Here is a 144,179-nt window from a genome sequence, read left to right as displayed (position 1 = left end):
TAAGTCGATGTTCTTGCAGTTAATCCTTTTTTCGCAAAACGAAGGATTTTCTTTATATATAATCTCAAATTGTTTCCTAGTTAGAAAACCTTAAACTCCAACGTGACAAAATACACATTTCACACTACTAAACTCCAATAAAATCACTTCAACAAATAACAATTTCCTACAACTTTGATTCTAATTCTGTACTGCATAATAATGAGATAAAAAAATCTCCAAAACGGAAAACAAAGTTTGAAATCAAACTCAAGATGCGCAGAATTCCAACTCAATAATAATAATAATAATAATAATAATAATAATAATAATAATAATAATAATAATAATAATAGAGCTTCTTTCTTGCTAAGCTTTTAGCGTACGCGTCTTCGACAATTAATTCTTTTATTCCTACGAAGCAGTATTCAACTCCGCTTCCCATTGTTCACAATCATCAAAGTTTGTTCGATTCCTTAAAAAAAGAAAAAAAAGCTTGTTGCTGAACAGGACTATAAACTCAAACTCAACTACAATCAACATGTTGAAACAAATCTCTTTCAATAAAACAAAGTTTAAAAACAAAATATCAATTTCATGAATTAATCAATCTTTGCAATATTTAATTCTATATTTTCTATGTATAAAATTAGTTAAAGTTTTCTTACCTTAAATCTGCATAAGCGCTGAAACAATCTTCGATGTCAATACGGCTAGCTGCGGAAATCAAACACCCAAACTAGTTTACCAATAAATTCTAATACAATCACACGATAAAACTTCTCTAAAACCAAGCGCAGTACTAGGCATATAATAAAACGGCTATGGTCGGTCGTGTATTTATAAAGCCCCCCAATTCCGTCAATGTGGCAGTTCATTCACCCCACCCCCTTCTCCTATCTATGACTACTTGCAAATATCTTTCATCTTTCTACCGTTATGCTTATTTTAAAAAGAAAAGATAGATAAAATCTGATTTCCTCATGCATTTTCATCAGCTATAATAAATGAGGGGCCAGTCTCCTGCCTTGTCCTAGTTTTTGGGTTAAGCGAACATTTAGCCAATTTATTTATTTCTTTTCTAGCCAACATGTTATTTCAAAATATTGAAATGAGGTTGCACATAAAAGAGAAAATTGTGGAAACCGTTTACTGATTCAATAACTCAGTAAATAACAACGCCAGTATTCATAGCATTTTCTTTCCTTAACTAGCATTCCATCAAAGTAACCTTTAGTGGCCATTCCTTTCAATTCGTCTATTGGTACAGTTAAAGGCGTCTTGCAGACATAAATCCCTTCACATAAGTAATCATAAAATACCTAAAGATTCACCGTAAAATGGTTCTTTTAGATAATATCACTCATTGTACCTTCACTTCAGATAATATCATAGGAGACAGTCACATAGTGGTGCAGAAAAATAGCTCTAGAAATCAAAGCATGTTTTTATTACAACGGTTGTGGCTATTAATCAAATAGTGTCTACACTTATAACGCACCAACCGTCCTCTTTTCAAAAATATTTTATAGCTCTTGTGTGCAACAGAATAGACGCAAGCACCAAAAATAATATTTCAACATGGTGTATTTCAACTAGAGGTGAATGACATTTTAAAAATAAATAAGTTCCACATGCTTTCAAGGGTGAGTTCCAAATTTTCAATAACAATAAACGTTCCGCTTCAATCACGCCGAAACCCATCGCTAATGCTTCATTTCAAGTAGGTCATATCCTGTCTCTTTCCGACCCATTGTAGTACAAAGATATGCTACCAAATGGCGCCACCTCCTTATACGCAAAGAGAAATCTACCTTCGGAAGTATTAACACACAAAGAAAGATGCATAGCCGGTTTGCCTTTGATTTTCTTTCAGCAAAAGAAAGCTAAAAGTTACAACAGATGTCACCGCTGTAACGTAAAATAATTTTTATCAAATATTTTTATACTGTAATTGTATAATTTCCAATGTTTATAATTCCACGTACTTAAATAATATTTAAATCAAGTATTTGTTCCTAAATAATTATAATATATGAAAATGTTATTGTAACAATAAATAATTCTAAGTTGTTCGGAGAAAATCAAGTTCGTTCTAGAAATAATTAAAAGATCGGAACTAAGGTTGATGTAATCGACCGCGTTAAAAAAACTCCGGAATCGTAATGCTATTCGAGTAAGGTCGGGTATTGTCGGTGCGGTTCGTGTGTCGTCGGCGTGCGTCGTCAAAAAACGTCAGCGGTAAGTAAATATTTTATTTATTTATGCATGCAATCAATAATTTTAATTAATACAACAAATTACTTTCATTGTGCGGTACATTATGTATATGTAAATCGTAATTAGGGATTCATCTCATTACGCGGAACATTATGTCATACGTGAATAGCAATTACATATGTAAATCACATAAAAAAATTCATATTATCATTAACACCCCGTACTCTTTTATAACTTCAATTACATACACCATACTCGTTCATGACTTCAATTACATACACCGTACTCGTTCATGACTTCAATTACATACACCATACTCCTTCATGACTTCAATTACATACACCATACTCCTTCACGACTTCAATTACATACACCGTACTCGTTCATAACTTCAATTACAAAAACTCATTGCGCTATTAGCGTAATTACAAAAACTAATTACTTCAATTACCAAAAAGGAGAGATATTCCCTATTACCCTACTTAAACAGACCACCAAATATGTAATATTGTTTACTGTGGTCATTTATTAGTTGGAGGAGACGACCGGACGGCAGCTATGTCCCACTTCCGCTCTTGTAAATACCACTGTTGAAAAAAAAATAAAAAATAAAAACAGGCAGAAAAAGTTACCAGGAACAATGAAATTTTCGTACATTGTCAAATTTTCATGAGATTCCTTTTTCTCTCCCAAATGTATTTATGAGAAAAGAAGAGGAGGAGAAAAGTAGTAGATTTGTTAGTGAACGTACTAGAACACTAAAATATTATAAAAGGTACTAGATCTAATACGAAAGTACTAGCAGTGGCTACACTGCTACTGAGCACACGTGTGGCTCTCACAGCTCATACCATGTTGCATCTGCGCGCCATCCATACGCGAATTTCAGTACTGTTTGTTTTGCCGCATACTGTAGTTCGAGTGTTAATTAAAGAAAAGAGGAATACGTGTTTCAGTGTTTTTTTTTTTCAAAAAAATCCACTCTTGAGGGGAAAAAAGGGGACATTTCCATAATACTTAAATTATGAGACATTTCCATAATACTGCTCTTTAGTCACGAAGTACCAAATGTGAAGATTCATTTAAGCTGAGGGTGATATTCAATAGATAAACTCTTAATTAAAAGTAAGGAAAAGCTTGGTATTTCAATATCTTCGAAAATTCTGCTCCTAAGGGAGAAGGAAGGACAATTTCTATGATAATCAATTTTCCTTATCTTTATTCAGAATGTGAGGATTCAGTTAATTTGGAAGTATGAAATGTGGTACATAAACTCTAAATTAAGAGTAAGGGAATGCATGTTTCAGGGTTTTCGTAAATACCGCTCCTAAAGATAGAAAAGGGAGATCCATATACAAAAAAAAAAAAATGAAATCTAGAAATATTTGACGGTTGACTCCTCCTACACCACTGTACCGATTTTAATGAATTTTGGTACATAAGTGAACTTTGGCCTAACATAAGTTTCTATCATATTAGATTTCCGAAGAGCGTATCCGAAGGGAACAGAGTGGTTAAAAATTTATGCCAAAAATATATCATGAGCCTGTGAAGTTAGAAAGACAAAACTCAGTATATGAAATACTCATTAAAAGTAAGAAGAAATATATCCCAGCGTTTTTGAAAATTTTCCTTCTAAGGGGGAAAGGGAACATTTCTATCATCTGCAAATATATACAGGGTGAACCTGAAAGATGTGCACAATCTCCCGGAGGTAGTTGGTGGCATCAAAAGAAGACAAAAGGTCCTGCTACAAGTCTGATTCCGCGTCGTGTACGAGTGACAGGGGTGTCAACTTGAGTAGGTGAGCCTGAACTTCTACACCCGAAAGCTGGAATGTTAACGGTACTTTACGTAATAATGATGTTCTAACATGGTTCTTTAATGGATGTTGCCAGAGGTGGCGTGTATGTCATTATGGGTTGATGACCTGCTTACGTGTGTTGGAAAGTTGTTATATTTCTGTTTTAGTTGTGCTGACATGGAAAGGTCATGTGCTCTTTTTTGAGTGTGTATGCGTGTCTCTAGAGACTCTATACTGGTTATTTTTAAAAATAATAATAATAATGGAAATTTGAATTAAATCTGTTGATACGTCATTCTGTATTACCTACTTTCGTAGTAGTGATTAAATTAATATTTGAGTCCCACCTGTTAGGCTAAAGGAGATGGTGATTATTTTATTTGTTAAAAATAAGAAGCTCAGAACACTTATAATGTGTGATACGCACTGGGATCGAACCCGGGACCCTTAGCATCAGAGATGAATGCTGCATTGTACGGGGATTGGATATGGAACTTTTAGCAACAGAGATGAATGTTGTATTTTATGGGAATTGAATATGGGACCCTTAGCATCAGAGATGAATGCTGCATTGTACGGGATTGAATATGGGGCCCCTTAACACCAGAAATGAACGTTGCATTGCACGGGGATTGAATATGGGACCCTTAGTAACAGTGGTGAATGCTGTATTTTATGGGAATTGAATATGGGACCCTTAGCATCAGAGATGAATGCTGTATTTTATGGGAATTGAATATGGGACCCTTAGCATCAGAGATGAATGCTGTATTTTATGGGAATTGAATATGGGACCCTTAGCATCAGAGATGAATGCTGTATTTTATGGGAATTGAATATGGGACCCTTAGCATCAGAAATGAACGTTGCATTGTACGGGGATTGAATATGGGACCCTTAACACCAGAGATGAATGCTGTATTGTACTGAAAATGAGCCTGGTACCCTTAACACCAGAAATGAACGTTGCATTGTACGGGGAATGAATATGGGACCCTTAGCAATAGTGGTGAATGCTGTATTGTACTGAAAATGAGCCTGGTACCCTTAGCACAAGAGATGAACGTTGCATTGTACGGGGATTGAATATGGGGCCTTTAGCACCAGAGATGAATGCTGTATTGTACGGAGACTGAACCCGGGACTCCCCCAAACACCAATGGTGAACGCTGTATTGTACTGAGAATTATTGTAATTCTCACATGTAAATTGGCGAGAAAAAAAAACATATGGGAAAATACGAAATGTGTGTATGATTGAATGCTTTATTTATTTTGTTAATATTCATTATTTTTATTCCTTATAGTTAACTCCGTGTTTACAGCCAAGTTTGAAATACGGAGCGAGTGAATTGTTCTTCCGTCTCTGAGAGAAGGCTGTTTTAGAATGAATAGAGGTTTATTTTTGTAAAATGCCATTATTTCCGGGTTGTTGCTTTACACGCGTTTCCCCTAGCTTCCGTTAGAACATTGAGTGGTGACATAGATATAGAATGTCAATGTACTTTCTACTTTTATTTCCGCTTGTACTGAAATAACCGTAGACACTTTCTTCCTTGTTTGTTGGAACTTTGACCGATGACATACTGAAATATTTTTCCATTAACGATGTTTGTTACTGCGATACTTATCTGCAGTGATGAAGAAGACAGATAGAAATTTTATGTTTCTTCCCCCTTTAGAAGATGTATTTTTGTGGCAATATCTGATTTTTGGCAGAATATCTAATATATGATGAACATGTAAGCATTTTCCTTAATTAGATGAAAACCGTACATAGCCTGTCCTGAATGTTGATCGATCGATACCCTGTTTGAATGAGATTTCTCCAGCGGTTGACGAACTTGAAAATAAGAAATTTTAGATGTCTTACCGTAACACTGAATAAACGATGTTAGTGGATATGACGACCTTATTTATTTATTTATAATTAATGAAATCGGGTTGAAAACCCGATGAAATCATGATGCTTGGGGGAGGGACATAATGAAATCCTTATATATATATATAGTATTGAAATAAAGTTTGTTATTATTGTTTTTACACCGTTTCATAGTGTGTGTGTATTGATCTTTTGTGTGTTGAACTTTTTTGTGACTGATTTAACAGAACGAACTCTGATTTTTAAGGTGAGAACTTTTTAATACCATGTATTATTCACTTAATTATAATAATGAGTTTTTGAATAATTATTGAAAAACTACACGATTTGCTTCTGAGAAACATTATCCGGGAAATAAACCTACGACCATTTTTTGTAATCATGACGAGAGGATAAGCTTTGCGATATACTGAAAACGCTTGAAATGTAATTGCGATTTTCGATTACTAAAGTTATTATTATTATTATTATTATTATTATTATTATTATTATTATTATTATTTACGGATCGTATCTTTTTTTCATTATTTTGCTTCTTTTTTTTTATTGGTTCGTGTTATTTTATTTTATTGGTTCATTTGCTTTTTTTTTGTTCGATTTCTATGAAATCTCAGAACACTTGTAGTGTGATTATTTTATTCGTTCGTGTTATTTTATTTTATTGGTTCATTTGCTTAGCAAATTCAAAAGAGAAACTTTGTTTCGAAAATATTAAGTAAGCTCGTTTTTAAAATAAGAAGCTCAGAACATATTAAAAAATGTGAACCTACAAATAAAAGACGGACCATTTACTTGTAGAATTTTATTTGCTTAATTATAGTATGCTTAATTACAATATGTTTGATTCATTTGTTACGATTTTTTTAAACTGTTATACCGAGCGCTTTAAATCACTTATACCTAATATATATATATATATATATATATATATATATATATATATATATATATATATATATATATATATATATATATGTACGTTGTACAGATGGGACTTGAACTGTTTAAGTAAGCTCATTTGCCAATAGATGGCATACTACTACTCTTTGGTAACACATCTGATAATCTTTTTAGGAACGCAAATGTTTGAACTAAGACTAGTATTTGCAGAAAGAAATGTTTTAGTCTTGGGGGAGCGCTTTTCCCCCAACATTATCGTGTTTTAATAGTAAATATTACTGAATGTTAGTTATTTTGCCTGGGTGGTAGCAGCATAGCGCAAACAATAGTTTTAATGTCAAGAAAGAAAATTTTACGGAAACACCTAAATACATTGGTTATTGAACACTGTCTTTTGACTTGAAAACCTGTTGTATATCCGCAAAGCAAAAGGAAAATTACGTGGCTATAACTGACGGGTCCCATTAGTTATAGGCGATCCTAGATTTTAGCAGTATTATCTTATAGCAAAAAAGAGAATTATGTACGTCTATTTGTAGTATATTTTTACAAGTAACGGGGGCCCTTCCTCCAGATTTTAGCAGTATTGTATTACATTGAAGCGAATTGAAATGATGTCCCTCCAACTAAGTGGGTTTTACCTCCCAGATAGAGCCCATGTCCCTCAACGAGGGGCTTTTGCCTTTCAGATAGCCCAACATAGATTTAAACAGTATTATAGCAAAAAATGAAATTATGTAGTCCTATTTGTACTATATCCCTCCAACTAAGTGGTTTTTGCCTGTCAGATAGATTGCCTAAATTTACCAGTATTATAGCAAAAGAGAATTACGTACGACTATTTGTAGTATATTTTACAAGTAACGGGGGCCCTTCCCCCCCCTTAGTTATGGGTTCCTCCAGATTTAAACAGTATTGTATTACAAGGAAATTATGTAGTCCTATTTGTAGTATAACTGGCGGCTCCCAGTTACAGGATTACTTAGAAAATTTTGAGTTTTACGTCCCACGGTTATACCTGCTAGGCTAAAGGAGACGGTGATTATTTTATTTGTCGAACAATATGTGAGAGAATAAAAGATATTCTCCTAATAAATTGTTTTTTTATATTGCTTCGCTTTACAAAGAAAGCTCTTAAAAGTATATAGGAAGTGGGAGGAAACGGGAGAACCCCCGAGAAATTTTCATATGTACGCTGTTTGTCCACCACAATTTATAAAAAAAAATAAATCCAAACAATGTTTGTCATGAAAATGGTGAAATATTTGGTATTGAACCCGGGACCCCCAAACACCAGGGGTGAACGCTCTACCACCGAGCTACCGCGGCCCCCAGGTTTACTTAGATTTTAACAGTATATTACATTATAGCAAAAGGAAAATCACGTACGACTATTGTAGTATATTTCTACAAGTAACGGGAGCCCTTACCCTTCTTAGTTACAGGTGACCCGAGATTTTAGCAGTATTATATTATAGCAAAAAGAGAATTATGTGTTTTTACCATATACATTGATATGTGTTAAAGTTTCCCATTAGTTAGTTAGTTTTTACAATTGCGGGTTTTTCTGAATAGGTAATAACATAATGATGATGATAATTATGTTCAACTGAAGGGTCCCCCTTAGGGATTTGTAATATAATGAACGTTTGGTGGTTTACTGATAGAAGAAGAATCAACTATGCCCTCACAAATTATGTTTTATTAACAGAACACAACTGCGAGAAGGGTACTTATTTAATGCTATCAGTAGTATTTATTGGCTGAAAAGAAATATATATCATACTGTACCTTTTAAAATATAAATATATATATATTCAGGACTAATAATAAATACGTCAACACGGCACACGGCTTAAACTAAAGTTAATTTAAAAGTTCTCCGACAGATGGCATAGAACCACAATTTTTTATTATAGGTGATTTTGTATTAAAGTAATGAAAACAAATGATTGAAGAGAATTATATAATAATTAGTACGGGATTATTCGATGAAAGAAAAGAAAGAAAAAAAAATAAGTATAGAAGAAAAAGAAATGTAATTTTACTGTTTTAATATGGTTATTGAAAACACATACACAATCTTATTTTTGTTTCTTGTTGAAAGAATATTTATAAGTTTAAAATTGATATAGAGATGCATAAGAAAACTGATACACATTTCGTTTGTTTATTTATGACCGACTCAAGGTTTGAACTAGAGACAATGCTTATATGAACCGAACGTATTTTATTTTTAATAATCACTTTGTTTGAGTTTGTCCGGGTGGAAATTTGATTTATATATACAGTGAAAAAAAAAATAACTTAATTTGTTTAGTCCGTCAAATTTTGAGGGAAATGGCGTGAAAGATATATTCAAATATCGCAGAATACATTTGAATGTGGGAGAATATTTTATAGCTAACTGGATTGGAGTAACATTGAATAAAACCCGAGATTAAATATAATATTTATTATTGAAAATTAATTTTCGAACCTTTGCAGCGTTGTTGTTGCTGTAAGGCATTTAAGAGTGGTTTGTTTATACGCGTAAGCGCACCTGGGATTTGAACCCGAACACAGCTGTTAAGGTGACTTTGCTTATACGCGTAAGTCCGCTTGGAATTTGAACCCATGCACCATTGTTAGGTTTACGCGGGAATTAAACTCGCACCCCGCTGTTAAGATGACTTTGTTTATGCGCGTAGGCTTGCCCGGGATTTGAACTTGTACGTCAGTGTTAGGTTTACGCGGAAATTAAATCCGCATTTTAATGTTAAGCGCGTAGGCTTGCCCGGGATTTAAACTCGTACCTCAGTGTTAGGTTTACGCGGGAATTAAATCCGCACGCCGTTGTTAAGGTGACTTTGTTTATGCGGGTAGACTTGCCCGGAAATTAAAATTGTACGTCTTAGCACGAAAGGCAATAACATTAAAAAATTATGACATGCGAAATTTGTACTTGAGAACGGAAATATGTTTGCAGTAAAGATGATGATGATAACTTTAGTGAATACGGTAACATGGTTTTGTTTGCACCAAAGGCAAAAGCATTAAGGGGTTAGAACATGTCGAGCCATTACAAATTAAATTGTGATTCATTTTAACAAAATGCACCATCCTTAACGTGAAACTTTTAGGATACAACCGGAAATTGAATTCGTGTTTGTTAGCAGCGTTTATTAAAATATAAGAACATACTGTAAGATTTAATAATAGTAGCTTAATTTCAGTTAATCAAGGCGTTCAGCAGCATTGACATATGAAACATGAACCTATTAACTAACTAATAATTATTGGAAACTTCGAGACGTATGCTATTGCCTAAGTTAAATTGATTTTGAGTTTGTTGTTGTTTTGTTTAGTAACATGGGTTTATGAGACATGTACCTACATAAAGTGAATTGATTTTAAGTTTACTGTTTTGTTCAGTAGCATGGGTATATGAAACTAGTATTTTACCACCACCGGAAATTAAATTCGGGACAGTTTGTACCAATAGCGTGATTATTAGCGTTAATCACTATGTTAGGCTACACAGGAACACTAGACTTGATTTAAGATTGATATTTTTCTTATAGGGTTTTTCAGAATAAAAAAACTGAAAATTAAATATATATCTCACACAGATTTAAAATTTTGACCCAAAAAATTCACATCGAAAACCAAACATAACTTCTTACATGTCGGTCAAATCTTTGTGAAGTTAACACCTTTAAAATTATATATATATATATATATATATATATATATATATATATATATATATATATATATATATATATATATATATAAGTTGTCCAAGTTAAACAATGTAACTGAGTTTGTGATTAGAATAATAGAATTTTATTAGTGTTGATTATAATTGATTTCATTTTGGTGAAAATAAGTTGTACTAATAATACTTTTCTTTATTTTGCAGAAGAAGAAAAATGGAGTCTCTACAGAAAACGGAATTATCTGTGGGAAGTAGTGAAAAGAGTGCATCCCAACCACATTCATCATCTTGTGTAGGGAGGAAGAAGAAAAACAAATCGAAAACATATAAATTAAGTAAAAAAGACATTGAAAATATATTTACTATATTTGATAAATATTGCGATAAAGAAAACCGCAAAATTCAATTTGGCGCTGTTTTAAAATATATAGCGCTTGAAGAGCGCATGAAAAATATTGAAAAATAGTTGTAAATACTTGTAAATATAATGTAAATAAATCATGTTTTTTGGGTGAATGGGTAAATTTTGAGTTTCCTTTCCTTTGAATTTTTAAAACCTACCTAACAAAGGTCATAAAAATGTCTAACTTTTTTTTTCCGTGTCATATTGAACTTATAGATACCTTTTATTAACAGTAACGTTTCGAAGCATAGAAAAGATATTTTCAGAATAAGAATTGTTGTTAGAATTTTTAAAAAAAAACAGGAAAAAAAAATCTTTATGCTTTTCAGTACGTTGCACTATTTAGTTAACAGTTTTAATTGAAAAGATTTTAATTATGCTATCATAACTAATTTGATTTCCCTTCAATATCAAATTGTACTTGAGTTTTTCTTTTATTTTTAATCAATATACATAGTTGTAGGGTGAAACAAGCTTAATGAGATATTTGCTGGTGTCCATAAATAAGAATTAAATCAACAACAACAACATTTTTCGTTTACTAATTAGTTGTTGCTATTAAATGATAGTATACTGAAAGAAAGGTCTGAATTTTTACTTTTTGATTAAATCCGTTTAAGATGACTGAATGCATTTATTTTATTCTCTCACTTGTATAAGATGTTCGAAGAATATGTAAGAGAATAAAAGATACTTTCCTAATAAATTACTCGGAGCAACTTACTTTATGGAGACAAGATAGAGAATTTGAATACTTTTTTCTTTTGTGAACACTAAAAATGTAGTTGGTGTCAGGGAACATACAATAAAATCAGTTTTTTTTTATTCCTTGAATAATTAACTAGGTATTTCTTTTGGGTTTGAAGCTGTGGATTTGCGACCAACGGGATTTTATATAAAATTTTGTGCAAAAACACAATAATATCCAACTATTTAAGGTAAATATAAATAAAGGGTTTCAGTGTAGAATGACATATATGTTAATTGGCATACCATTATTTATTTGGATGAAATGGAGGCCACTACACTTAGGCTACGGTGATTTGTTGTCTCTTAGACACTTTATAAAAAAGCGGCCATGAGAAACACAAATACTTGTCATAAAATGTTCAAATAATTGGAGTATCCTAGGATCGAGAGCAAGCACTAAAGGTGACCACTAACCCATCGCAATCCCCAAAGACAAAAGAACTTTAGTTCAGTTCAGTTTAGATACTTTGTGCAGCATGGAATCGAACTCTGAATAATTGTAAAGATTAAATAGCAAATTGCTTCTTAGAAATAAAAATTACTTACTTACTTACTATGGTATCTGTGTACGCTTAATTATGAAATTATTTTGAATAATAAATGAAATCTGTGAGTCCCACGAATATGTCGGATCACTTTAAAAAGGTTATGAAATTGGTGAAATGAAGAAGAAGAAGTGGGAGAACACGTTGTTTGTTCAGCACAATTTATAAGAAATAAATCCAAACTTAATGTTGAAATAGTTGATGCAAGCGGTAATCGAACCAAAAACCCTAAACAGTGGAAATGAACGCTTTACCACTGAGCCCTTATGGTTCCGCTATGACAAATGAAATAATTGATGCAAACGGTAATCGAACCAGAAACCCTAAACAGTGGAAATGAATGCTTTACCACTGAGCCCTTATGGCTCCGCTATGACAAATGAAATAATTGATGTAAACGGTAACCGAACCAGAAATCCTAAGCAGTGGAAATGAACCCTTTACCATTGAGCCATTATGATCTTATATTGATAAATGAATACCTAATAAAGAAAAGTCTAACTGTAGAAACCAACTAGCACTGAAAAACTAAACATTGAAACTTTGTCAGCATAGTAATCCATATAATTTTATTTTATTTTATTGGATGCTCAAGGAAATTGTATTTTCAAAAGTGTTAAAATTAAATGTGATTCATGGGAGGGACCTGTTATGAAAGAATAAAAAGTTTGGTCTCGATAAAAAACAATAGTGAACTATGGCTAACGTACTTATAGATTTATTATCAAATCTTTGAACAAATCTTTTCTGTTTAAACAGTACATAAGTAAAATTAATGAACAACTGTGTGTCAAATAAGTAAGATTAATACATACTAAAAGATGGTTGTTTTCAAGAACTTGAACTGAAAATTGCTTCTACCGGCCTTCTTTTTTTTTAAAAAAAAAAAATAAATAAAACAAGTGGTTAAATGAAATGATAGGAAAAGCTGGTAGATTAAGTTTAGTTGACCTCCCCTTTGAACAGTAATGGGTATTTTATATAATCTTACAAAGTTATTGTTCGTGAAGAAAAAGTGTAACTAAAATGATGATGATTTTCTACATGACTATGGTCTGTTACCACCGATAACATGTACGCTATCCGTTTAGCAAAGAGGAGGAGGAGGGTCATGTTGGGAGATTGAATCTAATTCAATACAATAGAGATATATAACCTAACGCATCGACATAAAAAACCTGTTTAAATAAGTAAATGATCTTTGAATATATGTCATATAGACATGAAAAAAGAATACAAATAAATAGGAAATAAATCGGTGATTACTTGTACAAATAAATAAATTTTACTTTCATGAAACTTCAAACATAAGAAGAAGAAGTTTGTGAAACAGTTTATTCTCCTTTGCCATTGCAAAAGTTGGTGTTAGTTTTTTTTTCTTTCCTAAGCTTTTAACATATAGCCTACCTAATGAAAATTCACAGGGATTTCTCGCACTGATCAAATATATAATGTAGGCTTCAGTTTTAACATATATTCACAACTTACTACATGGATTGTCTACAAGAATCCTTAACATTTGGCGAATTTTCGATAGCATTTTGTTTCTCCCTATTGTACGCAATACTTTATCTGTAAACATATTTAGCGAAAGTTCAATAATTATTGTCTTATGATAACAACAGTAATAAATTTTTTCAAGTGTGGAGTATTCTGTAGATAAGATAGCACCAGTCGCTGCTAAAAGTTGTCACAAAAGGAAGTAATCCACCATGTCTTAAATGTAAAATAACCAAAAGTATATTTTTAAAAATGGATTTAAAAGCATTATTTATCGACACGTTGGAATCCAACAGGCTAATTAAAAGACAAGTAAATACAAAAGGAGCTATTGGGGTTCAGGTATAGTGATTTCTAATTATTGCTTTCAATGTGAATATATAGAAATTCAAGCACGCGCAGTAAACGGTCTGAGTGACTTTGTCGCTTGTGAAACTGATGCAAAGATGAAATATTCAAGCTAATTTGGATAATAAAAGAATAGTATTTAAAACTAATAGGGGGTGGGAGCTATGAGTTTGAGGTTTACCTTAAACTTGTTTTCATTGGTTAATTCAAACATGTCATTACATCCCACGGTGAAAAGTATAAATACCGCGGTTAAGAAAGCGACATATAAATATTGTTGTACTGGTTGTAGTCGATGAAAAGATTTCTTCTTCTTTGTATGGTGGTCAATGAAGATATTTGTGCCTAGTGTTTTTATTTTAGTTTGATCACTTCATATTTTACGAATTGTATGTTATACATACTCTGAACAACTTTATTTGTGAACGTTTTAAAAAATTGGTGTTATTTAAAATTAAAAAGTCGTAAAAGCAACTACGTTGTGAACTATTATATAATTCGTTTACTTTGTCGAACTGAAAAATGTCTAATGCTGAAAACGTATTGGTCTGTTTCTGCGATAATATTCACATCACCATTCAGTGCTTAATAAATGCTTTTCAAATGTGGGAATCTAAAAGAAGAAGTATGCTTCTTTGCAGGGGTGTGCACGTGGATTGAAAGACGCAATAAACCATGACTGCATTCTGTTACATAAAAATATATTGAAAACAAAAGTACTAAATGTTATTATGGATATGGACACACAAAATGAAATTTGGTATACGTTTCAAAAAATGCACGACAATACTTTTAATAAATTAGAACAGTTTTTTCATATATATGATGATGCCATTCATAATGATACATTTGTTAATCAACTAATAGAAATATTTTTGCAGAAAGATTTTAAGAAATTCTTAATCTGGAATAAAAACCAACGTGATAGTGATAGTGTTTGTGATTGAAAAAAAAAAATATGAAGACGTATGGATGAAAATGTTACTCTTCTGTAGGTATATTACATGTACAAACTGTAAAAAGGCACAATTTGCCATGCTTTTTTTTTTCTGTGAACGTTACAAGTAAATCTTACTCAAGTAAATATCTAAGAAAAAATAGTTACTGTGTAGTGCAGTGCAGTGCTATCATACTAAACATTTCTTCAAATATTTATGTGAATGAGTTGAAAACTAATTAACACAATACAATTTTTTTTAAAACTTGTGTAAAAAACAATATAAACTAATGAAAGATGTTTCATATTGCTGCATAAATGAAGACTTTATACAAGCTTCATATTGCTGAATAATAATAATAAATCGGAGATTTTTTTTTACTGTACTTTTTGTAAACAATAATCGCAAAAAGCCTTCGGCTAGCAAAAGTTTACGTACACTAGTTATTAATTGGTAGTAATTATCTTTGTACAGTAAATATATTTGCTTACCACCCTTTATTTCTGAATATATCACATAAAATTCACGACTATTAAGTTTCTTTTCAAAGACAATGATTTGGTACTTGGGTGTCAGGTATTGTTGAAATTTTTCACATCATTAATAGTACATCCATTTTGATGCTCAATAGTAACATTAGCATCATCACACAAATCCTTAGTCTGCTTGAACAATCGCTCAGGATTGTTTTTTTTTTTTAATTTATACATTTGTTCATATTTTTGATCGGCCCTAGCCTTTTTGAGGATAATAGTCTTAGAAAGACATTATATGTCCTTGTTTAATGGGATGGTACACTTTTCCAAAAGAGTTGTATATTCCTCATACTTGGTCGATCCATGGGTTCGACATCTTCCCTTGCATGGATTAACAATGTGGATCTTACAATCCACCTTTTTTCCTATTCCTTTACGGAGATGCACCTTCGATTAAAATTTTCTCATTGCTATTGAGGGTATTTTCCACTATGGAGAATAGGGCCTCCGGGTGCAATTCCTTTTTAGGACGTCATGTTATGTACATTGTTTTAAGTTTAAGGTAGTGCTCTCGATAGTTATTCCTATATAGGTGTTCTTGTCAACATCCCATTATTGTATGGGTTATTCCGAAATCAAACAGATTTCGTATATATTTTTCCGGATCTTCGATTCCATACACTTAATGGTTATTTCTGCCCCTTTTAACCCGAAGTAAACATATGTTTATGATATACTCTTTACTATTTCAAATTCTGATGCATCCATTATCTTACGTACTTCTTGAAAACCCATTTTAGTTCTTAGGTTCCCCAAAACTAGGAAAACTTGGTCGTGGTAAGCTTGCCTAATAGTAGTTTAGCATTGTCCTTAACAAATAAGTCAGCTGTTTTACATGCTGCTTGAACTTTTTACAATTCTGATTTTTTTTATATCATCTTTGTGGAAAAATCCGCACTGGTATAAATCAAAAATATCAGCAGCGGTTTCACAGGATGCCAAAATAACATCCTGTCTTCCTTTAAATTGTTTTAATAACTCTGTTAACATTTGATAATATTTTTCATTGGGTACACGCACACCCTTAGAATGATAAGTATCCACCAAACGCTTCCAAAAATCGTTTCTACTCAAAACTACGTACATGCACCCAATGCTATGAAATTTATCTACAATCATTTTCCATCTGTAGTAAACAACTTCGGATGCTTCATATCCGAACCGTTTTGCCATGATTAACAATTGAGTTAGTTCGTTTACATTTGTAGAAGTCATCTGTAATCGAAATAATGTATTCTTCTATTGAAATAATAATAATAATAAAAAAAAACCTATAAATTTGTCTATTTCCCACCCATCTTTTATTTCGTCGGTTAGTTCACCCAAGTAGGGCTCTAATGTAAGCGGAAATTTCTCATCACGGTGTTGTACAAACATTATGCTGTCCGTGTCACAATATAATATGGCTTCAGTCCCTACAGCAGTCAATAGGTCATACAGTTTTAACCGTGCCCATAACGTATTGAACGCCACAAGAACAAGGTTTGAGAATTTCCATGGTTTGTTCTTATTCTCTGTATTGTGATACGTAAGAATAAGATGTTTATCTCCAATGGGTAATACGCTTTGTACTTCGTATTGTTGTGCCCATAGATAATACAAAAAGTTTTTCCAGTGTGTCAACAATCATGAATTGCAACAAGTCCGTTCTTTGTCCCCATTTTCCCATAAAGCGAATTGAGGAATACTTTGGAGATATACCTCAATCTCGGGTTCTTCCTGATATTATTCTCCATTAACTCTATGCCTTTGTGGGCATGATACTCTTTAATGTATTTTTGTTTGTCTCCTTTGGTTTTGCACCAAACAGGAAATCCTGAAGATTCCTGCTTCATTTAAAGGAAAGAATTCACATAGTCTTTAAACAAACTATCTGAATTACTAAGTTTGTAAGCACATGAATTACAATCCAATCTTGTTTTCTCTGATATCATAATTTATTTATTTATTTATTTATTTTTCAATATATATATATATATATATATATATATATATATATATATATATATATATATATATATTTCGTTTGTGCCAAGATTGCTTTAGCAAACACTAATTGTTAGTAAATGAGTTACAAAGTATGAAATTGTTAATATTATTATTAATTTCATCCCTAACAAATCATGTACATGTCTATTATTACATATAAATGTTCTAATGATATAATAATAATGGTATGAAAAAAAAAACTTTATATAATCACACCTATTTAGACATAACAATATAAATTCTATGCGTGCGCATACTCGTACTAGATTTTCGCGCATGTCAGATGCGTGTGTATACTTGTACTTGGTCTTCGCGCATGTCAGATGTGTATGTATACTTGTACTTGGTCTTCGCGCATGTCACAATATAATATAAAAGCGCGCATGCGTATAGCTGTAATAAATCATATAAAGGAAGTAATACGTTGTTACAATGTACAGTCAAAAGCATTCTGTTTCCGCAGTTAAAAAGCAAAAAACAAATTCTAGTTCTTCATCTCATAATAATAAGAAACGAAAAGGTGAAAATGAAACCAATTTTTCTTTATTGCAAAGTGAATGTGTAAAATCTAAATACATTTCACCACGTGAAAAACGTTTTCAACTTGAAAAACAAAAGAAAATTATTCTTGTACATCCAAATGATCCCGACATTCCTGAAGAAGACGCTGAAAGATATAGGATTATTTATCCAACACAGGAAATTACCATAGACGATGCTGTGTATAGACGAAATTTCAGATACCCAAATGAAATACCCTTTGAAGAGGAAGTTGTAGTAAATCAAAATACAATTTCTAATGATATTCTGATATTCAATGGTGTGAAGTGTGGTTGTACGCCTAATGAAGTAAATGAAGTTTGTGTAAAACAGTTACTAGAAAAATATAAACTTTCTGAACCATTACTTTGTGAAGGCTGTGCGAATCGTAGTGAGAAAGAAACTGATCATAAATGTCTGAGTGAAAGTGATGAAGAATTAAATACTATTGTGTGGAATTTCCTAATCAAAAAATCAACACGTGATCAAATATTAAAACATTATCTAAAGATTCATGTGAAATATATAGATGTAAACATTATTCCCCATCTTATAAACAAATTTAATTATTCATATCAAGAAATCACGTTTAATGATTATCATATTTCTGACTTAAGAGAAGCATATCTTGAGCACGATAAATATGTGTATCAACAATCCAGACTGTGAGTACCAATGTCGTTTCCTAAAAACATATGACAATTGCGAATATCAATGTTCTTCTTTTTCTATAAAAGAACAATGTGTATTAATGTGTATTGATCGTTGGAAACCACCACGAGAACTTTTGTGTTATGGGTGTTTTCAAAACAAAAGCAAAATAGAAGAACACGATTGTATTACTTCGGACTATAATATGTTATGTTATAATGCATGGCGTACAATGGTAAGCGAACAAACTTTTGATGATTTATATGAAGAATTTGCAAGAGTGCATTGTGATACTGAAATTGATGATTGGGAATTTACATGGACATTATATAACATTTTATTAAACAAAGATAACATTCAGTTAATTACAGAGTTATTCTTAGTAAAAGATTTACATTATAATATGCATAAGAAATAGTAATAATGGAAAATAAAAACTCTTCTGGTAATCAATTACAAAATAATAATAATAATAAAAACATTGTGTATAAATTAACAAAAGCAAGTGATAAAAGACTTTCAGCAATAAATTGGCCAGTATGTAATTGTGCATATACTAATATAAATATAAATTGTATTAAACAATATATCAAGGAATGTATCTGTATGTAAACTATATATATATATATTATTGAAATTTGTAAATAAAATTTTTTCTCATTTTATATTACGTTTTATTTATTTCCTTACACATCTTATATATTTTACTTCAACGCGAAAAATTTTAATACACTTACAGTGTAAAAGTAAACTATGTTTCAAATATGACTTACAATTTATACGTAGGGAAAAATTCTTTAAAAATTTTTTCATGAAATTAGAACTTTAACAAAAATCCGTATGTTATGATTCGCCTACATAAAATTTGTTTGTGCGTTTTATATTGCATGCATGTGAAAAACGCTTTTCGACATTTATATCACGTGTATGTGAAAAAACTTTCTGCATGTTAGGGTTCGCGTTTGTAAAATTAGTTTCTGCATGTTATATTGCATGTATGTGAAAACTTTTTGCATTTTGTAAGTATATAAATCATACTATAATATTACTGAGTTTCTGTTTTATATTCTCCTATGCCATTGCAAAGTCGGTTAATTTTAATAATGGATCGCTTTTTATTTCTATATTCTCCTTTCTTATCTTTTACCGATTGCTTCGTACACAAGCTAAGAGCAGCTACCCTGCGAAATATTAAAAAGCTCCTAATAAATTACTCGAACACTTCGTGTGAACATACTAAAGATGTTCTGAAATATTAATTATTTATTCTCTCGTCTGTTACACAAACTCGTTTTTAAAATATTTTATTGGTTCGTATCTTTTTTATTATTTCGCTTGGTACACAAGCTCAGAGCAGCTACGCTGTGAAATATTAAAAAGCTCCTAATAAATTACTCGAACACTTCGTGTGAACATACTAAAGATGTTCTGAAATATTAATTATTTATTCTCTCGTCTGTTACACAAACTCGTTTTTAAAATATTTTATTGGTTCGTATGCCAAAGCATACTCATAAGAGCAGCTACAAGAAACTATGTTTTCAAAATTGCAAACTTGTCAATGTAAAATACTCATCAAACTTTTAAATACTTCAAAGTATTAGTAAAAATATATATATATATATATATATATATATATATATATATATATAAACTCTTCTTATTCAAGCTGTTTGTTACACAAACTTGTAAATACTCATCAAACTTTTAAATACTTCAAAGTATTAGTAAAAATCAAGAAAAAAAAATAGTCATCAAATACTCATTTTAAACGATTTTCCAAAAGTACACGATAGAAAGCATAAATGAGTTTCACCTTGTAAAATGTCAATAATACCTTTTATTTAGGACAGTTTTAATATTAAATAAAAAATCAAGAAATGAAATTCGTATAAATTTATTTGGATATAAAGATATATATACAAACAAACAAACAAACAAGAATAGAAAATAATAATATATATATACAAACATAATAATAATAAGACACACACAGCTATGAAAATAATATATATATATATATATATATATATATATATATATATATATATATATATATATACAAATTATATTATATACAAAAAAAAAGAAATCAGTTTGTACTGTTTCTATCTTTTTCTAATAAGATGTTTACTAGTCCCTCAATATAGTTCGGGTTCTTTAATAAGTTGTCATAATTTTCATTAAATAAATGTTCATTTCTTTTGTTAGCAGGATGTGACTTCATATATTTTTTATACACTTTGTGTCGCACATTTTTGTTGCTCATAATTTTCCATGCTTCTGCTTCAAGAGTCAATATATCTGCTAGAAGGCACCGATGCCCCAACTGATTGAAATAATTTAGGTTGCAGGCCATGCAAAGTAAAACTGTATTTGGCTCCCACTTTAAAATACTATCCTTAACACATGTTTCACTTATAAAGTCATTACTACATTTGCACTGACACTGTTTCCTCTGCACACGCAAATCCACCGGGGCCTTTTGGGGTGAAAATGGATAGTCCAACTGTGAAACACTTGGTGATGGCGTATTGGGTTTGCACTCTTCTATCTCACTCAATAACTTACAAATTTCTTCCTCCTCTTCCTCATTAAATAAATCGGGAGATGTTGGTCTTCCTTCTTCTTCTTCTGCTTCTTCAGCAAGTGTCCACTTTATGGATGGAACTTGAAACTTCTGGTTTGGTGTTTCTGCTACTGGTACAGGTAAGGTTATTCTTGGTCCAACAGGGGATGTTGGGATTAATACTGGATCTTCTCTTAAATCGATGATTTCTTCCTCTATAATAACATCAGGGGAAGCTGGAGAAAAATAGCACGTTTCTTCCTCTATAATAACATCTGGAAATGCTGGAGAAAAATAGCAAGTTTCTTCATCGATAATAACATCTGGAGATGTTGGTCTTCCTTCTTCTTCTTCTTCTGCTTCTTCACCAAGTGTCCACTTTATGGATGGAACTTGAAACTTCTGGTTTGTTGTTTCTGCTACTGGTACAGGTAAGGTTATTCTTAATCCAACAGGGGATGTTGGGATTAATACTGGATCTTCTCTTAAATCGATGATTTCTTCCTCTATAATAACATCAGGGGAAGCTGGAAAAAAATAGCACGTTTCTTCCTCTATAAACAAATCCGGAGAATCTCTATTGGATTTGAACTTTTTCCTTGGAGATTCTACATAGTCAAATGTAGAATCCCAATCTACTTCGTTGCAAAGTTGAATTTCTCGTTGTACTATACTGGCAGACGAATCCATGATGATACTATGCTAGTCTTCTCATCATACCCAGTATATAAGGAAAAACTTTATCGATAACATCATATCACGTGGTACTTTAAACATTTTTCAAACAGTACTACCACGCCAATTAAAATATTTTCATATGTACTTTTCCAATTCTCTATGGAATTTTTATAAATATAGAAATAGCAAACATGTTCTCATATAATCTTTTAAAATATCAACATTTGGTATTTTCACTTTGGTAAAATCATTCCCCACATTTTACAACGGTATTCATAAGGCGTACTATTTAATCATCTGTCGTGTATGTGCAAATCTAGATAAATCACGTGTAAATAAATAGTTTACATGCTTTTAAAATAAAATCTGTTATTTACAACTTCTATTATTATTCATGTAAACAAGACATTGACCCTACATACACCAGCATATTGTCCACGTAAAATAACGGATGCCACAAACTATCTTTGTATTTGCATTCATTCATTCATTAATATAACAATCTTCTATTGCAATCGTATTTAACATCCCTTCATGTTTCAACATGATCATCATTCAATAGGTGAATGTTCTTTTGCATTCGCGTTCAATAACCTCATATGTTCTACCATTCGTAATGTAAAACTTTCTTTGTATTCATTATTAACAAACTATCATAAAACTTGTTTTTTTTTATTAGTCTGTCTCCAACCTGTAATGTTTATCTTCCAAGTCACCAATCTTTCTTTTATGTTTTCACCGACATCGCCAAAGTTATTGCTATTAGTTTGTCCCCAATTTCTAATGTTCTACGTGTGCAATCTTTCTTTTATGTTTTCACCAACAATGTCTTTTGTTCATCTACCACGACACCAAAGTTATTTCTATTGGTCTTTCTGTCTCCAACCTGTGATGCTTATCTACCACGTCCGCAATCTTCCTTTTGTTCACCTACCGCGGCGCCAAAGTTATTTCTATCAGTCTGGCGGTATTCTGTAATGGTTACCAAACGTGTCAGCAATCTTCCTTTGTATTAAAATTCAAGTTTCAGCACGCCCTGCAAGCACACATCATCACTCTTACCCAACCGGGTTTCCAAAAGCGCGGGAAAAGTTCAGTTCATGTCTTAAGTTCACCAGCAAAAAACGTACGAAAACCACGCTCTGTATATGTACCATCATAGTGTATCATACAGTGTTCGAGTAATAATTACAAGAGAATAAAAAATACAATCCAACAAATTAAAAAAGTCCCGCATGAATAAATATTTCCCTCCCATCATACAACGCTCATCTCTGATGTTAAGGGTCCCGGGTTCGATCCCAGTGCGTATCACACATTATAAGTGTTCTGAGCTTCTTATTTTTAACAAATAAAATAATCACCATCTCCTTTAGCCTAACAGGTGGGACTCAAATATTAATTTAATCACTACTACGAAAGTACGTAATACAGAATGACGTATCAACAGATTTAATTCAAATTTCCATTATTATTATTATTTTTAAAAATAACCAGTATAGAGTCTCTAGAGACACGCATACACACTCAAAAAAGAGCACATGACCTTTCCATGTCAGCACAACTAAAACAGAAATATAACAACTTTCCAACACACGTAAGCAGGTCATCAACCCATAATGACATACACGCCACCTCTGGCAACATCCATTAAAGAACCATGTTAGAACATCATTATTACGTAAAGTACCGTTAACATTCCAGCTTTCGGGTGTAGAAGTTCAGGCTCACCTACTAACTTGGAATTGAAAATCGAATTCTGACAATGCGAACGGAACACGAAGATGTACACATACTTCGGGAGATGATTCGTGACATTAGAATAAGACAAAAAGTCCTGTTGCATGTTGATGAATTCCGCGTCGTGTACGAATGACAGGGGTGCCAAGTTGGAATCGACAATGTAATAATAATTGGGATGGAACAGAAAGATGTGCAACAACTTATGCATGTGTGTTGAGACGGGGTACCAGGGCGAAAGGTTGTATAAGTTTCAATGACCGATTACTGGTCGACTTTGGTACAAATAGGCGACATGTTGTAGACCATCAGTCGTGCTTTACAGTATATGTGTACGAGCAAACAATTGCAGCGCAGAGATGTGTAAGTGAAATAAAAGGATCTAAGGGCAGCACTTGTTCACGAAGACAGTATTTTCTGGACGGAAGTTAATAACTTCGGGCCTTATGCAGAGTCGTTTTGACGCGTGACTAGCGTCATACTAAAAGCCTGACTACTGTAGGCAACATATGTTAGTCGAACGCTTTAGTATTGCACTAGTCACGCGTCAGAATGACTCTGCATAAGGACCTTCGTGTCTGATAGTAGTACAACGTGTTGTGGGACTGCAGAACCAACGTGACCGATGATATAGGTAATCTGCGAGGGAGGCACTTAAAGTGAGTAAAGGGTGTAATAAAGTCCTTAGCGGTCCATGTAAGTGTGGCGTCAGTGCTCTAAAAATGGTCCGTTCGTTACTCGTATGACAAAACTACGAATGCCAAAGCGAATGGAAATGCTCAGGAGGCTGGAAGACTGCTCGAGGCAACATAATCGCGACGACAACAACCTAATCAACGAACATTCGCTGCTGTGTATCGTCGTCTACGTGAGGAGGGGACCCTGGCACCTATGTATGTGGACGTAGGAGGGACGCATACCATTCGGACATCTGAGGAGATGGACGCTTGTGTGCTACAAATTTGTGTTTAGCAAAACTATTCAGTTGGAGTGTAAAGAGGGGATGTTGTTAAACAAGTTACGGATAATGCTCTTTCCATAAATAACTTAAAATTGAATTAAAAGGAAAGTTATAAAGTTATACAAGTAACAACTTTCGTGTTGAATTTTCGTAATTATCACTTTCAAAAATAAAGTGAAATGAAATATTTGAGTTTTACGTCCCGTGGTTATGCCGGCCAGGCTAAAGGAGACGGTGAAGATGAGAAATGAATGAAATGGTGGAATGGAAAAAAGTGGGAGGAAACGGAAGAACCCCGAGAAAACCCACCCACACGGTGTTTGTCTACCACAAAGTTCACTTGGTGCGAGCTGGGATCGAACCAAGGACCCCAAGCACCGGAGGTGAACGCTCTACCACTGAGCCACCATGGCCCCCAATTATCACTTTCAGTCAAGGAAACATACCATCATAGAAAGTGCAGCGTTTGGTTTAAAGAGCCGTAGTGTTCATTCTTTTCTTTTAAGTGAAAGAAAGTAAATCAAGCGAATGGATAAGGCTTCTTCCTCCTCATCTAAGAACCAAAAGAAATTTGTTTATGAAATGATTATCCAACACGGGAAAGAAGGGAGGAATGTAAGGATAGTGGAAAGAAACGTCCGCTGAATTCGTGTTTCAATTCACGTTTCGAAAGCTTATGACTTCTTCTTTTCTATTTCAGTTTCATTAGAATCATTTTAGTTTTAATCAAATTAAGCTTCGATCACCTTTTATTCCTTTCAACAGGTACAAAATTCCGATAAATTTGGCATGTTTTTAATTTTAAAAAAATGAACAGGTTAACTAAAATTATATGTCTGTTCTCCAAATACATTGAGAATTAATTTGGAAAGTTTTATTTCATTTCATTTTTCCGAACAAAACTTTAAACTTTTGGAGGGATATATTTCTGCTCTTTTCTTTCTTTTCTTTCTTTTTTTTTGGATCAAGAGATCCAATATATTTCACGCAAAAAATTCTTGTATGCCTTATATCTGGAGAACTACATATAGTGTAGACAAACTATCACTTAACTCAGTATGATGTATATATATATATATATATATATATATATATATATATATACGAAAACTCGCGTTAGGGGCCGTTGAAAAGTTTTGTGGTCTCCGATCCAAAACTAATTATTGGCCGAGATCGCAGTCTTGCGATGCATTCTTTTTGGATCATTCCTAAAATTCCAGGCCAATATCGCAATCTTTTGATCCATTTTTTTGACCATCCCTAAAATTCTCGTTTTTAATTCCTTATGGGGAAGGAAGTGCGATGTTTAACATGATTATGTAATCCAATATCATATAATTAAAATACTAATTATGAAGCTTTAAGTTTGAAGAAGATGGTGATCATGATGCAGATACTCCATTCGAAATTAGATCTACTTTGCTTCAATCAAGTCACGCCACAGATCTCTGAGTCCAACTTTTCATACTGTTTAATCATGTAGCCGAAGTCACCTACAGCTACCCCTAAACTTTGATCTCACAATATAGCAATGTGGTCATTTGAAAGATAAATTTTTGATGCATTAAAATTCCAATGTATTCATTTCGATTTGTTGCGGTAAGAAACCTACTTTCTGCCCCCAGTAGAAACATAGAAACTGGCCGAAGTGATCCTATTTTCAGTAACAGTTGGTTGTCTGATAGAGCGCAACAGGTAGTGGCGGCAGGAATTTTCACAGGGTAAGTTTATATTTTGAAAATCGGTAAACATAATCCGGTTAGCTGTATGTTCACAGTTTCAATCTTTCTTGAATACCCTCTGGATTTCAGGCTATAAGGTAAAACGTAGTGTTTCAGACCAAGTGTTTCCAACCCTTAGCCTGGCATCAGGGCTGGATTAACCCATCCGGAGGCCCTAGGAAATTTAAGGGGATATGTTTAATATTTTTGCTCATATTTTATGTTATGATGATGATTGTATCTTCATGATTCTTTTTAGATAGCTAGTTCAGATTTTGATCAAAGTGGAAGCCCCTGTCCACCTAGAGCCCCCTTCCCCAAAGCCCCCCTTAATCCGGCCCTTCCTGGCATATAATATATTGGAATCAAGCACCATTAACTTGAAAGGTTTCTAAGTCTACTTTTATCCGAATCATCTATTATTCTTTTGTTTAGAATCACTATCTTGCAAAACACTTAAAAATTCATGTAATAATCAAAGTTATGGGATATTATCACAATATAGTTCATTAAGTTTCCGAATTTCTTCGAAAGATGAAACAAAATTAATATTGTAACGTGAATTTTCGTTGATCTTCAAAGTAAAAGAAAAAAAAGTAAAAATATTCAAGAGAAAAATATTGTAGCATGTTTGTAGCAGTATGTACTCCACATGATTAATTGGTTCGCATTTTTAACGCGAGAGTGAGCCTCGACTTGTGCATGCTTAATTTGTCACTGATTGATCTGCCATGTGGTGGCTGAACCGTAAACCTTGATTAGTGGGCGTAATTACGCCAGTTCTAGTGCAGGGAAGTTAAGGAAAAGGCTGCAGGGAAGCAAACTGGTTCACACTGGTTTTTTTTTTTTTTTTTTTTTTTTTTTTTTTTTTTTTCATGATACTAGTAAATTAGACCACGAGATACATGAATTTGAAGGAATTTTGACGATTCGAATTTTGGAACTCGAGATATTCGAATTTGAAGTAACCAGGGAAGCATACTGGTTCACATTGTTTTTTGATAAATCTAGTAAATTAGACCACGAAAAACACGAATTTGAAGGAATTTTGACGATTCGATCTTCGGAACTCGAGATATTCGAATTTCAAGTCACCAGGGAAGCAAACTCTTTCACACTGTTTTTTCATGAATCTACTAAAATAGACCACGAGATACATGAATTTGAAGGAATTTTGACGATTCGAATTTCGGAACTCGAGATATTCGAATTTGAAGTAACCAGGGAAGCATACTGGTTCATATTGTTTTTTCATAAATCTAGTAAATTAGACCATGAAAAACACGAATTTGAAGGAATTTTGACGATTCGAATTTCGGAACTTGAGATATTCGAATTTGAAGTCACCAGGGAAGCAAACTGGTTCACACTGTTTTTCATCAATCTAGTAAAATAGACCACGACAAACATGAATTTGAAGGAGTTTTGACGATTGGAATTTCGGAACTCGAGATATTCGAATTTGAAGTCACAAGCAAAGCAAGCTGATTCACACCGGTTTTTGACAATTATCGTAAATTAAACTACGAGAACCATTGATTTGAAATAAATTTGACAATCACACTTTTGGAACTGAAGATATTTTAATTTTGAAATATGGATGCCGTGGCGACGGTTTCCTGCATAATTTTGATATGAACCTTTCTATGGACTCCGATACATGAAAATTTGTTTCCCTTTTTCTTTCGTATATAGTAATTAGAACTTTTCGATTCGTAATAATTTGTTTGATTTATTCTTTCATAGTAGTGTATATAACGAATAACTCTTGTTTAAGGAATATTCTACTTTTTAGTTTTTGGCACGCAGCCTACTAGCCTACTATATTTAAAGTACTCCTTTGTATTTAATTGACTCAATGGCACGCTAAGCAACATAAGTAGAAATGTAGAAAATAGCAAATGGCACTACCTAAGCATAATATACCTAAAAATATAGAAATATTTACAAGTGAATAAAACGAGTGACGATCAATCAGAAATAATCCTGTTCGTCTGCTTTGGATATAGCAATATATCGGAGTAAATATTCTCCTCCTCCTCCTCCTCCTCCTCCTCCTTCTTCTTCTTCTTCTTCTTCTTCTTCTTCTTATTATTATTATTATTATTATTATTATTATTATTATTATTATTATTATTATTATTATTATTATTATTATTATTATTACAGTAAAACTTGTATGAACCTGAACGTATTGGATTCAACATTTTCTTCCGTTTGGGTCAGATTTCCGTTTTGTACAAATTTGGGAAGAAGTAAAATTAACCACTGGGACTTTAAAAAGTTTCCGATATAGATAGATTTTTGCCTTATTTAAGTTCCGATTAATACAAATTCCATTGTATATGAAAGTAATTTGTTTTACTTACGTATGATATGTTATGTGGAGTTTATCAAGAAACTAGTGCAAAATATTAACCATAGGGGCAGTTTATATATGATGGTCTATAGATGCCAGGAAAGAAATGTTTCCGGTACATACTGTTTCAGCTTCATGTTGGATGTAATTTGTAATTAATTTACAAGTTATTTTGTAATAATTAATTATTTCCTGGAAATTAATATTTAAATACAAATTGCATGAATTGTGAAGTTTATGTGAACGACTTTTAAACCTTCTCTCTGTTCCTGTTGTTGAGAGTGCATGACAATTTTTGGTGATTGTTTGCAGCAGTTTGGTTTTTCAATAAACTCATGCTAAGTTAAACAAAACAGAACAGATGAAGCAGTGGCGAAAGCCAATGATTAAAACAGAAAAAAAGAAAAAAACGGCGAGGGCATATGGCCCGAACGGGTAGGCTTTGAAAAGGACAACTTTCTTAGCATATTCAATTCTGAAGAGTTCGCAATTGAATTTCTGCAGAAATACCAGTTAATTCATCGTCCAGAAGATGAGTACAGGGAAGAGTTCACCTGCTTTGTGTGCCACAGTAACTTACAGGTCGTAAATCAGAAAGATCTGAAATTGGGTTGGGGCTTTGGGTTGGGATGCAGAACACGAAATTGTTCAGAATGTAAGCGCCTCAAGCGAAAATGCAAATCATCATGTGGACAGCGATACTCCCCCCTTCACAACACAGTTTTTGAGAACATCCATTTAAAGTTCACAGAGATGCTTCATCTCATTTGCATTTGGCTACAAGGAGAAGAGTCACGACGAATGGATGCTTTTGAAAGAACTAACATTACCGCAGGTGTTATTTCAGAGTGGACAAAAGTGTTCCGAGAAATATGTCATTATGCTGTCCGTAAGCGGCAAAAACTCAGGGGAGAAATCGAGATGGATGAATGTCATATGTATACTCGCAAAAATCATCAAGGGCGGAAACTGAGAGAAGATTCTCTGTGGACCGTTGGTGCTGTTGAAAAAGACACTGGATACTGCTTCGTGGAAATTACAGAAACGAGAAATACAGAAATCCTGGAGCAAATAATCCGTGATAATATTGAAGAAGAATAAACAGTGACAACAGATAATTGGTCTGGATATAATAATATATCCGAAAATTGCAATGTTAACCATAAAAGAGTAAATCATTCACAGTGCTTTACAAAACTTAATGTAAAAGTCACGAGGGAAGGGGATTCATATAAGTCCGACCTTATAAAAGTAACAACAAATTACTGTGAAAATACGTGGGGTAAAATTAGACCTCACATCAAATGTGTCCGCGTATACAGAAATAAAGGAGAGCTCATCGAATTCGCATCCACGTATTGCGATCAATTTGTGTTCTTCCAGAATATACTCAAGCCTTTCAAATACAATCATAAAGGCTATATATTAAAAGATTGGCAGCGAATGTTTCAACAGTTCTTGATCGACATTCGGAACGTTTACCCTGGCATTGGTGGAGTGCGATATGAACACCCTAAAGATGTAGAAGAAGAACTTGATGTCTATTTGGTCGAGGAGCCTCGTGAACACGATCCTTCCTTACTTGAGATGGATCTTTCTGAAGCTAATTTGGAGTCACTAGGAACGCAAGTACAACGTAAGGAGGTAACATTCTCTGAAACACTAGCCACGCCAGATCAACATTCATCTTCCCAGCCGTTGGGTCAATTTCTGGAAGAGGTAAACATCCGATCTCGTGATGCTCTTACATGGATACGCTTTCATCACGCAGCTCAGGATCTCATTGCTTTCCTCCCAACTCTTCATTGGGTTAGTGAAGTTTTCCAAACTGTTCAGCTTCAAGAACAGATCTTCAGTTGGCAAATTTCACCAAATCATCTCTCAATAGATACACATCATATGCAGCGACACCCTCAGTTGGCTTTCTTACTTAGTGATTTCACAATTCCACATATAAATGGCTTGGGCAACTATTTGCTCAACGCAATTAGCTTTGCTCTCTTTGGTCATGAGTTTTACGCCTATTTTTTACGACTGTACACCGTCAAGTATATGTGGGAAAATCGAAACTGGATACTCACTCCTCGAGCAGATCCTCAAGATGAACTTCAACGCGTCCAATTCTTTATTGACAACGAAGGAGTTCTCCTAAACTATTTATATATCATAGCTCTGAGATAGTTACCAACGAAAACATGAATGAAGGTGGTATATCTTGAGAAGGCTGGGGAGCAAACATTCACATGGCCATTCTGGCAAGAGCACTTTGCAGACCAATACACTGTTATAGCCCGAGTAGAAGAACAGGATTACCAGCAATTGATCAATGTCAAACTATTTAAGAAAAAGTAGAAGAATTATTGAGGTGTGGGAACCGATATACACTTGATGTTAACAATGAACATGAGCCCTTAAGAATTTGGGTTCTTGACGCACATATTGAACCACTAATCAAGATTCGAGAAGATTTGAATCCGCATTTTCTTGAGTAGTAAACATTTAGAGACTGGTGCTTGTTATACATTAAGCCTAGCCTATATAGTGTAATTTGTTATTCTGTATATTATATCTATGTAGTGCCTGCATGCCATTCAGTCAATAAAAATACAAAAATTTAGAATACAGAGAGGATGTATGTGCATTTAAACAAGTGCCATTAGTAATTTTCAAATCTATATGTAGGAACATATGAAGCAACCTATCATGAATCGCAAAATTATCATCAGTTTACAGAGTGACTGAATGTCTTGCATTAAGAACTGTTGACTCAACTGAAGGTAATACCCTAAACAAACAACATGCCCGAAAGTAGAATAAATTCACAAATGATTGAGTCACAAATTGCGAATCCTAGTATGCTGGTGGTTGTTTAGAAAACTCTGTAAATATAAAGCAATAACTCAGTACTCTAATGGTGATATACAACAGAAACAACAACAACAGCAATAATAATAATAATAATAATAATAATAATAATAATAATAATAATAATAATAATAATAATAATAATAATAATAATAACTTTGAGCCTCCCGATGAGTTATGGTATTTTCAGATATGTTGTTTGTTCACAGTATCATTTAAGTCGACGACTACACAAAATGTGTCAATTTAAATAGACATACTGAGGTACTTTGTTCACAAGTAGCAGCCTCTAGTTATAGCTCGGAAAATTGAAAAAAATCTCCAAATGTAAAAAAAAAAACCTCAAAACTAATTTAATTGCTACGCTCGGTCCATGTAGGCAAAAATGTTCCAAATTAGTTGTAGAATACACCCTCCAATTAATACATCGAATTTCCAGTTACTCTGTATATGAACAGTGAAACCTTTTATGAATCAGAAACCAGAATAGAACTTCTTTCAAATATTATGCTGAAAATCATCTCCATTATGTCATTAAATTTCAAATTTGCACGTATTCAACTTCAAAAGTCTTATCGATAAAGAGCACTGAAATCAATATTCCTCGTAGTGTAATTTACGATAATCACGAAAAAAACAAAGAAATAAAAAAACAGTGTGAACCAGTTTGCTTCCCTGGTGACTTCAAATTCGAATATCTCGTTTCGAAATTCGAATCATCAAAATTCCTTCAAATTCATGTATCTCGTGGTCTAATTTACTAGATTCATGAAAAGGACGGTGTGAACCAGTTTGCTTCCCTGGTGACTTCAATTTCGAATATCTCGAGTTCCAAAATTCGAATCATCAAAATTCCTTCAAATTCATGTATCTCGTGGTCTAATTTAATAGATTCATGAAAAAGACGGTGTGAACCAGTTTGCTTCCCTGGTGACTTCAAATTCGAATATCTCGAGTTCCAAAATTCGAATCGTCAAAATTCCTTCAAATTCATGTTTCTCGCGGTTTAATTTACTAGATTCATGAAAAAACAGTGTGAGCCAGTTTGCTTTCCTGCAGCCAAAAATTTTTTTGATATGCTTTAAAAATGAGTTAAATAGTAACTCAAGTAAATTTGATTAGTAATCCAAATAAAAAATGAAATGAAATTTTTGAGTTTTACGTCCCACGGTTATGCCGGTTAGGCTAAAGGAAACGGTGATGATGAGTAATGAATGAAATGGTGGAATGAATAAAGTGGGAGGAAACGGGAGAACCCTGAGAAAACCCACGCACACGGTGTTTGTCCACCACAAAGTTCACTTGGTGGGAGCAGGGTTTGAACGCAAGACCCCTAGCACCAGAGGTGAACGCTCTACCACTGAGCCACCGCGGCCCTTAATCCAAATCAGAATATTCACTTTTATAGGAGGCTAACATTTTGGATAACGCTGAGTAAATTTAAACTTTTTTTTTCTCCTTTAAATGGCGAGAATTCTTCTTTTGGTATTGTGACAAAAAGTTGTGTAAACGTGACTAATTGGTCCAGGGCTGGCGAGAGGGGAGGGCAGGAGGGGCCAGAGCCCTGGGGCCCATGGCCCCAAAGGGGGCTTGACTGCCGAGGATAAAGAATTACTAAATGTTGTATATTCTTACTCAGTTCGCTTGCAATAAGTGCGCTCTTAGGGTAACAATTTTTGTGTACTGTGGTCTTGCAAAGAAATGACAGGGACCAGATCCAAGAAGAAGCAGCTGCACTAGTTCAGCGATACCCAAAAGATTTAGGAGATGATCTTTCTGATGAACTGCATAGCCTGAAATTGATATATTCGGCCAATTTGGTGAGAAAACGCTTTCACCATGGGATCTCCTAAATAACATCAAAACTTTGAATCTAGAAACTTTATTTCCAAATCTGACAGTGGCCCTTCGTATATTTGCCACAATCTCTGCTACCGTTGCTAGTGCAGAGCGCTCTTTTTCTATGTTAAATAGAGTAAAAAATGTTTTACGCTCTACAATGTGTCAAGACAGATTATCAAGCTTAGGCTTGTTGGCAGTTGAGACAGAACTTGTCAAGTGTACCAACCTGGATGCTATCATTGATGAAAAAGGCCAGAAAGGTAATTTTGTTTTAACTATACATGGAAAAGGATACATTGTAACTGTAACAGTTGTCTAGTAGTAATACATAGACCCTATAATAAATTTCTCCTACAGACAATTACTATTAATATGACATTATTAATCACACTATAGTTAATTTGAGCAATATATCATTGAAATAACTAAATTAGGCCTAATGCCTCATGTCTCTAGTTAAGGAAGACTAACTACATAGCTTACTTCTATATAATTATTTGTAGCAACAATTTGTGCAAAGATATTCATAGTACAGGGTAGGTTGGATGGTTGAGAACATTTACTTTCTCAACTTTTATTAACTATTTAATACGTTCTTTTTGTATTTCCTTCACACATTAGTTTGTTTTGAGCATTTGATTGAGCATTGGGGGAGAACTTTTGCTATTACAAATAGATAAGTTACTTTTTTCTGTATTTTGATACCATTGTATTAAATATATTAATTTTTTATTCATTTTAGTTTTGAAGCCTTCAAAAATCTTAGAACCAACAAGTATAGGGTCTAAGCAAAATAATAAATAGTGAATTAAGGAGTTTTTTTTTTCAGCGAACAGTGAACATAGGCTAGGTTCAGAATTCTTATTAATCACTTATTTGGAGATATAGCAATACTATTTAACATGTAAATTAAACGCATTAATGGTCTAATAAAGAGTTCAAAATAAGCTTTAATGTTCATTTTACTTTACCTCCGTCCAAAGTGGTAAGTACGTAAAAAGTTATAAGGGAACATGTAAGGGGCCTGGAATTGCTCAGCCCCGGGGCCCGCGACCGCTCTTGCCCGCCCTGAATTGGTCTTATCGATAACATTGAACAAGAAAGCACGTTAAATTGGAATTAAAAGAATATTACAATTATTGAAATATTCTTACCTTTTGAGTATTATTATTACATAGTACATATTTTTTGCGTTCGTATTACGTATTTATTTTTACTTAAACCACATTATTCAAAACGTGCAATTATTGAATATATTATTATTTCTATATTGTATAAAACTAATAAGTTGTTTGCTCCTGAATATCATCTTGTTCTAGTAGTTTATCTATTAATATATATGTTTGTTTTCCCTTTTTTGGCTTTTATATTAGATATTCGATTGTTAAAATTATCGTTGAAATTCTATATTTAAAAAAGTTAAAAATAAACGGTTAATTACATATATTCATGGAGTTCTCATTAATCGAACAGGGGTTCCTATGCATGCTATTGAATTACATTGCAATATAAACCATATATTCAACTTATGTAGTCAAGGGCCCCCGTGTTGTGGTTTCCAAGTGGGGGCAAGTATAAGCAACGTTTCAAATAAAGTTTCAAATTTTGCTGTAAATAATGTAAAAATTCTATTGGGTTTTTGATATTCCCAAGAACAATTTCCTATTAGGGAGGCAAGCGCCCCACCTTTCCTCCCGATGGGCGCCCTTGTATGTAGTCAACAAAATGTTAACTTCATAATCTTCGATGTGTATTATGGAACTGGTATTTACTGATTTTTCTCTACCATTGTGCCATAATTTATCTTTATGATTCTTCAAATTTGAGGCTAAAAATATAGTGTATTATCAGATTAAATAATAGGTTTCTTTTCAGATATTATAAAAAGTCTCACACTAAAACAATAGAAAACAATAGATTTTAATTCGAATTTGTATACATTCTTTGACCCCAAAATTTCAGCAATGAGTTTCGAGAAAAATATAAACTTCGTGCTTGACCGTTTTTGTCATACCGACTGAATTCACTACTATAACAATGCTATTGAACATCTACATATGGAACATATTAATTGTTAAAATTAAAAGCTTTTAAGACAACAGTCCGTAATTTTATTATCCCGAATGTGCATGTTTCAGTAATGTTAGCAGTAAGATACATTAATTAGCGTCACGCATCGACTGAAGTTGCAATCTAGTCGCGTCAAAAGTATTTAACATTAAGCTACTAAAATTTCTGTTATATACACTGAACTATTTAGAGTGTATTCGAGTCTTTACCTCAATCCAAAAATATAAGTTATGACCATGTTTAATTCTACTTATTGAATTCTGAATAAGGTACGTACAAAATGAAGTTACACAGAACTTGAATGTGTAACTTTAGTTTCAATACAGTTTGATAAACAATACAGTAGTCGTCTCCATATCATAACTCAGCCTAAACATTTAACGTTCATACTGAGACTGGGGTCCATTAAATGGTGAATCCTCTCGTGACATTGATATTATGAAGGACACTATTATGAACACACACATCGACATTATGAAGGACACATTATGAATTTTACTATTAAGTATTACATGAACCTTACTTGTTTTTCTATGGCTCGTGTATTAATTTCAACAGGTTTTGAGGATGCAAATATGTGCAGTGAATTCGAGCACGCCAGTCATGGGGCTATACGAGAAAGCACTGAAGAATCCCAGTTTAGACTGAAAGTATACATCTCACATAGCCTGGGTGTTATAAATGGACCTTTAAGCAAACAAAATTCGTTGTAACATTTATAAGAATAAGAATAGCAATGATAATAATAATAATGGATTTTTAGAAATTATTTATTAGTTTATAAAAATACAAATTTAATTGAAAATTTGTTTATCTAATTTTACCTTTTTTATAGCTGCTATAATAATACACAACTTTTATAAGATAAAATACAATTATCAAATAACAAATAATCACGTTAGTTCTACCAGACTGTATACACACAGAGTTTGGAATGTTGGATCGGTGCGCATAACATAATTATTTTTATCATAATAAAAGTTGTCTGTAAATACAGAAAAAAGTTATTTAATCCCAAAGTGTTCTTACATACGATGCAGTTTCGATTAATTGACGTTCATTCTTCTTATTTTTTTTACTACGACTAAGCTCTAGAAGTTAATTAGGTAATAGTAATGTAAGTTACGTTCATTCTTATTAATTTCTTTTACTACGACTAAGCTCTAACAAGGAGACTTACGGAAATGTCACTCACCGATCTGAATGAAACTTTGCACACTTGTAGAACTTCGAAAAATAATCGACACGTATTTTTTTGTTTCGACAATGGTGAAGACTTAAGGGTAGAAACTACCCTTTGAACGTTAGGGATGGTTTCCAAGCACAGACAGAAAACAATCATTTAATATAAAAGAAAATATACTGCCAGGGGATTTTAGGTCAGCTGATTCAGTATCAGACGTCAAAATTACAAAATTCAAAATGGAGAATCCAATATAGTAATTACAATTATCAAAATGTCTTCTGGATTGAAATTGTCTACAGTTAACTAGAACAATTATAGTTGGCAAGGGTTACTACGAGAAGTTGCAGACCGATTTGGAACCCCTTTCTATTGATTTGAAACATCTTTATTTTAACAGAATGCTTGATTAAAGTGAGTCTCTGCACCTCTCCTTATTCGAGTTGCATATGTATAGTGAGTCCCCTCGCCTCTCACTATGTCAGAACTTCATATATTCTCAATTGTTATAATTATGAATTTAATGAGAAAACGCTTCACAGTAATGATATTTCGTAAAAAAAAAGTGTGTGATGTATAAACATTGTTTACACCAAGCTCACCTTATTACGGCAATAACTGTGATAGATCGTAAAATGCAGCACAATCTTTTTCCAAATAACTGTTTTCGTACCACGCATATCTAATAAGATTTGCAAATCTGAGAGAAGAAGACTGATTATGAATCAGTGATTTGGATCAAAATTACATTATTACATAGATGCAAATTTATGTTATAGTTGTAGAGGACAATATCAGTAAAATGTATCAAGAAGTTTTTCCATGGCCTAAAATCGAACACATCAAGAGGCTGAATCCCACCAGTTATAGTGCAGAATGGTTTCTATTTTGAGGTACTCTTTTGTACGTAAAATAGGTTGAAAAGTTGATAAATTGTGACCACTTCACGAATCTAATAACAAAATGGACTTTACATTAGACATTGGGAGAAAAGCCTCTTCAAACCATTATCTCACAAGATGTCAATTTTCCCTAATTTGATGCTTTCACAAAGACATTTTCAGATTAAAAGAGATTGTTTTGGACTATAGGGTCAAATGTTCCATTCTTTCCCTGCAAAATAATTAACAACGGTGATAACAAAACTATTTTTAGAAATTAAAGGCTGTATGGTGTAGCTATGAGTCATAGATTTGTTGACTGTGCCACAATTTCTACTGTTTGTGTCCCTGTAAACGCTATAGTGAGAGGTGAGAGACTCACTTTAACCAAACATCCCATTAAAATAAATACAAAAAGGGATTCCAAATTGGTCTGCAACCTCCTCGCAGTAGTCTCTGCCAACTAAACTTGTTCTTGGCTAACTGCAGAGAATTTCAGGCCAGAAGACATTTTGTAATTGTAATCACTATATTGGATCCGCCATTTTGAATTTTGTAATTTTGACGTCAGATTCTGAATCAGCTGTCCTAAAAACCCTCTGGCAGTATGTTTTCTTCTATATTAAATGATTGTTTTCTGTCTATGCTTAGAGACCACCCCTAACGTTCATAGGGTGGTTTCCACCCTTAAATCTTCACCATTGCCGAAACAAAAAAATATATATATGTCGATTATTTTATGATATTCTACAAGTCTGCAACATTTCATTCAAATCGGTGAGTGACACTTCCGTAAGTCTCCTTGTAAGTTAATTAATTAATAGTAATGGAAGTTAGAGAAGTACTTGTCATGGACGGACGGATGTGTGATTGCATATTATAATGATTTTGAAAACAAGACAGGTTACGAATTTCAAATGAAGTTGTACCGAAATTTAAATACAACTTGGGTCTTTATAAACTTACAAAATCTTAATGAATTTACTGTCAAATGAACTAGTGACTTGTACCGGCAATCTTAACTTCACTGAATAATGTTTGACTTTCACAATATGTATGGAACAAATCCGAGCATATAGTACAGAATTATTTCTATCGTATAACAATTACAGCATTTGAGTGTTGTAGTATCTTTTAGTCTAAATATCACATAAATATTACAATATATTTACACAGGTAAAATCATATACACTGTACAACTTTATTCAAATCCGGAATGTTGAATCTGCAATATAGTAGTTTTTTTTTTTTTTAATACTAGAAATAAAAATATTTCATGTCTAAGTTAAACGCTCAGTCAGAGAGGGTCAAAATGTAAGTCGTCAAGTAGAAAAGTATAAATTTAGCATTAATGTTCTGTAGAGTCTTGTATTTGGAATATTATTGTTTTAAAAAAAATCAGAAAAATGTGCTGATCATAGCTTAAATTCTAACACCTCGTGTGAATTATATTTCTACCTAGAATATACTTGTAATCAAACTTGAATACATATTTAAAGCTATCTGTGTGTATTTCATGTCAAATACATATCGAATATATATTATATCTTTTTAACTGTTATTATAATTTGATCAACGTATTTACTTCAATTATAATTTAGTTCTAATTACAAGGTGGTTCATTTTCTAGCACATATTATTTATCTGAAGCATTTTATATTTTGTTAAAATTACTGGGTATTAAATTCTATTAAACTAAGCATCTATTCAAAACAGCTGAAATAAGATTAAAAAGGAACATACATGAATAACTGAACAAAACAATTGAGGATACCTCTCAGAGTCGACAGAGAAGAGTATATACTTAAATACACATACCATACAATAAGTAGTTTCACAATCACAAGTCACTACAACTTTCATATTAAAGCTTATCATGAAAGTCGCATCGGGTGAAAAGAAGAAACAAATTAATTGAAAGCTATCATACTAACTACGAAACAATGTCATGGTTCTCATCGTCTTGTTGTTTTGCTTTCACTAATTTTTATCAGTCTTTCTCTGACATTATCAGATAGTTCTATCTGTCTTTTTCTTAAATTCGAGAAGATAGTTGTACTTCTCTTCCTCTCGTGTTTTAATCACCCATTGTAGTCGTATGACTATAACATTTTCATCAGAGAATTGTCTTATTCTGATGCATCATGATCATCAACATATTACCATTTACATATTGTCCTCATCTTCTGATATTAGTTTTGATTTTTCTTTTGTTTCTATTCTACCGGAGAATAAAGTTATGATTTTCTATGGGATTCACTCTTACACTCCTAAAATCCATGTTTTTTCACTTCATTAGTTATATTGCTTGTTTCCTCGTGGATAGTTTTCTGTTGTAGGAATTTCCATTTTGGTTGAGAATACAGGTTCAAAATTTAAGGGTTGTTAATCGATTCTTATCCCAGGTAGCAGGTCCAAGAGGTAGGAAGTAATGAATCCTAGCGGGCTTTTCCTTTATTCCCTAAAAATAAAGTGAAACAATTAGACTTATACTAGATAAGAATTAATCTTTCAAGATTGCGTATTTATTATAAATACCACACAGTATATGATATGATATGAAACAATAGTAAACGCCGTATGAGACTGCTAGCTAAGAGGTGATTAAAGGTTATTGTTGTAAAAATTTCTGACATTTTTACTTTATTTTGGAAGTAATTACAGAACAAAGAGAAAATTAAAACTTAAAAAATATTTCATGTTGGAAGTTAAAACGATTGTGACAGCATCAGAAACCTCTACATAAATAGTGATGTCACACAACCAAGGAAGTTAAGGTTTATTACTAAATAATAGTGACTGCTTATAGATATAAGAGGTGATAGCTAGAACTAGCATACAAAAAAGTCTTTTTAATGTATAAAAGTATAATATGGATTAAAGCATCCCATATAGTCAGAAGAAACATCAATTTATAATTAAATCACTTAGAGAATAAAGGTGTTACATTTTTTGAAACGTTGAATTCTGGCGGTTCATGCACGTGTTATATGTTAGCTATGCTACATAACACATCATTTAGTGAGTCTTTGTCCCAGTGAAGAGATTTGGAAACGATGAAGGGTGTATGTTAACAGACATAGTTGTGAAAGTTAACTTTTCCGAAATGTACAATTTGTTACATACCACTATTATGCTTTAACCGCTTCAATTATAGTTCTCTACAAAGTAAAATTGTGAATGAACTTAATGGCGCTACACAACGTGAAGGGTTGTGAAATTGTGTAATGCAAGATTAGTGAATATGGTACAATTGCCATTACACTAGTCTTTCTACACGAGAGCCGGCTGTTTCTTAAAATTCATGGAGCTTACAATAGTCCTAATAACCTTTTTAATCCGTTTTACACCTTACTGAGTGACGTCACGTCATTTGGCAAAAACATTAAACCGTCCAAGAGCACGGGAATCAAACTACTGAGTCACCAGTTTAGTCAATTGCAAATCGTGTGAAGTGCTCTGAGATTCATAAGGTAAACATCGTCACACGATTGTGACAGCATCAGAAACCTCTATCTAAATAGTAGTCACACGACCAAGGGAGTTAAGATGTTTTCTTTCTTTTATGAACTTAGAGGGAGTAATCTCATGTACAATTTCACGCAGAAGTATTCAATGTGAAACTTTGTCGTAGGATTTCGATGTTCATTTCTTGCTATTTTACCGAGGGACTAGGTCTAGATGTCAGGATATGTGCATTTACGAGTGAATGAGACGAATATCCAAACCAGGAGTGGAAGACTTACTCCGGACCTAGTGATCAAAATATTAGAAACCTACATCTTGAAAAGACAGATTGAGTTGAGTTGATTTTGAGTTTAACGTCCCGTTTAGCAGCGAGGCTATATAAGACGTGGACCTACTGATTAGCGTGGAATCCGAACCACATGAGCTCCCGCCGGGAATCGAATCCGGGTCTCCCACGCCAAAGGAAAAGACAGATTCAGAAGATCTGCGTATACAATTTGTCAAGTATGAAGTTCCCCTTATTGGCATCACCTATTACTATCCTCCACTTTTTGATTCGATATCTCATTATTTTTTTTTTCTGCATTTATACTAATTGGAAATTGGAGCAATAATGAATGAAAATGAAATCTTTCAGTTTAACGTCCCACCTTTATGCTCTATAAACTAAGGGAGACGGATGATTAAAGCAAACGATGGAAAAATGGGTGGAATGAGAAAGTGGGAGGAAAGGGGAGTACCATGAGAAAACCCACGGATATGGGAGATTTATCCGTCCTCAGGGAGCGTCTAGAGACGCAATATTTTGAATCCATGCTTGCCAAGTAGTGCGATTTTATTTACCTCTTTCAAAGCATTAGAGAAACGCCCTATTAAAGTCAATCTTTAAATTTTAAGTACAAACTGAGTTTCGCTTCACAGTATGAAACTGCGATAGACTTCCAAACAATGGGAATTCAATACTCAAACTTGAAGTAGTACATCTATAACTACTGGTTGCAATTGAGGAATAACATCAAAGATAGAACCTATCACTCCTGAGTCCATATCTAGAAGAGATAACTCACTATTCCTTATTGTTTTTGCGCTATGAATATTAATAATTGAAACCAGAAGTGCTAATTAATATCTAAAACTACCAGTTGCAATAAAGGAACAAAATCAGTGGTGAAACATTCTTGCGGTACTAAATAAAATCATATCAAAAAACTGCTTGTGGTAATCCATTTCCGTTTAATCCATTATCTGGGCAGTGTTCTGAACGGAAATTACAATTCACACCACTTCAGGTTTGAGTAGATTTGTCAAAGTCCAGAAAACTCATTCTTTCGATACAGAACCCGTGTAATGAATACCGCTTTTCGATATCTCTGACCATTCTTGATCTATGAAATTAAATATTGAAACCGAAAGTACTAGTAAATTTTAACCACTTACAGTTTGGCAGACTGTTACAGCTGGTGGTAATATGTTTTATTGAGATCCTGAGTCGTTGAAAAAGAAAAAAAAACTTGCTACCTGTTACCGTTTTCGTTTTTCGGTACGGCGAGAAACATTGAAAGCGGAAATGGCTAATTTCAACTACTGCGTGTTTGAATAGAGTGTTATGCGAGGAGATGCAACATATGGGGTAATGAGTCGATTGAAAGAAAATTTCTCGATATGTCTTATCGTTCTTCTTTGATAGCTGTCTACAGACGGATGAACGAACATAGCCGTTCTAAGAGATTTTCTTCATTTATGCATAGCAATGATGGTATGGGTCATGGGTCACCAGGTCACAAAAGTCTCTTGGATCACGACTTTTGTCTGAGTCATTCGGGTCTGACAAGTGTGACATGCTTCTCAGAATCCGTCTAACCCAGACAGACCAGGAGATCCAGAAAGACCTGGCGACCCAGAAAGACCTAGCGACCCAATCAGATCCGGTGACCCAGAAAGATCTGGCGACCCAGTCAGATCCAGTAAGCCAGAAAGTCTTGGAGACCCAGTCAGATCCAGTGACCCAGAGAGATCCGGGGACCGGATAGACTTGGAGATCCAGTCAGATCCGGTGACTCAGGAAGACCTGGCGATCAAGTCAGATCCGGTAACCCAGAAAGATCTGGCAACCCACTCAGATCCGGTGACCGGATAGACCTGGCAACCCAGTCAAATCCAGTGACCCAGAAAGATCTGTCGACCCAGTCAGATCCGGTGATCCAGAAAGATCTGGTGACCCAGTCAGATCCAGACAATGACCCAGAAAGATCTGGCAACCCAGTCAGATCCGGTTATCCAGAAAGATCTGGCGACCCAGTCAGATCCAGTGACCCAGAAAAACCTGGCGACCCAGTCAGATCCGGTGACCGGATAGACCTGAAGATCCAGTCAGACCTGGTGACCTTGCAGACCGGGCGATCCAGCCAGACCCGGAGACCTAGAAGTAGCCAAAATGTCATCTTCAGCATTAAAACACAGTTTAATATTTGATTAATGATGTTCACTGCTTGAGTTTGAATATTTACTTGTTTGATTTTCTGTGTGACTTTTCTTAATCAAGATACCAAGTTTTGAATATTTTAAATATAATTTCAAGTTTATTATTTCTTCCCATAAGTGCTTTTGAATATACACTATACAAAAAAGAATTAACGAAACATCGTTTGGGCTGAGCAATATATTTTATATTATAAACGACAAGTTTTACAAATCGATTAAACTTTGATGATCTCTCATCAGAGAAAAATGTAGCTTGTCTTTTCTGTGATTTTGACGCGTTTGTACTCTAATCACCCTTGTAGTTATCTTTCAGTGTAATTCTTGACACACAGAGGCAACAACAAGCAAAATAGAAAACTATATTTAGTGAAACGAAAATGAGAAAGGAAAGAATAGCATTTTTAGTATTGCATTAGTAGCCTCATTCATGCCTCCGAAATGAGATGTTTGAGGGTAGTTTGTTATGTGTAGCTACTTAGAAAATCCAGAAAGAAACTAATTTCATTGCGTTAAAGAGAATGTTGTTCGTTGCTAATCTGGCAAAATTTATTACCTTTTTATTCTGTTGGAATAAACTGGTATTTATTTATGTTTTTATTAAGAATTACACAATGTTAAATTGCAGTTTATTATTCTTTGATATCTTCTAACATTGACATACATGCTTCTAACAATGATATACTTATTCCTGAAGGTGATACACATATTATTGGGCTTGTATTTTAAAAACAAAGAATTTGCTCAGAGATATGGGTCGCTGAATGCACAAAGGATTGAAGTCCTTTTTTTTTTTTTTTTTTTTTTTTGAATTTTGGAGATATTTCATGTTAAAGATTTCTACCTTAAACTCCATTTAGTGAAAGATTCAAGTCAATATATGGTAAATACAAGGTGTGGTCAAAACGTACGGTGTATGTAGGTGCCAGGTATGTAATACAATAGAGAATCTGCCTGTACAACAAAATCCTGAAGCCATTCGTTATAGTTTCACCACTCCCACTCTGCTCGCTCTACCCAATAAGTTTGCAATGTTTTGAGCCAACATTCATGGCGGAAACGAGAGTAGCCAGTCAGACTCGGTTGTTGTGCCTATGCTTGGTTGTTTTTTGGCTTCATTGAATTAATAGGATGAGGATACATATGGGCAGATCCTCTATTTTATAACATCCTTGGTAGTTGCACAGTGACATCGATAGATGTCACTGTGCAACTAGTAAGCCCGGTAGCCTAAACTTTTGGTATTAAGTGTAGAGCTCAAGCAAGTTGTGACATCTTAGTTGGCTTCCAGAGGCAGAAGAGTGAGGACGTGTTAAGAGTATCTGTCGCGCGCCAAAATTAAGTTTTGTTCTAAGCTCCAAAAAGTGCCCAAGAAGCTCACGAAATGTCAAAATCAGTGTATGGCGATGAGGCAATGGTTTTGAAGACTGCTTACAAGTGGTATGAGGGATTCAAAAGCAGCAACGAGTCAGTTGACAACGAGCAACGATCGAGACGTCCTTCGACGTCAAAAATAGATGAACACGTGCAGAAAGTGGCACAAATAATATATTTAAACAGGCGAATGACTATTCGAGAGCTTTCGGAAGAACTAAACATTTCGCATGGGTCCTTGAAATGAATAATAACCGCCGATTAAATGGGCAAATGGCTACCTTCCTTACCCTGAAAACGCGCCGTGCCACATCTTGCTTTTAATCCGCTAGTTTTTGTCCGGAGAAAAGTGATCCTGTCTGTTCACATTCGCCTTACCCAGCTGATTTAGTACCATACGACTTCTGGCTCTTTCCAAAAATTAAAACCATGCTTAACGAAAAAAGTTTTGACACCATTCCTGACATTGAAAGGGCCACGATAGAGCAGCTGAACGCCTTCCAAAAGAAGCCTTCCAGAAATGCTTCCAGTCATGGATTCAACGTTGGGATAAGTGCATTGGTAGAGAAGGACAGTACTTTGAAGGATATTAAATCAAATCCCATGTAAGCTTATTCCTTTGTTTCTAATAAAATGATTCACCGTACTTTTTGAACACACCTTGTATCTGCTACACTGTTAAAAATGCTCATAGTGTTTATTTTTTCAAGTATATAAACGGAGTATACAAAGTTCATGCCTATTTCTCTCACAACTTTTGTAATCTTACTTGAATCTCTTGTGTCCTGAACACCCCATGCGTTTATCACATTAAGTGACTGCTGTAGAAATATAAGTAACTTTTTATTCGATTTTGAAATGAACGTTTTACCTGGATATGTTGTTGGATACATGACGCACACCAGCTCTTTATACCATATTTTTCAAAGATAAAAATCAAAAACTGAAATTAGTTGCACAATTTATTCGATCTCCAGTCTTAATTCATTGTTCTGGGTTCTCACGAAACCTGCTGTTCAGCGTTAAGTGCATCCTGCCAAGAATATGTCTCGCAGTTTGAGTAGCATTCCTGAAATAAATAATTTTCTGTTAAAATGTTTTAATTGTTTTCATGTTTTTAAGCTACTAGTTTAATAATTTTGAACTACGTTTTTACAAGGTTAGATGTCAAATATCAATTTTGAAGATTACATACTTTATTTGGGAATAATCTATAAGTTTAGAAATGTAATATTTGTGATTTTTAAACGTGGATTTCAGTTGAAGATCTTGAACTCTTTATATATATATATATATATATATATATATATATATATATATATATATATATATATATATATTACAGGGATGCCCAAAAGTAGGTATACACCCCTACATTGATCAAGTATCACATTCTAGTTTATAGGTTTATTTGCTTCGGCTGCTCCGAGCTTAAAATATAAGTAAAAATACATTAAGAACAAATAATAAAGAAGCTAAGTTTACCTGATGGATAACAATAGAAAATTGTATAAAAGCAATGAGTTGATCAGTACGAGACTGTATACATACTTTTGGGCCATCCTTTATATATATACGAGGGCAAGTCAAAAATTATCTACACTTTTGTCATAACTTTTCTTACATTGCGAACTTTGTCTTCTGTCCTCGCATATTTTATTTTTATACTGTTGTGGTAATGCTGTGAAAGTGTGATCTTAATTCCTCCATTTTTCATCCTACTGTTGCAGATATATCATGGCTGCTCCATTAGAAGTTTGCACCAAAGAGGAACAACGAGCAGTGATCCGATTCCTCTGGTCGGAGAGTGTCAAAGGGTGAGACATTCATCGCAGACTATCATCGTTATATGGGAGAAGTGCACTATCACGTAAAACTGTGTTTTTGTGGCTGGAGAAGTTTAAAAGTGGTCGAACAAGTGTAACACATGAAGAGGGAGCAGGACGGCCATCAACCTCCACTACAAATGACAACATTCAGCAAGCTCGAGAGATGGTTCTGGCAAGTAGGCGAATCACTATCGATGAGGTCGCAGCTGCTTTGAACATCAGTCATGGCTCTGCCCACCAAATCATCCCGAGCTCGGTTTTCATGAAGTCTGTGCACGGTGGGTACCAAGAAAGCTTACTGCAGAATACAAGCTCAGTCTGTCAACGCTTACTCACTCGCTTCAACAACGAAGGTGGTGCATTTTTAAGCAGAGTAGTCACCGGCGATGAAACATGGGTTCATCACTATGAGCCAGAACCAAAGCGCCAGAGTATGCAGTGGAAAAACCCTGGATCTCCGACGAAGAAAAATTCAAGACTGAACCATCCGCAGGAAAGGTTATGTTAACTGTGTTTTGGGACTCACAGGGGCTCATAATGGCAGAGTTCATGGAAAAGGAAAAGACGATCAACAGTGCGAGTTATAGTGAAATGATGGAAAAGAACCTGAAGCCGGCAATTCGCAACAAACGCGGATGTTTGTTATCGAAGAAAGTTTTGTTGTTGCCTGACAATGCACGGCCACACACGGTTCATCACACTATTGAAACCATTAACAAGCTTAAAAAATTGAGTTATTGGAACATCCTCCCAGACCTAGCTCTATCTGATTTTCACTTGTTTGGGCCACTCAAGGATGCTTTGCGTGGTCGCCTATTTGCCTCAGATTTAGACGTGCAAAATGCGGTGCAAAAGTGGCTTCACGATCAACCGAAACCCTTTTATTTGGAAGGAATACGTAAGCTCGTTGACCGTTGGGCCAAGTGCATTGATAAGGATGGAGATTACGTAGAAAAATGATGTGCATAGTATAACCCTAGCTTCATGTAAATAAACTGTAGAATGAAAAGTGTAGATAATTTTTGACTTTCCCTCGTATATATACTGTTTTACGTGGACACGAAGTAATAAAAACAAACTTTTTGTCTATAACAAACGCGTATGATAATGTAATCAAAATAGAAGAAAAATAATGACAATCTTTTTCTTTAAAATACTATCTTTTCTATTCTACAGATTTTCGTACATGGTATCTAGTTTTCAATGTCTACACACGGAACTTTATATTAAGTGCTGAATCTACATGCAATGTCATCAAAAAACGGGAAATTGGCGTTACACAGCCCACAAAGTGAACCTGTGTTTTCACAACAAGAATACAATAACTAAATTTTACACTAGTGTTAATTCAGTATCTCATAATCTAGTCAAATTATACCCGGTTCATGTGTAGATGACCAGTTTTTAGAAATTGTAAAAATAATACTGCTTTTCTTTCATAATATCAGTGAAAAACAAGAGGATGTAGAAAATATTCTGGGTCAATGCTATGAAAGAACTATGATGACGTACCATTATTAAATGAAAGACAGAGAAGGGAGTACTGCTCAATTTCATTGTTTCTGCTAGTTACCTAATCTTCGAAAAGTAAGCTGAAGTCTTGCATTTCCAAAGCCTATTGAGATGCTTAATTTCCATATCCTATAAGATGTCGAAGTGCACATGGTCTCTTTGCCTCCAATTCTACGACCTGGCTCCAGTAACATGTGACTAGTCCATAGTGGACTTGTATGCACTAATGAGAACCAAAGAACATAAAGGGAAATGTCGGATTTCTCAGAGAAGAGTTATCGCAACTATATTTTCTGAGATCAAAAGAGAGCCCTTCTATCATGAAGAAAAACCTTTATTATGCTTTTTTTGTTTTGTAAAAATATCTCAGTCCGGTAATGTATTATCATCATAGATGCACTATATTTGCGATGCCATTTTTCATCACATTTCTATGATTTTGTGTAGGAAACTGTGATGCGATGCTACCTAAAAAGTGTTTGACCCTTTTATTGATGAACGCAGCACTACAATCGGAGCTGTTGGTAGTAAGAATTCCCCTTATAAATTTGCCAACGTGACATTGAATTGATGAGCGATACCTCCATAACGTATGCGGCAGCACAGCAACACACAGTACCTACTCCATGCATCATGGTATGGGCATCAATAGCCTACAATGACTATTCGCTTCCAGTGTTCATACAGGACACATTGACCAACATAACATACATCCACAACATCAAAGCTGTCCTTGTTATATATTTTTGATTTGAGTATCTAGTAGCTGTACTTTTCGACAAGGACAATGCCTGAGCGCATTCGGTTCGTGTTGCTCAATGTGCTCTCTAAGGCGTGAACCATTTTTCGTGACCTGTTTTACTAAAATACTTGTTCTCTATTGAGCATGTGTTGGATTCGATTGGACATAGTTCCTTAGGATAATGTGCAGCATAACTATGATCGTTTCCACGCAACAGTGCAGACCTGTAATCAGGGCCGGATCCAGGATTCTCTGAGAGGGTGCACCAATAACTACCAGTACATTTGAATTAAATTTGAGTTTTTTAAAAATACCTTTAGGCATCTGTGATGTGAATGAGAAATTCCTTTGGAAATGCTAAGTGTCTGCTCTCGATGAATTCTTTTCCTTCAACCTTCAGAAAATTGACTTAAAACTATTGATTTTGCTAAATTCAGTGCTAATTTCTCACTTTAGGTAGTATATATTTACAACGAAGGGGGTGCACGTGCACCTTTGCACCCACTAAATCCGGTCCTGCCTGTAATATACCTAGAGGAAGGTACAGAACATACTGACAAGGTGTTTAACAAACTCTGTATATTCTATGAATAGGTGTAGGACACTGTGTATCTGCGTATGACCAAACACTGTGTACAATCTATAGAGGATGTGTATAAAATTTAATTTAGATAGAACGACGGATTCTGTGTATTCATGTGTCGTTTTCATCCAGTGTGTTCTAGTCAAGTTCAAAGGTGACAATGTAGCTTGTAAGGCGTCTATTTATCAGAAGCATTTGATCTTTTATGAGGCGGGATTTATTTTTCGTTCTACTACTCTTCCACTGGAACCAGAGGTTTATCCAACCTGTGTAAATTGGGTGCTTAGGGCAACCTGAGGTAGTGGAAGGTGACGTGAAGCTGACTACATCACATGTAAGTACCAAATTCTATTATGCAACCCTATCTCCGCACCATCCATGAACCTCACCGTCAATACCTTTATCTTTTTTATATTCTGGCAAGTTTCGTTTACACTCTGTCAGAAATATGGTGCAAAGAATTTAACTTTTATATTATCATATGCCTTAGTGAGCGATAAGCAGTTTTACTCCTGGTCACATATGAAATGTAATTCAAATGTTTATTACATGGAACCATCATGAGCTGCCGCATTGTTTCACATAAGTTTACCCCATTTCAGGCTCAGAGGAGAGTGGATGCGTGCCGACAACTTTTACAAAATGTTCTTTCTCAAACGGATTATACAACGGAAAGTGTGCGTTCTTTGGAAATTCGAACGGGCAAAAACAGGTTAAGCTAGGACCAACTCCCAGAAGAAGTAGTCAAACAGGGACGTTTCGAGCATAAAGTCATGCTTTGTGTGCGGTGGAACTACGAGGGGGTAATTAACTTCAATTTTGTTTCTAGCAGTCGTACCATCAATGCCAACCTTTATTCAGGACAGTTGGAATGGATGTATGCAGCAGTCTGCCAAATATAATCTGCATTGGTGAACTGAAAGCATGCACTGCTGCAACAGGATAAAGCAAAACCACACTCGGTTTGAAAAACGCAACAAAAATTCAGGAACTTGATGGTATCTAATTGACGTTACACAGGGCATATAGTCCTGACGTTGCAACTTCAAATTACTACCTGTTTCGGCCCATGAAACACTTCCTGAAATCACGATGTTTTCTCCAACCAGCAGGATGTGGAAACAGCAATGGATGATTTCTTTGCTTCTAAAAAGAAGAAATGGCATCGACACGGCATCGAGAAAGTGACAGGAACGTAGTTGCAGACAATCCAATATGAAATGCTATACTTTGAATGTTAACTTAATTCATTACACTGTAATAAATACAGATATGTTGTTATGTACGGTACCAGAATATGGCTCACCGCTTTATAGTTTTGATAGGTGTTTACCAAATTCTCAGAAATACGAAATCTAACATTTGTCTTATGCACTCTGCTTATTTTACAAATTACAATTTGAGTATCAGATATTTGGAAAATAAGTGCTTAAAATACTCACAGCTGATATAGTGGGTCGTAAAACATTGCCAAACTGTGAGGAGCATTGTCATCTGGAAGCATCATTACAATGTCTTGAAGTTGGTTTGTGAAGTTTATTAGATCATCAATCTTCAGTCTGCGTGGGTTCTGGACTATTGAGTTGGACAAACTCAATGCAGCCAGAAATTTTGGTTTATTCTAGAACAAATGATTCAGATTAAGCGTTAATGCACACATACAGAAATTTGACTTCAATACTAAACATATCATGAAAATAAACAAGAAAATCAGCAACAAGCGAATCTTTATATTCCTAATACACAAAATCAGTTGACAGTAGAGACAAAATTTATGTTCTCGTGCATTAAAGAGAAATCAAGAAAGGGCTGAGAACGATGACAAACATGTAGAATTTGTTTACTATTAAGGTTTGTGATCGTTAGTTTTCACCTTCCAGAGTTTATACTCAACCTGTGAAAAGGATTACCATACTATTTTTGATATTTCTAATAAGTATTACTAGAACATTTTTCAAAGAACTCACGAAAAATTGATTTTTTTTTTGCCATGTTTATATACCGGGTGTATCAAAAGTACGAGTTTATAGGACAAGTCCGTTATGAGTGAAGGTATGATAAAATGGAAAGAGGGGAAGTTGCTGGAAATAAATGGTTTTCAATCTAAAATAGTGGAAATTTTTCAGTTGCACTAGCCTCTTCGGCTCTACACTCACAAGGCGCTCATATAAAAATGAAAGCGACGATATTTGTGACTTAATAACGCTTGAACCACTCAACCGATCTCGATTAAATTTTCAACATAGATGAGGTTTGGGCCTGGGTGATTTTTGTCGTTTCTCTTTGACGGTGCAACTTGGGGGAGGAGGATGGAGAAAGAAATTTAAAGAATGATCGAAAATGACCGATACTAATGTCAAATCCATAGTTTTGACATGAACAGCGCTGCCGGGGTTGCTGAGATGAACAGCGCCTTTTAAACCCAAATTCAGCTCCTCAACTTGTGAAGGGAGAGGGGAAGATATACTATGTCGTATATAGTTTTAAGCGAGATCAGGACTGTACAAACAAAAGCGACTCTCATGACAAGCATAACAGAGTTATATATTATATAAAGGAATGTAAGGAGTTCGGTCAAGACCAGTCTTAACGAACCTGAAGTTAACTTGATACCAATTTCAGTGGGAAGCTTACTGCGTTGAAAACTAAGCTCAACAATAAAATCGACTTTGGTCTGTACAATAAACAGAACGAACTGAAAGCTAAAATGAAGAGTTCCTGCAAATGAATAAGCTATTTACAATACCTCACAAAGCACGACATATTAAAGCCTCATGGGACAGTGGAAAGGGATATTTGTACAGCCCAACCTTTAATCATCATGTATGGGCAATGTGGATCCCTAACCCAACGTACTTTCTGTGTTAGGGCTGTCACCTAACTTTTAGAACACTCTGCGCATTAGGAATACGTCTGTGTACATTCCAACTTAAATGGGAAACTCTGATTTTTTTAAAAAGTAATTATTGTTGTGCTACCTTTCTCAACTCCCCTTTTTGTAAACTGTTGAAATTATAATCATTGTTTTTATACAAGAAATATCTTCTAACTATTCTACCAGGCCTTGTTTCCATTTTGTACTAATACACAATAACACACTGAGCAAGGCTATGTGATAATATGTAAAAAGCAGTATCACGTAACAGTTTCAACAAAATAACTGTGTCTTCATCAGACTTGTGGAAGTTCCATGAAGACACAGTTATTGTGTTGAAACTGTCACGTGATACTGTTTTTCGCATATTGTCACATAGCCTTGCTGAGTGTGTTAATGTGTATTAGTAGAAAATGTCTTCTCTAGAAACACGTAGCATTGCAACATATCTGGGAAGAAAAATCATAAATAGATAATATGGGCCAGCGTTTTCCATTAAAACATCATTTACTGCTATAGCGTTTCTCCAGTTTTCCTGATCAACTTAAAACTTTGGAAACACTAACATTCATGTACTATCAAACACTTTTAACTCCAAAACTGTTTAATTGCAGAAGAGATGCACTGAAACCGTAATTTTCCTCCAAGTTCTAGAGGATGACCAGTGTTACATGACATGTTAAAGTTTCACAGTCAAAATTGGCTTATTTCCACACAAGAGACAGGAAAAGAATTTTAATTAAAGACGTTTATGATTTCAATGGGTGACTCGACAGAGAAACTTCTCTCGAAGCTAAAAGAAATCCCTGTTGTCAATATGATCCGTGCAATCGTAGTAATATGAAAGCCTCCCAATTTCACGTACAGTCATGTCGTGATAGATACTAATATAAAACAACTTATTCACAATATTACCAACCTTTGCTCTATATAAATATAACTATGCTACAAATAAGTGTATTTAAATTTTTATCAGTCACAATTATGAGCTGTATGAGTGGGCAAGAGAATTATATACATTTCCTCAAACTTGCTTAATTTCATACCCCAGTTCATCCTTGTTATCGGTTCCTGGTATTATCGTGTGTTCTCTTCAGTTTAAATCCGCATCCCATACTTCGAAAACTTAAAACTTGTATTAACAAGAATTTTAGGAGTGTTCAAAAACTGGATCAAAAGATCGCGATCTTGGCCAACAATTTTAGGAATTATCGAAAAAGTGAATCAAGAGATTGCAACCTTGGCCAATAATTAGTTTTTGGATCAGGGCTCACAAAATTTTTGAACTGCCCCTAAATCGAGTTTTCGTATTTTCTACGTAATAAACACATCATATTGAGTAAAGTGATAGTTTGGGTTTTACTACACTATATGTAGTTCTCCAGATATAAGGCACACAATAAAATTTTTGATTGAAACATATTGGATCTTTTGAGCCAGAAAATAAACTTAAGGTTTCGAAATATATTATTTTTCATTCGTAGATTTTTTCTCGATTTTTCCGAGTTCGATGATGAGTTTGGCAGGAATTGCTATGAAACAATATTTTCACACAGCTTTTCACTACCTTTTTGTATTCAAATTCCTTCGGGAAAATCTTCTGAAATCGTCAGTGAACGTGAAGTTGATAACTGGCTAAGTAACTCTCGAGTCCCAGTTCTTATTTTTTTCTTTCCTCTACTTGAAACTTCTCTTCTTTGAAATTGTCCGAGTTTGGGACTACCTGACTCATTTCATAACAATGTGAAGAAAAAACGAGATACAAAGATAAATTATAAAAGAAGTGAGAATAAAATACTGCAATTAGATTATCATTACTTACCTCCTTCCACAAGTCGATCTTTTCAATCAAAAAGTGTAGAAAAAGTCTACCAAGTTCTCCAATCCTTAGGAAAAAATCTACGAACTTAGCAGACAAAGGAGGTAAATCTCTGATTTCAGCCCGAAATTCCATAACTCGCATCTGAAATGACAGCATTAATTTCGGAAAAATAAATTATTAAAAAAATATATATTTAAATTCAATGTGTTACGTATCTAATTCTTTTTTAAATCTTTATATTATGATTAATCAGCCTAGAATAAGACTTCTTAAGTTATACAGCATGACGTCATGAGGTGTTATCCATCTTAAAGTTGTCGCAAATGTAAGGAAAAAATAAAACATTTATTATATAGTGGGGCACAACATGCAAATTTTCAAGAATGCAAGATGAGACTGACCTCAAACTGCGCAGAGGGGTTCCCCACACTGGCCTTGGCGTTCGTATCAGGCGTCATTATGCTCCGCCTCTCCCTTCCTGTCTAGGTAGATAACTTATTGGATGCTCCTCGTACTTATAATAAATTCTATACAAAACTAGTGGTGGACACAGAAACCTGTTTTTAAAAATTTTCAAAAACCGGTTTCGGTTTTCTCCAAAACCGGGTCGTTTTTCCACCGAAACCGGTTTCGGTTTTCTTCAAAAACCAGTTTGGTTTTCCCGTAACCGGTTATCGATTTTCTCCAAAACCAGTTCCGTTTTCGTCGGATCCGGTTTTGGTTTTCTTCAAAACCGGTTCCGTTTTTTTTTTCAAAATGTGTTCTATTTCTGCCCAGAATAGTGTTTCGTTGTTCTCCGGAAACCGATTCCATTTCCACAGAAATGGTTTTATGTGTTTTCCGAAAGTTTTCACTAAAACCAGTTTCGGTGAAAACCTAACCGGATTTTGAAGAAAACCGAAACCAGTTTCGGTTATAAAATTGAACAAGTTTTGGAGAAAACAGAAACCGGTTCCGGTGAAAAACCGAATCGGTTTTTGAAGAAAAGCAAAACCGGTTTCGGCGAAAACCGAACCGGTTTCTTTAGTAAACCGAAATATCGGTTTCTCGAGTTTCGGTTTTTCTAGAAACCGGTTTCCGTTTTTTTATAAAAAAAAATGGTCTTGCCCATCCCTATACAAAACATTCTATTTGTTTGGTCGTAAAATGCACATTGGCAGCAAGTTTATGAAAACCGGATGAAAGTTGCTAATAAAATGTATGCGGGTTCTTCTAAGTGGGAGTCGAAAAACGCTATTTGTTTGCTATAAAAGAACACGTAGGAGCAATGCATTCCGTACATTTGTCTTGGATATCATTCAACCTTGGAATTTACTATTAAATTAGAGGAAACCTATACTAAAAACATTCCCAAAAGATAATATTTCAAAAGGCACTATTGTTTTTGAAAAAAATTATTTAGGAAAGATTGAGGATAACTTAAAAGTCTATATTATTTAAAAATGAAATGAAATCTTTGAGTTTTACGTCCCACGGTTATGCCGGTTAGGCTAAAGGAGACGGTGATGATGAGTAATGGATGAAATGGTGGAATGAAGAAAGTGGGAGGAAACGGGAGATTCGCGAGGAAACCCATGCACATGGTGTTTGTCCACCACAAACTTCACTTGTCGGGGGCTGGGATAGAACCCGGGACCCCAAGCATCAGAGGTGAACGCTCTACCACTGAGCCACCGCGACCCCATCCATATTATTTAATATGAAGGTAGGAATTGAGTTGAGTTGATTTTAGTTTAGCGTCCCGTTCAGCAGCGAGGCTATATGAGACGTGGACCTACTGATTAACGTGGAATCCGAACCACATGAGCTCCCGCCGGGAATCGAACCCGGGACTCCCGCGCCAAAGGCGCGTACGCTAACCGCTTAGCCACGGAGGAGCTCAAGGTAGGAATTGAGAAGAAGATTGTACCATATAATATTTCGCTTCTCATAGTCTTCTCTGTGCTTAATCATTATGTAAGCTGAAAAACACCGTATTTTAAACAGTATGGAAAGTGACTGTAAATGTTTGACTTAAAGAAATGTCACTCTATTACAATTGCGTCTGTGCTACAATAATTATAATAAATAGATGAAGTAACACTACATAAGGTTACCTGTATTATTTCGACTTCGATGAAATTGGCCACAAAGTCAATGAAGATATAGATTAAGAATCTGGTTTCATTCGACAAATTGCCAAATGTCCTCTTGAAAATATTTACAATGTACTTTACATAGCAGTTGACGCGCTTCCATTCCTGTAATAGATAAAAGAAACATAATAACAATGTTGAAAACGAACAATGGTAAATTCTCCTCTAAAGTTGATATAAGAAGGAAAAATATCTAGGTATCCAATATTTGAAGTAGATAATATCAGTTTTACTGCACAATGAATCTAAAAATTGAAACCGTGACTTCCATAAGCACACAAGTCCAGCTGAATAGATATTGAGAAAATCCATTAAAACTTAAGATGGATCACCACCCGGAAGTGAATACATATTTTAGTTCTTTATCTTAATTACTGCGCAAAAAAAGCGTTACATATTACAAATATTGTACTATAAGATAGAGCTATGTTTCAGCTACATCACAGGATATTGATTCATTTGATTGTGTCTTCTGATATCGAACTTGATAACAAATAAAGTAAAATATGTTATTCATTTCACAATGAGCACACAAGATGGCACTTGCTGTTAGATCTGACTAGAAGTGCTCAGTTATATGAAATGTTTATTTGTATGCGTAAAGTATTTTAAAGTAATAATCTTCTTACGAAACAGATATATTGTTTGATCGTTTTTTTTTTTTTGTGTTACGTTTCACAATTTATTTAAATGTTAATTTGCATGTAGGGAAATAGATTTTGATAAGAAACTTGCACAGAACACCGCAATGCATTGTTGCCAAATTTGTACGTTTACTGTGGTAGTCACAATAAGAAAATTTCTGGATTCCAGCGCTGCAGTTCGAGAAACGGAACTTAGCTGTGAATTGCGGTAAGGGTCGGAAAATATCCAGTAAGTAAGCAAGGAGAATTCCATGATTACTTCCTTTATTATCTAGGATCAGTAAACACTGAACACAATCTGGCAACGCCGCACTACTCAAGCAGCGTTTAGCATAGGACCGAGTGATCCATCTTAACATTTCTTGGAAATGTGAACTTAGAAATCAGATATTTTTCATACTTACACTTTGCTTAATCACATTGAGCAACAGTGATTTTTTACAGAAATTTAAATGATCATCCTTTATTGATTTTTGGGCGCTGAACACGAAACTGACAATAAAAATGTGCTCCTGGCTAATATTTACTTGTAATTACGCAATTTGCATGTTACTTTTAAGGCTATAATAATGAAATTGTAAAGGTAAAAATCGCAAAACATTGAAATGATTACGGAAATAAAAATAACTATTCTTTATAATCTCTTGGACGCTGAACAATAAATTGACGATGGTAATATGCTCGTAGCTCAGATTTAGTGGTAATTGCATAATTTACCTTTTGCATATAACGCTATTATAATGAAATTGTAAAGGTAAAAGTCACCAAACTTTGAAATGATTACGTAAGTAGAAATATCCCTCCCTTATAATTTGTTGGACGCTGAACTCGAAAAAGACAATAAATACATGCTCCGAATTCAGATTTAGTACTAATTACACAATTTACATTTAGTATATAACGCTATGATAATGAAAATCTTAAGCTAAAGGTAATAAACATTAACATAATTACAGAAATAAAAATAGCTGTCTCTTATAAATGCTTGGACACTGAATATGAATATAAAACAATATAACGTCCTTCTGGCACACTACCGGTGTAATAGCGCTCTTAACATTTTGCATATAGCGCTGCAGGACAAAAACTGTTCTGGTAAAAGTTACCTAAAGTATATGTTTTAAACATGCCGTCTCTTTGCTTGTTTCATGAGAGCAACATCTGGAACATCTCTTGGAATCATCCCGCAGAAATCCGCTAACACTGAAACTGGCCACTTTCCTTTGTAATGTTGTTCCATCGCAGAAATGTCTTTGGTGAAATCGCTCTCCTTGCTCATCAATGAAAGATCCAAAATTCACTGGAAAGACATCAAGGTGGAAATGGAGGAAGTGCATTTTGAGTGACATATTTAACCCAAGTTTCTCGTAGGCAGATAGCAATTATTCTACTAATTCTTTGTAATTTTCCGCTCGGTGGTTGCCCAAGAATCTTGTACAAACATTGCGGAAACAATGCCACGCATGGAGCTCATCAGCGCTGAGAATAGATTCAAGCACCTCGTCTTGCAATAGCTTGCGTATTTGTGGACCAATAGAGACTCCCTGCTTAATCTTTTCTGTACTTAGACGCGGAAACTTTTGGGACAAGTATGCCAATGCACGTTCATTTCTGTTCATGTCCTTCACAATAGCCTTCATGAGTCCAAGTTTGATGTGCAATGGTGGTAGCACAATGCTTTGTGGGTTCATGAGAGGTACAGTACATTTGAAATGTTTTTTCGCCTGGCAACAAAGCTGTTCGTCGCGGCCATCCTTTTGAGTGTAATGGATATCTTTGCACAACTATCCCACTCACATATGTAAAAACTGTACTTTGTATAACCACCCTGTATTCCAAGCAAAATTGCGATCACCTTAAAATCATCACAAACTAAACACTTGTGTTCACGATATTTTATAAGATCCAGAACGCGTTACAATATGGCATAACTTTCTTTAGCTAGAGGTGCATAAGCAACAGGGATTGATACGGGTATCTCCTTACTGTTGCACAGGAGCACAGCCTTAAGGCTTGTTTTGGAGGCATCTATAAACAGCCTCCAATCTTCTACTTTGTACGGAATCTTCAGGTTCTGCATTAAACCTGGAACATCATTGCTAAATACTAACTTATCGGTGCAGCAGAAATATTTTGCAAGATCTTTTTAACGGTGGTGAAGAGTTAATACCGTAACTGTATCCTCCAGAAGATTCCACTGCTGTAATCTAGATGCTAAGAGCGTAGCTTTATTCTTTGGCAGTTCCAAATCACTAATCTGGTCATGAAGCTCTGCTTGTGTGAGTCGGTGTGGTTCAGAATAGTTGGTTTTCGGCTCAAATGAAGGATCAGGGTCACTGGTATGTGGAGCAGGTTCACCTTTGCTTTCATTCTCTGTATCACTTTCCTTCGGAATGGTAGCCAGGGGATCGGGAACAGGCAATCCTTCTCCATGGGCCACTGTACGAATGACAGATGGTATCACTGGGTATTCGATCTTCCTCTTCTTCGTATTTATACCTTTCTTCAAGCAGGGTAGCATGCAAAAGTAGCAGTCTGTACAATGGTTTGTTGGTTCATGCTAAATGGCGGGCACAGCAAAGCGCATGGAAACGTTCTTCCCATGCATCCAGCTATTAAGAATAGATGAACAACTCGTACAACAAACGTGGGGAGCCCATGATTTATCCTGGTCTCCAACACGACATCAAAAGTATAGTAAATATGCTCTTCGCACTGCAGCAGTCAATGACCGCTTCCTGCAACCACAAATCACGCCCACACAAATGTAGCATACTTTCCACCAAATTTTTACAAATGCGGGACATTGCTGCCCTTTCCTTGAATCACTGACACTCCACAATGAAAACAATATGATAATGTCCTCACTCACTACTTTCAAACTGCTGGTTCACCAGTAACACAAACAGTCTGCCAAATTACTGCTTGAAGCACGCCACGAATATGATTAGAGAAATTAACTGGAGCTGTTGCAACTTGCAGTCATTACCTCACGTGACTCATGAGACGCTCGCACTAGCTGTTGATAACGTGCAACGTTGCCAAGTCAAATATGCAGCAAATACTTTTCAAGAACGATACTTTGTACTGTGTAAAACAATAATTTCAAATCATGTACTTACAATGTCCCATAGCGTTATATGCAAAATATGAAACGCTAAGTTACTCAGAAACCTGAGCCAGGAGAGAATTTTAAGTGCTATTTTCTCGTTCTGTGGCCAAAAACCAATAAATAACGGTTACTTTCGTTTCTGTAGAAAATAAAAAGTGAAAAATGTTGAACAGTGTAACAAATATCACTAAGTATTAAAATAACAAGTATTACAAGTAATTTGTCGATAATAAAATAATGAAGATACTGGACTTGTGTTATTATGGCACTCATTAGTCTCTCATATTGGTTTTAGATACTATAACCCTGATGTGGAAAAGGAATATACTGATGTTTAAGCAATAATGTCTGGAAATCAAACAACAAATAGTCACTGTGCATAAACCCAGTCTATTTTCACAATAATGTAATAAGGCAAACAACACATTTAGTTTACTCATATCTTTCCTTTATATAATCAGAGTCCTACACTTCACTTCCTGATTCCTCAGCACTGGGAGTCTGATCTTTACCATACCGGTCCAGAACTCTTTGACAGTAAAGTTGCTCTGCTTGTAAAATTGAGGACAGGCATTTTTCAATATCCTTGGTTTTAGGAGTTTTCAGGGAATTTCAGCTCTATATGCTCTCCCCAAGTTTTTGTCATCAACTTTTGCTTTTCCTGTTATCATGAATATTTCTGTAAGTAAGCCGCTTGATGACTTCCTTGCAGTTATAGTTTTTAATGTGCATTCTATTATTCTATAAAATGTCACTTTCCATTTTTCTTCCAGTTGGAAAAAACAGCCTTAAAATCTTCGATCATACTTTGTTCCACTTTAACCACATTAATATTTCTTGACACTTGCGTCTCCATGCGGCGACAGTGGAACATTGTGCTGTTATGATTCACAGCCATGCTAAACTCGTGTCGGCTGTTTGCTTTCCGGAACTTGCCAAAAAGTGGACTTGTGCTAGAGCTCTGCACGGGCTCGGGCCGTAAATTTTATGCATATACAGTGACTAGCAGAATTATTTGGACAGTTCCAATAAAATACATGTAACTGGCTGTGACTTCGAAATGAAAACATATTTTGTACACAATACATAAGAAAAAGGAGCTGTACACACATACTTAAAAATTACAATGAAGCACTTAGTTGCTGTCAACAGTACGGATAAAAGTAATCGCAATGAAAGCCATGCTCAATTTTCTTCCAGCAAAATTATTCGGACAGTACGACATCTATGAGAATGATGTGAGTATTATGAAAGGTTGTGCTGGTGTTGAGGGTTGTGTTAGGTACTGCAGCCGCTAGCGTGGGAGTAAGATACAAGTCATTGTCAACACGAAGAACGGGTCGAAAAGAATGAATACGACATTTCAACAGCGACAATTAGCAATTTTTCATCATGAAAAAGAAAAAGGTTGCAGAAAAATTGCAGAGATACTGAAAATGAAAAAAGTACAGTATGTGATATTATCAAGCGATAAAAGTTGAAGATAGAGTTAATTTCTTCTCTAACATGGGACGTCCAAGGACATTTTCGGAGAGACAGGAAGCCGCAATAGTCTGGAAAGTGAAAAAGAATCCACGAGTAAGTGCTCCAAAACCGCTGCCGAGGTAGAAGAAGAAATGGGGATCGACCTGAGTCCCGACACAATTAGAAGGGTGCTGAGGAGAGCTGATTTTCATGGCCGCGTAGCACGCAGAAAGCCTCATATCAACAAAACAAACCGGAGAAAAAGACTAGCTTTTGCGAAAGAATATCGGTATATGGGTGCCGACTGGTGGAACCACTTGATTTTTTCTGATGAAAGCAAATTCAATATCTTCAGTTCGGATGGGAAGGGAATGATGTGGAGAAGACCCAATACAGAGCTGGAGGAACAAAATCTACAGTCGTCAGTGAAATACGGAGGAGGAAGCGTAATGGTATGGGGCTGCATGTCAGCCTCTGGGGTAGGTAAGCTGGTGTTCGTAGAACAGTCAATGGACAAACCTGCAAATTCTCAAAGACAATTTAAAGAAGAGCGCTGAAAAATGGGGATATTAGACACATTCAAATTCTACCAAGACAACGACCCGAAATACACAGCTCATGTTGTACAACTGTGGTCACTATGCAATTGCTCAAAGGTACTCCATCCCCCTCCACAGTCCCCAGATATGAACCCCATTGAACATTTGTGGGACAAACTAGAGAAACAAGTTTGGAAAACATCCATAACCTCAAAGGCGCATCTGAAGGACGTGCTTCGTCAAGAATGGGCCAAGATTACTGTTGCATACACTCGCAAACTTGTGAATAGTATGCCAAATAGACTACGCGCAGTTCTTAAGCAAAAAGGACTGCCTACGAGATATTGAGTGTTTTTTTTCCTCTTGATAAATGTTATTTCTGTTCTACTATCCGAATAAATTTTGCAACACCCGAAATCGTATTCTGTTTGTTTTGATTTCACTACTTTATGTTGATTGTTATGTTATTTTATTTTCGAAGTGTAAAAGTGCTTGTGTTTGTTGGTTGTCAGAAAATGATAACATTATTTACATTTGCTTTTTCTTTTAAATAAATACCATCTTTTGTTTAAGCACTACAGTGTCCGAATAATTCTACTAATCACTGTTGGTCGTCTATGTTATATGTTAGTAGTATGCATATAACAATCCATTTTAATTCCATGAATTATTGTGATATATGTTGAAACATTCATTCACAGACTTTGCGCTATATAGTGCACAAGGTACCATAGTTGAAATTTTGGCCGTCAGAGGGTGAATGACTGACAGAGTGCAGGTGGAAGGAGCAAGATTTCTGCTAATGCTTGTTTCCAGAGTTAGGACCAAAATAAATTAACCTCAAAATCAAGATACTTCTAGTTAAGCAGTTATAACAAAATTAGATGTGGATAGAAAGCGTGAAGTTTTGTGTGTAAGGTTGTCAATTTGAATTACTGTGACAATGAAAATTAATATCAGTAATTACGAAAATAATTTGAAAAGTGTAGTTTTCAGACATACTGCCACCAAGGTTGGTGGCTCCTTACATCTCCTCACTCCGGCATAAGAACGGTGTTTTGTTAGTTTTGAGTGTTGTTAAATATACTACAGGGGTGCAGAAGAGAGAATTCGACTTTTAGTTCTTTAAGAATGAACATCATCATCGTGTTAAAAAGGAATTATATTTTTACTTGTGGCACACTGGACAAAAACTTGGTGTTAAAAGGGATTCAACTTTAGTTCAAGTGTGTTTAATAACTCATATACCCGGTGTTACCATGTTACCAAGTAGTTGGTAATCTGAGATAGGAGAACAATATACAGTAGTAGCTTATAGTTAAAAAAAAAAAAACTATAATATTCTGTAGTTAAAATGTGTTCTACGTCAACAGATATGTGACACGTACTTATGTGTGAAACTTCTGATAAAGCAGTTTGCCAGTGAGAGAACTGAACACTAAACCGAAATGTAAATGTAGCTCTACGAAACTCACAAGTAAACAGAAAGATATATTAAAGTACCACATATATTCTGTTAGTATATAGTAACAGAAAAAAGTAAATAATTACTACAAGATATTTAAGTGAGTGAAATAGATATACAGGGTGTTTTGAAACAACTCCGACAACGTTTGGGAGGTGATTCCTGACACCAAGATAAGACAAAAAGTATAGACCAACCTGGGTGCACAAATGCTTCCTTTGGGTGTTATAGGCTGACGAAAACAAAAAAAATGAAGTTTAAATGTCCATAATTCCAAAAGTATGGGACTTACCGTAGTCGGGTCAAGACTTCACTTAGGATGTAATATGTGCCCTATCCAAAAAACACATGTTTCAGAATTCTATGGTACCTACACAACAATTTTTATAGATTGGGTTTGGCTACTGGCATATAATATAAAGTACTCACCAACTACCTCTGTAAAAATTGTTTCGGAAGTATCGCAGAATTCTCAAATTTGGATATTTGGATAGGGCACATACTAGTTCCTAGATGAAGTCTTCACCCGACTACAGTAGGTCCTATAGTTTTAGAGCTATGGACCTTCAAAGTTCATTTTTCCATGTTTTCGGCAGCCTATATCTCCGAAAGGAAGCATTTGCGCACCCAGGTTGGCCTATACTTTTTATCTTATCTTGGTGTTAGGAATCACCTCCCAAACGTTGCCGGTGTTGTTTTGAAACACCCTGTACATTTTTTTTTGTTAACAATGCTACAAAGTGATATTTTTTAAAAATCTCTAGTGGAATTAAACTTAGTTAATTAGTATCCTGGTTCAGCAAGAACATGTAATATTTATTTCGAATATAATAGTTTCGTCAAGCTGTATATCTCAGCAGTCATAATCAAAATAGTTAAGCATGTGTTAAGTGATCTATAATGGAGAGGCTACAAGTTTGGCTTGCTATTGGGAAGAAGCAGGTCGGATGGTGGATTTGAACGTGGGAGCCTTCTATGTTAAGAGCTACGCGGGAAGAACAAGATATTACTCAAGATGAAATGGTGCACAAACTCAAAAATGAATTTAAAATATAATTCCGGAATCAATAAATAAAATCCTTATTTTTTTTTTTTTTTGGAAATATTATTTTGGTGTTATCAGTGCCTGTGCTGTGTGTATATATTTTATTAGTGAATGATTAAAATTCTATCAAATGGAGTTGGATTACTCATCTGTCCACCCTAAGGAGATACGAAAGTATGTGATAAATAAATTTCAATATGTTGCTTACTTTTGAGGCAACGGAAGATGTGGAGATATTAGTAGTCAGTAACTTTGCCATTATTAGTTCTGATAGTTTGTATGTGGCATGTTAGGTGTAGAATTTCAAGAAGTAAAACCACAGGAAAAGACCCTGAGATCAAAATAAAATTTCTATTCATTTTGTTCAGCTGATGAGATCTTTCAAAATTAAACTCCATCAGAGTTACTTTAGTTTGAATGCTGGACTATTCACTCTTAATGTGTATTTTGGAAATTAGAAACCTTAGTCTTTGCTCTACCGACATTTATTTACAATTTTGAATATTAATTAGTAGGCTCCGGATTTTTAGGTTCGAACCTATTTTATTCATGTACAGTGAATGCAAAATATTCGTGTTTTCTTTACATTTCAAGTTGCTATAAGTAGAACTATATTAGTTTTATAGGACCTAAAATGTCCTAATTGGGGGGTTAGGACCTAAAAAATCCTAAATTAGCTTTTAGAACCTATAACGTCCTAAATGATTCTTTGTAGTTATTTTTAACTTGAAAAATACTTTCAAACACGTAGTCAATCGTCAACGACATAATTTCATCTGTAAGGAAGGTTTTCTTGAAAGCTCCTAACAGTGGCTACCTTCAAGGATATGCTTCCAAACAAACCAGTGCCACCACAGCCCGTTGTGTCCCGTTGGGGAACGTGGCTCTCAGCAGCACTGTACTAAGCAGATAATTTTGAAAGCATTGTTCAGGTCATCGATTCGCTCGACGAGATTGAAGCTGCTTCAATCACGTCTGCAAAAAAAAAAAAAAAAAAAAAAAAAAAAAGCACTGAAGTCACTGTTTGCTGTACAACAGCTAAGTTACATTAAAGCCAACTTTTCTCATCTGCCTCAAGCCATCACTGAATTGGAGAAGAAGTCTCTTCTACTAACAGGTGCTCTTCAAATTCTTCAAGAACTGAAAGAGAAAAAAAGTACCTGGGGATGTTGGAACAAAAATTGCGGACAAGTTGGAGGCGGTTTTGAAACGCAGTCCTGATTTCACACAGATACAACTAGTGGGCCAAATTCTTCGTGGAGACAATGTCCAAGAAAATTTGCTATGGAATCCCGAGGAATTAGCCAGTATGAAGTATGCGCCTCTTACATCGTGTGATGTGGAATGCAGTTTTTCTGCATTCAACAGAATTTTGTTAGACGACAGGAAAAAGTTCACAACAGAAAATCTTGCCAAATATTTTGTTGTTCAGTGCCATTACAGAGAGTGAAGTGACCACTTTTTGAGCCATAGAAAACATGAAAAGTGCCGGAAAAACAATATTTGAACATTCGTAATTCCTCAGTGTATCGTTAGAAAAGTGAAGTGATATTTGTGGTGTATAAAATTTCAAATATAAGAAAACTGACAAAAACTACTACTACTACTACTACTGCTACTACTATAGTACGAGAGGCCATACATATGTTAAACTATATCTCAACTATCAAAAAAGTCCAAGGTAAGAAGAGTTTTATTATTTTTATTACGCAGAAGACTGGTTAGCATAAAGCTTACTAAATTAAGGTTACCATTTAAGTATGAAATAGCTAACAAAGTGTTTAAAGTGTAGTCATATTCCGTTTTCAGTAATATAACGCTAAAAATCCTAAACCGTGTTTTTAAAAATCTATAAAATCCTAAAATGCACTTTTCAAAATCCTAATTTGAATTTTTTTGGGACCTAAAAATCCGAAGCCTATTAATTAGTTATAATTATACCAACTCGTATACATAACTTGGGAGTACCAGCGTTCTTTCACACTGGCTCTCCGCAATGTGTTGTTTATAGAAACAAGGTCTGATAGAATAGTTCTAGGACATTTTTTAAGTGATAGCTATAAAAGAACTTACCACGGGTGTCAAATTTCTGTATCGTTCGACTACTCGACATATTGCAGCAAGTGTTGCATCCACAAGAGGAATTACTAAAGCATAATGAATTCCAAAGCCGTATCTCTGAACCGCATCCACCTCAAGAATATCACACAACTCCAAAGTAAAATCCAGGACAGGTAAAATGAACTCAATTCGTGATCCTAAAAAATAAACGTAAAACACCTCTTACTTTTAAGAAATCAGTATCAAACGTTCAATGATACAATTGACATGTTACATCAGAGATAATAATAAGTCACAAACATTAAAAAAATACATTATAAATAACTAGCAGAATATCTATTCTCCGTACGGGAAGAATACCTTTCATTTTGGACAAAAAGGGATAAATTTGGTTTCAAACAGCATCGGAAATGTCACTGTTCATCTCAGCAATCCCGGAAACATTGATTCGACACTAATATGGGTCATTTTCGACCATTTTTAAATATGTCTCCTCCCTTAAGTTGCTCCGTCAAAGTGAAATGATGAAGATCATTCCAGGCCTGAACCTCATCTATGTGGCAAATTGGATCGAGATCTGTCGCAATGGAGATCGGTCGGATGGTTCAAGAGGTATAAAATCACAAACATAGTCACATTAATAGTCTATATAGATTAGGTATTTTGATTTAGAAATATAGGGCATAACGATAATACTATCAGAACTTTCAAATGGAAAAGAACAAAACCTACAAGTGATAATGAAAAAAAAAGTTGTTGTACAGTCCGCAGCGAAAAACCTGCAACATTAGCATGTAAGTTTATTGTGAAACGACGAAGTCTTTTGCTCCAAAATAAGTAAGCAGGGGAGGACGACGAAGATTCTCATAGCGCGATTCGTGCCACTTAGACGTTATGTTGATTCCTTGCTCTGTTAGACGTAGTTGTACACGTCTTTTTAGAAAAACCTCAACTGCTCTCGAGAGATTAAGTACTTCGAAATGGTATTTTATTATGTCACTTTGATTAAACTTCCCATTTGCAAGACGTAGTCGGATATGCAGCGAACCGCGGAGGCCTGCCGTCGAAAATTTGGCAAGCCGATGGAGGCTTAACGCGGCGGTACCGTTACGAGATTACTCAAATGCCGCAATTTTACCGCCAGGTGGTAATAAGCCGGCATCTGCCTTTTCTCCTCATCTGAACCGCTAGTGCCGGTGCAACGGGCAATTTTTACCCTAGCAAATTATTACCCTAGAGGGTAAAATTTGCCCGGGAAAATTTGACGTCAACAAAAGGGTTCAAATATTATCGTGAAAATATTACCCTACATGTCAATCAAATATATTGTTGAAAGGTGGGTAAAAATTGACCGGGAAAAAATGACTTCTCACGAAAGAGGGTAATAATATCCCGGGCAAATTGTACCCTATACCTAAACTCGCTTGAACTAAACAGTAAATTTCTCCTAAAGAGGGTAATAATTGACCAGGAAAAAATGACTTCTCACGAAAGAGGGTAATAATTTCCCGGGCAAATTGTACCCTATAGCTAAACTCGCTTGAACTACACAGTAAATTTCTCCTAAAGAGGATAATAATTGACCAGGAAAAAATGACTTCTCACGAAAGAGGGTAATAATATCCCGGGCAAATAGTACTCTCTTGCTAAACTCTATAGAATTACAGTATACATTTCTCCTAAGAAGGGTAATAATTGACCAGGAAAAAAGGACTTCTCACGAATAAGGGTAATAATATCCCGGGCAAATTGTACCCTATAGCTAAACTCGCTTGAACTACACAGTAAATTTCTCCTAAAGAGGGTAATAATTGACCAGGAAAACATGACTTCTCACGAAAGAGGGTAATAATTTCCCGGGCAAATTGTACCCTAAAGCTAAAATCGCTTGAACTACACAGTAAATTTCTCCTAAAGAGGGTAATAATTGACCAGGAAAAAATGACTTCTCACGAAAAAGGGTAATAATATCCCGGGCAAATAGTACCCTCTTGCTAAACTCTATAGAATTACAGTATACATTTCTCCTAAGAAGGGTAATAATTGACCAGGAAAAAATGACTTCTCACGAAAGATGGTAATAATATCCCGGGCAAATTGTACCCTATAGCTAAACTCACTTGAACTACACAGTAAATTTCTCCTAAAGAGGGTAATAATTGACCAGGAAAAAATGACTTCTCACGAAAGAGGGTAATAATTTCCCGGGCAAATTGTACCCTATAGCTAAACTCGCTTGAACTACACAGTAAATTTCTCCTAAAGAGGGTAATAATTGACCAGGAAAAAATGACTTCTCACGAAAGAGGGTAATAATATCCCGGGCAAATTGTACCCTATAGCTAAACTCGGTTGAACTACACAGTAAATTTCTCTTAAAGAGGGTAATAATTGACCAGGAAAAAATGACTTCTCACGAAAGAGGGTAATAATATCCCGGGCAAATAGTACCCTCTTGCCAAACTCTACAGAATTACAGTATACATTTCTCCTTAGAAGGGTAATAATTGACCAGGAAAAAATGACTTCTCACGAAAGAGGGTAATAATTTCCCGGGCAAATTGTACCCTATAGCTAAACTCGCTTGAACTACACAGTAAATTTCTCCTAAAGAGGGTAATAATTGACCAGGAAAAAATGACTTCTCACGAAGGAGGGTAATAATTTCCCGGGCAAATTGTACCCTATAGCTAAACTCGTTTGAACTACACAGTAAATTTCTCCTAAAGAGGGTAATAATTGACCAGGAAAATATGACTTCTCACGAAAGAGGGTAATAATATCCCGGGCAATATGTACCCTATACCTAAACTCGCTTGAACTACACAGTAAATTTCTCCTAAAGAGGGTAATAATTGACCAGGAAAAAATGACTTCTCACGAAAGAGGGTAATAATTTCCCGGGCAAATTGTACCCTATAGCTAAACTCGCTTGAACTACACAGTAAATTTCTCCTAAAGAGAGTAATAATTGACCAGGAAAAAATGACTTCTCACAAAAGAGGGTAATAATATCCCGGGCAAATAGTACCCTCTTGCTAAATTCTATTTAATTACAGTATACATTTCTCCTAAGAAGGGTAATAATTGACCAGGAAAAAATGACTTCTCACGAAAGAGGGTAATAATATCCCGGGCAAATAGTACCCTCTTGCTAAACTCTATAGAATTACAGTATACATTTCTCCTAAGAAGGGTAATAATTGACCAGGAAAAAATGACTTCTCACGAAAGAGGGTAATAATATCCCGGGCAAATTGTACCCTATAGCTAAACTCGCTTGAACTACACAGTAAATTTCTCCTAAAGAGGGTAATAATTGACCAGGAAAAAATGACTTCTCACGAAAGAGGGTAATAATTTCCCGGGCAAATAGTACCCTCTTGCTAAACTCTATAGAATTACAGTATACATTTCTCCTAAGAAGGGTAATAATTGACCAGGAAAAAATGACTACTCACGAAAGAGGGTAATAATATCCCGGGCAAATAGTACCCTCTTGCTAATCTCTATAGAATTACAGTATACATTTCTCCTAAGAAGGGTAATAATTGACCAGGAAAAAATGACTTCTCACGAAAGAGGGTAATAATATCCCGGGCAAATTGTACCCTATAGCTAAACTCGCTTGAACTACACAGTAAATTTCTCCTAAAGAGGGTAATAATTGACCAGGAAAAAATGACTACTCACGAAAGAGGGTAATAATATCCCGGGCAAATAGTACCCTCTTGCTAAACTCTATAGAATTACAGTATACATTTCTCCTAAGAAGGGTAATAATTGACCAGGAAAAAATTACGTTTCACGAAAGAGGGTAATAATTTTCCGGGCAAATTGTACCCTATAGCTAAACTCGTTTGAACTACACAGTAAATTTCTCCTAAAGAGGGTAATAATTGACCAGGAAAAAATGACTTCGCACTAAAGGGGGTAATAAAATCTAAATCAAATTATACTTTATAGCTAAACTCCATTGAACTAAGCAGTAAATTTCACCTAAGGAGGGTAATAATTGACTAGTAAAAAATTACTTCTGACGAAAGGTTGTAATAATATCCCGTGCTAGTTGCGGCATGTGATTTTACGGCATTTGGAAACTCGAAGGACGATTTTTTGAATCAGCTTGTGACCCAGGATGAAATGTGGTTTCATCACTTTGATACGAAAGCCGAAGAGGAGTCATGCGAGTGGCGCCACTCAGGATCTCCAAGGCCGATAATTTTCAAAAGCACAAAAGTCCGCAGGAAACGTGCTTGCCTCAATATTCTGGGATAAGGATGATGTTTTGCTCTCAGACTACCTTCCAATGGGCCAAATCATAACTGCAGATTATTACTGCAGTCTGCTGGCTAAGGTAAAGGGCGCTATTAAAGAAAATACCCCTGAAAGTTGAAACGAGGTGTTTTGTTTTTGCAGGACAAAGCTTCCGTCCACAAGGCTAGCTGAACAATGGATATTCTGAGGGACCTAGGGTTTCAGTGCATTGACCACCCACCTTACTCGCCAGATCTTGCTTCTTCTGATTATTATCTCTTTTCGAAACTCAAAAGAGCAGTGAAAGGACAGAAATTTCACAGTGATGAAGGGGTGATTACAGCTGTGGAACAGTTTTTTGCAGAACTTGAGAAATCTTGTTTTATTTTTATTTTATTTTATTTTTTTGAGGGGTTGGAAAAGTTGCAGAATCGAAGTGCCAAGTGTTTTGACCTTCGAGGGACTATGTTGGAAAAGCCTCAAACTTTCATGCCTGCAGTTCAAGTCCTTCTGGGTCGGGCCGAGAACTTATCAGCCCACCCTCGTAGTTATGTGGTACAGACAACAACATAAATTAATACACAATCAACTTTCACACACACATTTAGAAATGCATTAACTTCTTACAATGGCACGTTGAGATGGTATACTTTTTGCATTGCTATAACACACCTCGTGGGAAGAAATTACAAGAAAAAAAGTATACGAATTCAAAACAATGTACTTTATAGATATCTTAATCAAATTAAGATCTACAGTACAATTTTCATGGGAAAGGAAAAACTTTTTAATGTTAAGTATAATCTTTTGTTATATACCGCACCTTCACAAAAATTTACAAACTACTTATTTAGAATCTATTTGATGTACAATTTGCACCAGGTATAGTAACCTCTTATATTGTGAAGTCATTTCCCTTTGTCAATATTTACTCTCACTTCGAAAAATATACTTAACTTTTAGTGAAATTTTTACAGCTATTTCCTGAGATTTCATTTTTTGGTCAAAATCTACCTAATTCTAGAGTCATTTACTACACAGTTTGATTAAATTTACCAAGGTGTAAAATTTTCAAGGAATATTATTACAACTTATTTTGTGAAGCCTTTTCAAAATTTACACACACATATATATAGAACTAATATAAACAGCTTAATGAAATTCAGCTAGGCGGTACAATTTATCAGGGATATTGTTACCCCAAAGAATGCTTGATGTAAAGAAAGAAGTTTGTTTGTGATTCTTCGACTGCCTGAAAGCTTCTGAAAATACTTAAAGAAAGCGCAGTCAACTGGAGAAATCGACGACTCATTCAAAACCTGTACACACGACAACGAATGAAGCTGCGCTTGAATGAAAGAGAAAGAAACAGTATGAAGATTGAAAGAGGGGTCACACAAGGATGTAGTTTGTCGCCCCAATTATTGAATATTTACATAGAGTTTAAAGAAAGAAGCATTAATGGGAATTAGAGATTTCAAGATTGGAGGACGATCATTCACAAGATCAGGTATGCAGATGATACGGTGATAATAGCTAACACCAAAGGAGGAATACAGGAGAAGATTGACAAAATAGTTGACACTGGAAAATTGTATGGAATGGAAATTAACATCGAAAAGTCGAAAGTCATGAGAAAATCCCGTGGAAACACGGCTTACGGATCAGTGTAGAACAAGGAGAACTTGAGGAGGTAGACAATTTCAAGCATCTGGGAAGTATTTTGACGAGAGACACTTACTGCACCAAAGAACTCAGGTCAAGAATTGCCATAGCCAAAGAAGCATTCAAAAAGAAAAGATCAATCTTAACTAGAAGGCTCAATATTGGATTTAAAAAGAAGTTGGTCAAGTGCTATATATATGGAGAATTGGACTGTATGGCTCAGAGACTTGGACATCACGGAAGTTAGAGAAGAAATATTTAAGGAGCTTCGAAAAGTGGTGTTGGAGGAAGATTGAGCAGATAAAATGGACGAGAGAACAACAGATGACCAAGTTTTGAAAGGGATAGGATAGAAGAAGACACATCTAGGCACCTTCCTTCCTAAAAATGCGAACTGGATTGGACACACCTTGCGAAGAAACTGCCTTCTTCACACTGATATAAAGGAAAGATAGAAAGGAAGTGAGGAATAGGAAGAAATAGGAAATGACTGACCCATGATTTGAAGGAAAGGAAAAATTATCGGAAGTTAAAATAATAAGATTAACATCGACAAAACTGGAAGAACCACATCTAGGCCCAAATAAAAATTTGAAAAAAAAAATCCTCATTAGTCCCAGCATATGCCTAAAATAAAGAATACATAAAAATAATAATTATCATTAACCCCTTCTTGCTAAGTCATTTTTTGCTTAATTATTACCAACCTTTGGAAAAATGTAGTATGCTATGTAGTTGAACAGAGTTTAGATAGGAGGAACTATTTGCCCGGGATATTATTACCCTATTTCGTGAGAAGTCATTTGTTCCTGGTCAATTATTACCATCTTTAGAAGAAATGTATAGTGTAAAACTATAGAGTTCACCAAAAGGTTACTATTTGCCCGAGATATTACCATTTTTCCTGTGAAGTCATTTTTTGCTGGTCAATAATTACCCTCTTTAAGAGAAATTTACTGTGTAGTTCAAGCGAGTTTAGCTATAGAGTACAATTTGCCCGGGAAATTATTACCCTCTGTCGTGAGAAGTCATTTTTTCCTATTCAATTATTACCCTTCTTACGAGAAATGTACAGTGTAATTCAATAGTTTAGAAAGAGGGTACTTTTTGCCCGGGATATTATTACCCTCTTTCGTGAGAAGTCATTTTTTCCTGGTCAATTATTACCCTTCTAAGGAGAAATGTATACTGTAATTCCATAGAGTTTAGCTATAGGGTACAATTTGCGCGGGATATTATTACCCTCTTTCGTGAGAAGTCATTTTTTCCTGGTCAATTATTACCCTCTTTAGGAGAAATTTACTGTGTAGTTCAAGCGAGTTTAGCTATAGGGTACTATTTGCCCGGGATGTAATTACCCTCTTTCGTGAGAAGTCATTTTTTCCTGGTCAATTATTACCCTCTTTAGGAGAAATTTACTGTGTACTTCAAACGAGTTTAGCTATAGGGTACAATTTGCCCGGGATATTATTACCCTCTTTGGTGAGAAGTCATTTTTTCCTGGTCAATTACTACCCTCTTTAGGAGAAATTTACTGTGTAGTTCAAGCGAGTTTAGCTATAGGGTACAATTTGCCCGGGATATTATTACCATCTTTCGTGAGAAGACATATTTTCCTGGTCAATTATTACCCTTCTTAGGAGAAATGTATACTGTAATTCTATAGAGTTAAGCAAGAGGGTACTATTTGCCCGGGATATTATTACCCTCTTTCGTGAGAAGTCATTTTTTCCTGGTCAATTATTACCCTCTTTAGGAGAAATTTACTGTGTAGTTCAAGCGAGCTTAGCTATAGGGTACTATTTGCCCGGGATATTATTACCCTCTTTCGTGAGAAGTCACTTTTTCCTGGTCAATTATTACCCTCTTTAGGAGAAATTTACTGTGTAGTTCAAGCGAGTTTACCTATAGGGTACAATTTGCCCGGGATATTATTACCCTTTTTCGTGAGAAGTCATTTTTTCTTGGTCAATTATTACCCTTCTTAGGAGAAATGTATACTGTAATTCTATAGAGTTTAGCAAGAGGGTACTATTTGCCCGGGATATTATTACCCTTTTTGGTGAGAAGTCATTTTTTCCTGGCCAATTACTACCCTCTTTAGGAGAAATTTACTGTGTAGTTCAAGCGAGTTTAGTTATAGGGTACAATTTGCCCGAGATATTATTACCCTCTTTCGTGAGAAGACATATTTTCCTGGTCAATTATTACCCTTCTTAGGAGAAATGTATACTGTAATTCTATAGAGTTTAGCAAGAGGGTACTATTTGCCCGGGATATTATTACCCTCTTTCGTGAGAAGTCATTTTTTCCTGGTCAATTATTACCCTCTTTAGGAGAAATTTACTGTGTAGTTCAAGCGAGCTTAGCTATAGGGTACAATTTGCCCGGGAAATTATTACCCTCTTTCGTGAGAAGTCACTTTTTCCTGGTCAATTATTACCCTCTTTAGGAGAAATTTACTGTGTAGTTCAAACGAGTTTAGCTATAGGGTACAATTTGCCCGGGATATTTTTACCCTCTTTCGTGAGAAGTCATTTTTTCCTGGTCAATTATTACCCTCTTTAGGAGAAATTTACTGTGTAGTTCAACCGAGTTTAGCTATAGGGTACAATTTGCCCAGGATATTATTACCCTCTTTCGTGAGAAGTCATTTTTTCCTGGCCAATTACTACCCTCTTTAGGAGAAATTTACTGTGTATTTCAAGCGAGCTTAGCTATAGGGTACAATTTGCCCGGGATATTATTACCCTCTTTCGTGAGAAGTCATTTTTTCCTGGTCATTTATTACCCTCTTTAGGAGAAATTTACTGTGTAGTTGAAGCGAGTTTAGCTATAGGGTACAATTTGCCGGGGAAATTATTACCCTCTTTCGTGAGAAGTCATTTTTTCCTGGTCAATTATTACCCTCTTTAGGAGAAATTTACTGTGTAGTTCAACCGAGTTTAGCTATAGGGTACAATTTGCCCGGGAAATTATTACCCTCTTTCGTGAGGTCATTTTTTCCTGGTGAATTATTACCCTCTTTAGGAGAAATTTACTGTGTAGTTCAACCGAGTTTAGCTATAGGGTACAATTTGCCCGGGATATTATTACCCTCTTTCGTGAGAAGTCATTTTTTCCTGGTTATTTATTACCCTTCTTAGGAGAAATGTATACTGTAATTCTATAGAGTTTAGCAAGAGGGTACTATTTGCCCGGGATATTATTACCCTCTTTCGTGAGAAGTCATTTTTTCCTGGTCAATTATTACCCTCTTTAGGAGAAATTTACTGTGTAGTTCAAGCGAGTTTAGCTATAGGGTACAATTTACCCGGGATATTATTACCCTCTTTCGTGAGAAGTCATTTTTTCCTGGTCATTTATTACCCTCTTTAGGAGAAATTTACTGTGTAGTTCAAGCTAGTTTAGCTATAGGGTACAATTTGCCGGGGAAATTATTACCCTCTTTCGTGAGAAGTCATTTTTTCCTGGTCAATTATTACCCTCTTTAGGAGAAATTTACTGTGTACTTCAAACGAGTTTAGCTATAGGGTACAATTTGCCCGGGATATTATTACCCTCTTTCGTGAGAAGTCATTTTTTCCTGGTTATTTATTACCCTTCTTAGGAGAAATGTATACTGTAATTCTATAGAGTTTAGCAAGAGGGTACTATTTGCCCGGGATATTATTACCCTCTTTCGTGAGAAGTCATTTTTTCCTGGTCAATTATTACCCTCTTTAGGAGAAATTTACTGTGTAGTTCAAGCGAGTTTAGCTATAGGGTACAATTTGCCCGGGATATTATTACCCTCTTTCGTGAGAAGTCATTTTTTCCTGGTTATTTATTACCCTTCTTAGGAGAAATGTATACTGTAATTCTATAGAGTTTATCAAGAGGGTACTATTTGCCCGGGATATTATTACCCTCTTTCGTGAGAAGTCATTTTTTCCTGGTCAATTATTACCCTCTTTAGGAGAAATTTACTGTTTAGTTCAAGCGAGTTTAGCTATAGGGTACAATTTGCCCGGGAAATTATTACCCTCTTTCGTGAGAAGTCATTTTTTCCTGGTCAATTATTACCCTCTTTAGGAGAAATTTACTGTGTAGTTCAAGCGAGTTTAGCTATAGGGTACAATTTGCCCGGGAAATTATTACCCTCTTTCGTGAGAAGTCATTTTTTCCTGGTCATTTATTACCCTTCTTAGGAGAAATGTATACTGTAATTCTATAGAGTTAAGCAAGAGGGTACTATTTGCCCGGGATATTATTACCCTCTTTCGTGAGAAGTCATTTTTTCCTGGTCAATTATTACCCTCTTTAGGAGAAATTTACTCTGTAGTTCAAGCGAGTTTAGCTATAGGGTACAATTTGCCCGGGAAATTATTGCCCTCTTTCGTGAGAAGTCATTTTTTCCTGGTCAATTATTACCCTCTTTAGGAGAAATTTACTGTGTAGTTCAAGCGAGTTTAGCTATAGGGTACAATTTGCCCGGGATATTATTACCCTTATTCGTGAGAAGTCATTTTTTCCTGGTCAATTATTACCCTTCTTAGGAGAAATGTATACTGTAATTCTATAGAGTTTAGCAAGAGGGTACTATTTGCCCGGGATATTATTACCCTCTTTCGTGAGAAGTCATTTTTTCCTGGTCAATTATTACCCTCTTTAGGAGAAATTTACTGTGTAGTTCAAGCGAGTTTAGCTATAGGGTACAATTTGCCCGGGATATTATTACCCTTATTCGTGAGAAGTCATTTTTTCCTGGTCAATTATTACCCTTCTTAGGAGAAATGTATACTGTAATTCTATAGAGTTTAGCAAGAGGGTACTATTTGCCCGGGATATTATTACCCTCTTTCGTGAGAAGTCATTTTTTCCTGGTCAATTATTACCCTCTTTAGGAGAAATTTACTGTGTAGTTCAAGCGAGTTTATCTATACGGTGCAATTTGCCCGGGAAATTATTACCCTCTTTCGTGAGAAGTCATTTTTTCCTGGTCATATATTACCCTCTTTAGGAGAAATTTACTGTGTAGTTCAAGCGAGTTTAGCTATAGGGTACAATTTGCCCGGGATATTATTACCCTCTTTCGTGAGAAGTCATTTTTTTCCTGGTTATTTATTACCCTTCTTAGGAGAAATGTATACTGTAATTCTATAGAGTTTAGCAAGAGGGTACTATTTGCCCGGGATATTATTACCCTCTTTCGTGAGAAGTCATTTTTCCTGGTCAATTATTACCCTCTTTAGGAGAAATTTACTGTGTAGTTCAACCGAGTTTAGCTATAGGGTACAATTTGCCCGGGAAATTATTACCCTCTTTCGTGAGAAGTCATTTTTTCCTGGTCAATTATTACCCTCTTTAGGAGAAATTTACTGTGTAGTTCAAGCGAGTTTAGCTATAGGGTACAATTTGCCCGGGATATTATTACCCTCTCTCGTGAGAAGTCATTTTTTCCCGGTCAATTTTTACCCACCTTTCAACAATATATTTGATTGACATGTAGGGTAATATTTTCACGATAATATTTGTACCCCTATTGTTGACGTCAAATTTTCCCGGGCAAATTTTACCCTCTAGGGTAATAATTTGCTAGGGTAAAAATTGCCCGTTACACCGGCTTGAAACCAGCAGTATCACATTAAACCGCCAGAATGGCACTTCTCTGCCGCCTTTGATCCTCTATTCTCAATTTTGCCAACAACGTATTGCCATGGTATTTATACCCTTAAAGTTCTATACCAATGCATAGTTAAAACAAGGAATAACTACGGCTTTAGCATACTTGTATATGAATTTAACACCAAAGACATTGCTTTCTGAGCATATCAGAAGTAGCTAGTAATTCTCGGTGAGAATTTTTAATTGAATTTTATTGTTTGCAACGGACAAAGCTTTCCGCAGTATATTTGACATTTTTGCAAAGTAACGAATAACGAAAAAATGTTCTCCTGTAGGCCTAATCGGTCACGAAAATAGTTCTGTAAGTTTATGTACCGTCTGACAAAGTTACATGCTTGAAATCAACCCTGCTTGAAATCAAGGTATATCTAAAAACTATATTGAAAGGATATTTGAGAATTACACCGTGAAGGAAATACCCTCTACAACTATTGACAACTGATGAAATTTGCATTCTTGGATTGTGTATATGCGTGGCTTCCTTTACGCTGAAAAGGAACCATCATCCACAGTTTCTGAAATTCGAAATAGGGCATGTTGAAAATTAAGTTTTTTTTTTGCGATTTTGGGCAGCCCTAGCTCTGAAACTATGCACTTTTCGCCATAGGTTCATATGAACTTTTCCTCTTATTTTGATGTAAGGAATCACCCCTTACAGTTCGGTATGGTTCATTAACACCTTGTATATTATTTCCCTAATCCTATCCTTGGCGGGGGGACCCGGGTTCGATTCCTGACGGGAACTTATGTGTTTTGCATCCCACGTTAAACTATAGGTTCACGTCTCATATAGCCTCGTTGATGAAAGAGTCGCTAAACTAAATTAAAATCATATAAAACCCAGTCCTATACTTTATATACACTTCTTACATCTAAAAGATTGGATAGTTAAGACTGCTACAGTACAACAAATATTATTTCATATATTTTCTCATAAATATAACTATTAACAAAGTTTGACTGAAACAATTTTCATCTACAGTTAAGCGATAGAAATAAAGCATACCTGATTCCAGCATTCTTTTACTGCAAGCTAACAAAACCTCACAAAAGTGCCAATTTGATTTGTTAAGTGCAACCATGTCTTTAGCTAAAAAGCATATTTTCTTCATACATCTATAGGCGAGGGCATCTGAAATATTTATTGGTTCCAATTTTGGCAACTTTGGTAGGAGATGACTGAAAAATAAAGCAGGTATTTTTTATCCTACGCCTTGGCAAAGACTAAACAATACAGTTATTATACACTCTTTTATGATTTTTTTTTTATCTATCAATCTTAACAAAGTCTTCAATAATACAGTTTTTACAAAGCATTACATTTTTTTTATTCTATATACTCCACGTTTTTTGAGTACATCGTAATACACTTTAAATTAAGACGTTAAATATATATTATTTTTACAAACTGTTTCTTCTACTATGCCCCTTCAAAGTTTTATCCGTTTGCTCTGAGAGAAATTGTTAATATGGATTAAACTTAACACTGTTTACAACAAAACAAAAAAAAATGAAATGGAATCTTTTCTTACGTCCCACAGTTTGCCACATAGGCTAAACGAGACGGTGATGATGAGAGATGAAGGAAATGGTGGAATGAACAAAAATTGGGAGGAAACGGGAGAACCCGGAGAAAACCCACGCACACGTTGTTTGTTTACCACAAAGTTAACTTGACGCGAGCTTGGATCGAACCCAAGATTCCATGCACCAGAAGTGAACACTCTACTACTGAGCCAGCGCGGCCCCGAAAAAACACTAAAATGCCATTTATGAATAGTACAGAGTGGGCCGAAAGTCACAAAGGAAATATAACCGTAAATAACTGTTTTATTTATCATCTGTTTCCATTGATATTTCACAGAGTTAAAGACCAAGGACGGAAGATTGTTTACACTTATGTGTGGAATATAATCTGAGGCAGGTGTCCGGCGTTATGGTTCTCACAGATGTGGGCCTTGTGTAACACATGATTCATGACAGGAGTCAACACTTGTGGTCCGAGTGTCCGTATTTCTGCACGAATATTGTCCTTGAGTTACTGTATTGTTTGAGTTTTGTTATCATCCTTCAGATATCCCCAAAGAAAATTATCAATCGGAGTGAGCTCAGGTGAACGGAAGGACCAATTTATGTCAGTGTTTTTCGAGATGATTCGATAGCCGAAAGCAGTGTCGGACTCGAGCTGTCAGAGCTAACCGGAGATAGAAACTTAGAGGGGCGCCTCATGGACAAATTTAAGTAAACATTTTGGCTTTTAAAATGACTTCTTAATTTCTTCACTGCATTAAGTATACACAGTTATACACAAAACTACTAGGACGAAATACTATAAATGTTGCATAGCACAGAATAATATAATTGCAATTAAGAAAAATGTGAATGTAGGATGGGTAAATTAGCAGTAGTCTACCTATTCCAATACAAACAGAAGGAAAAAATACCACTAAGTACTATATTAAATTTCACAGCATGAGTAATCGTTTAAGATCTCTTGAACTTTTTGCTCTTTTGCTTCCAATAACATCTAATCTACAGGAAAATTCTGGACGTATTCAATAATAAGGAACATTAAATTTTCCAGTAGACTTTGCCCTAAAAGTCATCTCAGTTTTGATTTAATGATCTTCAACTTAGAAAATAAACATTTACAAGTTACCGGGTAAGTTGGAAGAGCCACATCATATTTGTACACACAATATAAATTGCTATAAGTGCTTTCATTTAAAATCAGTTCATACAAGAATATAAACTCTCAGTGTATGCAATCCTGGATTCAGCTGATCCTGATTTTCCGTTTTGCTTTCACTCCATTCGTCTTCATTTCCAGAATCAACTGGATACTGAACTACATCGATACCACTAGTAGAAGTATAATTCAGATTTTTGAAGTAATCTTTGTTATGAAGCGCAAATTGTTCGAGTTCGCGTAACAAAATTTCCTTACACACGCCTGTGTTTTCTGGTAATGTTTTCAGGGCTCCATCTGATAACCATTTTCTTTATTTCTTCAAATCTCTTTGGGTCCAAACAGGCACAATCTTCCATTAAATGTTCACTTGGAATTAATCTCTCCCCAACACTTGTAAAAGCAGTGTAACAAATTTTGTAGAAGGTTTCTGCTTGGAACTTCTTCCACTTGGCTTCTTCTTGCAAAGACGAATCCTTATTAGAGCAGTTTTCATCAAAAAGAGCTTTTTGCACCGAATTCCTTTTGTTGCAAAATCAGCATCCACCAGGAGATGAAGTTCGTTTTCATCCCATTCTCTGTTGAGATTTTCCGAAAACATTTTAACGTTTCCATACAGGTGAGAAAATTTCTCTCTGAGTGATTTAAACTTGTTGCTAGTGATTGGACCATTTACCATACAGTAAAGTAGTCCATTTTTGGGGACAGTGGCTAATTCGAAGTTAGTATTGTAAGCTCAAATAGCTCTGTGTAAAGAGCTTCTGTCATTTGAGTTTCGAATTTCAACCATTTGTCTCGTAAACTTCTTGCTCGGGCTGCTCTGCTCTCTTAGCACCGCGTATAATATTTTAAATTAAAATATAAATAAATATTGGGCTTTTGAGCCTTATCTTCAATATAAAATCTAAACGTCCTGTCGCTCTAGCAAAATTTTAAATGTTAAACTTACATACCGTTTCCGTTCTTACCATGCAGACGACCCACTGATCTAGTCAAAACAGCGACTGTTAACTTTTAACCAAAATAAACTTCTAATTTCATAACTATTGGAAATTTAGTCAGACGGAATGTGAAGATGTCTTTCAGATACGTTAGACATAATTTACGCATAATTTTGGTACTAAAATTCTGAAGAAAATTTTATAAAAAAAATATTTCCATTTTTACCGAAACATCTATGAATACTAAAGTCAAATTCCATTATTAAATAACACCATAAACAATAGCACACAATATTATTGCCTTAATTGACATCTACTTTCCTACCTGAAAACACGTACGTGTCGCTTACGCTAACACTATAACATTACCACAGTCAAATATCGAGACGACAGAATGAGCCATACAGCAGTCACAAGGCCGCTTATGATAATATTAGATCAGACCAAGTTGTTACATACCATCTAGAATATCTGGCTGTGCCTACACTCGCAACGAGCATAGCACGGCGACTTGACAGCTCAAAGCCTTTAAATAATCTACGCAAACGGGCAATAACTCTGTTATATGATATTTATTATAAAAACAATAATGGAAATTTTAACTAAAATTGTCTTGACTTCAATACAACTAAGCCTGTTTTATTGTGACAGAGGGGCGCCATAAGAGGGTGGGCGCAGGTGGAGATCTTCGCCTCGCCACTCTGTCCAGTCTGACACTGGCCGAAAATGGTCCTCAAAAGCCCAATTAAGGCCCTTACCGTGTGTGCTGTGGCTCCATCTTGTTGAAACCACATCTAAGGCATGTTTACTACTGCAGGACGAACAATAATCTCAATCGTGTTTCGATATGGATCAGCGGTCACCGTTTCTGCATTGGCTTCAGCTTCAAAGTGTGGCCTAATGATCATTTCTGACGTCATATCACACCACATAGTGAACTTCATAGAATGCAGTTGCGTTGACCCTTGTCATGAATCATATGCTTACACAAGGCCTGTGTCTATGAGGACCATAACAACGGACATCTACCTGAGATTATATTCCACGTATAAATGTAAACAGTCTAATATCCATGGTCCTTAACTCTGTGAAATATGAATGGAAACTAATGATAAATAAAAAAGTTGAGATACAAGATTACTTTTTTCAATTTGCCTTTAGGTTTTAATGAAGATCAATTAGTTAATAGATAATCAGGTAATTATGAGCAGGTATGAAAGGAGATTCAAGTGAGTAATAAAGTTACGTGTTGCTATCTTCCTACCCTTGCAAATGATTCTCTACCGCTATAGTAATATGAAAGTAATAGTAGTAAGGGCGACAGTTGGTCTGACTCAGCTATGATTGGCTGAGGGACGTGACGTGACCTCATCACGTGGTATGGCGTAATAGGAGTCAATATCCTCCTGATTTTGGCAGGGGTACCTTTGCACACCTTCTAAATTTTGGGAGGAGTACCTAGGACCACTCGAAGTAAATTTTGTAAATTGCCAAATTTAAAAATTTGGTATCGTAGCATAAGATCATAGTATGTATCTCTGCAAGTTTTGGGTGGTCCATCTCGTTCCCTTTCATGGGTGAAAAATTACCAAAAATGTAAATATCGGAGGTTTTTGACCTAATTTATCTCCTTTGATGAGGTTTCATTATCTTATATGGTTATATGGGTGTGTACAGGAGTCCATACCGTTTCATAGGATATGGGTACGGGTACCTTGGCTCACCCCCTAAATTTTGGGAGGGGAACATTGGCCTACCCTAATAAATTTTGGAAATTGCCAAATTTAAAAAATATAGTATAGTAGTATAGGACCAGGGTATATGTACCTTTGTAAGTTTCTGGAGGTCCATCTCGCACCCTTTCATGGGTAAAAAATTGCCAAAAGTTCAAATTTGGGAGGTTTTATGATTTAATTTATCCTCTTTAATGAGATCTTATTACTTTATATGGTTATATACAGTATATGGTTGTGTACGGGGGACCATTTCCTTTCATAAAAGGAACATCGGTGCATCATTTTGCAGATTTGGGAGGGGTACATTAGCCCATCCCTTTATTTTGGGAATTGTCAGAAACAATAATTGGTAATTAGTCTCTAGGACCCTAATATATACCATTGCAAATTTCGCTGGTCCATCTTATTCTCTTTTATAGGTATAAAAATTGTCAAATATTAGTACGGTCACGTGTTCACTACGTCAGTAATTGACCTAATTTATCTCCTTAGATGAGGCTTTATTACCTTATATGATTATATGGTCAAGTTGAATTTTTGGCGGTGGGAGAACAAAAAAATTGCTTTCGCTTTAATTAATTATCTGCCTCCTTTAACCTAAAGATCATAACTGTGGGACGTTAAACTTTTTTTTCTAATTCTAAGAAATTTATTACACTTGAACAAGTGATTTCGGTTTCGAACATCATAATCAAACATTGTTTGACAATGAAAAGGCACTGAAGGAATCAATTTTTTTTTTTCACAGTACTTCAAAAGTATTTTGTCGCGTAGAGTACAGAAAGGTATGTTCTACTGTAAATAATATCAGCAAATTTCAGAATAAGGTCAAGTTACATTTCGTCTTTCTAAAATAAATATTATTATGTACTACAACTTCCTCACCCACGCCAGCGAAAAAAAAAATGATGTTGCTCCTTAACTTAGCACTAACCTTAAAGCCCAATCAAGCAAATTCAAACATTCATCTGAAGAACTGAACTGTGGATTTTTACCATAAAGCAAAATTGTCAGTCGGATGTACATAAGAAAACATTCTTCTATGAATACGTCTGTGCAGAGATGAGAAGGACTGTTGTTTGCCAATCTTTGCTCAATAATCATCTGGAAAGTAAAAATACAAAATATAATACCATCTGTAAAAAATCAAGTAATTAATCTTGCAAGCTTTGTGCAAAACAATATTGCCGTTCCGATATACAGGCTACTCCAAAATAACACCGAAAACTTTGAGAGGTGAGTCTTGACACCAAGACAAGATAAAAAGCAAAAACCAACGCGGATGTAGAATTTTTTCAGCGCTATTATCAACCGAGAATTTGTCGGAAAAATGCAAAAACAAATCGAACTCGAGAATATGTTGAATTGAAGTCGGGTAAAAGAGAATGCCCATTATTTTTACTCGTAAATTGCATTGGTGCAGAACTGGATGTGGTGCAAGTGTGGTGCAAAGGGAAACCTCTAAACGCAAACAGAAGAATTCCTGTGATGTTTTATTAAAAGTTAAATGGGGAAAATAAACACCATTCAAGTACAATATATCAACGAGCAAAAATCATAGTATATTGTTCAAATTAAACAACATTGTTAGAATTCGAAAGAAGAGGAGATACATATGTTTGATTGATCTACTTTGTCTTCGTATAGATTAAAATATTGGAGGAAAAACTATTCCTCTGATGGACATATCCTTTCAGTAAAATATTGATATATGCTTGTTAGGTGGGAGCTGTATAATTATTAAGCTTCTGTACGTATAATTATTAAGAATGTCTTCTACTTTAGAACAACCCACAACTTGAATTTATCTCTTCCCTCTCTCGTGTTTTTTGTTTATAGTGTACTCCCGTTTAGGGTACTTCTACATTCTCATTTCACCAATTCTTTCATCATTCTCTTGCCTTAAGAGGCCTCATCCCGGCAAAATTAAAATACCGCTAATTTTACAGTAATTATGTGATACATTCAAATAGGTAATCGAAATGTGGAACAAGAGCGCCCTAGACAATATCAATCTACATGAGATACCGTTATCACGACTCACTTATCTGCTTTCGATTTCGAGCCATTTTAAAAATAGGCATTTATTTTCGCGTTTCTAAACGTCTGAAAACGAAAAGCCACTAGTTGACTTGTGATGACGGTACCTCACGCAAAATAATATTGTCTAGGGCGCTCTTGTTCAACATTTTGATTATCTGTTATCTATTTAAAATATCACACAATTACTGTAAAATTAGCGGTATTTTAATTTCGCCGGGATGAGGCCTCTTAATCATCCGTTCCCCCTAGCGTAAAGAACGTAATTGTGGGACGTTAAACTGGAAGATTTATTTTTCTCTCTCTTTTCCTTTTTAGATAAACATATGTTGATTAGTTAATTTATATTGTAATTAGGTCCGGAATTTATAGAAATGTGTTACAGTGGCGATAATACAAATTTAATGAACATCGTGCATCATCACATTTGCTATTCCCCCAAGCAACTCTTACATGAACAGGATTAAAAGTAGGATGAAACATGCATGGAGTAATAATAAACTGCTGTACTTTTAATATTTCCATGTCATGTATTGAATTTTTTAGATTATCTAAGAAAGAGTCAAACAAGTTCTTGACTTGCAAAATCTACTGTGTGAAGAGTTTGATTTTGAAAAGTAATTAGTGATTTGACAGCGAGACGAAAAGTACATTGTGAGCTCCTCCATGGCTAAGCGGTTAGCGTACGCGCCTTTGGCGTGGGAGACCCGGGTTCGATTCCCGGCGGGAGCTCATGTGGTTCGGATTCCACGTTAATCAGTAGGTCCACGTCTCATATAGCCTCGCTGCTGAAAGGGACGCTAAACTAAAATCAACTCAACTCAAAAGTACATTGTCAAATTTGACATGAGACGATTTTTTTTTCTAATCTCGATCGCAACAGTAGTTCATCAAAGTCCTAGAACTCAAAGACCCTTTAATGCACCATAATTCATAGTATAAAAGCTATCAATTGCTAAAATAATTCTACGAACATAATATAAATTATACAGTTTTACATGCCACGATTATGCCAGCTAGGCTAAAGGAGACGGCGATGATGAGAAATGAAGAAATAGTGGAATGAAGAAAGTGGCAGATAACGGGAGAACCCCGAGAAAACCTACATACACAGTGTTTGTGAACCACAACGTTCACTTAGCGCGAGCTGGGATTGAATCAAGGACCTCACACACCAGAGGTAAACGCTCTACCACTGAGTCACTAACATAATAAAGATTTAACGTTTAGAAATATACAATTATACAATATACTCTAATAATAAATATGGTTTAAATGTTGTTATAATATACCTTTCGTGGATTTCTCGTGACATAGAAGAATTTTGATAAATTCTAAATGAAATTTAAAAAATAGGGCATAAATTTTGTACTTTTCGAGAATCGAGAAATATTTCTTCGAGAATCGAGACGAGACGAGAATATTACAAAATTTACGAATCGAGACAAGAAAACTATTTGTAGTCTCGTCTTGTCCCGTAGGCAACACTAAAAATAGTTATAAATTTTGTTACAAAATGTTACCAGCTGAGTAGAATTTTCCCTTTGTTAGTTACGCAAAATTGAAATATAAAACTTAAGCAATAAACTTACTATTATTTATTTTAGTTTGTTATTCACTGATAACATTTAAATGTTTTAGGTTTTGTTGTATCACTACAAGGAGGAAAGGTATTTAATTAGTGGTCTAAGTATCAAGTAGTATACAAAATTAAGTGTTGTTTTGTAGTTTTGTGCAGTCAGACTATACTGTCCTTTGCCAATAATATCATTTGTTGATTCAAGAATTCTTTAAAATAAGTCTTATTTGCCTTTCTAACCTTATTTAATTCTCAGATAAACTACTCACAAGCAGAAGGTTCGATATCAAGACTCGAGTTGCGCAATGAGTTACATATCCTTAAAGAGCATCAAGTAGTTAGTTAATTACCAAGTTATTAGTTGCAGTCTTCCAAGAGGAAAAAAGTGATGGGACTGGTAACATGGGACTCTATGGTAAACACAAGAAATAAAGCGTTTCTCTCGTCTCTCCTATGTATTTGGGAAGGTGAGATAGCGATCCAGATTACATGTTCAAGCCACATAGTTGATGTGGAGAGTAGAAAGAATCAAATAATCCAAACAAAAGCACTTTTACAATGTGCACATCTTGTAATAGTCCTTGACTTGCAGTGATAACTTAATTTAATGGTAAGGGAATCGAAGCAGTACTGAATGGGTATCTGGAATGCTTCCGGTTCGATGTCCAGGTACCCCGCTTTGTAAAAAGCAGATCGAACCATGTTGCGGAACGGGAGAATACAAAACTGATACAGCGTAAACGATTGGAGATTCAAGAACTTCTCACGGTGCCATATGTTTGTTTCCTGGGAAAGTCCGATTGTGTCATGACGAACTTGACAAAGTTCTTGTAAGAACGAAAAAATACACATCTAGGGGCTGCACTAGTCCTGTCATCCAGCCAGGATCAGTTTCTTCGTGAACTGACATTCGCAGGAACAAATTTCTCGGAAAACTCGTTGTCTTTGTTCGTTGTTGTAAGATGTGCACATTGTACAAACTGCTTTTGTTTGGATCATTCGATCCTTTCTACTCTCCACATCAACTGTGTAACTTGAACATGTCATTTGAATCGCTGTTTCACTTTCCCATATACATAGGAAAGACGGGAGAAACGCTTTATTTCTTGTGTTTTCCATACACCCCCATGTTACCTTTGAAGTCCCACCACTTTTTTCTTATTGGCGGACTGGACTGTACCTAATAACTTGGTAATTAACTAACTACTTGTCTCTCTTTAAGGATATATAACTCTTATTGCCCAACTTGAGTCCTGATATCGCACGCTCTGCTTGTCAGAACTGGAAAAAAGGGATGAAGAAGTTCAACGAAAATATAACTTTCTATGTCATTCTTATATTTACTAATGTAATTGTCCAGTATAATAATGTAAATTGTAATATAAGTTTTTTTTATGAAGTATCACCAAGTAGATAAAAAGGAATCAATATCAAATACATTAGCTGAAATTATTACTAATGGCAATATCCTTCTTTTGTACTTTAGGTAAAAAAAGTTGGGATAGAACTTGAATTGTGGCATATGTCTAGTTGACTAGAGAAAAAGAGACTTGAAAACATTAGTTAGAAATGGCACCCCTTGCAACAAGGATTAAGCAATGATGCTAGAACCTAAGTAGATTTCTCCATAGTTGATCTATAAAAACCAAAGCATCTAGTGGCAATAATCTCTTCGTCTTGATGTGAGAATGGAACTCTTTTTATATCGTCCACGAATTGTACGTGGGTCAGTCAGAAAGTTAGTTGCATTCCTTCGTAAATATTTTCGGTCAAAGGCTATTTTGATGAAACTGTGTGGCAACACTGTAGACATGTAGCTGTGTCGTGTGACGTACTGACTTTCACGAGGCAAGTGGAAGGGTTCTGATAATTAGTCGTAAACATGTCTCGACAATTGCAAGTGGCGTCCAAATTGGAAATGCGTTCAGTGATTCATTTTTTGGGAGTGCAATGATGTAACTGGACTGAAATTTCTCGGCAGATACATGAAGTGTATGGTGAAAATGCAATGTCACATCAAGCTATCGCAAAGTGGTGCAACACGTTTGAAAGTGAAATGAAATCTTTAAGTTTTACGTCCCACGTTTATGCTGGTTAGAGTAAAATAGACGGTGATGATAACAAATGAATGAAATGGTGGAATGAAGAAAGTGGGAGGAAACAAGAGAACCCCGAGAAACCCCCCACACGGTGTTTGTTCACCACAAAGCTCACTTGGCGCGAGCTGGAATAGAATCAAAGACCCAATGTACCAGAGGTGAACACTCTACCAATGAGCCACCGCGGCCACTGAAACATGTTAGAGAACGGACGTACAGATATTGATGATGCTGAGGGATGACTTTAGGTGGGAAGTGTGGGATCACCCTCCTTATAGCTCAGATCTTTCACCGTGTGACTTCCATGTGTTTGGTCCCATGAAAGACAAACTTTCAAAGCGAGGATACCACTCGGATGATGAGATGAAAGCTGCAGTCCAAGTCTGGTTGTCGGGCATTGGACGGGATTTCTTTGCAGAAGGCATAGAAAAAGCTGTACCACGCCTCGTCAAATGCTTAAATAACGGATGTAATTACGTTGAAAAGTAGATTGTGAATGGAACTTTACGATACAAATAAAGTTATTGCAAAATTTGTATCGTGTTTTATTTTCTTATGCACTGCAACTAAATTTTTGATTGACCCTCGTATATTTTATTATTTATTATTCTACTCTATTATTCTATCATTTATTTTTTATTATATCTTGTACCCAAAGACTACAATATTTCTCCTCAAACAATATCCTAAGGAATTTACCTTCTTTTAAAAATTATTTCCGAGTTGATTTTCTTTCCTATTAATAATCAAAGAAATAAATACATGACTAAATATCAAGTTAATATCTAATGCCACTGTAAGTGGCTTTAGGAGGCCTGTCGAAAAAGTATTCGACCATGGTCCCGGGAAACCAACAAACTCACCTGAGGTTTACTTAGTTCTAATCCCCTACAAGCTACTTTCCTTCCGCTTCCAGGAACCGATTTTAGTAGTCTTCCTACTGCTGGAAACAGGCTTGTGACCCCTCATTGGAAAGTGCTATGAGAGCAGCCGTTGAGTGCAAAAACGAGTTTCTTTCTTTTGAGTGCAAAAACGAGTTTTTTTCTTACGAGATATAGCCTCCGCAAGACTTTGATTCTTCCCAAAAATCCGTACAACCACGTCTTTTATCATTTTATCCGCGCCGAGAACATAGAAGAGCACCCAACATAACCATTCCTCTACAACAGAAGACGCAAATGAAAGTAACGCCATCTGCAAGCTAAAGACATCATTGACCCCTATACCATGATGCAAAATTTGGCCAACCTACGGCACGAAGTTTTCACAAAAACAAAATGGTAGTATTTTTTTTGGACAGGCCTCGTATGTATACAAGTATTACTTCAGCCCTATTCCACCTTTTGCATAAGGTTCTATATCAGAGTAATGTTTTTTAATATATAATTTGATGTATATATGTTCAAGCATAACTTCTGAACGCCTAGAGCAATTTTCAGCGAACTTGGTACCGAATTTCACAATATTAAATCCCCACGTTAAGCGGGTTTGCATATCCAGGCTCCTAACTATGAAAACATTTACGCTCAGTCCAACCTCAATCATTTCACGAATTCAACCTGTTTTACGTATGTTATTAGGACATAATATCGATTGTGATTTATTCTAAAAAACTTTTATACATTGCAAGAGCTGTAACGTCCAAATATTTACTGAGAATTCATAGTCGTATCGGAATAAACAAAAGCGAGTATGGAACAATAAACTGCAATAACAAAAGGCAAAAAAAGACATGCAAAGGCATACAAAATGGTCGAGTGGTTTGGGTCGATACACTATCAATCACATGTTTGTGAGTTCAAACCCGGTAGCAAGTTGTTTCTTTTTTAAGTGTCTTCCTAAATTCATCCGGAGGCTGAAAATATTTCTTTGAGTAACTCATTGAAAACTTCTTTTGTTTCAAATTCGGATAGAACGGAACATTATATGAATTGCGAATCTTAAATCCATAGCTAAAAAAAATTAGGTATACTCACTACTCCATTATCCTCTGATTTGTAACGAAAAACTATTTATAAACAGTGGTGACTTCAGAAAATTATCCTCGGGGGGAATTTCAATATGCGGGTGGAGGACAAATTGGTAGTCCACATTGAGCACGATCGAATATATGATCCTGAAGGCGGAAATTTCTTAGCTCGAGAGGGGTCTCAAATTCTCCCTCAGATCACGTCCTGAAAGCATCATTGCTTAAAAGCTTTTCGTAACAAATATAATATTACACTTGTTTCTCGTTCTACATTTAGAATTGGTAAAATCATAACTTATAGAGGATTATAATAAAAGCATAAAAATTACAATACCAATCATGTATAAATTATCCTGTAAGTTACCAACTTTGGGTCAGATTAAAACTCAAATATTTGTTTTCGGGTTGCGCTTAGAAGTAAATCCTCTCTATATAATCCTGATTGGAAATCCATGTTTAACACTAATTAATTAATCAATATTTATACGAATATTTTTTTTATTATACTATTTTTACTATTCAACATTATATACACTTCATTTCCAAAATCAAAATTTCGAAAATGTATATTGCACGAGTGCAGACTCGCAAATAAATGATTATTTATCTATTATATAAAAGAGAACGCACAAATCCTTTGTTAGCTCATCACGCTAATACGGCTGAACCAATTTCTTTCATTTTTGGGTGGTTATTAGGATTTGGACCCTAGATGGTTTTTATCATATCACTTTAATTTTTAATTACCAGTGTCTTGAGATAATTGACCATTCAAGTGTCCATAACGTACAAATCCTTTGTTAGTTCATCATAGGTATAAAAATAAACGTATTTATATGCAACCCGCATGACCGTGTCACTCGGCGGGTTAACATAAATGACAGGCGCTATAATGTTAACATTTACTGCAATTTGAAAGCGAAAAAGTAAAAATTATCTAAGTAACAAAGTTTATTGCGTTCCGGGGTGACCGCAGCGAAGCGGGGTGAACGCTGCTAGTCATATATATTGGTATCTATTCGAAATTCTATTTAATCGAATCCGACAGGAACACAGACACAAATGTCGAGAACCGGTGAAAAAAAAGGTAGAAAAAGGTGTTGTACCCGGCGGGGACTCGAAGTAAGTTCGAATGGCTTAGACCATTCGGATATGGTAACAACTTGTGATTGTAGCAAAGGCTTCGGGTAGTAGTTCTTATTACAGAATAACATTTTCTATTCCCTAAAATTTAAACCTAATTTACTTTGATATATCTATTAATTTGTTACATAAACACGTTTTCGTTACTTTGATGAATGATGTATGTTGTTGATATAGATTCTATTACACGTTCTTTCGTAAATATTATAGAAAGTATCAGGGTTATTTATGATCTTTTATGGAAATTGACTGGCGCATGCGCAGTACACAGACAGTTCAATTGGAAGGCGAGGACACACTGTTAGAATGTTTCATCGCTGTGAAGTATAAAGAACAGCTAAAATGTATTTTACGCTTGTCATTGCATAAAGTATCACCAGGTTAATGTTTGTCCAAGTTCTCACTAATCAACTGGACTCATGAAAAATAATTAATATGGTCATTACTGCACAATATGAAGAATAAAGAACGTATATTACACCAGATTGTTCTCGAATTCGAATTTAGCAAAGGAAGGGACAATAAACAAAATTTGATTTATTCATTCGAATTGAGATAATTCAATGAAACTAGAAATTACACAATCAAAAGGAAAAATATCGTTAAAAAGACAATAATACTTTTATCCGAGATGTGAAATAAAGTTATTAATTAACTGGAATGAAAGTAATATTGGGCATGATATAGAGTAAGAAAAAAAGTAAATGTATTCTTAGAAACGTTCAAAGTAAATTCACAAATACTTTTTGAAGATATACTACTCTTCCTTTACCTTTTAACGAACTAATAAGTAAACAAGGAAAGGAAAAGAATGAAGAACGAAAGTATTGCTCTTGAAAAAATATAATAAATAAATGAAACTTAAATAAATGTTTACACAAAAAATAACACACTAGTACTTCGTGTAGTCACCTCCAGAGTCAGTAACTTCTTGAAGTCTGGAGGGGATACTAGATACAAGTCTCGAGCAATACGACGGTGTGTCACGAAAATGTTGCCACAGTTCCATAACATGATTTTGAAGAAACGTTTGGTCTCTGTCTTCACGTCTCTCTTCCCATTCTTGCTCCATGTAGGCCCACAGATGTTCAATTGGGTTCAAATCTGGGGATAGAGGGGGCCACTCAATACAAATTAACTCTGGATGTTCACTTAGCCACTCTCGTGTTTACCGGGAAGTGTGAACAGCACTGTTGTCATGCATAAATATATATTCTTCCTGTTCAGGGAAGTTTCTTTCTAAGGACGGTAACAACGTATTTTCGAGGTTATTAATGTAAACACTGCTGTTCATTCTCTCAGGCACCGCAACCAAATCTCCAGGACCAGCAGCCGTCATGTATCCCCAAAAGTGTGCTGATATTCGTCCTGAACAAGAAGTTCTGATAATATTTTGTTCAGCATACCTGGTTCCGCGCGGTCTATACAATATAACTCTGCCTTGTTGGTTAGACTTGAAAACCTTCTCGTCGGTCCAGATGACTAAGTCCCAATAAGACTGAGGTTGGGTTATGTTATTCTGTGCCCATTCCATTCGTCTGGCCTTGTGAGTTTCAGTCAGGAGAGTCTTCCTAGCGGGTCTTGAACAGTGTAGACCAGCCCCCAATAATCTTCTTCTTATTGTTTCGTGAGAACAATTATATTCTCTGGCTTTGTCCAAGAGGATTGACGTGTGGCGTAGAGGTCTTTTCTGTAACTAAAGCTTGATCTTGAGCTGCAGTTGTCACTTTTGGCCTTCCACTTCTTGACCGAGACCTGAACCATTCACCACCTTCTTCATGTCGCTGAACCCATTTCTTGACCGTTTTCTTGTCACATCCCAGATCTCTAGCAATCTGAGGCACAGTTTGTCCCATTTTTGCTCGGCCTATGATTTCTCCTCTCAGAACATCAGACAGTTCTCTACAACCTTTGGAAAGAGGCATTTTGAGAACCTGTTAGAAATTTGCGTTCTGGCGTGTATGACAAATGTCGGTAAAGTGAATCTTTCTGTTTCTACTGCGCATGCACCAGTCAATTTTCATGAAAGATCATAAATAATCCTGACAATTGCTGTAATATTTATGAACTAATACGTAATAGAACCTATATTAACAACATCATTCGTCAAAGTAAAAATACCGTAAACATAAAACAATTTCAACAGACAATTACATCAGGCCAAAATAGGCTTAAACTTCAGAGAATACAAAATAAATTTCATATTGTAACAAAAGATTGAACATGAAACACGCTTACTATATTTTCAACTTGTCACATTAGCCGAGTGGACTAAGGCATTCGGCTAGAGATTCTGAGGCACCATTCAAGAGTAGTTCGAATCCCACCACAGTACAATTTGATTTTACCTCTTCTTGACGTTTCTGTTTGTGATCCTGCCGGATTCTATTAAATATAATTCCGTAATACGCTAAAATATACTAATATTTGAAGTTCTTAACCTCCCATTTTTACATTTTTCAAGCTCAATTGAGAAGAAAGAGGGAAAATGAAAGTATAAAGAAAGAGGGAAAATGATTTACAATAATTACTTAGCATTTACTGTCATTGTAATTGTGGATATTTTATTTATGAAAATGTATAATGAACTAAAAATATATTTAGTAGGTCACATGTCTCCATTTTTCGATTCTAACTTGAAAGTTACAGCTTAGGCGGTGACATATCGAAGACCCAGGAGGTTGAGGAGTTGTAACCCCTCCCATTGAAACTTTTATATTCTATTGAAATAAAAAGTGTTTCAGTTTATAATCTTGGAAAAGCAACAATCACTGTGTGTGGAGGACGGTTTATTTATACTACGATTTACCACTTCCAAATGTGCAGAAGATGTGACTGGATATTGTGTATAATCATTCAAGAAATATAAGACAACGAAGGGACTTCGTAAACCCTTCACGCCACCCCAAGAGGACGAAGTGCCCCCGCCGTCTTTCGGTTGGGAACTACTGCTTGCGAGGGAAACATTCTAACAGTGTGTTAGCGTTTCCTTCCTCGCCTTCCAATTGAACTGTCTGTGTACTGCGCATGCGTCAGTCAATTTCCATAAAAGATCATAAATAACCCTGATACTTTCTATAATATTTACGAAAGAACGTGTAATAGAATCTATATCAACAACATACATCATTCATCAAAGTAACGAAAACGTTCATGAAACAAATTAATAGATATATTATATCAAAGTAAATTAGGTTTAAATTTTAGGGAATAGAAAATGTTATTCTGTAATAAGAACTAATACCCGAAGCCTTTGCTGCAATCACAAGTTGTTACCATACCCGAGTGGTCTAAGGCGTTCCGCTTGCAAAACACCATTCGAACTTACTTCGAGTCCCCGCCGGGTACAACACCTTTTTCTATCTTTTTTTTCACCGGTTCTCGACATTTGTGTCTGTGTTCCTGTCGGATTCGATTAAATAGAATTTCGAATTTCGAATAGATACCAATATATATGATAAATAATCTTTTATTTGCGAGTCTGCACTCGTGCAATATACATTTTCGAAATTTTGATTTTGGAAATGAAGTGTATATAATGTTGAATAGTAAAAATAGTAAAATAAAAAAAATATTCGTATAAATATTGATTAATTAATTAGTGTTAAACATGGATTTCCAATCAGGATTATATAGAGAGGATTTACTTCTAAGTGCAATCCGAAAACAAATATTTGAGTTTTAATCTGACCCAAAGTTGGTAACTTACAGGATAATTTATACATGATTGGTATTGTAATTTTTATGCTTTTATTATAATCCTCTATAAGTTATGATTTTACCAATTCTAAATGTAGAACGAGAAACAAGTGTAATATTATATTTGTTACGAAAAGCTTTTAAGCAATGATGCTTTCAGGACGTGATCTGAGGGAGAATTTGAGACCCCTCTCGAGCTAAGAAATTTCCGCCTTCAGGACCATATATTCGATCGTGCTCAATGTGGACTACCAATTTGTCCTCCACCCGCATATTGAAATTCCCCCCGAGGATAATTTTCTGAAGTCACCACTGTTTATAAATAGTTTTTCGTTACAAATCAGAGGATAATGGAGTAGTGAGTATACCTAATTTTTTTAGCTATGGATTTAAGATTCGCAATTCATATAATGTTCCGTTCTATCCGAATTTGAAACAAAAGAAGTTTTCAATGAGTTACTCAAAGAAATATTTTCAGCCTCCGGATGAATTTAGGAAGACACTTGAAAAAGAAACAACTTGCTACCGGGTTTGAACTCACAAACATGTGATTGATAGTGTATCGACCCAAACCACTCGACCATTTTGTATGCCTTTGCACATCTTCTTTTGCCTTTTGTTATTGCAGTTTATTGTTCCATACTCGCTTTTGTTTATTCCGATACGACTATGAGTTCTCAGTAAATATTTGGACGTTACAGCTCTTGCAATGTATAAAAGTTTTTTAGAATAAATCACAATCGATATTATGTCCTAATAACATATGTAGAACAGGTTGAATTCGTGAAATGATTGAGGTTGGACTGAGCGTAAATGTTTTCATAGTTAGGAGCCTGGATATGCAAACCCGCTTAACGTGGGGATTTAATATTGTGAAATTTGGTACACATATTACTTCAACCTGGAAAATAATACTGAAAGAGAAAAGCTCCCTAGGTGCGCTAGAGAGAGTGGGAAGGGGTCACAAATATAAATGATCGAAAACAAATGATATTACTGTCAAATGCATAGTTTTTTGTCGCTCAGATGAATAGGAAACTTGTGAGAAGTTTAAGTTCAACTTCAGCCCCCCATCAGGACCCCCGGGAAGAAATGGGGACATGTATAAACAATCGAAAATTACAGATATTATTGTTGAATCCATAGTATTCAGGATCTCCTAGTTAATTGGTCATAGTTCCAATGCTTTAAGTTCAAGTTCAGCCCAAGTGGGATAGGGCTCACCAAGCACACCTGGAGGAATGAAAGGGGTGACTAATAAAATGATAGAAAACTACCAATATTAGTGTCAAATACAAAGTTTTCTGAGTCGTTGAGGTGAATAATGACACCCAGTTTAAGTCCAAGTTCAGTAACCACTATCGCCCTAGGGGAGTAGATGATGACTTAAAAATAACCGAAAACGACCGATATTAATATCGAATCCATAATTCTCGTGGTCTCAAACGTGATTGGTAACAGTCCCGCTACCGTTTAAGTCCAACTTTAGCCTCCAGTGAGTGTAAGATCCCCTGGTGATCTTATGAAGGCATGGGAATTGGAGAACGTGTAAAAATAACAAGAAAAAGACCTATATTAGTATCTTTGTTTGGTTCTTGAGATGAATAGTGGCACTCTCGATATCATTTAAGTTTACATTTAGCCCACATTAACACCCTTAAGAATGAAAAGAGGGTGATATACAACAATAATCGTAAACGACCGATAATAGTGCCGAATCTATAGTTTTTGGGGTCGCTAAGATGTTAGATGACAATCCTAATGTCGTTACATATATATATCAGGCATTCTTAAAATGACGCCCACGGACTGCAGAGTACTATTCTACAAGTAAAAATAAAACGAAAAAATATATAATGATATCATGGAAAGAAAGTTATATATATACTTGAATGTCATACTGCTACTTTTAAGGGCTACAAACTTTGGGATGGGTTTTATTTATATATATAAAATAAGAAAGTTTCGTCTTCTGGGGGGGGGGAGAATCTCCCCGAACGCCTCTTCCTGGATCCGCCCCTGAATGTATGTGTATCAATGTATATTTCAGTGTAACTCTGGAATGCCTGCAGCAATTTCAGCCAAACTTGGTAGACACATGACTTACAACCCCGAAAAACATTCTATGGGGAAAAAATAAACTGACATCTTTCAGCTTTACGTTCCATGTTATGAAGTCTAGGCTAAAGCAGATGGTGATGGTGAGAAATGAATGCAATGCTGGAATGAATAACATGGAAGGAAACGGGAGAGCCCCCGAACACGGTTTTTCCACCACAAAGTCCAGTTGGCGCGAGCTTGGATAGAACCAGGGACCTCAAGCACCAGAGGTGAAATCTCTACCATTGAGCCACCGTATGGGAATAAGACACCTGAAGTGGTTAGAGTTGGAAGGGGTGACGTGTAAAAATAATCCAAAAAGTCCGATATTAATGTGTAATCCATAGTTCCCGGGGTCGCTAAAATGAATAGTGATGCTTTCAATGCCATTTAAGTCGAAATTCAGCCCTAGCGGCAGAGGGCGTGCGGGTGAAAGGGGTGCAAATTAAAATGTAGAAAATGACTCTGACACTAGTGTAAAATTCATAGTTTTCGGGATCGGTGAAATGACTGACTCATTTCAAAGGTCCTTTGGAACGTAGTTGGTACTAGGGATGGCCACAAAGTTCCGGTTCCGGTGGAACCGGTTCGGCGAGGAACCGGTTCTTGGATATCCGGTTTTCAGAACCTTTTCTGGACCTGGGTCCGAAAATCCGGTTCCAGAACCGGATCTTAGGAACCGGTTTCAGCCCTGGATCCGAAGAACCGGTTCCGGAACTGGATCTTCTAGAACCGGATCCGTTCAGACCCGAAAACCCGTTCCACCAGGAACCGGTTCTGGCCATCCCTAGTTGGTACCTACTTCAAATTTTTTCAATCATATCAGTTTGATTAAAGAACATATTCTAAAGGCTAAGTTTATATATATATATATATATGCCAAAAGTGGAGTATTTTCTGTATTTTTATCATTACGATTTCGTTGAAATAAATATCTTAAGGGGAAGAGGATTCAAATATTTCCCATAAACCTATTCTTCCCGTGCCAAAAATGCGAATTTCAGCTAGCTTAATGTAAGTAAACAATGTCAACCGTAACCTTACCTTAATGATACTCATTTCCTTCCAGATATCTATGAGGCCAAAGAAATTCTCAGAGAGTACCATGTCTTTGATTTCCTTGTTATTAAGCATAGCTTCCAGATATCTAAGAGCAAGCAAATGCTTTGGTTCATCGACATCTTGTTGTTGTTCAAGTCGCATTCTCTTTGTCTGTAAAGGAACAAAAGATTTCTACCTTCAGTTGGATACATTGAGGTGTAGGTATTTAAGAAAATAAAGTTTATTATTTGTACGTACATGTAGGTCTTAAATAGTATTACTAGTATACTTCCATGTAACGGAAACAAATCGTCTTTGATTGATTTTTAGCAAATCTTTGTTATAAGTATACTGTACTTACTTCACTAGTTGGTTAAGTCCAAACCTGAAATTAGATAGCCACTAACTTAAAAACTGAAGGTCTCCACAGCGATGCAACTACAGTGCTGCCAAAATATCTTGATCCGTGGGGGAAATGTGAACTAAAGCTTACACCCACCCGTTGAGCCAATAAGGGTTCAGCTGTTGGTAAGCGAGAGAAAGGGATTGGAATTCCTTCAGCCGATAGCAGCGCTAGAAACTGAAGACTAAGTGTCAAGTCAATGTGGTATATCTATACGCTAGTTGTCGCCCAGGGCAAGAACTCGCCTTCGCGCCCCCTCCCGACCAACGAAATCAAAACGCTCTCCACCTCTACCCATTTTTGCTTTCAAGAGGGCCGCCTTCACCCTAATTTTAGTAGATGAGCGTCAGGGTGAGTGAGTGTAAGTATGAGCGAGTTGATTGAGGGTGAGAGTGGCTGATGGTGAGGGCACCAACAATATTTGAGTGTGAGGGCGAGTAAGTGTGAGTGTGAGGGAGTCTATTGAGATTGAGTTTGGCTGATTGAGTTTGAATTTAATTTTTAGTACAAGATAAAACACCAAACTATTTAGTATTTGGTTACTAAATAATGTGAGAGTAGCAAGCTTGACATATTCTTATAGTCTTATCATAATAACTGCAAATCACAATGATTTTGGAATTATATCAGGATGTGCATGTGTGTAGAATGAATCAACACTGTTGTTTTAGAATAGAATATTTAATTATGACAAACAGTCAAGCTGTTGACTCGAGTATTATACTCGAACATTTTACAAATCTCTTAAATCGATGTAAGTTAAATGAAAACACAAAGAACTGGAACTTAAATTTAACTGTGCCGGTTTTTTTGGCTGCCAAAGTTTTTACAATGTTCTCAAAAGATGCTCTCTGGATATAATCCTAATTTTGGTGAGTCGTTGTTGTCTTGTTAAATTTCTGAGGTATTTTTTTTATGATCGTTAGTTTGCTAAAACTCATTTTCTTTCGTTAGATTGAAAATAAATATTTGCCCAGTTTTGCGACCCGAATCTGGCATCAGGAGCACAAGCTTCGTTTGCTCCCCTGGTTAAGTCACTGGATCTGCACATCACAATATTCCATATGTGTTCTAAGCTTGTAAAGATCTATCACCATCCTAATTTGGGTTAAGGTCAGATTAATTCATTATCCAATCGCGTTTTAGTGAATTTTCTTGATTTCTAATACGTTCAAACCCTAATTCCATGGCCAATAACTTGGAAACCAAAAATTTATGTAATATAATATTCTATATTAAGTTCGAATGCGTACTAACTGTAAGCTCATCAACGTCTACCATTAAGCCAAATTTGGTGAAGACCAAATGGATTTCATCGATCAATTTAGTGAAATATCAGTTCACTATGTCCAAATCCAAATTTTATGGTAAATACCTCAAGAATCAATGGAATGCATACTATAATATTTCTTATGTGAACTGACTTCATTGGAGTCTATCATCATATAAAACTTTGCACAAGATTGGTTGAGCTTTGTCGAAATCTTGCGGTATAGAGGGTATTACAAAATAAATGTTACAGCGGCACGGTTCACAAGTGAAAGGCATTCAAATATCGCCGCACACCATATTTAAAGCACAATAACGCAAGAAGGAATAAATACAGGAATATCAAATTAAAAGAAGACAAAGGAAGATCTGATTAATACAACGGTGAGATTCGGTTTAAAGTGTACAATGGAACTTTCAAAGAAAGTGGTAAATCTCCTTTGGAAAATACAGGAAATTGAAGACTGTTCCCTGCAATGTTGAGATCGGAATGTAGCCAGCAAAAGTACTGACGACGAATGTTCACAAGTCCCACTAATGCTGGACCATTGTCACTCACTCGAGACGTAGGAAAATAGCATCGCAAAGCTCCTGCCCCGCATTGCGCATTACGATACGAAGAAAATAAAACAGTTTGTCGTATATGCCACTACCACTGGGACACCATCCCGAATAAATAATAAAAAAACGAGAAAACCAGGGGAAAATGTTAAAGCTGCGAATGTTGCCACACCATTTTGCAGTACCAAAAACAAAACTGAAACAATACTAGCCACATGCCATCAGTCGGTACAAGAGAGTTCTCCAAATAAAATGGGTAATCCTCAATGAAATAAAGACAAACATGTCGATAAAACGCACACTATGGGAAATAACATTTCCAGGCACAGCACAGTTAGGATGTACTTTCCTTAGGAGCGTACAACCACTGCATATGCATGTGGTACAGCGATCTCCATCATTTACACTAGCACCTTGCACATGAGGGCACAGTGCGGTACTGATAGGACTTCACAACAAACACTGGTATACGCAGATACTTTGCTGAAAATGTCCGTCATTGACTTCAATACAAAGATTACATCGGCAAAGCACTGACTGCATGGTACATGCAAATCATTCTCCCTAATTGTCCCGGCAGCGACGATTACACGAGCAACGGGGTTCTCAGCACTTTCTGCAGGTATTTCATGTACGATCATTTTAAGTTCTCCTCGCACAAAGAAATATAGTTGAGTGAGGTCGAGGTAAGGAAATTGCACGAGTTCCACTTCTGCCAATTCAACGATCGTTGAAAATATCGTTGACTACAGCCCTAGCTCCACGGTCGAAATGCGAAGGGGCGCCGTGGTATTGAAGCCAGATATATTGTTACGTGCCACTGATAAGTTTTCCAAAAGTTCAGATAATGCGTCCTGTAGAAACATCCGATGAGTCCCACCACACATAGTAGTGGGCAAAATGTAAGGCCTTCCATATGATCACCTACTACGCCACACCACTTATCTATTTACTGTGAATAGTGATGGGTAAATTCTCGGGAAGATATTTTTCGGGAATATTCCCAGGAAGATTCCCAAAAATGGGAATATTCCGGGAATTTATGTACAAACACAAAGAAAATGTCATTCTATTACTATATTATGATTTCAAAATAAAATTGGTTTTTACTACAGTATACTTATTACTGTTGTTTCCAGAGGACTCTTTAAAATGTATATTCTGAACGGTATTACGTTTTTTATTACTGTTTTATTCTATTTAGACACTACGCATAAACGTATGTTTACTTACTATATGTTTTATTAAGTAAATATGTACTAGGAAAAATATTAAGTAAATATGTACTTGGTATAGAAAGTCCAAATACACCGCTGAAATACTTTAAATTTATATGTAAGTGGGTCTTCTAAACTTGACCCTACTACTAGTCATATAAATTTTCAAGCGTTGTAAACAAATTAGGCTGTTAACTGCCAGAAAACATGAACATTTCGTAAGGTTGCCAGTGTATAGGATGGCATATATACAAAATTTTGATTTTAGGTACACTGTGCTTTGTTGCTGTGTTCTTACTGTGTACTATTAAAACTAATTTAAGAAGATATGCTATTTCGAACAATATACACGGTGTTACAAAAATTCGCCAACAAAGCTTGGTACATGAATACACCGTAAAACGAAGCAAACAAATCCTAATTAATACAGGTCCGGAAACAACGATACTAATGAAACATCCTGAGAATCAACCCTAATTTTGATATGTAAACATTCAATTTTAAAATTATATGTATTTACGACTACAGAGATTTCTTTATTCAATATCTGATTCTTTCTCAGAGAGCGAAATTCGAATCAGAGACAGCAGATATTTCGACATCTATTACTGACGGTTTTTCGGGGTGTATTGACAGTATTTCACCTCTATCTGAACAGAATTACTAGATTATTTTACAAACTGGTTCATAAATTAGTACTTTGCTACTTTCTAGTCTAAATGGAAATTAAAAAAATCATGTATATTACAGTCAACGAATTTCAATTTTTTAACCTCCAAATTATTTAAAACCTAGATTTAAATGATAATAAATGAAAATAAAGTAATTAGTCATTTGGTTTTTATAATTTGGAAAAGAAAGTAAAGAAATCGAAATAAATTCCTTCCCGTGAATTTATATGCCAGGGAAAAACCCGGGAATATTCCCATTTTTTATTTTCCTTCCCACTGCCCATCACTAACTGTGAACCAATGTTGATGCTGGGGTTTGGGGTACAGTGGTTCAGTAGTAGAGCGCTTACCTTCATTTGCATTTGGCCGCCGGTTCGATCCCCGACCAAGTAAGTTTGTGGTGAACAACATCGTATCCCTGAGTCTCCTCGGAATACTCTCGTTTCCTCCCAACATTCTCATTCCACCATTTCTGCCTTCATCTCTCGTCTCCCTTAGCCTAAAGGACATAATCGTGGGACGTTAAACTGAAAAATTCCATTTCAGTTTTCAAAGATGCTGGAGCACATTAATTGCATGCATCCAAATCCAAGACGTGGCTGTTGCGGGCGGCTATTGAATATACCATCCCTGGTAAACAAAGGCTCATCGGTAAAACTATTGTTAGGAGATCTTGAATAGCAAGAATTTTTTGCACCTCCCGTTGATAGAATAGTATGTGTACAGATCATTAATATTTTACATGTGTTCTAAGCTTGTATGGTTGTCTCACCATCCCAATTTCAGCTACATTGAATAAGTTTCATCGATACCAAACGTTGCTGCACTGTGAGCTGTCTTACAAGTAACATTTACCAAGTGTAACACTCCGATTTTGATAAAATTTGGCAGGTAGATACTACAAATAAAACAGACGAATATGTGTTTTTATTTTCTACGGAAGAGTGGCTTTAGGAGGCAAAAGCCTCCACCGAAAATTTTGAAAGTTGACGCCCGAAAGGCAAAACAAGTAGACCTAAGTGAACGAAATTATGCAGATATATTATAAACGTAAAATGAGGGAATACGTGTTTTGTATTTTCTTGGGAAAAAAAACCGTTAGGTGGGACACAGACCTCTCCAAACCTTCGATCACGAAATATCAAAAGTATAGTAACGGTAGGTCAGATGTGTGTAAAGAATATAAAGAATTGCAACAAAACCTTGCGTAGGGGCAATAGGCAAAAAATAAACGAATACAGGTTTTTTCGGAGAAACGGCTCGAATTTTCTGCGGAGAAACGGTTTTAGGGGGCAAATGCCTCCACCCAAATTTTGAAACTTGACGCCCGAAAGGCAAGAAGAAATGAACCAAAGTGAATGACATTGTGCAGAGATATTGTAGACATAAAGTGAGGGAATATGGGTTTCGTATTTTCCTAAAAAAAAAAAAAAAAAAAAACGGTTGGGTGGGGCACGGACCCCTCCGAACCTTTGATCATGAAATATCCGTTAAGGATTTCTGACATACTGTTATTAGCACTTTTGATATTTCACGATCAAAATTTTAGAGGGGTCTGTGTCCCAAACAAACGTTTTCCTTTTTTTTCAGGAAAATACGAAACACGTATTCCCTCATTTTACGTCTACAATATCTATTCATAATTTCATTCACATCGGTTCATTTCTTCTAGCCTTTCGGGCGTCAAGTTTCAAAATTTTGGATGAGTCTTTTGCCCGCTAAAACCGTTTTTCTGCAGAAAATAAGAAAAGTATTTGTTTATTTTTTGCGTATTGTCCTTACAAAAGTTTCGTTCGAATTTTTCATGTCGGTTACACACATCTGACATACTGTTGTTAGCACTTTTGATATTTCGTGATCAAAGATTTAGAGGGGGCCGTGCCCCTCCCAACCATTTTTTCCAGGAAAATATGAAATCCGTATTCTCTCATTTTACGTCTACAATATCTGTGCACAATTTCGTTCACTTTGGTCCACTTGTTTCTGTTTTTCGGGCGTCAAATTCCAAAATTTTGGGTGGGGGCTTTTGCCCTCTAAAACCGTTTTCCGCAGAAAAAAGCCGTATTCGTTTATTTTTTTGCGTATTGTCCATACACAAAGTTTCGTTGGAATTCTTCATGTTCTTTACACACATTCGACCTACTGTTAGTAGCACTTTTGATACTTCGTGATCAAAAGTGTGGAGGGGCCCGTGTCCCATCTAACTGTTTTTACCAGGAATATACGAAATACGTATTACCTCATTTTACGTCTACAATATGTGTACATAATTTCGTTGATTTCGGTTCACTTATTTTTGCCTTTTGGGCGTCAAATTTCAATATTTTGAGTGGGGGCTTTTGCCACTAACACCATTTTTCCGCAGTCCCAACTTCTGCCAACATTCTGGAAGGTCATGGATTTCATCGCGGCAGAACTTGGTGAGCCGTGAAGCGAAGAACGTATCAAGTGCATTTTTCACCTCTACTAGGGATTCGAACTGGCGTCCTCCAAGGTGATTTGTCCAAGAAATTAAACAGGCAATAATCGGATGGTGAAATGTCTGTGGAGTACGGCAGATGCAATAGTGTTTCCTATCCAAGGCATAGAATAGTGTCCCAGGTCATCCTAGCCGCGTGGGGCTTAGCGTTATCCTGTAATAGGAAGATTCCTTTGCGATTCAGAAGTGCTGGCTCCAGAGGTTTGAATTTTACTTGAATACGGCTCAACTGCTGACAGTACAAAGTTGCATTGATGCTCTGACCACCTGGTAGCAGTTCTCGAAGCACGATGCCGCGAGCAGTCCACCAAAAACACAGGAGGACCTTTTTGTGGTGCAGTGCTGGTTTCGGCTGTTTTGGAATCGGTTCATGGGATGCTAACCAATGACTACGGTGCCGTGGAGCTTCGTAGAGGACCCACTTCTCATCTCTGTCCGCGTAGTCACGACACCCTCAACAAAGGCCTGGCATATCTTCCGCCACGCTGCAGCGGCGTTTGACCTCAGGTTGAACTCATACAGCATACACGCCTTTATGACGCTCTGCGGAGGTGCAATGTTTACTCTGTCCTTACGCAAATTCACGGTGTAACTGAACTGCCACAACCAGGTAGTATGTTGAATATACCCACACCAACAACTGACCTTCGCCTTATCTCCATTCACATTCAACTCACGATGTAAGGGTCAATTGAACAGAACTCCACAAAAAGTCTGGGTGTAAGGTTTTCTGTTATTACATCGCCATAAATTGGAAACACATGCAGCCAGTGAGTATAGCTTCCGTTTCTACCCCTCCCACCCGTTTTATGAAATTTTAAAAATGTATTTAATTAATAGAATCTTTAGTAGATTGTTTTCATAAGTAGACGTATTATTGTAGCAATTACGTAAAACATGTAATTACAACTAATGTACTTGCCTTTTCTAGCTGTGCCAGATGTAAGAAATATATCTGTGGACAGTATACTGGCCCAAAAGCAATGTTGTTTGATAGGTTACGTTCCGTAGAAAGGTTTTTAGTTAGATATCTAGTTGCAAGTTTTAGTAAAATATTTCATAAATACACCTATTATTGTAGGCATCTAATTAAGTAAAACATGTAATAACCACTAGCATACTTGCTTTTTTATGTAATATTAAAAATTGCCAAAAATATCAATATTTGCTTTTCATTATAACCCAATTTTAGCAATATAACAAAACACGATAACAAAACACGGTCTCTGAGTCCGTGCGCGGGCATTAGTGTAACTTTTCCTTTTTTTAGCGCGGGTAACGCAGGGTGAATAATGAAGTAAAGAGATATATTTGAAGTACCTACTTCAAACAATGATTTACATATTTTTGGTACAGGCCTATTGGTACAGACCGCTCCAGTTAACAATATTTTAATATCCTTTATGTGGTTATATTTATAAACATCAACATTTGCATTATATTTATATACAAGACTACGTGTTCTTCCACTAAAAGTTATCACATGAAACAGACGACAGTCATCATCGTCACCACTTGATCATGTGATGGAAGAGGAACATCAGTTCCACCGCTTCTCAGAAAAAGGTATACAATGCCAAGAATCACCACAACCGAGGTTAGTTTCGACTAGTCAACTCCCCTTTCCTAGCTTGCCTGGAGTTTTGAGGCCTCCTGCTCACTCTGTTTGCCTGAACCATTGTGGGAACTTAACGCCCTTCTAGCTTTTTTGAAGCTTCGAGTGTTTCCTATCCGGAACCACGCAGCTTGCGTGGAGCTTCGTGGTTTTCCTCACCACTCAGCTTACCTGGAGATTTGCGAGACTCTAACCTCCTTTGGCTTGCGTGGGGCACTGTGAATAGTCACCCTATTTCACTCAGCTTGTGTGAAGCTTTCTGGAAATCCTTCGCTAGGCTGCTTGGGACTTGAGACACCTATTTACCTTAATTACTTAGTAGATTTTTTTATTGATCTTTGTGAATAATGTTTTATACTATTAGTTTATACCACAAACTTTTATAATAAAAGGTTTTGGGAGAAAATCGATCCCCGTGTAGAAATTGCTTTACCTTTTACTTAACTAGTCATTTTATAATATCTATATATGTTCTAAGTTGCAGCTTATTTGGGTAAGAACTCAATTGCAGATATGAGATTCGTAATTTATTTTTAGAGAAAAAAGTCTGCAATGCAACTTCATAGGGAACCAAACTGTTTCCAAAACCATATTTCATTCCGTCCATATCAGTTGCACTCCTCACCATCACCACATTTTACTTGCAATATTCAGTTGTAGATAACATTATCTGTCCGGTAATAAACTTACTTATAATCACTTTCTGTGTGATAAGAGCTTAACTATAAACGATAATTATGTGGAGCAATAGTTTAGTCTCTCAAATGAAGTAGTTATTTATTGAATATGAACAGGACCGGCCCTAGGCAATTTGCCGCACCGTGCAATGACATAATTTCCCGTCCCCTTTTGTCCAGAAGGAACAAACCTTAAAAGTCACTATTTTAAGTATGCTTACCCCATTATGAACAACAAAGAGGAGGCGAGAAAGCACTCGAACTCTGAAAGTCCTAAACACTACAAATACAATCTTGTTCTGTCTGTTTTATTTCTTTAAATAATAAACTATTATGTTATGAAAAATAAAGCAAACACGCCTGCAGAGGAAAGATGCTAATCCGTTTATAGGATTCAATATCGAGCCTCAATGTCAATATATCAATTTGCGATTCCAATGCAACTAGCTTTTTATCTTTATTTTTTGATTCTCCTTCTACATATGTTAATTAGATCTGTGAAGTTGGCCTACCCAAATTAGCTTACTCACTTTTATCTACATGAGCCGTTAGTTCCTTGTTAGTTCTTACTAAAGTTACGTTAGTTACGCGATTTTAAAGAAATTATACACAAAACCAATGGGTAGGCCAACTTCACATGTGAAGTTAGCGTACCCAACAAGCTTTCCCACATTTTTCGGCATAAAACATTAGTTCCTTGTTAGTTCCCGTTAGTTCTTACACAAGTTCCGTTAGTTCCGCGATTTTGTACAAATTAGAGTATAAACAAAAATGTGTGGGCAGGCTAACTTTACACGTGAAGTTGGCGTACCCAACAAGCTTTCCCACATTTTCCGACACGAATCGTTAGTTCCTCGTTAGTTCTTGTTAGTTCTTACTAAGAACTAACGGGAACTAATGGTGAACTAAGGATTCATGTCGAAAAATGTGGGAAAGCTTGTAGTGTACGCCAACTTCACATGTGAAGTCAGAATTCCCGCAATTATTTGTGCTCTAATTTTTATGAAATCGCGGAACTAACGTTACTTTAGTAAGAACTAACGGGAACTAACGAGGGAGTAACGGCTCATGTAGATAAAAGTGGGTAAGCTAATTTAGGTAGGCCAACTTCACAGACCTCTGTTAATTAAAAAAAAAAAAAAAAACTTGTTACCATTTTCAATGATAAGAAACTTGTTTGTGACAAAGACAAGACTAGTTTTCATATGAAAACTGTGATAACTAAATAAATGGAACAGGTGTTCGCACTGTTCGAGAACTGAGTACTTGTATTTGACAACAATCAAGCAATCAATTTATGCTGGAATTTGACCATTTGTTTCAGTACTGTCCATGCGATCTTAAACTAATGCGACCTAAACATGATTTATGAATATAGTAAATATAATTTCAAATAGAAGGTCAGCTTAGTAATTTAACTACCATCATCATGAAGTATATTTTGAACAAGAAATATTTATTTTAAATAGTATAGTTATGACAGATTTTGCCATCCATCGAAACTTGCCGTCTCGTGCGAATACACGTGTTCCACATACGGTAGAAGCTGCCCTGAGTGTGAGCATTATCCTCACAATAACAGCTCTTTTAAACTTTTTCTGATCATCCCTCCTAATAATAATAATAATAATAATAATAATAATAATAATAATAATAATAATAATAATAATAATAATAATAATAATAAAAGATTGTTTAATCTATAAATTATGTATCAATACGCACTTTTCTTCTTACCTGCCTTTGTAGTGTAGGAACGTTATTTGGCTTAGGCAAAACAGGGGACAACCATTGTCCAATTATCTTCAATACCTCTGGTGCTTGTCGCCACTGACATAGGCAAGTGACAATTAGTGAGTATTGACTTTTGGTTGAATTTGCTGGCATACTCTTCAGTTCCTGTTTACAAAAATCCACTACTGTTCCTATTTTCTCAACAGGAACGACTTTTGCAAGACCCGTAAGAGAGTTTACTTCATCGGTACCCTGTAAAGAAAAGAGCAATAGAAGCAATTAATAAAGTTTCTGATTTTCCTAATGATGTGTTTCAGAGAAACTCAAATAATTACATGGAACAGTCAAGTTAAAGTCATCACAAATTACTATTTCAGAAACTCTTTCAATCAAATTTAGTTTCCAACAACATTAAGTCATTTGTCATGTTAAGTAGTGAGCCTCATAGCTACTTTCTTCAAGAGCTTAGGCCTACTTACATTTGCCTCACAATATCTATAACCAATGGCGTATTTACGATTTTGTTTCGGGAGGGGCTTTGCTAACTTTCGGGGGGGCTTTGCGTGGAAATGTGAAAATTCTGCAAGATATTTCATTTACTTTACTATATTAAGTAAGATTTCGGGGGGGGGCCTTAAACCCGGAAGCCACCCCCTTAAATACGCCACTGTCTATAACTGTCTCCGTCACTTCATTATTTAAAATGATTTGTCGATAACGGCATCATCTCAGTTTTTGATCATCCTTGTAATATGCACGTCCTTTAATTAATCAAATAACTAGCAATTACAAACTGAGGATGGGCAATTTTAAATCTTAATTTGAGAGGTACAAACAACTGACATACAGTGTATGATAATGAAAACTTATTTTACTCTTAGTGATCAGTGGAATTGAGACCTTTGTTCAACTGTCTTCCATAAAGTTTTGCCGTATGTCATCTTAATACATTGTTATCGATAAATTTTACAGATTGCATATAGGCCTACATATTACAAGCCTAAGCCATAAGCAAAAAGGGAGATTTATTCATTATAATGTCCCTTTCTGGATCAAAAGATCCAATATATTTCAGACAAAAATTTTCTTGTAGACGTTACATCTAAACAACTACGTATAGTGTAACCAAACTCAAACTATCACTTAACACGCTACGATATGCTTATTTCGTATTAAAAAAAAAAAGAAACGAAAACTCGATTTAGGGGCCGTTCAAAAACTTGTGGGGGCCCTGATTCAAAAACTCCAATATTTTAATCAAAAATTTTCTTGTACGCCTTATATCTGGAGAACTGCATGTAGTGTAGCCAAATCCAAACTATCGCTTAACTGAGTATGATGTGCTTATTCCGTAAAAAATATGAAATCTCGATTTAGGGGCCGTCCAAAAATTTTGTGGCCTCCGATCCAAAAACTAATTATTGGTCAAGATAGCAATTTTTGATCCATGTTGGATCATTCCTAAAATTGTTGTTCATACTTAAAACTATAATAATTCTTCAACCATGGTATTGTTTTACACACTAAGAATGCAAAAAAGTATAAAATAGCCTTATTTACTGTATTTGAGTAAATATAATTTCTACAGTTATTGGGGAGGGGCGTTAAAAATCTTAATCTTCATCATGAAGATGGAATGAGGTTGTTTTGGCGTTCTTTCTTTCTTAGGGAGATAAGTAGAATAGAAAAAATTTAAAACTATACACTGTAAAATAGTGTGCTCTCCTTATGAACATTTTATGGAGATGAATGCCATTTTCTATGCAAGTTAAATATTCAAAGATTGCAGCTCATGTGCTTATTGTTGTTGTAGCTAAATTTAAACTTTACCAACAACAGTATCCAAATTTCATCTAAATTTTCTTGATGAAATTTTGCTCGTTTTAATGACTTTTTTAAACGCCGAAGCGTCCGAACTTGTGTTACAATATGGTTTGTTGATTTATTTTCTTAAGTCTCTAATACTCTCTGAACATAATCTAAATATAATTGAGGAGTTTGATTTAATAAGGGCGTAAGTTTGAAACATGTAGTTGGAGAAAAACAATGTTGAAAATTTAATTAGTGTTCTTTTGTTACATAAAACAATGTAATATGCAGCATCTTATTCCGATATTGAATTGAAATGTTACCAGGAGGCTAAACAAGCATGGCAAAAGCCACAAAATGTAGGCATGCGCACGAGACAGGATTTGTGGCTGTCTCGTCTCGAAAATGTGCTGTAAAAGTGATGTCTCGATTCGAAAAATGTATATTTCTCTTTTGCAAGTGCCGTGTCTCGACTCGAATTTTGCCAGGAAATTCAAAGCTCGACTCGTCTCGTGAGCATCCCTAACAAAATGCGTTTGATGCAAATAGGGCGTAAACTCACTTACGCCCTTATTACATCAAACTCCTCAATTCTGGTTTCCTTGATGTGTATTGCCGTGCTGATATAAGACTCAATACACTCACAAACTGCTTTGAAAATGGAATCTTTGAAGTTTGCGTCCCACAGTTATGACGGCTGTGCTAAAGGAGACGGTGATGATGAGATATGATGCAATGCTGGAATGGATAAAGTGGAAGGAAACGGAACTTCAAGAAAACTCATACACAGGGTGTTTGTCCACCACAAAGTCCACTTGGCGTGAACTGGGATCGAACTAGGCATCCCACGCACCAGAGGTGAACTCTCTACCACTGAGCCATCGCGGCCTTTCACAGACTGCTTTGTATATTCTACTTCTTTGAAGATGATTCATAACACGTCTTACAAGTAATTAGTGATTTATTTGGTAAGGTTAATACTATTTCAACATTGTATCTATGGAATACATGTTCAAATTTCTATTTATCTGATAAAACATTCATTCAAAATTTTATGTGGTTTTGTATTTACACAAATAAGCATTCTATGTTTTTTTAAAAAAAGAAAATAACATGGAAAGAGAAATTTTTCAATAAACATTTAATTTAAGTAAAATGTCCCAAACTAAACTTTCGTCAACGACATTTAAATAATATATACACGATTGTTGCAATAACCGCATATTACGTGATAATAGAAATAAGTACATGAGTTAGAAACACTGAGTATTTAACAGTCAACTTCACATCCTAAGTTTCGTTTTAATTATACATTATTTTTACAAGGCACTTTAAAGATCTTTGTTGTATAATTTCCTCCTTAAGATATTCGACATAACCTTGCCTCATCCTCATGATCAAGTCTTACAGTATAGGTATTCAGCCGAAATATGGGGAAAATTACATTTATATATAGAAGACATGTTGCGAGCTGATATTGTTGCTAACCGAAGAAATTGAAACTGTTTTACATCTATATATATAAAAGAGAACGCACAAATCCTTTGTGAACTCATCACGCTAATACGGCTGAACCAATTTCTTTCATTTTTGGGGGGTTATTAGGATTTGGACCCTAGATGGTTTTTATCATATCACTTTAATTTTTAATTACCAGTGTCTTGAGATAATTGACCATTCAAGTGTCCATACGTACAAATCCTTTGTTATTAGTTCATCATAGGTAAAAATAAACGTATTTATATGCAACCCGCATGACCATGTGACTCGGCGGGTTAACATAAATGACAGGCGATATAATGTTAACATTTACTGGAATCTACTATGGTTTTTATCATATCACTTGAAAGCGAAAAAGTAAAAATTATCTAATTAACAAGGTTTATTGCGTTCCGGGGTGACCGCAGCGAAGCGGGGTGAACGCTGCTAGTCTAAAATAGAATATAAATCCAAGGCAAGTCCTGATGAATTCACAGAAGTTGCTTTTGAGATATACCTAGGTAGAATATTATAGAATCTTTCAGATGTTCTATGACTTATTGGTGGTTTCATAACTAATCGGACTCTGGCAACCTTGTTTTATTTCATTCCACCTCAGGCCCGTAACCAGCCCAAAAATGTAGGAGGAGTGGTAGAAGTTAGGGGAGCCCGACCCAACCATATTATAGTTAATTTGCAAGCCTACCGTGAAAATTTTAGACGAGACAGTAAAAATTTAGGGGAGCCCGGCCCACCCTAGCCCCCGTGGATACGATCCTGTTCCACCTACCTTGTTCCCTCCCCATTTTTGCTTGATCTGTTCTTTCTTCTGTCTCTAATCGTAAACGCCAGCTCCTACATATATACATCATAACTTCCGAAGTTGAATATGACTGAACTAGACAAACAAATAAAAGCAGTGGCGTCACGACAATGGAACGAGTGGAGCAGTTGCTCCAGGGCACACAGTAAAAAGGCACAATAGCGAAAAAAAGAATAGGGAAAACTGTTCCTTATGCAAAGAACGTTTGAAAACATTTCAAAACGTACGCTATGACTATTAGCAACTAATTGGCAACAGCCGATACCGGGGCCAAATCCAGGAATTTTTGAGGGGGGCGCAGGTGTGAAAAATAAATTGAGACACTTTTTGACATTTGGTTCGCTAACTAAAAATGTGGACTGCAGTGCTTCATAATATGTATTTACCTCCGGCCTTCTGGAGGCTGCATTGAGGAAAACCATTTTGTTCAATACTAGAAAATCCAGGATTACCATGAACTGAATGCACATACATTATCTGCAATGGGAGGAGAACGTACTCAGAATCTTCCTTTTGAGAGAAATTTTAAAACTTTTTTTTTCCACAGCCTTTGAACAAGCGTTTCATTAGGGACTAATTTATATATTTTACTCCTCATGGAGGGACGCGCGAGCCCAGCGTCCCCTTTCTGGATCCCCATTGGGCGATACCCAGACAATCATCACTGCAATGTTTGTCTAGCTAGCTGCCTAGTGAAAGTTTTACATAATGAGTCATTGCAATCAGCGCGCCGCACCCCCTACCGGTTCCACCCCCACCTAGGAATAAAAGGAAAGTTGATAATTAGTTTTTATTATTGTATTATTTTATTTTATTATTATCGATATTTTTATTAAATTGGATTAATTACAGTAAACCACTTTAATTTAACCCCTTTCTGCATGATTGTTTTTTTTTTCTTTTAGCGAAAAAAATAATCAGTATTTTAAATTCTCATATGGGAACTTGAAAAATGAATTAAAACTTGAATTTTAGATTTTTCACTTAATTCCGACGAGAAATAAGTAAGTGCCATATAGGCCTATGACACACTTACAACTCACAAAGAACATGGCAGATGACACCAAAATCTCTAATTCATACACGTCAATATCTCACACAGCACGCAAAACAGTCATTTGGTGCCTTTGATAAATCACAAAAAAGCTAAAGTGAAAAAAGGGTATGTGCCATATATGGCATGGCATGCGGTAAGGGGTTAATTTCCGATGAACATAATTCATATTACATAACTTCCGTAGTGATAGTTTAGGAAAAAGATAAGTAAAAATTCAGGTTTCTTAATAAAAAATAGCTTTATGTACTGTTAGCATATGTATATATATATATATATATATATATATATATATATATATATATATATATATATATATATATATATATATATATATGTATGTATATATAAAACGCAGCTCAAATGCGTGGGGCAGAGGGTCGATATGAGTAAATCGATGATCAATCGATCCAGGGCGCAGTAAAACTAGTTACGCCACTGAAAAAAAGTACAGGGTAACTAGGGGTGTAGCCAGCAGGATTATGTAGGAGGGGCCCGTCGTTTTTGAGGGAGGGAGGAAAGCTACAATGTACAAAGCCAAAGAATGTGTTGCTGCTAATATTTTTCAGGCCTGAAAAAAACTGAAAATGTTGGTTTCCTTCTGGAAAACTAAAAGCACTATTTTAGCTTATTATTATTATTATTATTATTATTATTATTATTATTATTATTATTATTTTCCTCCATAAATTATATTCAAGGTAGTTTTTATTATGCTTAAACAAGAACTACTGACCGGGACCAAACGCTATACTTTTCTGCATAACTATAAAGGTAACCAAGAAAGTTCTATCCCTTTTCGTGGAGGTCTGTGTTCAATTGGGCCTCACACCGTGAGTTGAATGCGAGTGGAGATAACTCAATGGTCAGTTGTTGGTGTGGGTATATCCATCATCATACCTGGTTGTGGCAATTCAGATACACCGTGAACTTGCGAGGACAGAGAGAACATGGGACATCCACAGAGCGTCATAAGGTCATGTATGCTGAACGAGTTCAAATGGAAGTCAAACGACGCAGCAGCGGGACATAAGATATGCCAGGCCTTTGGTGAGGGTGTCGTGACGACACGGATAGTACAGCGATGGTTTAACAAGTTTAAGGCAGGGGCGGATCCAGAACGGACTTCTGGGGGGGCGGTGGGTTGTAATACTGCTACTTAGAGCTACTTTTAAGAGCGTCAAAAATAAACTATATATTTTATTTATATATAAAATAAAAACGTTTCCTCTTCTGGGGGAAGCGATCGTCCCCCCCTGGATCCGCCCCTGGTTTAAGGACGATGAAGAAACACTCGAAAACACCACGTGCCGGAAGACCAACACATGTACAAAATAAAGATCTTCAGGCAGCAGTTGAGGCGAACAGTGGCCAGACATGTGAGGAACTAGGACTACAATTCATTGTGACTGGAGAAACCATTCGGCAGCACCTCCAAAACACTACCAGTTGGGTCGATGGGTCCCACATGTTTTGACTCCGGGCCAGAAGGCAACGCGGCAGTCACCTGTGTTTATTTACTGTTTCGGAGCAATTTGTCGACAAGGTGTTAACGTGTGATAAGAATTGGGTCCTATATGAAGCTCCACGGCGCCATCATCATTGGTTAGCATCCCATGAACCGATTTCAAGTCAGCCGAAACCAGCACTGCACCGGAAGAAGGTCCCTCTGGGTGTTTGGTACTTCGTGCATCGGGAACGCTACCAGCTGGTCAGACTATGAATGCAACTGTGTAGTGTCAGCAGTTGAGCTGTGTTCAAGAAAAACCCAAAACTCTGGAGTCACTTCTGAATCGCAAACGGCGCCCCATTTACGAGACAACGCTAAGTCCCACCTGACTAGGATGACTCAGGATACCATTCTACGCCTTCGATGGGAAACAATATTGCAACCACTATATTCATCGGATATTGCACCGTCCGATTATTACCTGTTCCATTCTTTGGACAATCGCCTTAGAGGACACCAGTTCAAATCCCTAGTAAAAGTGCAAAATGCACCTGATACCTTCCTCGTTTGACGGCCCACCAAGTTCTACCGCGATGGATTCCATGGCCTTTCAGGACGTTGGCAGAAGGTCGTCGATGTTGATGGGGACTATTTTTGATTTTCCCGGTACGTCTTAGGTGACATATCGATGTTCGAAGGTGGTGGGTGAAAAAGCAATACAACTTTTCTTGGTTACCTTTATATTTAAATTTAAGACCTTGTATACAGAACCTATCTACACAAGATTGATTTTCTTTGAAATTTCACTTCATTTCTTTACGGTTTCCTGACAAAAATATTTATTTATTATTCGTGCCTAAAAACATAATTATTTTATTATACTAAGTAGAAACAAAAGAGAAAGCAAATGAAATCCAAATTGAATAAAAACATTGTTTCTCACCAAATTTTACATCTGATAAATATATGTCTTTTAAAACATTTGTTAAAACGTATAAAAAATATACTGTACTTACACATCAGTTTAGTACCTTTATTTTAGGGCTGTATTTATAGTACCTTGTTAAAACGTTTGTCTCCAAACTGTCAAATATAAATCGCAGTAAATTGTGTAATATGCTGTCACAAAAATATATCCTATTTATCGATCGGTATGGAAAAACAATATTTTACCGTAAATTATTAATTGTCAGTAAACTTTGTTACTTTTAAATGACTGAAGCGAGATAATTTTACTATGATGTTTTAAAAGCTGGTCATTTGGGGGGGGCAGGAAATCATTTGGGGGCCTGGTCCCGATGCCCCCTCCCTTTGGCTACACCCCTAGCACAAATTCTCAGAATTATAAGTCTAGAAGTGACGGGAAGTATCACATTGAAAGTTATGACTAGAAGATTACAGCAAAGAAGATCTTCCCAAAACGGGAAACGTCTGTCATGAGACGAGTATATACATGCAAAAGCATGGATATTAGTATAGGACACGTAGTTTATAATAATAGCACCTAACGCAGAAGTGTATTAAAATGATGATAGTCTGAACATAGTCCAAGTGAGGATGATATTTTTGCGAAATATTCTCCGAATAACTACGAGGATGGCATTTAGTATCTTCCTCAAATCCACCGACGGCTCCAGAGTCGGTACTGTGACTTATAGTGAGCCGTTGTAAACAACCTCCGGCCACCTAACACAAGTTGTTTAGTGGTTTATACACTGTAGTTTTTATGCCATACGTCCAGATTGTATTTATATTCATCACAATTACAAATAACGAACAGTAATCACTACTAGGTGAGCCGGAATCACTACTAAGTGATTTGGGGAAGACACTAAATAATACTCAACAAGGAATATCAAACACCCAGTGAAATAATCAGAAATGCACTGAACCAAGAAAGTGCCCAAGAAGAACAGAAAAATGTACGGTAAGCTAGTATGGACATATACAAAGAATAAGAGAAGAACGCTAAACTAAGAAGTATAAATAAAAATTAAATACAGGAAAACGATAATGAGGAAATCTATCTAACACAGGGCAAAATGAAATGCTAAAGAGTAATAAAACGAAAAGAAATGTTAGAGATATTATAAGTAGTTGCTGTCCGAGTAGCTTGAGCCGTTCAGGAGTGCCATTCATTATATCAGTCTGCAGTCCATGGGATCAATCGTCGACTACACCTTCTAGACCACCACGAAGTAATATTATACCACATCCCCAGGGAGGAAGATGAGCAGTTGACGCCAGTCTCCATTCCCAGAGGAGGAAGGTCCCGAGAACGGCGACGACCAGCTCGAACCAAGTGCACCTGAATACAGAGTCCCTGAGCAAGCTGCACTTCATCGACAATACGAATTGAGTAATAGCGAAAGAAGTGAGAAAAAATTCGTCCACGGATTCAATCCTAGCAACTCAACTCGCAACACGAAGATAAACAAGTTTGCCAGTGCTTCGTTAATGTGAGATTAAGTAGTAACGCCCTGTCGGTTTCGAAGTCTGTGGTCTGCTGGATCATTCATGTGAGTAAGTAAATCAAATGTTCATGTTCTCATTAAATTAAATTAAATTAAATTAAATTAAATTAAATCAATTAAATTAAATCAAAAGTTTTTAATTGAGGAAAAGGAAAGTCAAGAGCTCTATTATTTTCTCACACATAACCTTCCATTGGCATGTGTAATTAAATCAAATTATATTAATCAATCTTGATCTAGTTCTGAATTTAGCCTTAAGGTATCAGAACTTAAATCCCATCAATCGTGCTGACCCTTAAGGGCAACATGCAGATTGTTATTTCAGTATACTTTATTATAATATTAAAATCCCTGATCTCCCAATTCATTATCTCATAATTAATTCATCATCATCGCTTTTTGTAATTAAAACTTAAAAATCCAATTTCTCTTCTTTATTTCAGCACAAATAAAAGTAAGGCGTAATCCCGATGCGTCGTATCTGAAATATTATTATTCTTAGAGTTGAAATATTATTATTAATGAGATAATTCTCCCGTAAGAGAAAAGTAAAGGTAATAAGGTTTCCGCTAAGAAATAAATTCATAACGTCATGTTATAACAGCTACTTATTATAAAGTATGTTATAATATGGAATGATGAAATGAAAATGGTTGTTGTAGAGTGCTTGTATGCGCCCAGACTCGGCAAACTACTAGAATTGGGAATTTATAATAGTGATTTTGATGACAGGTATGGTACCGGTACATGTCGTCCACATATTTTTTGATGATATGAGTGTTCGCGTTTAAATAAGATTAAACAAATTACGAGTACAAATGAAGAATGAAGAGTACTATTGTTAATGTGAATAATGGTTAAATAACCAAGATAAGTAACCAACATTTCTATATTCGAACGTTCCTTATAAATACTCATAGGCAACACTTATAAGTTAAACAATTTTTTCAATGACATGTTCTACTTGACCATACAACATGCAAAAATATGAGGATTTGAGTGCAAAAAGGTTTCAGTTGTTTTAAAAAAAACACCAAAGCAAAAGGAGAGCAATGGCCGCTACAGCGCCAGTCATGCGGAAGTTAATGTTGATCACTCACCTGAAAATACTTCAAGAGAATTGGTAGCGATGAAGATAACGCCTTTTCCAGACTTTCCAAACATCCCTTGTTTTCTGGAAGGAGCAGTTCATTCTTTCGAGCTGCTAGTATGATACTAGCAATTTCAACATATCGTGTAATAACAATCTGTTCATCATCTCGCCCTATATGAAAGAATTAAAAGTGACACATTAGTGATAAATTCATGAACAAATATTAAATTGTTAACTTTGCTCAGAAAGAAACTTAAACCATTTTCGAGGTATGATCAAAAAGTTCGGTGAATGTAGTTGCACAGCGCCATCTATCGATATTGTATCCCTTTCAACTAGTAAGCCCGATGGCCTAAACCTTTGGTGCAGACAGTGCCGCGTTTGAACGAATTGTGACATATTAGTTGGTTTCCAGAGGCAGAAGGGAGAGGACGTGTTAAGAGTGTCTGTCGCGCGTCAACATCAAGTTCTATTCTAAGCTGAAAGAAAAAAAAACTTGCCAAAGAAGCTCACGAAATGTCAAAATCAGTGTATGGCGATGAAGTGGTGGCATTGAAGACTGTATACAAGTGGTATGAGCGATTCAAAAACGGCAAGGAATCGGTTGAAAACAAGCAAAGATCGAGACGTCCTTCGATATCACAAACAAATGAAAATGTGCAAAAAGTAGCATAAATGATTTGTTTAAATAGGTGAATGACTATTTGAGAGCTTTCCAAAGAACTAAACAACTAGTATTGGTCCGTGGAAAGCAGTTTAACCGCCGATTAGATGGGAAAATAGCTTCCTCCTTCATCACGTAAACGTACCGTGCCACTCCTTGCTTTTGATCCACGAGTTTTTGGTCGGAAAAATATTCCTGTCTGTCCACATTCTTGTGCTCTCCACATATAGGACAATACGACTTCTGGTTCTTCCCAAAAATTAAAACCGTAGTTAAAGGAAAACGTTTTGACGACATTCCTAACATTGAGGACACGACAGAACAGCTAAACACTCTTCCAAAAGAAGCCTACCAGAAATGCTTCCAGTCGTGGATTTAACGTTTGGATAAATGCATTGCTAGCCAAGGACAGTACTTTGAAGGAGATTAAATCAAATTCCATGTAAGATTATTGCTTTGTTTCTAATAAAATTATTCACCCCATATTTTGATCACACCTCGCATATATAAATGGTTTCTACTCCAAATCTCTTCATTTTGATGTAAGAATTACTCTGTTCAACATCGTGCATCAACTGCCATTCTCGTATTTCCCTTCCATATTTACCTTCTACCCCAGTCATCATACCTGAGGATGGGCTTTGAAGAATATGGGATGAAAATAAATGTTAGAAAGACAAAAGACATGGTGATTGGAACGAAGAGGTCTGTGTCAAATATAAAAGTTTGAGAGGAGAAAATAGAACAAGTGAATAGTTTTCGATATCTGGGTAGTATTCTAAGTAATGACATGAAGTGCGAACGTGAAATAAAAGCAAGGTATGAAATAAAAGCAAGGATAGGAATGGCGAAAGAAGAAGTCTGTTTTATGGAACCTTGAATAAAGAGTTGAGAAAAAAAAAGACTCATTAAATGCTTCGTGTGAAGTGTTGCACTGTGTGGGGTGGAAACGTGGATATTAAATCAAATTCCATGTAAGTGAATCAAATTCCGTAAAAGTGATGAAAAACGACTAGACGCCTTCGAAATTTGGCTGTGGAGAAGAATGGAAAGAATTAGTTGGGTCGAGCGGAAAACGAATGAGAGGGTCTTAGAAATGGCGGGAGAGAAAAGAACACTTTTAGATATTGTTAAGAAGAGGAAGAGAAACTAGTTGGGACATTGCCTAAAAAGAAATAAAATGTCGAATGGAAGCATAGCAAATTCTGTCGAGGAATGTGAAGCTTAAAATATATAAAACGATAGTAATGTGTGTTGTCCTGCATGGTTGCGAAACATGGTTGCTTACTCTGAGGGAAGAACACATAGCGAAAGTATTTGGGAATAAAATCCTGAGACGAATATACGTACCCAAGAGAAACCGAAATTAGGAATTACAGAAACTTAATAACGAGGAACTGAATAATTTATACCGTTTACCAAACATTGGTAGGGTCATCAAATTTAGGAGGCTAAGGTTAGCAGGACATGTAGCCAGAATGGAAGACAGTAGGAGCGCATTCGAAGTTTTAACTGAAAATTCAATCGAAAAACGACCATTAGAAAGACTTGGGCGCATATGGTAGGACAATATTAGGATGGATCTCGTAGAAATAGGAATTCAAAAGAGAAACTGGATCAAGATGGCTAAGGTCAGAAGTCAATGGAAAGCTTTTGTGACTGCAGCATGGCAAAAAAAAAAAAAAATCTGTGTAGAGGACGGCATGTGTTTCGCCCATAAAACAAAATTGACAAGGTCAATCATCCTGGGGGTTAGAAATTTGGATTCTGTGTACCAAAATGCATCGAATCCATACTCTGGGGTACGCCGCACAGAACTTTTTTTGTATAGCTGAGCTACGCGTATCCTTCCTATCTAAAAACCCCGAAGTTTTTTGCCCATAAAAGAAAATTGACACGGTCGATCATCCTGGGGTTTCGAAATTTGGATTCTGAGTAACAAAATACATCAAATCCATACTTTGGGGTACGCCGCACAGAACTTTTTTGTATGGCTGAGCTACGTGTATCCTCCCTATCTAAAAACCCAGAAGTTTTTTGTCCATTAAAAAAAATGAAACGGTCGATCATCCTGGGGTTTCGAAATTTGGATTCTGAGTAACAAAATACATCAAATCCATACTTTGGGGTACGCCGCACAGAACTTTTTTTTGTATTGCTGAGCTACGTGTATCCTCCCTATCTAAAAACCCAGAAGTTTTTTGTCCATAAAAAAATGAAACAGTCGATCATCCTGGGGTTTCGAAATTTGGATTCTGAGTAACAAAATACATCAAATCCATACTTTGGGGTACGCCGCACAGAACTATTTTTTGTATGGCTGAGCTACGTGTATCCTCCCTATCTAAAAACCCCGAAGTTTTTTAACCATAAAGGAAATTGACACTGTGGATCGTCCTGGGGTTTCGAAATTTGGATTCTGAGTAACAAAATACATCAAATCCATACTTTGGGGTACGCCGCACAGAACTTTTTTTTGTATTGCTGAGCTACATGTATCCTCCCTATCTAAAAACCCAGAAGTTTTTTGTCCATAAAAAAATGAAACGGTCGATCATCCTGGGGTTTCGAAATTTGGATTCTGAGTAACAAACTACATCAAATCCATACTCTGGGGTACGCCGCACAGAACTTTTTTTGTATCGCTGAGCTACGTGTATCCTCCCTATCTAAAAACCCCGAAGTTTTTTAACCATAAAGGAAATTGACACTGTGGATCGTCCTGGGGTTTCGAAATTTGGATTCTGAGTAACAAAATACATCAAATCCATACTTTGGGGTACGCCGCACAGAACTATTTTTTGTATGGCTGAGCTACGTGTATCCTCCCTATCTAAAAACCCAGAAGTTTTTTGTCCATAAAAAAAATGAAACGGTCGATCATCCTGGGGTTTCGAAATTTGGATTCTGAGTAACAAAATACATCAAATCCATACTTTGGGGTACGCCGCACAGAACTTTTTTTTTGTATTGCTGAGCTGCGTGTATCCTCCCTATCTAAAAACCCAGAAGTTTTTTGTCCATAAAAAAAATGAAACGGTCGATCATCCTGGGGTTGCGAAATTTGGATTCTGAGTAACAAAATACATCAAATCCATACTTTGGGGTACGCCGCACAGAACTTTTTTTTTGTATGGCTGAGCTACGTGTATCCTCCCTATCTAAAAACCCAGAAGTTTTTTGTCCATAAAAAAAATGAAACGGTCGATCATCCTGGGGTTTCGAAATTTGGATTCTGAGTAACAAACTTTATAGAATACATACCCTGGGGTCCACTGCACAGAACTTTGTGTGTGTGTGTGGCTGTGTAATCATTCTAAGCTAAACATTTTTTAAAGTAATGGATTTTAAACAATGACGTTATTGTACATCGAAACCAGTTTAGGGACCCACCGGGAAATTGCTGTTTATGTTGGAATTTAAATAGAGTTTTAGATCTATATTATATCTTTAGGAATTGAAAGCAACAGAAAAGTCTGACATACTAAGAATACTTTCAATCTAAATAGTTCCATAACCACTGATATCCTCAGATAATCTTGATTGTATATTCTAGCAATTATTTTACAATTTAATCCCAATAAATCTAGATGACCTAGAGGTCAAAAGTGGAAATCATAGTGGTTTAGTCGTAGATTGAGGGATTATTCGTTGATTTATTTATTTGAATAAAACATAGATATTACATTATGTTACATCAAGTGTCCGATTCTACAGGGTCCGGCAAAAGGACCTCCCGAATTTCGGGAGAGCATTGTGTGAGTTGTGATGGGGATATGGCGGAGGAGGGGTTATCGATCAATAGCGGTATAGGTGCCATTTTCAGTAGTTGCAATGGCGTAATGCGGTGAGCATCGTGCGTTTGTTGTGGAGAAGTATATTCGTAATGGTGATTATGTGATTACTACTCAGCGAGCATTTTGCACTTGGTTCGGGCTTGGCAGACATGATTCTGTTCCGGACAAATAAAAAACTATTTAAATTTGGGTATCAAACTTTAGAGGAACAGATTCGCACTGAGAAAAAAGTCGCCGCAAAATGAGGCGCGTGTGAGAGCGTCCATCCAGCAATCTTCCAAAGCCTTCAACAGTTAATTTTGAGATATAACAAGAAGCTGTTGAACTGTGTTTCGGTATGGATTCAACGTTAGAAGAACAGGTTCACTCTCTGACCTTACCTCTCTATTCCAAGTAAAACTTGGGGCTGCGGTGGCTCAGTGGTAGAGCGTTCACCTCTGGTTCCTGGGGTCCCGGGTTCGATCCCAGACCCCGCCAAGTGAACTTTGTGGTGGACAAACACCGTGTGCGTGGGTTTTCTCGGGGTTCTTCCGTCTCCTCCCACTTTCTTCATTCCACCATTTCATTCATTACTGATCATCACCGTCTCCTTTAGCCTAACGTGGGACGTAAAACTCAAAGATTTCATTTCATTTCATTTTCATTTTTTCCAAGTAAAAGTTATAGATCTATTACTTCTGTTTTCAGTATATAATTTCTATAGTAATAATTTTAAGAGATAACGAGAAGCTGTTTTTTTATGGATTCAGCGTTAGAAGAACAGGTTCACTCTCAGAACTTGCTTCTCTAGTGCAAGTAAAAGTTATAGATCTATTACTTCCGGTTTCAGTATTGTATTTCTATAGTAATAATTTTAAGAGATAACGAGAAGCTGTTTTTTATGGATTCAGCGTTAGAAGAACAGGTTCACTCTCAGAACTTGCTTCTCTAGTGCAAGTAAAAGTTACAGATCTATTACAACTGGTTTCAGTATTGAATTTCTATAGTAATAATTTTAAGAGATAACGAGAAGCTGTTTTTTTATGGATTCAGCGTTAGAAGAACAGGTTCACTCTCAGAACTTGCTTCTCTAGTGCAAGTAAAAGTTATAGATCTATTACAACTGGTTTCAGTATTGAATTTCTATAGTAATAATTTTAAGAGATAACGAGAAGCTGTTTTTTTATGTATTCAGCGTTAGAAGAACAGGTTCACTCTCAGAACTTGCTTCTCTAGTGCAAGTAAAAGTTATAGATCTATTACTTCCGGTTTCAGTATTGTATTTCTATAGTAATAATTTTAAGAGATAACGAGAAGCTGTTTTTTTTATGGATTCAGCGTTAGAAGAACAGGTTCACTCTCAGAACTTGCTTCTCTAGTGCAAGTAAAAGTTATAGATCTATTACTTCCGGTTTCAGTATTGTATTTCTATAGTAATAATTTTAAGAGATAACGAGAAGCTGTTTTTTTATGGATTCAGCGTTAGAAGAACAGGTTCACTCTCAGAACTTGCTTCTCTAGTGCAAGTAAAAGTTATAGATCTATTACTTCCGGTTTCAGTATTGTATTTCTATAGTAATAATTTTAAGAGATAACGAGAAGCTGTTTTGGTATGGATTCAGCGTTAGAAGAACAGATACATTCTCTGACCTTACTGCTCTATAGCAAGTAAAAGTTATAAATCTATTATTTCTGTTTTCAGTATTGAATTCCTATATAGCAATAATTGTAAGAGATAAAAAGAAACTTTTGATATGGATTCAATATCTCTGATCTTATCCTTCTTTTGCAATCTAAAGCCAAATAATTACTACTTTCGGTTTCAGTATTGAATTCGCACAGTTTGTAAGTCGGCCATAGTTTCAGCCTGCAAAATGAAATCCCCATTATTGAACTTGTATATTATCCCACATTTTAGTAATGAACATATTCATTTTGAAACCATTGTACGTTTTTAAAGTAAGGTCCTATGCCAATACCTAAGTAAAGCGGAAACATTCTTAATTTTACACATGCGCTGCGTGTCTAGACAAACTTTGACTGTGCATAGACGCCATTGGAAATCAGCGTTATCAACTTGAGCAACAATTCCCTACATTTAAAAGATTTGGAGAGGTGGATGGCGCCTAATTGTTTATAGAAGATACTAACGGCTTTTTTCAGCGACTTTTGAAGAGTTTTGGCAACAAAACAGGCAAATTCTTTTAGTGCTTTAACTTTCTAAAAAAAAATCGGTGTAACTTACTGAGTGATTTGCACGAGTTTACTAAATGGAACGAACGCGAATCATTATGTTTGTGTCACTGGGCGTAGCTAGTTGAGGTATACTTCGCGTGGTTCATGACATCGTGGCCTGTGAATATATCATGTGTGATAAGCTCAGCGATTTCCCTGTGACTTCTGACAACTGACAATACAACAACTTGGCAGCACTGCTTTTTATGACAGTGGTGGTGCGTCAAGTCAATTCGCACTTGACAGTTGGGATCAGGACAAGAGAAACTTATTTGAGGTTATTACTGCACGTTTGTTTCCCAAACAAGAGCAAACTAAAGTATTTCAAATGCATTTTTGAGTATATCACTTCTAGTGTGTTCTGTGTAGTGCATAGTGCAATGTGATTGATAATTTGAAGCAACTAGAGTGTGTGAGATATGCGCTTTTTACTCCCCGTTAAATCAGGGGCGGATCAGGGCCGACTTCTGGGGGAGCGGTTGGTTGTCATACTGCTACTTTTAAGGGCTCCAAACTTTGGGATGGGTTTTATTTATATACTATATAAAATAAGAAAGTTCTCTCTTCTGGGGGGCGATCGCTCCGATCGCCCCCCTGGATCCGCCCCTGCGTTAAATCATGCTTTTTAATTAAGCATGGATAAACCCTAGTATCAAAAATAAATAAAACACCATTTTTAGGCTTAAATTCGACAAATGAATGTTTAGAAACTTCTTAGCGACTTTTAGTGCTGAACTTAGTGGTATTTCCAATAAGAGTTGAAAACAGTGTTTGGAATTGTATCGGTAATGTGTGAGTTTTGTGGTGTGTGATGGAAGAGTTCAATAGTTGAGAGGCCTGTCACCTATGAAATAAGACCTGTAGCTCGATTCCTGACTGCAAGAAATGTCATACCAGCAGAAATTCATAACCAAATATGTGAGGTGTATGGTCCAAACTCCATGAGTGATAGCAAAGTTCGTACGCGAGTAAGACTGTTTAAGGAAGAGCAGGAGAATGTTATGGTGAACCACGATCGGGACGGCCCTCTGTAATCACTAACTAGGAATGCAATGTATATACCCGATTGCAATGAAATGAGCTGAGCGAGCTTAAACTACGTAATCAGGAAGCGTTTCTCGGTGATTATTCCTCGATGGTACATCGGATTTTTGATTTCGAGCTATGTTCTCACTCAGCACGACATACTCTATCAGCGTGCTAAGTTTGGTTGAGATCGGCCAAACGGTCTAGGAGGAAGCGTTTTTCGGTGATTATTCCTCGATGGTACATCGGATTTTTTATTTCAACCTATGTTGTCACTCAGAACGACATACTCTATCAGCGTGCTAAGTTTGGTTGAGATCGGCCAAACGGTCTAGGAGGAGTTCGCGGACAACCAAACGGCTAACCCGAGTATAAGAGCTTCGCTTCGCTCAGCTCAATGATCTTCTGTTTGCGGTAGAGAGTCGTGAAAGAGACGATTAACATTCCAAGATCTAGCGCCAGCTGATTTCCATATCTTTCTGCATTTGGAACGGTTTCTTTGCCGGCAACCATGAATACCTCTCAAACGGATATCTTTTATGATCATATGGGCTGCTAAAACCTCGTCTCCCAACACGACAAATGTTTCAACGTGAACGGAAATCATGTTGAAAAATAGCTAATAGTATTTTGAATCTTATTAAAATATAATATACTAGCTGAAATACCCATTTTTTGCATAGTTCAGATAAAATATCTATGTGAACAAACTGAACAACGAAAGAGAAAAAATATATAGGTCATTTTCTACTACTTTACATATCCCGGTAAACGTCCCCTGAGAACCAGTGTTGGGTAAGTTACTTGTAAAAATCTAACGCGTTACAAGTTACTTAACTTTCTCTTAAAATGTAACGCGTTACTTGCCCCAAAAAAGTAACTGTTACTTTACTTTGAAAGTAACGCGTTACTAACGCGTTACTTTTAGGTCGGAAACTTTGAATATGTGAAAAAATCTTATCACTTCAATTTTCCGTACTACTATTACTACCGCTATTTTATTATTATTATTATTATTATCATTATTATTATTATTATTATTATTATTATTATTATTATTATTATTATTATTATTATTATTATTATTATTATTATTATTATTATTATAATTGTAATTGCACGTTCTGAATTGCTTTATGTAAATGCAAGGAGAAGTTTTTACTTGACAGCTATATGAATATTTTCATATAATGTAACATTGACCAAAATGCCCTACTGCGTTACTCATAGGGATGGGCTACGGTGATGAGACGTACTGATTTTCACAGTACAGTACTGTTTTTCAAAGAGCTGTCCTGCGTGTTGCGAAGACGCCTAGAAAGTCGAGAAATATCCTTCTTTTAAATGTTCTGTGAAATGTCCAGAGTTAATTTATTTGCAATATCTTAATGTTTCATTCTTTATTGACATTTTAAATCAAAGGCATTCTTTTCCTGAATGATGAACCGCTGTGTTTCTTAACACTCCTCAAAAGACTAGGGATGGAGAATAATCAACAAACCATTTTTTTTCTTTTTTTTTACAGTACATTCATTGCTTTTACTGAGAAGGGCTTGTTGAGATATCGGTAAGGTAGGAAGAAGTGTATTTTTCAATTTATGTTAGTGATGATCAAGTTAAGTACCTGTAGAAGTTTCCTCGTGCCGGTCTAAATTTTCTCTTATTTCTTAAAATAATACCACGCTTCGAAAATATTTTTTTTAGCCCAACACGAAGTTTCACTGTATGTTCATAAAAATAAACCATTTTGTCATTCATCAAAGCATTTGGAGTTGTGTTGAATTCCTGGAATACTTTAGTTCAGTGCTTCTTCTTTTTAATAAAATGTTGATTAACTTAAGGTTAACATTAAATGAAATAAGGATATGCGTATTGCCAACGCAGTAAATTACCATATACTATTATACCTGTGTCCTACTTTTCGTTTGTTAGAATCTGGTCACTCTAGGATGGACGAGTTGTTTTGAAACTCAATTCGAGTAGAAACAGACATCTTTGAGCTCGACTCGAGAACTCGGCTCGAGAAATTTTCTCCAGCTCGACTCGAATTCGGGTCGAGTTTCAAGTGGAATCGAGCCAAATCTGATGTGTAGTTTCGAGTACTCTCTTCAAGTATCTTGCATAGACAATATAGGTTATTAATGATATTATTATTATTATTATTATTATTATTATTATTATTATTATTATTATTATTATTATTATTATTATTATTATTAATTATAACAACACTGTGTTTAAACATGAAAAGTAGGCGGTTTGTATTTGAGTACTAAACTAGTTGATTGCCAACCTCAGTAGTCGTGAAGTCTAGGAGTCAAGGACATTGTTCACGAGCTTCTGAATTTGGGTTGAGGGTCTAGGTTGAGTATTCGGCCTCGAGTCAAACCTTGTTAAAAGTTATAGGACACTGACCAAATATCTTCAAAACTGCTCGGCCCAGGTTTAGAATTGTCAACGACTTGGGCAGCTCGGCTCACAGCTCATTCACTATCGACCCGAACCGAGAAGTGAGCCGAGTCAACAGCTCACCCAACCGAGTCGGCTAGAGCCTTCGGCCCAGATGAACCGAACCGAGAAAATGGCTCATCCCAACCAAGCCAGCTCGAGCCGATGGTTCACCCCCAAGGATGCGAGCAGTGGATGGATGCGAGCAGTGTCCCCTCTCATGAGCAACACAAAAAATATTCCATATTACTGCTTAGCTTACATTTCTCATGGCTTTCGCTTTCCAGTGTAATCAGGCCATGATTTCAAAACGAATGAACCATTTATCAAACTCAACTTGATTCGAAACTAGACGCCAAAAACTGTGAGTCGGCTCGGAACTAGACTCGACAATATTACCTTCGACTCAACTCAAAACTCGACTTGAATCTGAGTCGAGTTTTAGCTCGACTCTTGCCCATCAATATGCGTTAGAAAAAATGATTGCTTATTATTCTTTTGCTAAACTAATTATATAAGAATAACAATGTTGTTATGTAATATTGAAAATACAGAATATTGAGAAACATTACACTACAACTAATAAAATGAGAACACATTAACTGAACGTGAATCAAAACTTGCCAGTAATTCAAAAATCGATACATGCTTTTTAAAGCTAGTTGTTCCAAACTCTATAATCCACGGGACTCTAGGATCCGCAAACTGATCTGAAAGAACTCCAATATTACAAACCATCAACAAACCATTTTCTAGTAATAAAGTAGGCCTGCTCATCAAAACAGAGTTTATTTACATTAACCCCTTACTCTATATCAGCGTTTCCCAACCGGTGTGCCGCGGCACAGTGGTGTGCCGCGAATGGGTCGCTGGTGTGCCGCGAGGAAATCGGAACAAAATTATTAAATCTATAAAAATCAAATTGCAAGACATACAGAAAAAGGTATATTTGTATTTCAAATTACTACTATGAATCTAAAATTTAAAGTTTCATACTGTGTTACTTTTCTGTAGAACATTTTTCTGTACATTTCTAATTTTGAAAAAAAGTATTTGTTATCATTGTTATGACCATTATTGCTTCTTGATTGTTGCAGACTATTTCGTAACTTCAAATTTTAAAATATTATTCAATCCTTCCGGCAAAGTAAACATGCATACGAATTACCTATATTTGTGTTTTAAAAGTAAAAGAGATTCGTTTGTTCGTTCGTTATTTAGTGATCCTCCTTCTTAATGAAAGGTTGGATACAGTTTTCGATAAAAAAAAAAGTGTATTTTTAACAACTTGAGCCCTATATCTGATTGTAATTGTTTTCTATTTTTAAATTAAAATGAAAAATAAGCATAATGATTTACCACGGGGGAAAAACAGTGGTCTAGCTTTCTTCTCTGTGAGAAGGATGTCAGTAATCAGAAAAAAATACTACAGTATTTTATATATTCAAATAATAATAATAATAATAATAATAATAATAATAATAATAATAATAATAATAATAATAATATGTGTGCCGCGAGAATTCAAGTTACCCTGAAGTGTGCCGCAAGTTGAAAAAGGTTGGGAAACGCTGCTCTATATCGTTAATTATGGTACCCTAGTTGTTGACAAAATTTCCCTCCGGGGCACCACTTTACTTTTAAATTCCGTCCATCATAATCTTCAGCTTTTAAGAGGAAGTATCTTTCAAATGTTCGAACGGTAAAATATGTTCGTTCTCCATCTTTATAAAAACAACACTAATCAAAGTAAAATAGACTATCGGTACAATTGCACTCGTTGTTCACTCAATGAATGGATTGGAGCTGTCAAAATCTATGACAAAACTTTCTAGGTGTTTGCAATCAGTACACGTGATTTCCCTGAGGCTGTCCTCATCTTCCAAAAACAGCAAGTGGTACTATGATTTTATCTGATTCTTTGAGTGCCGTGACTGACTGTCGGCCAGTGACATCGTTCATGCTCCATTACCCCATTCCGAGAAATTCACTTACAAGAAAGAAACGTTTGTTTCCGAAAAATAATATACATATATTGTAGTTACTCATCCGAAATGTAACGCGAAAAAAGTAACGCGAAAAAAGTAACGCAAACTAGGTACGTTACTTAAAAATTTGTAACGCGTTACCGTTACAGTTACTTTGGAAAAAATGTAACGCGTTACTAGGAAGCGTTACTTAAAAAGTAACGCGTTACTTGCGTTACGTTACTTCCCAACACTGCTGAGAACCCCTGGTTCGAATTTTTATAAAAAGACACCTCTGGTCCCAAACCGATTGAGGCCGAATTTGTAAGTCAACAACTGTGAGAGTATCACCATTCATCTCAGCGACCGCAAAAACTATGGATTTGACACCAATATCGGCCATTTTGGATTATTTTTTACATGCCTTAGTATCCTCCCCGGTGACCCCGGCCCGTAGCCGAATGGGGTGAATTTGGAAGTTAATGCAATCGGAGTTTCACCGTTGATCACTGCAACCACGAAGACTATGAATTTGACCCTAATATCGGTCATTTTCTACTACTTATTCATGTCCCGGTGAACGCCTCCCCTGAGACCCACTGGTTCTAATTTAAGAAAAAAACGCTTCGTCTTGGTCTGGGGTCTGGACCAAGGTACCCGTGACCAAAATTTGGTAACTCTCTGGTCCCTAGGCTGCACACGAACAAAATCTTTATTTTATTTATATTAGATTCGAAATGTTACTAGTTCTTTTCTTTATTATAAAACATCCCTCGTAAATAGACCTTGATTACCTTGGTTTTGCAGAGCGGGATGTTTCCTCTAACCAATTAACTGTGTTGTGTAAGTTATTCCTGTGTAATTACATGTAGTTTGAACAAAAGATAATTCACAAATTCTTTAATATTGATAAAGGTTTTACAATTCTACAGATATACTTAAAAGAAATCAGAAATAAGGGAAATAACAAATGACTTTACTATTCTTCAAATTGTTAGTTTCCATAATGTTTTGAAATTTGTCAGCAGCAGTTACAAACTTTGTAATGTTTGTAGAACTAGAGAACTTACTCTTAAATGGGTTAAATATATTGGATATGAATACTTACCAGTAACTTTATGGTTGTTTCCTTCACGGGAAACCTCTCTGTTGGTCAGTTGACTCTCCTGAGAAGCCAAATGGTTCTTCTTCTCAAGTACGAACATTCTTTTACTTGCCAGATTTTCCACATGCTCCAAGATGGCTATCATGAATTTCACAGTCTGATTGATTGGCAGAAACGCATTCAAATAATGGTAAAATTTCTTAGATGCGGGAAAATTTTCCATAAAGAAAGTTTCACATTTTCCTAGTAATTCAGGCAGGCTTTTGTCTGTTGGATGTATCTTGCGATACAGTAGCAAGACCACCCTTTCGCAGACAGGGGCGCTACTTACCTCCAATATCGCATACAGATATCTTTCATCAACTACCTGCCAAATGTTAAATTGTGTACTTGTGTCTATTCCAAGCAGCATGTCTGTAAAGGTAACCTTTACGTTTTCATTTTCATTATGAACTTCTCTTACTGCTATTTTTAGAATTCTCTCTATGAATGAAGATGATTGGGGATTTTCAGCAACCTTCTCAATGCCCTGGAAAATTTCTTGCCGTACTTTAGCGTATGTGGTATTAAGGTGAAGTACATTACTAAGAATTTTGAAAACGTCTTCAATCACGTCAGTAGGGACCAGCGTCCAGCGGTGAGAGAGCATCTCCAATACTTCCTATAGTAAGGAAAAAAATAGATCTTTAACAGGCAAGCATCAAAAGAAAAATCGTTACAGATAAAACTATTTAAAGTTTTTGGATATTGGTGCTGCTTTTTAATTTATAGTGTTTTTCATTAAAATGCAATTTTGCTTGCTTTGTTGGCTCGTTTTAAGTACCGAAGCTTGTTTGGTTATATCTGACCGATTTGGCAACGCTGCTGTTGATTGTTTAGTTGTGCCAGAAACGTGCAATCGGTGTCGTTATCAGTGTGCTACGTCAGTTTGCAGGTACTCATGTTAGTGCTAGAGAAATGCCTCCGAAAGTAAACCGCTACTTGGAAATGTACAAAATAGATGGTTCTCTTTATGCGCATTTCTTGAACACTCACCATCAGATAGCAAAAGAGTGTCGAGAAAACTTTCAACCTTTGAAGTAACCACAGTTAAAGATACCGTGGCCAGTTAAACACAAATGAGGCGCATAGGATAACACTCGACGACAAAAGGGATCCATTCAAGGTTAGGAGTCAAAGTATCGCCTGAGTTTGTGAAACTCGGTGATTGACATGCCAGGTAAATCCAACATCCCAACGGGATGTGCCCCAAAGACGAAATCTGGCACAGTTCATTAACAGCCACGACCTCCGCGGGTTCACAACCTTCTCAGGTATTAGTCAAACTGGATCAAATTGTAGGACTTGGTGGAAGATGTCAAAACGGAAGATGATTGTCAAATTGGACGACGCCTACATTTATCTCATGCTGATAACATTCGGATAATTATGTTCCGTGGCACCTCTTGCAAGAGTACGCAGAGTTTAACGGCCAGTGCAGAGAAAATTACGTAATTGTCACCAAATACGGTTACGTAATGTGTGAGCTAAACGTGAGACGAGTCGAGACAGGCTTCAATCTCGACTCGACTAGGCTAGTTCGCATCCCTACATGTAATTTAACACCTCAAGGAACTTCCTCAGTTTAGGTCTTTCCATACTTTAGTAAGCAAGAAAATTTGCTCTACATATTATTATTATTATTATTATTATTATTATTATTATTATTATTATTATTATTATTATTATTATTATTATTATTATTATTATTATTATGCTTAGACTAAAGCAGTGCATCGATTTATAATTTTGGAAAATGTATTAAATCATATGAAAGGCATTCCACAACCTCAATGACTGACGATTTTGATAGAATTTTTGAAACCTGACCTGTAACAAAACTAATTAACTGTTGTTCAGAGATTAATTATTTTTACTCTAAAGCTGCAAAACAGATAAGTCAGTGGATGAGGATAGGTGGGTGTCTGGCCCTAAAATAAATTGTGGTTATATTTGTTCTTGATAGTTTTGTGATAGTTTTCCTTAAAAACAAAATTGATGGCTGTCAATTTATGCTCATATAAATTTAATGTATACAAAACGGAGTGAAGTTTAAAAAGACATACCAATTATGTCAGGTAGTCTAAAACATTATTGAGCCAACGCACAACAAGACAGCGCACAGTGGAGTATTTGACCTTGAAACCCGGTCAAAAATATTTATCTTTAAGTATCATAAAATAATCGATTAAATTAAATGAATTTGTGTTTATCTACGATTGTAAAAATACATCATAGCCAAAACCTGGTCTTGAAGTTTAGAACAGTCAGGGAAATCACGGAAATTGCATTATCTTCTGTATTAATTATTTTTTATTGCTTTAAACTGTCTATAATAAACACTTTGGAACATTTTAAGAAAAACAAATTCTAAGTTTTGCTATTAATTAACATTTGCTACATCAAATAATGGATAAAAGAGTAAAAAATGAAATGAAATGAAATCTCTGAGTTTAACCTCCCACGGTTATGCCGGTTAGGCTAAAGGAGACGGTGATGATGAGTAATGAATGAAATGGTGGAATGAAGAAAGTGGGAGGAAACGGGAGAACCCCGAGAAAACCCACGAGCACGAAAAGAGTAACATAAACATAAAACAGAAACAGCAATACATTTTTTTAGATCTACTGTACAGGGTGTGGCCAAAAGTCTGGGTCAGCTAAAATATTTGAGAAACTGTAAGTGCAGTTGATCCGAAGTCAATTGGAATCAATGTTGGTGGTAGGAAGAAAGATTATGAAGTGGTTAACGTTTAGTCCGCCATCTTGGTGGCTGTCATATTGGAATCAACTTGTTTATTTTAAATGGCAATATGGTCATATGACATATTAAAGGACATCCTCGTCCGAAGAGATATCCAACACCAAAGTTATTTTTAACTAAATCATGAAATTAGAACCTCTATTCATGCCCTTTAAAACAATAAAAATTTTTGTTTATAACTTTAATACAATTGCTAAAATTAATACCTCAAAGCTGTACTCGCGGCCACATTAATTTAAAATCTGTTGGCGGGAAAAAATGAGTGACTTCAGCAATTATTATTTACGTTCATTTTATATTTTAATAATGGAATTTATGTTTACAAGATCCGTCAATTATCGAAGAACAAGAAATTAACTTTATTTCATGTGTAAAAGTAACCAAGGAAGTTCTGTCGCTTTTTCACCCACCACCTCCAAACATCGATATGCCACCTAAGACGTACCTGGAAGTCAAAAATAGTCCCCATGAGCATCGACGAACTTCTGCCAAGTTCTGGAACGCCATGGATTCCATCGCGGTAGAACTTGGTGGGCCGTGAAACGAAGAAAGTATCAAGGGCATTTTGCACATCTGCCAAGGATTTGAACTGGCGTCCTCTAAGTAGATTGTCCAATGAATGGAACAGGTAATAATCGGACGGTGCAATGTCCGGGCAGTATGGCGGATGCAGTAGTGTTTCTCATTCAAGGCATAGAATGGTGTCCCGTGCCATCCCAACCACGTGGGCTTAGCGTATCCTGTAACAGGAGGACCTCTTTCCGATTCAGAAGTGCTGGCTAAAGAGCTTCGAGGTTTTTTTTTTTTAACATGTCTGAACTGCTGACAGTACACAGTTGTATTGATGCTCCGACCAGCTGGTAGCAGATCCGTCAATTATCGAAGAACAAGAAATTAACTTTATTTCATGTGTAAAAGTAACCAAGGAAGTTCTGTCGCTTTTTCACCCACCACCTCCAAACATCGATATGCCACCTAAGACGTACCTGGAAGTCAAAAATAGTCCCCATGAGCATCGACGAACTTCTGCCAAGTTCTGGAACGCCATGGATTCCATCGCGGTAGAACTTGGTGGGCCGTGAAACGAAGAAAGTATCAAGGGCATTTTGCACATCTGCCAAGGATTTGAACTGGCGTCCTCTAAGTAGATTGTCCAATGAATGGAACAGGTAATAATCGGACGGTGCAATGTCCGGGCAGTATGGCGGATGCAGTAGTGTTTCTCATTCAAGGCATAGAATGGTGTCCCGTGCCATCCCAACCACGTGGGCTTAGCGTATCCTGTAACAGGAGGACCTCTTTCCGATTCAGAAGTGCTGGCTAAAGAGCTTCGAGGTTTTTTTTTTTTAACATGTCTGAACTGCTGACAGTACACAGTTGTATTGATGCTCCGACCAGCTGGTAGCAGTTCCACATACACGATACAGCGAGCAGTCCACCAAACACACAGGAAGACTTTCTTTTGGTGCAGTGCTGGTTTCGGCTGTTTTATAACCCGTTCATGGGATGCTAACCGGCGCTGTGGAGCATCGTACAGGACCCACTTCTTATCACATGTCAACAGCCTGTCTAGAAATGACCTTCCTCAGACGAAACAACAAAGAAACACAGGTGTCTGCTCGCGTTACCTTCTGGCCCGGAGTCAAATCATGTGGAACCCATCGACCCAGCTTATAGTGCTTCCCAAGTTGATAGAGGTGCTACCCAATGGTTTTTCCTTTCACACTGAATTGTAGTCTCGTCTGGCCGCTGTTCACTTCAATTGCTGCATGAAGATCTTCATTTTGTACATGTGTTCGTCTTCCGGCACGTGGTGTGTCATCGAGTTACTATTCTTAAACTTGTTAAATCACCGCTGAATTGTCCGTGTAGTCACGACACTCTCAGGAAAGGCGTGGCATATCTTCCGCTCCGCTGCAGCGGCGTTTGACCACAGTTTGAACTCGTACAGCATACACGCTCTTATGACGCTTTGTAAAGATCCCCTGTTCACTCTATCCTAAGGCGAGTTCATAGTGTAATTGAACTGCCACAACCAGGTAGTATGTTGGATAATATCCAATGGATATACTCACACCAACAACTGACTTTCGCCTTATCTCCATTGGCAATCAACTCATGGTGTGAGGGCCAATTGAACACAGACTTCCACAGAAAGCAACAGAACTTTCTTGGTTACCTTTATATTTTTTAAATTTTATTTTTTCGACTTTTGACCAGGTTTTAGGGTCAAATACTCCACTGTGCGGCGTTCGTGTCCCATATCTCAAAGTATATGAGCTAAAACGGGTCAAACTTAGCGTAATTTGACAGTTGAAGATAACAAGTGCAAAAAGTGTTGACACTCTTGTAAAAACAGGTAAGGTATTGCGCCCTAAAAATGAAATAACTCTTCGCAAAACTGCAATACATTTTAAAATTTGATTTCGATAAAGGTGCAAACTTACGTAGAATCATGAAGAAATTCGTACTGTTTATTGGCAAAATACGTTATCAAAAACAACAGCCAAAATATAGTAGAGTTGTTTCGTTCATGTAATTTTGATGTCCAAGATTATGCTTGCAATGGGCGAGCGATCACAACAAAACTTGATGATATTTGGGAAAGATCGAGCAAGACAAACATAAAAGTGGTCATGACACCTAAACATCCATCACCAAACAGTGATAAAGCATTTGGAGAAGCTGGCTATAAGAAGAAGCTCAACGTTTGGGAGTCAAATAATTTGACTCAAAAACATTTACGAATTTCCGTCTGCAAATCTCTATTTAAGAATGACAAACTTGGACCATTTCTGAAGCGGCTGTAAGGAGTGATGAAGAGTGGATGACCTAGGACGTGTGATCAAAAATACGGTAAATAATTTCATTAGAAACAAAGTATTACGCTTACATGGAATTTGATTTAATCTCCTTCAAGGTACTCCAACGTTAAATTCATGACTGGAACCATGGAAGGCTTTTTTTTTTTTTTTTTTTTTTTTTTTTTTTTTAAGAGCGTTCAGTTGCTCTATCGAGACCCTCTCACAAGTATAGGGTCCAAATGGATGAATCGAGTTTCGGGATAAGACATAGTGCACTTGATAGAAGATGTGAAAATATATGTCTGTGCAAAGTCATAGCGACTGAGCGCCGTAAGGAACAGAGGGAGAGGGGGGTCAAAGTTGGTGGAAGAAGGAATATGCTGTTATAGAAATACATAAAATAAAATTTTGAATCGTAAAAATAATGAAAGATAAACAATGCAAACGGTGGTAGTTTCACATATTGGCGAAAGCAGAACGGACAGTGTAGATCACGAACCTCCGCCGCCATCTTGAAATCCGCCTTTTTAAAACCTGTGATATTTTTTTGAAATGGAAAAGTAGTCACATGATATATCAGTTAGAGCCAGAATGTTCTCAAAAGTCAATTATGAACTTCAGTGAGCGTTATCTGTACTTATTTTGAAGATTTATGATCGTCTTTAAAGTTATTTACGAAACTGATACTCGTATGTTCAAAGTTTGGATTATCACGAAAACACGTGTAGACCTAAGTTAAACATATCTACAAGCCAAGAAAACTAACCGTGACATTTGATATCCAAGTTAGATATAATATATTATTATTTATGACATTACATCTAATTTGCTTCATATACAGAATGCCGAAGAGAACTGTTCCGGTCTGGAAGAACTTTTTTTTTTTTTTTTTTTTTTTTTTTTTTTTTTTTGCACATGGTGGTCATTTCGAGCATGTGTTGTGATGGTATCCAAAAGGATAAGAAAAACAGGTCATGATTCATCAGAGGTTAGTTATATGACAAAACGAACAGCAGCGTTACATTCCTGATCAAAACACAGTCTTAAGACATGTGCCGCATGACTACCTTTCCATTTCAAAGAATATCACAGAGTTCAAAACGGAGGATTTCGAGATGGCGGCGGAGTTTCGTGACCCACTCTGCCCATTCTTCTTTTGCCAATATGTGAAACTACCACCGTTTGCATTGTTTGTCTTACACTATTTTTACTATTCAACAGTTTATTTGATGTATTTCTATAATTGCAGAGTCAATCCATTCTAAGTGATCAAGCATGTGCCGTTCGACCATCTCAAAGAAATATAGCTTTTTCATGAATGTTTAACCTATATCAGGGTACTTCAAAACCACAATTAATTATTTTTTACAACATCCCTTGGCGACACAGCGGCTGCCGCCATTTTGCGTTTTTTTTTCTATTTTAGACGTTTACGTTGTTTTGAATATCCCAGCATGTATTTGTCCTACCAAGTTGAAAATTTCTGGACGTCTTCAGCTTGTGCATAGCTACAACTTTGATCTCTTAACATTTTTAAATAAAACCAATTGAAGGGGGTGAAATCAGGGTCTACAGTAGCAACATTTTTGGGCATTAAGACATGTTTGGGAAGAGGAAACAACTGACGTAGAGGTTTGAATTTGTGTGTGCACGTAGTCTGGGGTCATAAGTTAATATACAAAAATTTACAGACCTGTAGCTGTTCCCAAAAGCCTGAAAAAATGTTGTAAAGTTGGGGTATTATCCCAATTTGGCATATTTCACTGTCCAATATCTCCAATGGGCCTGGATAAAAAAATCTGAAATTTTGAGAATAGCTAGTTAGTTCTTTACTACACCGTAACACACAATAAAGCACGTTTTGTGTTTTTAAACAGAAGGGGGTCAAAGCGTTAAGTAATGACGTCAGACTCTAGGAGATATTTTGATCATAAATTCAACTGGAAATTTGTTGTTGTGAAGTAAAATAGAGTAGGATGAATGGTTAGTCCAGTCAAGGCTCTCAAGCTCGTTTCTTTCCTCAATTTGTAACACTGTCTTATCACACCCACAGCAGCACTGGTAAAGAATGCCGATATCAGCAGAAGGCGAGAAAAGTCAAAATGCAGACTTGACAAAAAAAAAAAAAAGTCCGTAAGTACTCCTTGCTCTTGCTGCTTGCTATATCAATGATAGTCAATCATATTTATTCTTGTTTTAACTGTCAACTCATGCAGGAGACTGTCGTCCTTTCGTTTGATCCACATTTCCCAGTCAGTATTTACAGCGAGTAAGTATTCACTGACTTGGGAATGTAGATCTAACGAAAGGACAATGTTTTTTTTTTTTTTTTTTTTTTTTGTCATGTGTGCAATTTGACTTTCCTCGCCTTCTGCTGATATCGACATTCTTTACCAGTGTTGCTGTGGGTGTGATAAGACAGTGTTACAAATTGAGGGAAGAAACGAGCTTTAGAGCCTTGACTGGACTAACCATTCATCCTACTCTATTTTACTTCACAACAACAAATTTCCAGTTGAATTTATGATCAAAATATCTCCTAGAGTCTGACGTCATTACTTAACGCTTTGACCCCCTTCTGCTCAAAAACACAAAACGTGTTTTATTGTGTGTTATGGTGTACTAAAGAACTAACTATTCCCAAAATTTTAGATTTTTCCATCCAGGCCCATTGGAGATATTGGACAGTGAAATATGCCAAATTGGGATAATACCTCCTCAGTTGTTTCCTCTTCCCAAACATGTCTTAATGTCCAAAAATGTTGCTACTGTAGACCCTGATTTCATCCCCTTCAATTGGTTTTATTGAAAAGTATTAAGAGATTTTATTTTATTTTATTTTATTATTTATTTTAGTTCAAACACAACACAACAGGCTCTAGGCCCAATTATTGTGTTGTCTTTTACAACGAAATACATATTAGTACAGAACAGTGAGATATACAAATAATTAAAAGAAATACACATTACAAAATAGACAATTTATTCATATTGTCTTTACCATATGTGCTCTTTATATGCCGTTTCCAAAACATGCCTGTTTAATTGTTCTTTTGTACACACTTTCCGACATGCTAAATATATCAATATTGAAGTCCTTTTCGACCTCATTGTGGAAAGTGCTTATCCTCCATATAGGAGATTTTCAAAGGATATTTGTTCTTGCCTTTCTTTGATAAAACGTAGATGTGTTTCCTATCCTCGTTCTGGTTGATGGGACTTGGAAACAAAGCAACGAACGCAGCTCAATAGAGTCAATCTTATCATGTATTAATTTATATAAAAATATTAGATCATTATATCTTCTTCTTTCGTATAAAGTGGGTAGTTGATAATTTTCCAGTGACTCTCTGTAAGATTCACATTTCGGGTAAAGCCAGTTTTCCTCTACGCTAGAAGTTTTAGGATTTTTTTCTGTATTCCCTCAATCATATCACAGTATTTTTGCATATTTGGTGTCCACACAACAGTAGCATATTCTAATTTTGACCGAACGTAAGTGAAGTACAATTTCATTAAAGTTAAATCATTACGAAACTCTTTACCTAGCCTCATGATAAAACCAAGGTTTCTATAAGCCTCACTCGTTACTGTTTCCATATGATGCTTAAATGTTAAATTTTGATCAAAGAAAATTCCAAGATCTTTGATATACTTGGGAGAGCTTAATTTTGTCCCATCAATCGAATAAGTATAGTCTACATAACTACTCTTACGTGTAAAACGTAGGAAGTTACATTTATTTACATTCATTTTAAATTTATTTTTATTACATCATTCCATAATGTTAGTTAAGTCTTGTTGTACTTTCTCGCAATCATCAATTGAATCTACCTTAATATATATTTTGAGGTCGTCTGCAAATAGAAGACAGTTAGCATGCTTAATTCTAGTCAGCAAATCATTCACTGCTAAGAGAAACAAAAGCGGTCCGACGCAAAAGCAAAAGATCAAAGTTGTAGCTCTGCACGAGCTGGAGACGTCCAGCAATTTTCAATTTGGTAGGACAAATAGATGCTGAGATATTCAAAACAGCGTAAAGGTCTAAAATCGAAAAAAAAAACGCAAAATGGCGCCAGCCGCTGTGTCGTCATGGGATGTTGTAAAAAATAATTAATTGTGGTTTTAAAGTACCCTGATATAGGTTAAACATTCATGAAAAAATTAGATTTTTTGGAAAGGTCGAGCGTCAATTTTTCTTTTTTCTCGATCACTTTGCATGGATTGGCCCTTCAGAGAGGTTCGCCCATAACCGTTACAAGCTGAGGGATCATAGAGAGAGCCATTACAAACAGGGGGCTCGTAAAGGGCGCATAGCATAGCCCTTCTCGAACCAGCTTTGACCCACTCCCCCTCCATTTTTTATGGCGCTCGGCCGCTATAACTTTGCACATACACATATTTTCACATCCTCTATCAGGTGCACCATGTCTCATCCCGCACCCTTTACTTGTCAGCATCGGGAACGGTGTCAAGACGTTTTTCTATAAGCACGGTTTTATATTGTGGGAAAAGCTAGAAATCGCATGGTGCTACATCTGAAGAGCACAGTGAATGTGAACAGACATTGATATTTTGTCGGCCAAACACTCGCGAATTAAAATCAAGGTGTGGCACTGCGCGTTTTTCGTGGTGAAGATGGAAGCCATTTTTCCATTTTATCGGCGGTTAAGATGCTTTTCACGAATCCATATGAGATGTATGGTTCTTCGGAAAGCTCTCGAATAGTCATTCGCATGTTTGAACAACTCATTTATGTCACTTTTTGTATGTTTTCCTCTGTTGTTGGCGTCGAAGGACGTTCGATCGTTGCTCGTTTTAAACGACTCCTTGACGTTTTGGAATCACTCGTACCACTTGTATACAGTCTTCAATGCCATCACTTATTGGCCATACGCTGATTTTGACATTTCGTGAACTTCTTTGGCACTTTTTTTTTTTTTTTTTTTTTTTGTAGCTTAGAATAAAATTTAATGTTAGCGCGGGACAGACACTCTTAACACGTCCTCATTCTTCTGCCACTGGCCGCCAACTAACATGTCACAACTCGTTCAAACTTGACACTGACTTACCAAAGATTTAGGCTACCGAGCTTACTAGTTGAAATGGATACAATCGATAGATGGCTCTGTACAACTACATTCACCGTACTTTTTGATTACACTTTGTACATCAAAATGTGCGAAAAATATGGTGCTCAAAGTGAGTAGAAGCTTTA

General features: G+C 35.8%; 1 protein-coding gene across 1 annotated transcript; it reads right to left on the bottom strand.

Annotated features, from left to right (window-relative positions):
• Positions 1–38,865: 38,865 nt before the first annotated feature.
• On the bottom strand, positions 38,866–140,363 carry LOC145674190 (condensin-2 complex subunit G2-like). The gene is made up of 13 exons (XM_081744022.1): positions 140,331–140,363; positions 133,359–134,016; positions 120,142–120,305; positions 109,956–110,204; positions 99,330–99,497; positions 84,591–84,760; positions 79,297–79,469; positions 66,714–66,898; positions 56,333–56,476; positions 54,237–54,377; positions 50,982–51,160; positions 45,745–45,942; positions 38,866–40,014 (listed from the first exon to the last, which is right to left on the bottom strand). The coding sequence occupies exons 1-12, from the start codon at positions 140,361–140,363 to the stop codon at positions 45,858–45,860; spliced, it is 2,349 nt and encodes a 782-aa protein (XP_081600148.1). The 3' UTR covers positions 38,866–40,014; positions 45,745–45,857.
• Between the last annotated feature and the right edge of the window lie 3,816 nt (positions 140,364–144,179).

The sequence above is a fragment of the Thermobia domestica genome, chromosome 17 (genome assembly GCF_964235325.1).
Source record: "Thermobia domestica chromosome 17, izTheDome1.hap1.1, whole genome shotgun sequence".
Classification (NCBI taxonomy): Eukaryota; Metazoa; Arthropoda; class Insecta; order Zygentoma; family Lepismatidae; genus Thermobia; species Thermobia domestica.
Note: the sequence above shows the minus strand (reverse complement) of the source record. Positions and strands in the feature narration are given on the sequence as shown.

Coding starts and splice junctions, on each gene's coding strand:
- LOC145674190 (XM_081744022.1), bottom strand. CDS start 140,363: ATGGCGGCAGCCGCTGTGTCGCCAAGGGATGTT. Junction 134,017..140,330: donor CTGTGTCGCCAAGGGATGTT/GTAAAAAATAAT, acceptor TCCTTACTATAG/GAAGTATTGGAGATGCTCTC. Junction 79,470..84,590: donor TTGCTTGATTGGGCTTTAAG/GTTAGTGCTAAG, acceptor TTTATTTTTCAG/TCATCTCCTACCAAAGTTGC.